Source organism: Numenius arquata, chromosome 2, assembly GCF_964106895.1.
Source record: "Numenius arquata chromosome 2, bNumArq3.hap1.1, whole genome shotgun sequence".
Lineage (NCBI taxonomy): Eukaryota > Metazoa > Chordata > Aves > Charadriiformes > Scolopacidae > Numenius > Numenius arquata.
The window spans coordinates 45,139,792-45,283,970 of NC_133577.1; the positions used below are offsets into that span (position 1 = coordinate 45,139,792).

General features: G+C 41.2%; 2 protein-coding genes across 3 annotated transcripts; both read left to right on the forward strand.

The window, feature by feature from the left end:
* The first annotated feature begins 13,973 nt into the window (after positions 1-13,973).
* On the forward strand, positions 13,974-38,090 carry RRP15 (ribosomal RNA processing 15 homolog). 2 transcript variants are annotated; one of them, XM_074168672.1, is made up of 6 exons: positions 14,058-14,133; positions 16,177-16,203; positions 16,731-17,005; positions 18,827-18,924; positions 19,733-19,934; positions 35,774-36,500. In XM_074168672.1, the coding sequence occupies exons 1-6, from the start codon at positions 14,070-14,072 to the stop codon at positions 35,924-35,926; spliced, it is 819 nt and encodes a 272-aa protein (XP_074024773.1). In that variant the 5' UTR covers positions 14,058-14,069; the 3' UTR covers positions 35,927-36,500. The 2 variants fall into 2 exon arrangements, with proteins under 2 accessions (XP_074024774.1, XP_074024773.1); XM_074168673.1 differs by lacking the exon at positions 16,177-16,203 and having other exon boundaries at positions 13,974-14,133; positions 35,774-38,090.
* An 11,203-nt stretch (positions 38,091-49,293) lies between these two features.
* TGFB2 (transforming growth factor beta 2) lies at positions 49,294-115,073 on the forward strand. Its single transcript, XM_074165365.1, has 7 exons — positions 49,294-50,225; positions 91,360-91,523; positions 106,016-106,148; positions 106,267-106,377; positions 108,733-108,907; positions 109,482-109,635; positions 111,542-115,073. The coding sequence occupies exons 1-7, from the start codon at positions 49,883-49,885 to the stop codon at positions 111,698-111,700; spliced, it is 1,239 nt and encodes a 412-aa protein (XP_074021466.1). The 5' UTR covers positions 49,294-49,882; the 3' UTR covers positions 111,701-115,073.
* Positions 115,074-144,179: the final 29,106 nt, after the last annotated feature.

Sequence of the window (144,179 nt, forward strand, 5' to 3'; positions counted from 1 at the left end):
TAAAATTGTTTCTGAAGACCCTTGCACCCTGTAATCCCAGCGATGGCTGATTGAAAGCACTGATGCCACAAAAATGGAGTAGAATAATAGATGCATGCTGTGCCGATAATGTATCTTTTTTAACAGTTTGAGTCTCTGGGGCTAAAAAGGGCTGGTGCATGACTTTGTCTCTCTTCCTTTTTTTCCCCTCAACTCAGATGCAAGTGTATTTATTATGCAGCAGGCTGAAACCTCTTCAGCACAAAAGTTAACTTTTTTCCATTGAGTTTTACAATTTACTGGAAAAGGGAATTACTTATACAGCTTTCATTACTGCAATGCCAGAGTAGCTCACAGCCCTGGCACATTCATCCTCACAGAATTATTTGAAGGAGGGATGACACCCTTATCTACATTTTGTATACAGCAGGACTTGAGCTCAGACATCGACACATTCAAACTCAGTGACTTGCCCAACAGTACATGAACAACTCTGCTAAAACAAGGCCTTGAACTCAGGTTGCCCAAGTTTGTCTGCATGGAAAAATCAGCAATTGAAAGAGCTTTCTTTTCAGACAAACTGGCTTCTGAAAACACATGATTCCATTCTTAAGTAGTTCTTAGGTCTACTAAATGTCTACAGCTGCCAGATGACAACTTGAATAATACTCAGGACGACCTGATGAGGTGTATTAATAAGCCTGTTGATGGTTTTAAGTTTTTTTTTTTTCCCCCGTTCAGCTCTTGTTATTAATAGCTTCTAACTACAGTGTAATCAGCAAGTGAGACTGAAAAGGTTGGCACACATCGGCTAGCCAGAGGAGGGCTAAGAGCCCTAGCATCCAAAATACCAACACAAATAATTTGTCTAGCCTGTTGAAAACACAGGGGTTTGGTTTTTTTAAAGCAGTAAAATTTCCTAACAAATCACATGCTTCCTAGTACATCTGATCTATTCTACTTTGAATCAAGAAGTATTTGCAAATTCAAGAAAGATATCAAGGGCAGGATTGTATCCTTAGAAATAATTTCAGGTGATTTCCAGGTCAAACAAGCAGGAAGCTCGTCAAGTTGTTCCTGCCCATGAATACTTGACAACTTACAAAAACCAGAACTACGTTTGTAAGGAGAGGTGCTCTTTCAGAGACCAGAACTTACAGGTTTCTTCCCTTTTTCCCTTCTACCAAAAATACTTGGAACAAGTAGGACTTAAGAAACCAGTCCGATCATTTGTCTAATGAAAAGCAGCTTTTTTTTCATGTTCATCCCATGTATTGCCAGAAAGACATAAAAAGGAGGGAAAGTTAAGACGCTGACTGCATGCTCATTTACTTCCGGATAACACAAGGCAACTTCAGAATGTCGTTCCATGAACCTGAAACAGTTCTCTTCCTTAGTGAGACAGTATCTGGGAACATTCATGAAGTATGAACTATGCCATGTCTTTCCCACATATCATTACTTTCTCAAGCACAACAAATGATGCTAGGGAGGTGAGCGTAGCTGAATGACCGCGAAGGTCCTAATCTATTTGGGCTCTGCGAGTACGTTGCAGCCATCCAGCAGTAAATTTACCAGTGGGTTAAGTTTATATTCCTCTGGCACATCAACAAAATTATTACATTCATGCTCAGTACAGTTATCCTTTCTCTACAGATGAGGAAACCTGTCAGTGCAGAACTTAAAGTAGGACACTAGAATGCCAGAAAATCACAGATTTTGAGTGCTGCTTCCCCAACACCACCAACACACATACACAACCTCAGCTTACTGGTAATACTCAGCATCTCCAGCACCCTCAGCAAAGTCCACGGGGTACAGAGTGGAGCTCAGCAGTCTCCCTCATTCCATCCCCTAAGTGAAGGGCAACAATGCCATCACATCTTCCTGACAGCATTGTTATGCAATTCCAGAGCTGAATCTCAGGGCTATTTTCTCTCTCTCTTGAAACATCCAAGTGTTATTAATTTTCTATATGCCCATCACTGTCCTGATTTTTTTTTTTAAGGGAAGAGTCCCCCTAAGTCACTGTCCTTTTTTATCAGACTGTAATACAAGTACTTTACCAGTGGCAATGCCTTTGGGTAGAGATATCCGCAAAAATTGCACTTTCCCAGTCTACCGGCAGTACAGGCAACCATCAGAAACGGCAGTCAGCCCCATCCTCTCCTGTTTAGCTCCAGTTTCCTGAACACAAGCCCCATTCCTATCTCAGTTGACCGAGGGTAACCTCCCCGGCAGAGGTGCTGAACTCAGGTGGAAGTGCAGCACTTGCACACAAGGCAGCTGCCCACCAGTGGGGCTCCTGCCTCATCACCTGTGGAGCCATGACCACAGGTAACACCCACGTGAAGGCATCTTACAGCCAGTGCAAGCACCTGAACAAGAGCAATCAGCTGCTTCCTTGGCATTCTCCTTGGGAAATGGCTCAAGTCCTAACTTGTCCTTATTCACGTTTGTGGCAGCACACAAGATAGACAAGAGGCACCATCCCAGAATAAACTGTGATTATCCGAACAAGTACAGCACCTACCCCGAAAAATCTATGTTGCTTGCTTGCAATATATGGCCTTGACTTGCCCCAAGAAAATAGCTGGGTAGGCAGAGGAAGGATACCGTGCTCCAACTTTCAATTCGGAGAGAAAAGTGTACCCTAAGCTGCTATTACTCTGCTCCTCCAGCTAAGAGCACTGACAATTCCAGGTCTGCTGCCCTTATCTGCTACAAGATCTGCCAGACAAAAGATGACACACAGGCCTTGTTATGACAAATTGCTTAATTACAAGTTTGGCAATATGTAATGCTTTGTATTTGCTATTATCACCAAAGCAGAAGAAACCAAAAAAAAAAAAATCCATTACCTTGACAAAAAAAACGTCTACTGTTACCATAAATTTCTGATAAAGAAATGAAGTAGGTTCAAGTTTAATCACACCAGCAGTAAATCAAATATCAAATTTAAAACAACGAATTACAAAGAACCTCCTCACAGTCACTTAGCATTGATAAATTAGTAATGTAATATTAAATTATTCATATCTTTTTTTTTCCTTAGGATGATAATGATATACTGTACACAGCACTGATAATTTACTTAGGCTGAGTCCATTCATTTAATTATGCTCCTAAACTTGGTAGGCCAATTGGTCATCATGAGAGTTTCCAGGCAAGCTAATCACAAATATATAGAACATGTCCCTTATTGTCCCCAGCGGCTAAGTGCTAAAATGCTATTTAGTGCTCAGAAGGTTAATGTCCTGCTTATGTAAATTGTCCAATTTAACATTCAGCAGCAGTATCATAAATTCTGGCTCCAGGATTTCATTAAACGTATGTTCAAACTAGTTGACCTTAAAGGTTAACAAGCACAAGTTAAACAGGACAATTATTTAACTCGCTTCTTATCAAGAGACTGAAGTGCTCTAGCCATTTAATAGTTATGCATACTTCACAATTAGAATTCTTAAAAGGTCTCTGATAAAGCGGCAGGTCATGAATTTTCATAAGGATGTGAGATAATAACTATTTATCTGCACTTGTTTTTCTTTCTTATAAACTTAAACTTTGATCTTAACATTCAATTAGAAATGATTCCACAGAGAAAGACTAGGTGACTCAAGGAGCTTGTCTTCATATTAATTTGAATCTAAATTAAGCTTTAAAATCATTGCATCCATATTGTCTCCTACAGAAATTAATTCACAAGTTAGCAACCTATTCTTCATGCTAAAAAAAAAAAAACCACTTTAGCCTTTCAGCATTGGCCAATCGAAAAACACTGAATGCCAAATTATTATATCAGGCTAACAATTGCATTTTTATGTAAATCATTGGAAAAAAGCCTCCCTATGCATCATGAAACAATTTGTATTATACACAATCAATTTGCCTCTTAATATGTTAACCAAAGATGAAAACAGACTAGCCGAGACTGTTTCTTTTTTTACGCTGCCCTATTTTTTACAGAGCCTCTCTTCCTGAGGCTTGTGTGAAATACGAACAACAGCAGCTCCTGAAAGCAGCTGCCACAGCCACCCCTACCTACAGCAGCTGTGATGCATTGAGAGCAGCCCCTCTGCTGACATTTCAAATCCCAAACTCACAACTTCTAAATGCAACAGGGTCAAGTTGTAGCTTCAGGGATACATTTAAACAGAGAAATCTCAGGAGCTGACAGTAACTGTATTCCAAGGAAGTCGTAAGAAACTTTTTTTTTTTCCAAGCTCAGTTGTATGAGGTGATTTTATTTTCCGATAAAATAGTAACTACAAACAGTTTTATATTTATAAATTGTGCAAATTCCACAGTATTTTAGAGACAAAGAAAAACAATGGGACAGAACTCAAGTTGGGATTTGAGAGAGAAAAGGTATTTTCCTTTTTGAATATGATTATGCTTTCACCCGGCTCGTAATATGAGGTTATTTTAGTGCAAAATTTTACCCCGAGGGTGTCTTTTGTAAAATAGGACCAAAGGAGACTTTGGAGCTAGGGGTCCAATTTTTTTCAGTAATACCTAAAAAAAATGCAAGTCAGTTGGAATAAGCCCATGAAGTTGGGAAGTTGACTGCACGGTTTTCAGTATTTTATTTTAAAAGTTTTCTATCCTAAGAGGGATCAGAGAACCACACATTTTGGCAGTCAGGACAAATACTCAAGAATAAAGTTACATCATGTAAGCCTGGAGGGGAAGGGACTAAGACCCTGTAAGAACTGCTACTTGCAGTACAACAGCCCGTGAAAGTATGATACATCCTGATTTTGTGTAATAAGCAGATTGCTTTGGTTTGGTTCATCAGAGTTTTGTTTCCCAAAAGCACTGCAATTTAATGATGGCAAAGCAATAGATCATAAACACCGTTTCTTCTTTCTAAAGGTTATTGAAAACCTTGAAGAAAAAAGAATTTTCTAGCATCCTGGATGTGACAGCATTTTATGACCTCATGTATGGGTCTTTTTCCAAACTTCATCTTTTGAATTCTGGCTTCAAACTCTCCCTGAAAGAGGACATAAATAAAGCTGAATGGCTAATGGACTAAAAACACTTATGATCAGGTTTTCATAACGAACATTATTAATGGTTTCCTTTGCACATGCACTGACATATAGTGCAATACCCATTTCTAAAGTAAGATTTAGAGCCCTATTTGCAATAAAAAGCTAACAGATGCAAATAAAAAATGAGAGATTCCATTACATAGCTACATGCAATGTATTTCTGTTAAGGATAAACAGAAACGTTTTCTTCTAGAGGCAGAAAGAGCTTCCATAGAGCTTCATTAGAAACTCATACATGTTTGTGGGATCCACATTCACCTTCTCAGACAGACGTGGGCATGTTTCCTTTATTGCTATCAACAGTACTAAAAACCTTGGGTCTGCTTTTTAGTAGTAATACACACACACCCCCTACTTTAACTCCTCCTAGAATTATGAAACTTCACACCTGAAAAATCAGGTTGAGAGAGTCAAGATTACCTCCAAACAATGACAAAACCCACCAAGAAAAAAAAACAAACCAACACCCAAAATGAGTGTATATCCCTCTGTCAGGCTTCTAATCTTTCTCCAATTCCCCCCTGCCTTTTTCCTCTTTAAGGAGAGCAATGAGACATTTAAATCCAGAAAAGAAGACAGGCAACTTGAAAAATGACTCTCTATACAAAATGCAGCAGTCGTCTATTTATTGATTAAGATCATCATAAACCCTCTGCTCTGGCTCTTCACCAATCCCAGGCTAGCCAAATGTTATTGTCCGAATATTCAGAGCCAAGTTATTTTTCCTGCTGCCACCATAGTGGCCCCCAGCAGCCACATTCCTGCAGAGCAAATGAAGATCCCGGCAGCACAGGGAGGCTCACTCGGGCAGGAGGCTGAACAGCCCCACCAGCCTGACTTACTCAGGATGACTCACTCTCAAAACAGAACCAAGAACAATTACAGAATTAACTGCTTTCAAAATTAAAAGTAAAGCTTATTTCTCTGACTTTGCATTCTTTTAATAATTTCCTTAGATCCATTCCAAACATCCAAACTCATTGCAACAAAACAAAACAACACTAAATCAAGCAATCCAGCCCCTCTGTAGATTCAGGTAAAGGTCCATAATGTTACTCTTTTCTCAAATACTTCATAAATAATGTGGTGATGATGCTCATGTAAAACCTTTGGCAAATGACCAAAAGGCCACAGAACCCTAAATTGAAGATTTTATCAAAGTCCACGTCCTCGCCACGCCCAGAGATACATGCACTGTTGGCCTGGGTGGTTGCCTGAGGAGAGGGTGAAGGTAGGAAAGTCTATTCTATAGAAGATTGACCAGAGAAAAGCAAAGTAGACCCAAGCACCATTTGCTCTGAAACACGATAAACAGCTACACAGATTCAGCCAAGCCCCTTATTCCAGACAGTAACTTCATTTACAGGAAAATTGCTCAGTGAATTCAGGGAGTTCATTTGCAATAATCATTTCTGTTGGGGCTAGAGAAGGAAAAAAAAAGTGATTCAAGTTTAGTTAACGCTAGCACTCAGATGAAAGCTGAAAGAGTAATTTTACCATAACAGGTTTGTCCATTAGTAATTCCATCATCAAGGTAAATCACTAGAGGCTTATAGGAAAGAAAATGAATTTAACAATCATTAGTAGTTATGGTTTTGCACAGGGAATAAAAATACAGCATAAAATTCTGTTTTCCCTGAACATAGTGGGAGATCTGCTACTGATTTCAGGGGAACCAGAAATTGACCTACTTGTCTTTTGTTAAAGATGAAAGCCTCCTAAAACACTTTGAAAAATAATCCCAGTGTTACCTGGTAGGCTGCCTGTTGCAAGCACATGGAGCGAAGAAAACTTGGTGAAGATAGACTGCATGATGAATCTCTCCAGCACCCATCTGTCCTGGTTTCAACTGGGATAGAGTTAATTTTATCTAATCACCTAATCTCTCTAATTAACTCTATCCCAGCTGAAAACAAGACACAATCTTAACAGTATGTGCATCTTACTTGATAGAGCTACCTCTTCTTCCCCTTTATTTCTCCATCTCTAAACATATGTAATACATTTCTCATTGGAGAGTTTAGATCCCTCCAAATATGTTCCGGGCACGGTAAGACTCTTGATAGACCTCACCTTGCTTAAATGAGTTTTAACGATGATTGTTACCCAAGTTCTCATTCAGCTGAAGGAGAATTAGCTGGATTCACTGATTTGTAGATGATCTCCAATGTGAGCAGGAGGGAGTGGAGAAGGAGGAATTGATTTTTAGAAATAAATTATTTTGCAGCAATTTGAATGGAAAGTTTAGTTTCCTACGTGTAAAGTGCTCTTGTGACCTTACTACTAGCAAATTTCAAATTCTTAAAAACCTACTATTACTTGAAAATCTGAGAGTATGATAGAAGACCAGTTGTAAACCAAAAAGGCCAGGTGTAAAACAATTCCCATTGTGCCTCAGCTGTCAGGAGAAAAAAATTAAAACTTGATCATTTTACAGAAGATTTGCTGATATGAGAATCATGGCTTTTCATTAGTACTCAGGTACAAGTAGCACTCCCCCAGTACAGTTCACATGCCCACAACCTCATCCATTCAGGCTTCATCAAGGTAATTACGCACTTGCTTAGTAAACACGTTTCAAGCTCACAAGTATTCATGGAGAGATTTCATGTGCTGAGAGTTGACAGGTATGTAAGAGCTTTGCTGAATAGGGATTTAGAAGCTTTTTGAAGTCAGGGGTGGTTTTTTTATCATTTTTTTACTGGTTGGGGTAGGATAATTTATGGAATCAGGTGCTATTGAAGGTAAGTGCATCAAAATCTGGTATTAAATGAAGTGTAAAAATAGATGCAGTTGCTGATCATGTGCAAACAAGTTTGAAAGTAAAGGTCAAGTCCAGCTTAAAAACAGAACTTCCCTGTCTTACTGTTAGGTAAAACATATTATGAAACTTTTAAGCTAGTTTAGCGTGAAATCTTTCTTTGGCTCTTATATCATCATACAAGTATATTATCTCATTCTCTTCAATTATCTCAATAGAGTTTTTTCTTTGTAGCTACGATATTGTTTTTGGCCAACCCTTCTGTGTCTCTATTTTATAATGACTTTTATGGCCAATGTGAAATCAGTGCAGTGAGGCTTCACCTGGTTTTGTGAAGACTGTCGTAATCATTAACAAAGTAGATTCAGGAAGACTTTACAATTTGAGATAATAATTAGGCATAATTTACAAAGATTCAGGTAACAGATAAACTTTTTAAATAAAAAATGTATATACACTTCTCTGAGACTATTCTGTAGTAATAAATTACTCATCTTTTAATTAATCACCCTAGAGAAGAATCTTTCTCTGCAGTTTGTTACTTTATAACTGGTGAGATATTCACACTGTCAGAATTTACAGGAACTGTCCCTGCACAAGCCTCACTGCATACAAGCTAAGTCACCATTCTGGCACTTTTGGCACAACTGGAGGTTTTTATTCTGATTTGGGTATGAAACATTTGGATCATCTTCTACTACAGACAGGCTCAAGCTAGTCTCTTCTCTGATTTCCAGAAAGTGGGAGGCAACCTTCGAAGCTTATCTAAGCTTTTCTCCTTTTTCATATTTGATAGTTTGTTCTTCTTTTCTTTCCTAATCATTACTGGCAATTCTTTAAAATTATCAGAGGTGATGAATATGGCTGACAGTAATTTAAATGAAAAATGAAACCTCCAAATCCTTAAAGATTTGGCTAAAATATTCATCAACCGTTTTGTTCTCTGACTAGCCCTCCTTGACCTTAAACCTTTAAAATCTACTCTGAACATACAGCCGCATTTTTGGGGACAAGCTCTTTTCCTCATTTGTTCTTGTAACTCCAGCTAAATCCTGTGATTCAGATATTGATAAAATCTGACATGAATTCCTAAAATTCCAGTTCCTAGTCCATGTTTTGAACTTGATTATGTCAGGTAACACATCACTACCATAATTCATTTCTATGGAATATAGGAATAAGAATGTTTTTTGCACCTGAATGAATGAATGGAATCAGTGAATAAGAAACAGAGGGGATTTAACATTTAGCTACCAGGTACATTAAGTCCTTTTATCTCCCTTTCATTTTCTCATACTGATGCAGCAGAAAATAATTACTCCTCAACATGACATATAAACTTACATATCTTTAAAACCAGAAAGCTGTATTTCAAATACCACCATGGTATTGGTTGAGAGCTAATATATAACAATCAATAACTACACGCAGAATAAATTGTGTCAAACAACATGGAGAGTTTCAAACTCAAGCACTTAAAAGTTACAAAAACACAGACTTAAGATGACCCAGCATCACTCCACACATTTAATGTGATAACCTACAGCATTCAATGGGCAAGATTTCACAATTTCTGTTTTGGATGATTTTTCAGTCCATGTCTCCAAGCATCAGAACCAAAATCCCTTTTTTACATACACAGAAGTTGTTCTTCTTGGCTTTTCAACGGCTTTCATCGCTTAGGTAGTTAATGGTTGCACAGGTATTCAGCTAAGTTTAAAAACGTGCATTTATGCTCACAAATAGAGGCATAAAGGTTTGAAAATGTTGTATTTACCCCCCTGTGCCTCCATCCTAAAAACATTAAGATCTATTTCACTGGGTGGTTGTGCAACTCAGGCACCTTCCCACAGAAAGAAACAGGAAGTTTCCACTTGACCTTGCTGGGAGCTGGACTAGAACTTTCATGAGGCAAAACATTTGCAGAGAACCAGGTAGTGTTTTCCTATGATTTATTAAATGTCAGTTTATATGAGTTTTATTGAATATGAGATAGGAGCAGTAGTTATTATATGACAGCACAGTATTACGTGATTTACTCATGAACTGCTCTTCTTCCTTCATCTGCAAATACCCTGCAGAGTCAAGGGGAAAACATGGCAGCAGCTAAACCAAAGAAATGGAAATGAGGATAAACATGTTTAAATCTTGGGGCGCTGGAGGGCTTTATTACGCTCATCTTATATCTGGTGTTATTGATCTATTTTAGTGCGGGAATCGGGCTGTGAATATGACCTATGAAAGTGGCAAAGATTTTGAACTTTATTATACCAGCTTGGGATTCAGCCTTCATTGGAACTGAAAGGGCAATTGTTCAGGGGATATATGTGAGTCAAGGCAATTTGTTCACAAAGTGAAAAGGAGGAGAGCAGCAGCAGCCATAGGGGAAAGCTGGAAAAGAAAACACAGATCAGAAACACTGAGCTGTTTAGTTGGGATAATAAGGGCTCAATACTTGGGAAGCTGAGTATAATGCCACAGAAACATGAGGGATGCTGTAACTCCTAATTCTCATGGATGCCAATAACAGTTTCTAGCATTGAATAAGGGCTTATATTAGAAATTACCATAATTGCATTATTTTTAAATTTCTATTCTATTAAAATTTAGGCATAAAGATCTTGATGCAAAGGCCACTGGAGGCAGCAGGTCTCTGCATTCACTTTCACACCTATCGAATTAAGTCAAAACTGGACCCCTATCTTTAAGGCTCTCGGTGTACTGTGCCCAGAATATCTGAGACGGTACGCTCTGGGATGAAGATCACAGCTGATAACTACAGCATCACTGACCTTTTTAGAGTAAGGATAATTCTGTTTGCATAGGCAAGAGTACCTTTGCACAGAATGAGACAAGTCTGTGGAGCGCTTTCCCACAAGGACTAAGGATTAATACAAAAGTTTTTACTACCTCATTTAAGCTCAAGGTATGTTTCTCTGACCTTGTTTTCTTTTACATAAACCCACTGCACATTTGGGCATGTGTCTGCATGTTGAAATGCATCATGCAAACTTCTTTTCTCGAAAAAAAACGAAACAACCATATGGCAGACATCAGTCTCTTTGGGCAGCCCACCGCCACAATGTATGCATTTATTGTATGCCTAGAACAAAAAAGGAGAGAAAGGAGCTCTACCACTGCAGAGAAACCAAAGAGAGGTTTTGTCTTCATTTCGTTACTGCTATTTTTGTAATGAGGAATATACAGTAACCACTGCAACTGGGCTCTATCCCAGTATTGTTCATATTTAAACTTTAAGCCCACCAAAAAATTAACACACTTAAAATCTTAGACAAAAGTTATGATTGCAAATCCCTGTGCCATCCTTTTTACAGATTTTTTTTCAGACATTGGCTCTGCTGCATCCACAGATCAAAGTTTCATGCACTGTGTCATTAGCCATGGTTTTACTACAGACCTGTATGTGCAGAATGCCAGCTTGTGCCTCTGCTGCTTTTCAGAGAATGCTGGTGACAATGATACACCGGGAAGTAGCTGCTGCTTTGTCTGGAATGGAAAGATTTTGTAGACTGGTTATATCTCCAGCGTCCCTCAGACCACAATTGCAATACAGAAGAACATTCAGACCAGAGTGATGGGAGACAATGACAGTCATTTGAAAGGAGGTTTGGCAACAAATTTGCTGACAAATGCTTTGGGATAATGCCTGTGGAAAGAAGTATGCTATTGGAGATGTGACTTGTTAATTTAGTCTGAGGGAAGAAGTTTCAGACCCATCATTTATTGGAACCCATTATAGGACTTAAGCTGAAGATTTTGACATACTTCCAAGACAAATGTGCAACCCAGAGTAAGACATGTTCAATAAGGTGTGTGTCCTAGGAAATGAGGATGGTAATTGCCATACTGGAAGAGCTTTTTGCCGATGCAGTTTAATAACCTTCTCCTAGCAGTGTCCCTTCTGAGGCAATGTGATTCGGAGATGAATCACGCCAAGCAAATGGTAAGTGTCCTTATCATCACATAGCAGACTTGACCAAATGGTTAGTGCTTATTATGGGCAGACACCCTAGGATTTGAGTCCCACAGTGTAAAATATTAGGAATTATGTCTCCTGTAAAGCCTGGGCCTCTTTGTGAAACATCATAGGGAGGTTTATGTTTTCCTTCCTACTCTGCAGATCATAGTAGAAGCCCAAATTTTTCAGCACAGCATTTCTCTTTGCTTGTAACAATGAATTAGACTGAAATTCTTTCCACATAGCTCTGCGGGACAGCTTATGATAGAAACAGTAAGTCCAATACTGTTTGTCCTTCGTTGGCACTTAACAAAGATGTACATATTTAGCCTTTATAATCTTTCCTTGTGAAACAGTTTCCCTGGCCATGTAATAATTCCTCTCACTCTTTTCTAACCTCTCTCCAGTTTCTAATTTTTCCACCTGATACTGAGGTAGCAAAAGGAATTTGCTATCGTGGCTACCACATCATTCGGGGAAAAAAAAAATGGAATAACAGAAGTACAAAGACACGGGTCACTGACTGTACATGATAGCAACAACAAATGAAATATTTTTTTACAAAAATACAGAGTGCAGAAATTAAATAGCATTTTACTAAGATAAAAAATTCTCTAGCCTAAGGTAAGAGGGATGCTGTTTGGTTTTTTTTTTCCACACATGGTGGATAGCCTGCTCTTCTGAACACCCCATGCTTAAAACAAATACTACCATTAAGAGGAAGGGATTTCAGTACATCAACTAAACACGAGTTTGCAAAAATGTCTAGCATACTGAACTCTTAATCTGAAACATTTGTAAGAGAATGTAAAGCACAGTCAGTGATCTAGGACTTAAACTCTTCATGCTAAGCATTAGACCAGTGCAGTTGGGAGGATACAGTAATTGTCATGTTAACATCCCAGCCCACCCCAGAGGAGACTTGCTGTAATTTTGGACATGCAGAGGGTCCATGGCTCACCCACCTATCTGGGGCACACATGCCATTGGATATCTGAGGTGGCTTGGGCCCACCCACTCCACAGATAGATAACAGAGTAACTTCAAAGACTGAGAGCACCCTTCCATGAGTACCCTCAGAGGACATCTCTAGTGTAGAAAAACCATATTCAGTGTGTGGAAGCATCAGTGTGCAAATGGTATATCTTTAAGAGGATGTAATAAATATGAAGACAGGCTGAGAGAGTTGGGGTTGTTCAGCCTGGAGAAGAGACCTTATAGTGGCCTTCCAGTACCTAAAGAGGACCTAAAGAGGAGAGATGGGGAGGGACTCTTTAACAGGGAGTGTAGCAATAGAACAAGGAGTAATGGTTTTAAACTCAAAGAAGGGAAATTTAGGTATTAGGAAGAAATCCTTTACTGTGAGGGTAGTGAGACACTGGAACAGGTTGCCCAGAGAAGCTGTGGATGCCCCATCCCTGGAAGTGTTCAAGGCCAGGCTGGATGGGGCTTTGAGCAACCTGGTCTAGCGGGAGGTGGCCGTTCCCAGGGCAGGGGGTTTAGAACTAGATGATCTTTAAGGTCCCTTCCAACCTAAACTAGTCCATGATTCTATGAAATGTTTGGGGTTTGGGTTGGTTCTTTTGTTTTGTTTTTTTGTGGGGTTTTGTTGTTCTGGGTTGTTTTTTTTTTTAATTTGACTGAAATGCCAACAGAGGAGAAATTCAGTTTTTCATTCCTCCCCATGTTAAAAAACTGCCCTCCTTTTGAGCATTGACCCAAGTTTTCTTTGGGATATCAGCATGGTGAAGGTAGGCTTCCAAATTCTTCTTCCCACTATGCAACCTGCAGTAGACACAACACCAATTTATCACAGCTAAGTTCAGAGGCTCCCAAAGGTGGAAGAGGGTAATCAGCAGAGAATAACGAGCCTGAGCTTTGCTGGCTTTGAGCTCTTCTCTGTGTACTGAAGCGCAAGGACATGTCAGGGTGGTGGTGACCTCAAATGGCATCTCTGAAGGCCGGGGTAGGGGAGACCATCAGGGTCTCGCTGGGCCTTGCCCACTGCTGGAAGAGCTGCTGAAGATCCACGGACCTCCCCGGGCCTGAGGGAGAGGAGAAACCTTGGAAGACCTCTCCACTTTGTTTATTTTTTTCATTTTTGTCACTTTCTCAGTGAAAAAACCCCAGCAGACCCTGCCAGGTTTGCCCAGTTGCCTCAGCGCCTCCTCAGGCCCGGAGGATGCCGCCGCCGCCGCCACAAGCTCGCCTGCCCGGAACCTTTGGAGCCGGAACGCAGATTCCGGGTGTGGGAGCCGGGCCGGAAGACGATACTGCGCGGACCCCGGGGAAGATGGCGGCTGCCGTGCGGGGCGCACGTGTACGCGGGGCTGCGGTGGGCGAGGAGGCGGACAGCGGTAACGGGCTCCCCTTCCCCAACGGGAGCGGGAAGGGTGGGAGTGGGTAGGGGTTTGGGTCTTTCTCTGCTCGGACGGGCGTCGAAGGCCTCCCCGGCCCCCGCCGTGGCCCGTACGGCCCGCTGAACCCAAGGGGAAGCGTTGTGTGGGAGCTGCTTTCAGTGCTCATCTCTGAATGATTTCTGTCTTAAACTGTGTGTGTCCTCTCCTAGGTCACTGAGCAAGTTTAGAAGAATAAAGTATGTATATGCGTGTTTGCCTTGTACACACAGTTAGGACTTCTCATATTAAATCTATGCCAGGCTTCAGTCTTTGCAATTCAGAACAGAGCCCCAAGTCTTACTTCTGATAGAGTTAATCTAATTTAAATTACTTTGAAATATTTCTGCTTTATCTCATGATGTTGACAGGACCTCTGTTGTATTAAAGAATAAGTCATACCTGGTTGTTGAAGCCTTGTTCATATTTCTGTAATTGTTGAAAGCAAAATGTTGTTGGTATAATCCAGAGTTTTCCTGTTTTATTGGCAGAAAATATTGTGTAAAGGAGACTTCAGACATGCTTTTGCAATTTTCCTTTTTATAACCTGTTTTTTATGGCTAGTGGTGGAATTTTGTCGTAAGCAGTGCGTGGCATTCAGGTTTGGACTTCTGGTAGCTGTTAGCATTTGTATGTATAAAATCACAAGTAGGGGTTGATTCCTTGTTTAGAAACCAGATAGCAGTATTCGAGCAAGGCTTAGAGGTGAAAACTTGATAAATTGTTTTACTCATAGGAATGTGGTGATGCACCTACTTCTTTATATGCAATGGTTTGAATTATTTTTTTTTAACTTGGAAATCAGGATATGGAGACATACTGACATCATAAAAAGGATGCCTTTACTAGTTTCTGAATGTGTTGAACAAATTTGCCACTTTTAAATTTCTAATGTATAGTAAGGACTGTTGGAAAAAAAAAACAAGGATAATTTATCCTGTGTGAAGTGTGACACAACACTGTGTTCACCTTGGTGGCAGCAAACATCATACTGATATAGATAATGAGCACGTATTCTGTAAGTATTTCTCTTCCACGTTTGTGATGTAAGCATATAATCTTGCTTCTTTCCGTGATGATAGCTAAATGGTCTTTGAGCCTATAAACATGCCTGGGTGTTAGAGGCTTTGTTTTAAATTGGTTAATGCCACTGTTTTGCTGCTACGTGTGGTTTTAGGCACATGGAGAAGGCAGAGTAATGAGTTAGTCTGGCAACAGAGTGTATGTTTATGTTTGTTAAGTAATTAAATAGGCAATTAATAGGGGATATCACTAATAGCTTTCTGCATGGTTTTACAGAGAACAGATCTTGTGAAGCAGTCCTGACTTCATTCTCTTAATGATTTGGTTGATGAAGGTAGTTTATGGGATATAGTAGTGCTTGCAAAGTAAAGCACTTGGCTCAGTGAGAGTGATAGATGGATGAAAAGCAGTCAGTATCTCAAAGTTGGTGGGAAATTGTCACCTTGCTGGTGGGACTGTGAAGGTGTCAGAAAACAGCTCCCTTCTGCCCAGCAGTTGATTTGTGGCCTTGAAAGTTGTATATGAGATAATTAATTTAAAAATTTTGGGTAGCACAAATATTAGTGGAATGGTAGTTAATAGTGGCAGGACACTTGTAAGCTCTGCTCTTGATTATGTGATAAAGCGTGTCCACTCAAAATAACCAAACATATTTTAGCACACTCTGAACTTGCAGCCCATTTCATTCTAGTTAATCATCTGCACAGTTAAAGCCTTCATTTTTGCTATTTGACGCATGGAACAGACTAATGAGGGAAGTGGTAGATTCTTCACATATTTTATTTGCCACCTAGTTGGCTGTTCTGTCTTGCTGTTGCTTGATTCCAGACTTCAGTATTTTAACTTTATTTCCTTCTTTTCTGTTTTGAAGGGGGCATAGGGTAAGGAAAGTTGAATTTTGGGGTGTTTTATTTGTGTATCAAGAATTTGAGCAGTTACTTTTACCAGAAAAGCTCAGTGCCTCTTGTTTCTTTTGAACAGCCTCCCCTCTGTGTTCATTATGCTTAGGTAATCGTATTTTTGCTGGCATTATTTTCCTTGAGCAGGTTTTGCTCTCATATAAAAAATGCTTTCCTACCTTCAATTTAATCCATGTGGCTGTTTGCATTTAAGCACTAGATGTCACTGTTGCGGTTTGTATATAAGTGTGTACACACACATATGTGTGTGTGTATATGCCTCTATAAATTACAATTTTTGAGCTGGAAAATACAGTTTTTTCCCAAAACTTGCCACTCCTAAGCAACAAAATATTCATTAATCTAATAATAAATTCCCAAGGCTGCCTTTTCCCTTCTACCTAACCTCTTAAATCACTTTAAATCATCACTGAGATGAGCCAGCACTTGCATTGGCTACTTTCTAATAAATTCACTATGGTGGTATATGCCTGCTTGAGCAATTAATAGTAACAGCAAGTAGTACGTGGCCCTGAACTCGGGTAACATTTACATACAGAGCAAATTATGCGTGATAGATCCTTATGAGAAACAGAACTCCTGGTACATTTTTTTGTTCCTTTTTTTAACCCCTAGATTCTGAGCTAAGCTCAGGTCTTCCAGAAGACAGCTACTCTTCAGGAGGTGAAGCGCTGGATGGTGATGATGAAGATGAAACCGCTGCCCTTGGCAATGTGGTTGAAGAGGCAACAAGCTCCAAAGCTGACCCAGGTGCAGGCTGGGCAGACGCCATGGCAAAAGTGCTCAACAAAAAGATTCCACAAAATAAGTCCACCATTTTGGCCAAGAATAAAAAACTGGAGAAGGAGAGAGAAAGGGAAAAACAAGAAAGGCTGGAGAAGAGGATGAAGGTGAGAAAAAAACACAGTATTTCATTTTGCAGTCACAGTCAGATGGGGATACATAGAAGATCTCCTCAGTGGGTATTTGGGTGAGTGCTCAGTTGAGTGTGTCTCAGTTTTGGAATCTCTTCTCCACAGTTACCTCAAGTAGCTTCAGAATTTTTGCTTCCAGATTTTTTTAATGTCTTGCTGTAGAGGTTTTTCCCTTACTGTTTTTTTTTTGGGCCATCAGGTAGGCTGATCTTTGGCAGCAGGACTGTTCCAGTCTATCCACTTAAGATGGTTTTGCTATTGAGAGGGTAAAAACAGCTGCTTTAAGCTTAGTTTTCTAATTGCTATTGTTAATTTGGAGTATAATTCACTTTGTTGGCATTAAAAGTTGAAATAGTTCTCATCAAAAGTGGGAGGGAGAAAGAGAAGAAAACTGCTTTCATTTAAATTCTGCTGTGACTCCCAAAATCAAAGGCCTCTAGGTTGAGATTGCAGTAATCATTGACGTGGTCGTGAATCATTATTTGCTCCCCTCAATGATTTTCCTGGTAGGAGTTTTCTATTACAGTGTCTGTGCCATAAATTGCTTCTGGTCCTGAAACTGTTATGAAGAAAACAAAACTGATGTTGGCAATTTAGTCATTTGTTTGTGTGTCTTCAGTGGAACTTTTAATTCCAGCCTGTGATTGATTTACCTTCAGGGTAAAAATACATTAGTAGTTCTAATGTCTCATCTTGCCAGTTCTATTTCAGTGGGATATCCAGGTGATTCACCTGACAGTCTGGGACGTGCTGTGCTTAGGCTTTGGCCTGCCTCTTCAGTAGAGAGATTCAGTCCAGCATCTGCTCGGTTATGGTTGTCCTAAATACCTGTTCTCATTCCATAAATATGTGGGAGTACTGCAAAGCAGAAGTGGGCTGCAGGTCCCCAAACTGACTTGTTTACCCTTATAAAAACTTGAGAACAGTTTGCCTTCTATTAATTTATTGCTGATGGAAGCTAGAATAGGGCAGTTCTTTTGATAAAGGGCCAAAACATGGTCATAAACTCACAAATTTGTAGTAGTCTTCCTGGAATTATAAAATAAGGACTCTGAAATTCCACGAGAGACTTCTTGCATAAAACAGACTTAATGCAACACCACCAGGCCTAGAACACTTTTAAAGTGGTAAAAGGGGAAAAAAGATATTTCACTACCTGAAGCTGAGGCTGGGGAAATACAGCATTCTCCTGTTGCAGCAGAAAAAAAGCTGGTGGCGTTGCGGTCCCTGGTAATGGGAAAGCAGGTCAGTCTGGTTTTGAAACAGAGCACCTCAAAAAAAGGGCAAAAATAAGTGGTGTGCACAGGAGTTGTTCTCTGGTGAGCACTTGCTGCTTTTCCTGGTGTTTGAGTTCTGCCAGTTGTAGTCTTTGTTGTGCATCACTGTCGGTCACAGAGCTGTACCGTGATTAACTCATCGAGGGAAGTCAAATTCCCAAGGCTCAAAATGCAACATGCTTATCTTAATAGACCCAAGATTTTATTATGTGTAAATTTCTCTGTGATCAGCTTGTGAAGTCTCGGTGTTGAAAGCTGTCTTTGAATAGTTTCCTTGTCCGTAGAAGCCAGTGTGAAAGGATTTGAGTATTTCTAGATTCCTTTTCCTTGTCTTGAGTCAGAGTGCGTCCGTGCAAGAGACTTTTCTCAGACCCGTTGCCCAGTCCCATATTGGAGCACCCCTTAACCTCAAACCACACCGAGATTCATTGATTTGTCTGGTTTTCTCCTCTTGCTACATAATCTATACTGGATTTTCAAATGTTCCATGTCGTTTCACATAACAATATTTATAATGCAGCTTGATAAAAAGCGGGAGTGGGAAATGATGTGCCGAGTGAAGCCAGATGTTGTCAAAGACCGAGACACGGAAAGAAATCTTCAGAGAACTGCCACAAGGTACGAGTTTTTCTGAATGCTTTGCTTAAATATATTTGTATCGAAAAAAGGAGGAAAAGGGGAAGAAAAGACCTGCACAGGTAATCTGTTTCCTATCAGATTGAACTCTTAAGAAGTGACTAGCAGGAGCCGAGTGATTTATATACAGGTCTGCATTGTACAGTGTCAAGTTCAATGAAAAATTTCAGAAGCTTTATGGAAGAGCAAAAATTTAGATGGGAATGTAATGTTTGCTTAATAGAAATGCTTCGTTGGATCCCCTCAATTTGTTAATGTAATGCTTTAAAAACGCGGAACACTTGTTTCTGCTACTCTGTTTCTTCCTTGTCTGCAGAGAATTCACCAGATCGACATCTGTTCAGTTGCCTGTTCTATGTTGCAGTAGTTTAATGTTGCAGAACTTGATGTGCTGTCTGTATCTGTCTCCTTACTCATACCTCTGTCTTGTCCCTGTACTTCAGCCGCTCTTAAAATCTTGCATGAGGAATTTAGTAGCTGATTGTAGGACAAGTAACATGCTTATGGGGATGAGATATGTTCTTGCACTGTTACCATGCTTACTTCAGGGTCTGAATAGTTATTTGTGGGGTTTTTGTTACTGGTTCCTAGCAATAAGTATGAAGGAAGAGTGAAAATTGGAAGTAGATGTTACTTCTTACCTGAATTGAGGTTTGAAGTAACCCTTTGGAGGAGCTAGAGGTCATCCAGCATCTGCACTGATTAGTTGCTTCGGTAAAGGGTTCATTTCTATAAAAGGAACTTGAGTTAAAAACTTTGTTTTGTTGTGTTGTTTTTTTCCCCATCCCAGAGGTGTTGTACAATTATTTAATGCTGTCAGGACGCACCAAAAGAACATTGATGAGAAGATGAAGAGAGGTGGGAGCTCTGAGAGGCGACGTGCTAAACTGCTGTCATCTGTTTCAAAGAAAGATTTCATCAATGTTTTAAGAAACATGGAGGGTGCTAACGGGAGGAAGAATCCTGCGGGAAAGGCCACAAAAAGTAAACAGGTAGGCTTTTTCTGGGAGAAAAAATGCATACAAGATACCTTCGAAGTATAACTACTGAATATTAATGTGCCTGTTCTTCAAAACAGCTGTGATCCGAGTACCTGGGTTTTTTTTTTGAAACTACTTAGGAATGGAGCAAGCTGCTCGTAGCCTGGTTTCCCTGTCTTTTGAGTATCAAAGTACAAAACAGTGGAAGCTCTTTTGGTAAGACGTCAAGTCTTGTATACAAGTAACTTGGTGTAGTTGTGTGTTTAAAAAAAGAATACAAAAAAATGAATTTCATCTTGGATTTTGCATCAACCATGGAACAAATTGCTAGATTTTGGTGAGTTGTGACATTTAGAATTTGACCAATAGTGGTTATCAGCTCTTTAAAATTGTAAAGGCACAGGGTCTCTTCATCTTACATGGTATGTTAGACTGTGCTCATAGTGTGTACCCATAGTTTTGGGCATTTCAAACTCGCTTCCTCTGGATGATTATGGTATCTGGAACTGAAGGGCTTTGCCATACAAGTCATTACTACAATAGAAAGAAACTAAGACATACTAAACATTATATGTAGGCTTTTCTTTCCCTAGTTTTGTGGGTGTGGTAGTCTGATGTGGCTTTATTGCTGGTACGATGTTTTGGAAAGAAGTATTGTAGCACATTCCACTTTTTCCAAAGGTGCTCAAGAGAGACACAGTGTAGTTGGACTTGTCCAACTCTGTATCAGTTCTTTCAATTCATCAAGTAGCTCAGGGTTGATAATCAGTTGCTCAGACATACTCTTTCTCATATTTCAGCAGCTGCATGTTTTTGAAGTGTATTTGTGTTCAGGTTTGAACTTTGTGCTTGGTAGTGGGTGGAATACTTCTGTTGACCCAGACTTACAGCAGTTAACTAACTGCTTTTCTGTGCCAGGAAGAAATACTTTAATCAGTTGGGAGACAACAGTTTGTCATATGTTTTTTGATTGTGTGCACTTGGGGAGCATGCTGAAACACTGCCTGGCATGAAGAGCTCATACAATTTTCATGCAAGTGTAATATTAAAGTATTTTTTAAATTCCTTGGATAATGAGAACAATTTAGCTTGGTGCTGACACTTTATTTCTCCTTAAAGAACTCCAGCTTGCTTGTTTGGGTGGGGTCGTGCGTGCGTGTGGTTCTTTTTTTTTTTTTTTTCCTTCTCCCCTGGAATAGCAGAAGAACATTGGAGTGATAGCAGTGCCAAGTACTATTGTAGTAGGCATTGAATCAATAGCTGAGAAAAACCCTAGGACCCTTTTTTTCTTTGCATCAGGTTGTAGCAGGGCAATTTTCTAATTACTGGGTCAGAAAACAGATGGCGAATGTTTCTATACTATAAAAAAAGTCTTATTTTGGCAGCATCAGTAATAGCATATTTCCATTAAAGTGCTCTGGAGGTGCTTTAGATGCTGACTGGTTAGTGTTGGTTTTGAGTATTGATATAGGTGCTGCTTTCACGTTGCTTGTGAACAAAACCTTCAGCTTTTGGAGTTTTTCATTAATACAAGGTGATGCTTGTAGGTTTGGGGAAAGGGGTGGGTTTTTTGTTGGTTTATGGTTGTTTCTTTTCGAATAGGCATGTCTTCCTGGATAGACCACCTCTTCACTCACTCCCATGTTGCATTTCCTTCAGTGACTCTCCATTCAGTACTGAACCAAACTTTTTTATAACTCCTTTTCAAGCTGTTCTTAATTTGCCTTATTTTCTCTTGAGAACGTATCTTACCCATTTAGTAGGCTCCCATCCTTGTAGCTGTTGATGCTTGAGGTTGAGGCCAATATCTGATCTTCAGTCTCCTCAGAATTACACAGACGTTTAGCCACTGAATAGTACTGCTGGCCTCCACAGTCATATCTCTGCTGCTTGGTCTTTGAGGGTTTTTCAGAGGGTAGTAAGCAGGGATGAGGCTTTTGGGTGGTGAATTCCTTGCAGCAGGAGTTTGGCAAATTGCTTGTGCCATCTGAAAGCTTTTGTGTATTTGTTTCTGAAGGTTTTTTTGTAGCAGCTTGCCTTGTTTTTAGAAGTTGAGAATATGCCATGTATTTCATTTTTAAAAAAGAGGAGGGAAATACATTTATTTATCTCAACAAAAACAATGGAGGAGATGTCAATCCCAAACTTCAGGCACTCTGCCATCAATTAAAATGCAGTCCAGAACAATAAAAACTCTACCCCACCCACATAAAACAAGCAGTCAGCAGGAAAAATAGCAGAATAAGTTTTCCCAGTGAAAGCAAACCTTGACTCAAACCTTGAATATATTTGTGAGAATGGGCAAATGCTTTTTCTTACTTTACGGTGGTTTTTGGATGCAAAATTTGTTGCTGGATTTCTCAAAGTGCGGTGGCTTCTTCAAAATGCCAGGGGTTGTTGAAGAAACCCCTTATAAAGCTCTGTTGTGGTTGGCTATTTAGTCAGGTATATGTATGTGTGAGAAAAAGCAGTTAAATGTTCTGTAAAGACCCATCTGTAGCAGCGGGATGTCACAGTAGCCCAGCCACTTAAAGTTTGTTCTCTATTTCCATCAGCTTAATGCATTGATGGGAAGGACAGGTCACCTCTGCCCTGTGAGAACGTTGTTTATAGTCTTGCATACTTTTAACCATTGGCCTTAATATTACTTGGTGTACACCCACCCAATGTAGCTATGAAAGAAAGATTGTAAGGCTGTGAAAATTTTCCTGTGCCATGTGAAACTGAAGCCCTTCTTGGGGTTCTGTGTACTCTGGTGGGAGTAATTACTTTTCTGAGCTGGGGCCAAAAGCTTTGCCTTTCGTATCATTAGCTGTTTATCAAGATATTTCTTAATCCTTGCTGAGCCAGCTGACTTGTGTAATATTTTTCCCTGTTTTTTTCCAAGGTATTGTACGTGATGCTTGCCTCTGGGTAAGATCGTCTAATTTCTTTCCCCTCACCACCTTATCCGAAAGCCTTGCAATGCAGAAGAAAAATGTTATCTTTTTTTTTTTTTTTTTTTTAAATCCTGCTTGTTTGTTGTTTGGATGTTTTAGGTTTTGGGGGGAAGCATTTATTGGGAAATATGAGAGCTTTCAGTCTTGTTCAACGCAGTCCTAACAGAGCAGATTTTAATTTCAGTATGTGTTGGTTGTATCTTGCAGCTTCCTACCTGTAAGATACCATAAGAAACATTATTAAACTACAGGTTTAAAAAAGGTACATATCAGAGATGCTGTCTTTGTAGCGCTAGAGGCCGAAGTCATCTTTATGTGTATAGAAGAAACACAGAAATAGGTAGTGGCAGTACCTTTAGGTCCGTAAGAATTTTCTGGGTGCTCTTGGCATTGTGGGTTTGGGAGGTGCCTTTGCTTTCAGGATTGAGTGAAGTTTCTGATCTCTTAGAGTTGCACAGATGCGTTGACTGATGTAATGAATTACATGGGGTCTTGAAATCTTAATTGTAAGTAAACAAAGAAATTCAGAGTTAACGTTCCCCAGAGCACCCTCAACTCATCTCCCTCGCTGTGTGTCAGTTACAACAGGGTCATTCAGTACCAGAAGCTCTTGTCTTGACTTTTTGCTTGTCAGTTATGCTACTCCCCGTAAAGCATTACTGGGTAGTAAAACATTTTCTAGTGATGTATAAATAACGGGCATGAAAGTTACAAATATTCTTTGTGACAAGCGTAATCTGCACTCATAAACCTTTAATTTTTGATTAGGTCTTTTTAGCATGGTTTTCTGAATCACCTGTGTTTGCTTCAATTTTTAAGTTTTCTTAAACCAGATCTGTTGCAGAGCATTTCAGTGGTGGAAGTGAGAGCAGGATTTCCTGGTCTACTTCAGCAACCTTGATCTAAATTCTGCAAGGTAATCTGTGCTGACTACATGACTTGGAGGTACAATTTGCTTCCTGTGTTGTGATGACATCTCGAAAAAATTGATGTATTGGTCTCAAAGTAGTACCTATTCTAAAATAATTTATTGATGGGAAGGAAGATAAGCGGAGAAAAGTACAGGTGCTATTTCATACCTGCTATTGCTTATATGTGACTTGAAATAAAATGCTTTTCCAGAAGAGTTCCTTCTGCCTGAAGCGTACTTTATAAATGCTTTTAGTGTTTGGTAAGTACTTTATAAACACGTAATTGGAGTCAAGTTTACTATAGATTTTTCTTTTGTTCACAAGACTTCTAATATTCATAAATATTTTAATTTTAAGCAGTAGTTTGAAGATTGTTTAAGGGCAGAAGGAGTACTACACTTCCAGCTTTGACTGCTGTTCTTGCTGAGGCACACGAAGTGGCATGGTGACTTTTATTTTTCAAGTTATATGGGGATATAAATCTGCTTTCCAGCTTAAAAATTAGATCTGTTTAAAACCTGTGAGAGTGACTGCCTTCTTTTTCTTGCAGCTGCATAAGTACTGGCCATTGGCATGTTATTCTGCTTTTTTTTCCACAGTTTCCACAGTGGAAGAAAGAAAGATTATTTTCATCCATATACCTGTCCGGAAGGACAGTAGTCTGAACAATTGTTTCAGCCAGCTGTAGGAAATTGTTTCTGAAGTGTGGATGAAGGCATAGACTACTTCTAGAAATTTGGTAAGGTGTATCAACACCTCTTTTAATCTTAAAAGGAAACCTTTTTTCTTAGGTGATAATGACATTGCAGAGTAGCAGAAGTTTATTACTACAGCTGTTGTGTTTTACAGAACTAATTGAAGGAGTAACCAGGCGTGTGTGTATTCCAGCAGAATTGAGGGGGCAGCCAAGTATTAATTTAGTTCAGCTGCAGCCAGAGTAGATGTGTTTTCCCAATTTTAATAAATGTCTTCCCATTACATGCACAGAAACTTTTAATTTGCATGCCTTTATAAATCATGCATTTATATCTTTTTTCCCCAAATGTGTGTATACTTTCTTGAAGGTCACCTTGTATATGTTTGGAGCTGATGCTTTTAATGTAGTTTTTTGGTTTTGTACCAAAACGTTGCTAATTACTTAATTATATGCTGTACTCTGATTTTTATCCTTAGGGTTAAATGCAGTGCAGCCTGCTATATCCCGAATTGCTTATGTTATTTAAGGTGAAGGGTTGTTGTGCAGTAGTAGAAGTTGTTTGATGGTGATGTTTTTACTTTAAATCTGTTTACAGGAAGATGTATTGACTTACCCAGTTCGGGTTGTCAGCAGGGTTAGGTTTTTGAGATCTACAAGCTCAGTTCCCGATCTGTTGCCATGCCTGGTAACACACATCTGTCTTAACATGGGAATGTAGGTCTTTGTCAATATTTACATGTGTATTTGTGTATTCCCTTTCTTCTCTCTCTTTTTTTTTTTTTTTTTTTTTTAAGATACTTGATCAGAAGTCAGGGAGGGAAAAAGATTGTGATTTTGTGTTCTGTTTCCATCAAGCTCTTTTTTTCGGTCCTCTTCGTGCTTTATGTTCCTGACGGGTTCTTTCCCCCTGCACCCAAGGGCCCAGCACACAGCCCGGCATCCTGGTGGCTAATGCAAGAGCAGCCCTGACAACTGCTACCACAGAAAGACCAGTTCCCTTTTTGTCATCATGAGTCATGCATGGTCCAGTTTAATGCTTCTAAGTCTTCTAATGGTCTTCTAAGATGCAGATAGTATAGTGGTCAGTGAAGACAGATATTTTATGAGAATTTGGATACTAAAGACCTATCATATCTACCTCAGGTTTGGGGACAGCAGTCCTCTAGATGTTTAAAACTGGGCCAGATTGGGGAGACTGTTCCCAGTTCCAAAATACACTCTTAACTGATTTTTAAGTCCGAAAAGAATGAATGGTGCAAGGTTTTAATGGATGCCTGTAGGAAATGTCTCTTTCCTCCATAGCACTATAGACAACATTTTAAGTTCATCTTTCTGTGAAAAGGGATGAAGTGATTTTAGTTGAAACATCTCAAAATCCTTCAGCATGAAGCAGTTGAAGTTTGGCAAATTTTGTAAGTGAATGCAAACAGAGATTTCTGATTGAAATGTCAGGCAATACTGAGACAGGTCCATCTGTCATATTTGAGGCTAACTTTGCCTTGCTATTTGATTATTAGCACACAGGATACTATGATGGCATTCCGTTTTCCCAGAAGACCTTCCAAGACTTTTTTCAGTAAAACTGTGTCTAAAACAATCACATTTGAAACACTTGTGGTATGTACCTTCTCTTAATCTTTCCTGTAAGTATACAAAGCAAAAAAGTCAAATCCTGGTAGACTTTTATCTGGGAAATTGAGTTGGAAGCCTTATAAAAGCAGCTCTCCACTTTTGGCTTGCTTTGTAACTGTTATAGGCAGGGCAATGTACTTAAAGAAAAATGTATCTAAATGTTTCATAAAGTTTTACAAAAGAATGTTGTCTGGAAGTAAGAAGGATTGGGTGGAGCTTGTCTATCTGAACCAGTTTGTTTCCCCTGTGTAAGCCCTTTCTATTGGAAATTATCTTGAAAAGTGATTCCATTACTTTGGAGTTTTGGTAAGGTATAAAATGTTCTGATTTCCAGAGTGTTGAACTAGCAGATGTATATTATAAATGAACTCCGTGGGCACCTACTCACCTGTTTATCTTCGTAGACTTCAGGAGTGGTGGGTCAAACTGCTTCCAGCTTCCAGTGGTTAGAGGGTTGCAGAATTCAGTTTTGGTGGTTTGTGGTTGTTTTTGGGAAAATCTGCCCAGTTTTTAATGAGTGTTTCTGAAAATAACTGAAAGCTTAGAATATATACTTTTTTTTTTTTAAACCTACTTTATTACAAATGATACTGAAGCTGTCGTTTTGGAAAGATCTGATCTCTTTTTGGTTTGTTACTGAACCTTGGACACTGGTCCGTGTCATTTCTTCTCCACCTGCAGGCATTGGGAAAACCCATAGAAAAATGTAGGAGACAGAAGGGTCAGAAATGCAGAGAAAGGGTAGCCAGATGGCTAAGATAAAGGATTTGGATCACAGGCCGTTTACATATTCTTCTTTGGGTTTAAACTGCTTCTAGAAAGCAGCCTGGGAGTGTTGAGGGGTACGGTCTGTTCCTTAATGAGTTTGCCACTCGCCCACTACGGTGTGAGGGGAAATTACAGGAATATAAAATCAAAGAGACTTGGATTTGCAGATGTTTAGGATATGTTGCAAAAGCCATTTAAGTAAAAGCAGGGGCAATGGGGGTATGGAGGTTTAGCCATACAAGCTGCTTAGTAGTCATAAAAACTTCAGTATTTCATATTTAGTAATAAAAATACACAAAAGCTAGTTCTTTGTGGGGTTTTTTTTTCCTACTCCTCCTGCCTCATAGTTTTTTGGATCTCTCTGCTTGTTTTGGAACTCAAATATAAGTGGAAATCCTGAGTCAGGAAGAGGAGGCTTTTTATTAGCCCCACTTCTTCCTCATCAGCTACTCTGTGAGATGATTTCTTAAGTGCTGGAAGTGAAGGACTTGGTCATTATTGTAGCCCTTGTTGTTTGAGACAACCTTTTGGGATTCACTCTGTTATGCCTCTTGCTGAATCATAATGAAAAACAGTGGATGATTTCAGCATCATTTGTAGGAAATAATCTGAGTCACATTCATATTATTCAAAAATCTGCAAGCTGCTAATTTATTCTAAAAAAGGATCAAAAAATACTCCAAACAGCTATGGGTCTGCATGTGTCCTTACTGTACCAGCAGGCAAGCTTTTACAAAAACCTGGAGAAAATTTTAGATACCCAGCTGAGAGAGTTCATAAGTTTCTTGCATAAATGGGTGACATCTGAGAAAAATCTGTTGTGACTCAAAGATGTTTGTCTAAAGTAGACTCTTGAAAGACATTAGTACTCGACTTCTGAGGAACATTGAAGGCCTTAGACTTGACCGTATGTTCTTTACTGGGCACTCTTGCTGTAGCTGCATATTTTCCGGGTACAACTTGATGGTTCGGGAACTGTACAACTTGCAACAAGGATGTTGTGCATCTTTAAACTCCTTAATGTCTTCATTACTGCAGGAAATACACATTAAGAAATGCAGGATCAGCTGATGGAGAGGAAGTCTTTTTTTATCACTTGTGAGAAGTTGTGTGGCATTTCTTTCAGGATTGAAATGCTAAGTATCTAGAAAAATTCTTCCTTCCTTTATTTTGAATCCCATCTAAACAGAAGAATTCTGTGTTCATTATTTTCCTTTTAGGAATAGCAATGGAATCTGGTAAGGAGTCATCCATATAACTTTGCTCCTGGTAATAAAATAATATGCTTTTTGGTACAAAATGAAAAATATTTTGCAGACTCGCTACCTGAGGCATATGATTAGCTAGAGTGAAAAGCTCTTCTTTCTGGTGGACAGCCTTGTCTTTTCCAAGTCAGAATTCCACTACTTTGAATACCATAAGTTGCTATACAAATTTTTGTGTGATAAGCAATGAAATTGTAACATGTTGCTTAAAATACAAAAGTCTTGATCATAGTTGTTTTCAAGAATTAATTGATCTCGGTGCTGTGCGGTCTTTGCTTTAAGGATCCTGACGTTCGAGTAGATGAAACATGAAAGCTCTGTGGAAAATTACAGATGAAGAAAGGGTAGGAGTAACAGCTGAATAGTGAGATCTGGTAGTGGGCAGTATGGTAGGCAGTAATTTCACTGTCAGTAGTGTAACAGCTGATAAACAGGCACTGCAGATAAAAAGGTAAAATCATAGATGAGGATGGTAAAAACATGACTGAAAACAAGCAGTGATGGCACACTGAAAGAGTATACTGTCTGGAAATTTTCTGTCCTCGTGTTGCGTGATAAACTAACATAGTGCATGTGTTATTTCTCTCTTTCCAGGTATCTTCTCTGTAATAATTTGCAGTGTACTTTGAGCTAATATTTATTTGGTACCTACTTAAATATTCTTGCTGGTGGACCTTTTTTTCTTTTTTATGTCAGTGGAGTGTTTTGGAACCAGTGATGGTTGGAAAGACAGCGATGTTATTACTTGATATTTAGAACATTGTCACTTTGCATTGTATTTTACATAACATGAGTTACAAATTACAGAATATATTCCACAAGGGAAATTGTTAGCATGGGTAAAGGTAACGGGTCGTACCTATGTTGTAACTTAGCTATAAGATTGTTTCGTTAGTGAGGCTTATTTTCGGGTGAGTTTTTATTTGATGAGTTTTTATTTTCTGTGAGGAGCTCCTGGGAGTAGCATACCCATGCTGTTCATCATCTCTTTAAAACGTGTTAAGGGAATCTTGATGCCAGTATGGCCAGACATTGTCTTGCAACAGCGTGTGTTAAAATTCCTTGTGTAGCAGAAGGATTTCTGAGACAGCTCCTATAGGAGCTGGAGCACAGCACAGGCTGAGGGGTCCAGAGCATCCTATATGCAGAAGGGCCCTGTGTTATGCTTGAATTCTTAAATTTTTTTTGCTTTTTCTGACAGAAATACTGATTTATGAGATTTCTGGTGAACTAAGGCTGAGAAAATCTGTTATCTCAAAAGCTCTTTCATTTAAGTCATTTAATAACAATGCTAATGATTTTTCTTCTTTGCTTAAGTCCATATGAATGCTTGTTTTTAGAAACTGTCTGATTCAGTTCTGACCCCTTTAAGGCAGGGATATGTTTAAGCCTCTGTGTGCCAACCCAAGGCATTCCTCCTCATTCACACATCCTCAGTTGTAGTAAACCCTAGAGGAGGATGTGAGGATGGGGAGATTCCTCATGCAGGTCATTAAGCTCTGGGTGGTCTTCTGGCTGTACTCAAAGGGAAAATCAGTGTTTGTTGTGCTTGTAGTAATAATTCCAGTGCGTTACTTGCAGAGAAGTTTGAGCAGGAACAGCAGGTTTCAAAACACACTGTAAAAAATTTAATTCTTAGAGTTGTTTACTAGAAATGCCAGTGTAGATTCTGGTGTGCACAGGAGACCTTGTGGTCTGAGTAAAAATCCTGTGCCACTGCTGATATCTGCACTATAGTGTCATTTCAGATGTACGAAGGCAATTTACTTCGGTCGTTCTAATTTCTCATTCAGAGAGAGGATACAAATGGTTACTAACTGACTCTCATGCTAAGGAATAAATGGTTGTGCAGAATTATGCTGCAGCAGAATAGACTTCTTTTGTGCACTTACATCTTCTGCAAGCTCCAAAATGCTTCCCAGAGTGAGTTGCTGTTGAGACTTCAGCTCAGTAGTTCAGGATATATTTTCAGTTTCCAGATCTGTGTTTTTTTTGTCTTTTTGGGATCAGGTTTACATAGGAACCTTTCTTACAGTCAAAATCTCACTGTAATTCAGATTTGATAAAGTTGCAAGCAGCACTGATGATTAAACCCAAGTATCATTTTTCTGTTAAAAATCATTACATTTTATTTTCTGCTTATATTTCTGCTTTAGGTACTTCAGCTGCAGTTTTCTTTATTTCTTCCCAGCCTGGAGGAAGCCTGTGAGCTTGGATATGCCTGAAAATGAATTTAGGAGAAATGATTATGCTGCTGTTCATCATTTTCTATTTCCTCCCCAACTTCTACCAAGTGATTTTTTTTTTTTAATTTTTTTTTTTAATTGAGGTTTAACACACTTGGTATATGCCTGTGCTGTTTTTTTCTTGAGCTAGGTTTAAACTGACTTGCTTGGGGATGAGAAGCAGAATAGCAGCAGTTATTTGGAGTAAGATGCAGGCTGTCAGGGAAGGTAACTGTCAGATGTATCCAAGAATGCATTTTGGCAGTTACGCTTTTTAACTACTTTGTCATGAAAAAAGCCGCCCTGTGTTTCAAGGTCTTAGATGTTTGTATTGAGCACAACAGAGGAACCTGGGGAGGCAGTTCAAATGAATTAGATATGTTAGAATTGTTTTCTCAGGGCTTAAATTTGTTGCTTGAGAGATATTTATGTTAGAAATTCCTTCCCTGACAGGTACAAATAAACGTTTATTGTATGTGATGGTAAAGAGAGATGCCCCTGCAAGCTCTGGCATTTCATCTTGTACACCGTGCAAAAGCGTGGGAGCCCAGTGTGCGGATTGTAATTCCTAGGTCTGAAAAATGTTCATTTCTTAATACTCTGCAGTTACTGTCGTCTTGGGTGCATCAGGAAGAGTGTGGCCAGCAGGTCAAGGGAGGTAGGTCATCCTCCCCCTCTACCCTGCCCTGGTGAGGCCCCATCTGGAGTACTGTATCCAGTTCCGGGCTCCCCAGTTCAAGAAGGACAGGCAACTGCTGGAGAGAGTACAGCAGAAGGCTACAAAGATGATTAGGGGCCTGGAGCATAGAGAAAAGGCTGAGGGACTTGGGTCTTTTTAGTCTGGAGAAGAGAAGACTGAGGGGGGATCTGATCAACACCTATAAATATTTAAGGGGTGGGTGTTGAGAGGATGGGGCCAGCCTTTTTTTCAGTGGGTGCCCAGTGACAGGACAAGAGGAAATGGGCACAAACTTGAACATAAGAAGTTCCAACTAAACATGAGGAGGAACTTCTTTACTTTGAGGGTGGGAGAGCACTGCAACAGGCTGCCCAGAGAGGTAGTGGAATCTCCGTCTCTGGAGACATTCAAAACCCACCTGGACACGTTCCTGTGCAACCTGCTCTAGGTGGACCTGCTTTGTCAGGGGGGTTGGACTAGATGATCTCCAGAGGTCCCTTTCAACCCCATACCATTCTGTGATTCTGTGGACACAGGCTGTAGGGGAATCTCTGTGGTGGTGTAGGTACGTTTGCTGTTTTGCAGATGCAGAAACTGGGGTGCGTTCAAGTGACGTGAGCTGGTGGGAAGCGGAGTGAAATGCTGGCTTTAATCTGTGCTCTCTGATTTCAAGACATGTCTTGTTAGTTACCAGTAAGCATTGGACTTTGGTTTGCTTATGTGTATGGTTCTGAAAAGCTCTGGCAAACTTTCCTGTTCTGGTTTTAGGATGTTGCTGTGACAGTAAAACAGCAGATGAAAATGACAGTGTTCTGTGACTTAGACTGAACTTAATTCCCTTAAGCTTTCAAAGGAAGCAGGCTTTGAGGCAAGGCGCTTGTTTGCAGACTGGAACGGCTATGTGCAAGTTCCTGCTGCTGCTTCTGACAACTTCAGAAGGGGTAGAGAGGATTGATCTCCCACCTGAGTGGCAGTGCAGTCTGCCACAACTCCAGTATTGAGTTTGGCAGGTCTCAGTTGGAGATTCTTGCTGTAAGTCATTTATCAAGAGCGAAATACGCAGCTCCAAGTTTTTGCAGGGGCAAAGAAATGAACAAAAACAGGGAGATTTCTAACTTGATGTTGATCACATAGCTGCTGCTTATGCCATGAGGTTTTCATAGACCAATTCCTCCAAAAGCATCCAGGAGGCAATTCCAGCCCAGATCCTGCAAGGGATGACTGTTTGCTCTAGGTGAGAGACCTAAGCTTTGTTGTTGGGTGGGTGGGTGGCTTTATTAGGACTTGGCTGAGAAGTCCTTCATCTTGTCCTGGTGCAGATTTTAGAGGACATGTCTTCAAACCAAAATGAGTTTGGGAAGTATGTCCCCACTACAGAGCTCTGTTTGTGTCCAACTTGAGCTAATGCTGTGGTAGCTTAGGTGGCACACCAAGCAGGCAAGATGGTGTTATTTATATGATCTCTTTTCAACTGGACTGTCTGTCCCAGCAAATAAGTGTCTGCACTAGGGTAACCACACTGTGCATGTTGGTCTGTCTTGTTTCGGCTCGTGGTAACAAGTGCATTACCATGGTGACTCCTAACTGCTGCCTCTCAGACCTTTTGAAATAGGTTGCCACACCTTCAGGCAAAGAACATTCAAATATATATAAAAAAGGAGAGGACAAAAAGCAATACCAGAATTTTTCACTCCTTGCCTTACCGAAGGAGCCACTTTATGTAGCATTACACACTAATGTTTATATAGCCTGCTTTGTTTTCGTTTGGGGATGTTCAAAGGGGACTTCATTGTTGTAGTGAAATGTGGGAGATGTGGATGAACAGCTGACTGGAAGTTCAAAAGCGGTTGTACAGAATGAAAGCTGGTTTATTTTGCACATGCCAAGAATCAGTTTTGGTTTATTTAGATGAAACCGGATTATGGCATTGAAAACCCAAGTGTATTAACATTCTTACATAAAGCAAGTTGGGAAGTGATGTTACAGTTGAACTAATTGTTAGTTATACAAATAGTCTTGCTGCATATTTTCTTAAGGCTCCAGGAATGTTTTGTGATACAATAGTGTCACAAGTAGGGGAGTTTTTATTCTGAGGGGAAAATAGAGCAGTAAATGAGTTAGGAATGAAGATAGTAAATGTGGGTTTTTCTTCACTTGGGAGCATGCTTAAAATTGATTAAATATTTGCTTTCAAGGTTTTAATCTTCATCTTTGAGGCACAGGCATGCTACCTCCGTCTTTCTCCTTACAGCTTGTTGTAAAATTCTATTCAGACCTTTGTAGTTCCTTACATAGTGGGTAAGGCTATGGAGGATCAGCATCCCTCTTTTGTTGAGGTCCTGCTTTTGTTCTGTTGTTCCCTTGACATAGCCAGAAATAAGGCCTAATAGTTGTTGAATAGTAGCTTGTGGTGAATTTGAGCATTGGGCTTTTCAAACCCTGAGCCTTTCATTTTCATTGCTGACAATAACCTACTGCTGCTGTCTTGTTTAAAAAAACAAAACAAAAATCCCTGTTCTGCACATCTGGGGGAAAAATGGAATCTCTTTTCGCTTTATTATTATTGGGGAAAAAAAAAAAAAAATTGGATTATTTTGTAAAGAAGATGGAATTCTTCCATTTAGGTATTTCAAATTTTACTCTGTGGCATGTTCAAACAGTGATTTATAAAAGATCTAAGATTAAAAAAGGAAAAACTTGGGGACTCTTGTACTCTTTTTCAACCTTTCTCTGCTGTGCAACGGTAAATGTGTAAAACAACTGAAATACACTTAAAAGGGGGGGGGAATCTACCCTCTTCTTGCATCCCAGAACAGAATACTTGTGTTTGCATTAGTACAGATTATTCCCACATGAACATCGTAAGGTCTGCCTAGGGACCTACCTTATCTGTAACTCTTTAATTCCAGGTAATTGATTACCCTGTCTGAGGTGATCTCAGGCTTTACTGGGTATAGCATTTGAAATGAATCGCTGCAAGGATGGAAAGTGGTTAGGGGGCACTAACCTGGGGAAAAGGGGGATTGTTGGGATGGGAGAGTTACTCTTAAGAGCCGGCATTAATGAGAGCAGCTGTGAAGGCAAAACGCCCAAAACAAAACACAGTGCAAACATCTTGAGGAACAGCTGTAGAGTTTCTCTTTTTTTGACCTGGGCCCTAGGAGATTCCTTTTGGGAAGGCAAGTGTTGTCTTGTTACCCTATTTTTGTGAGAGTAGTCTTTCAAAAAGAACTGCAGGAAAAGTCACATTTAGCTTTTCTGCTTTGGTTACCTATTAAAAATACATATCTTGTTTGGCAGACTTTTTGCCCTGAAGTAACTTCTGTTGGTTTGATATGGTGTGTTAGATTTACAGTGATGGACCTGCATTCTCTACTCCTCGTTTCTCCTGCTATTAAATTCTGTCTGCTGCTCTCTCCCAAAGATTGCACAGTCATCAGTTTAAATATACTGTTGTTCTACGTGCTGCATATTCCTAGATGCACGACAAAGAAGTGACATGAACAAATGCCTACAGCGATCATACTATGGGTTGTACGTAGTATCATCATAGTATACAACTAATACATATTACTATGGGTTTTGTATCTAGTAGGCAAATCTGCGTCCGCAGAGGATGCTGTAACGGTGGCTCCCATCCACTGTACAGCATCAGGAGACAGTAGTTAATTAAACTAGGGTGAGCCAGTTGAGATCTGTCCTTTTGAGCAGGGCAGTGGGAGAAGAACACCTGAGATGCCAGTATTAACTTTGTGGCAAAGACCCTGCAAAAGTAAATTACAGTTTTCTGTGCCCCTGATTCCACTTTGGTAGGAAAATTTTTTGCTTGCCTGCTTGGACCCTGAGCCATGTTGTTCATCAGAAGTATTTTGCTACTAAGGCTTAAACCACCGAAATACTTCTTCAGTACATTGAACAGTTTTTAGTATTTTCCTTCAGTAAGAATGTAGGAATGGCTTCAAGCTGTTCTTTAAAACTGCTGCCACAGGATGGGGCTGTTGCACTACCCAAATACCGTCTGTCACTTAGAACAACTGCAAGTAAGCACTGTTTTCAGTGCTAGCCTAAGACTACACTCCTGACACTTTTCTTTTTCACCAGTCCGTGTAGTGTGGCCTCAGTTTATCCACTTTCAAGAGGTAGGAAATTTGAAGTAAGGTGGTGTTGGCTTGCTGAGTGTAGATCAACTTTGTTTCTTTTAGAGGCAGCTTTGCACCATATGACAAGCTCAGGTAGTGAGGTAATAATCCACATAAAGGGGATTTGGTTCACGTATTGCGGAATATGTTAAACATTAAATCGGGGGGGGGGTTAAGCCTTTATTAAATCCATATTTGTGTTTTAGAGATGTGCCAAGAAGTGTTCTAATGAAACAGCACCTGGGGGTTAATAAATGATATCATGAATCCATTCTGATTGCCAAGAAAGATTTTAATAAAGGAAGCCATGCCCAGGGTTGACTGTTTCATCCATGAGGAATAATTGGTTTGTTTCAATATTTATTTTATTAGTTGGTTAAAACAAGTTTGCTTATTAGCATCCAGTCATTTATGATTGTCTTGCATATTTCTGTGTACCATTTGCATAAAGAGCTAGCCCTTGGTAGGTCTGACGCTGCAAATTGTAAGTGTGTGAGAGGTGTCACTCTGATGCATGAACAGCTTCCGTCTTTTACTGCCTTTCACATTCATCTCATCTTCCTCTGTTCCCTCTTCTCCTCCCCTCAAATATTCAGGGTGAAGTAAAGTCTGAAGAGGGGCCAGAATGGAATATACTGCGTGATGACTTCATGATGGGAGCATCTATGAAAGACTGGGACAAGGAAAGCGATGGAGAGGGCGGTATTGAACAGGGAGGTGGCCTGAAACAAGAAGATGACAGTGACTGAATGAAACTGAAAACCATTCAAGATAATGTTTTATCTTCTTAACCTTGTTTGGATAAAAAGTTAGCATTCTGTGAATGTACAACACTTGGAGGATATAGCTTTTTTTTTAAAAAAAAAAAAAAGACTTGCACAACTTTGGAGTGTTTTTTCCCTCATGTCAAACTTTTAAATACAGCTTCATTATACTGAAATCCTGAAATATTTTCCAAAACATCTATGATTTTCAACATATTTCCAAAACATTTTGTACAGTCAAAATAGTGGAACCTGCCCAATGAAAGAAAGATTTTGCCAAGGTCATTAAAAGTTTATACATTAGTCATGGCAATTGATGTATTAGTGTGTCTGTGTTTCCAAATCAGTGTTGCCCTTTGAAAAGTTGTTAGCAATTTGCAATAGAAATAGCTTACAATAAACACAGAAGTGCCGTCACATTGTAAAGTTATCAGGCTCCTATAGAGTTTCTACTACTTTGGCCAGAAAAGGTTTTGTAGATAATAAAGAAAAGTAACCATTAATGTGATAGTTCTGGTCTTGGAGAATTAGTTTGATTGGAGACAACTCTGGAAACATTAAAAAAAAAAACAAAAACAAACCAACCAAACAAAAAAAAAACCTGTAAAAAGAGAGACTTGACCCTACTGATTGGCTTTTATATATATATGTATATTTTTTCCATTGCAAGTCTGAAGTTGTATAAGCTCAGAGACTGGTAAGAGAGGAAAGGACAATCGTGCTATTGTTTTTGTTGAAGGAGGGGAGGGCTTTTCTAGCAATACGGCATAAAATTGTATTCAGTGTTGCTTCATTTGCAGTTCTGGTGTTCTGGCCTTTTTCAGTACGGAGACGAACCTCCGAGATACATCCTGTGGGTTTAGTCCGCTATAATGCTAATTCCTCAGGTCTGTAAAGGGCAAAACAAAAAAGCGCTTCCTCTTAGGGATGTACTGTAACTGTCAAATTTTGGAACACGTCTGTCAGCATAATGCTATTGGCTTTGTTTAAGCTAGAGCAATTTCTCCGAATTGTTTCATTGTGAATGCGCAGAACCTAACACACATAATAACAATATATTTTGTGTAAGCATATGCATACAGAAGGAAGTACATTGGGATTAAAGGGTTCTAAATGAGAGGCTGGGGTTGAATTCTGCTGCTTTCACTGTTCCAGACTGGCTGTGTCGTTTGTTTAACTTTGCTATCGCATTTCCCCATTTGCTATGTGAAGAAAATGCCTTGGGGCCTATTAATTGATACTTAAAATGCATAGTACTGTTCCTACAGATGTCTTACAAACCTTTCTTTGTACCTGCTTACGTGCAAGATATGATTAGGAGCAACTTTCAAATTTTCAGTTTTCAGCATTGAAACGTGTAGTAGGACAGTGGATTTAGATTTTCCTAATGAAGGCATTGAGGAGGGGAAGGGGTTTGAACTTTGTGGATACTGCAGGATAAAAAATATACATACAAAATGGCAGAGAAACCCATCCTAACAACTGGCAGTGGTTGTGTTATCCCTAGCCTATTCATCTGGTATATATTGTAGCATAATTCTTTGAGGAGATCTCAAAGCTAACAGCAGAAATGTTTAGATTTTCAAGCTGTTTTGAGTGTCAAACATACTAGATATCTGAGAAAACATTAGTTTGTGGCCTGATATTTATTATCACAAAGGAAGGCATACACCCAAAATATCAAGTGGCAAAACCACAGAAGTTTGACGTGGTTATCCCGGCTTCTGAAGGCTAGACATCTGTACAGCTGTTCAGGAAGAGCTGGCATTTTGCTAGTGCAATACAAAGGTTTACTACAATGAATTTTGAATCTATGAAGCAGCGTAATAGTCTAATCTGACATTGCCTTCTTTCTGCAGAGTTCAGTTGCTTTGTGTGGAAAAACTGCATCAGGACCCTTAAATGTACAGTCGTTCTCTTGTTTGATATCACCAGTCTGAGATCAAACTTTTGGAAAATAATCTAATTGCTCTTAGGAACTACAACATCCTCAGGTGATTATTAAAAATTTCAAAGTACTTTCAGAATACTTCTAGAATACTTGGGTGTTTATGAGTTTCATTTGTGCATTTTTGAAGTAATGTTTTGATTAAATCACTGAAATGTCACTTGTGTATTTAAGAACAACATGGAATATATTGATATTGCTAAAAATGTCTTGAGCTTCCATTTCATTTAGAATGCATAGCAGTACTTTTTGCCTATAAGTGGAGAGCATTTCTTGCCTTTTTAAGAAGCATGATACTCGGATTTTTATGTATATTGGATATTTTCTTAATTCTGATACTGTACCTTGCCTTTGCTTATGTCACATGGAGAGAAACTCCTAGAATACCTTAAATTGGTAACTACCTGCAAAAGAGAAATAAGCTCAGGACTCTTATAGAGAGGTGGGAGCAGTATATTTTAAATCTAGGCATTTTGGTGGCTGATTCATTTCACAAGTTTTGTTTTAATTCATCAGCAATTCAAAAGAAAAGCTAAACCCTGTTTAGCCCAGACACTTTCCCGTCTCTTTCAGCTGTGGGATCAGTTGCCCTACCCGCTTTTCCAGTAACGTTCTTCCTTTTTGGTAGCTACCAAGAACAACCTCAGTGGCTTTTCCCAGCCGTCACTGCACTTGGTCTGTTTTGCCTGCTCCTATGAATATCTCTGCTTAAGCAAAGCTGTGCCGCTGCCCTTCATTCCAGAGACCATGAATCATCTCAACTTTGTATATTTCTGTACCTATCTATATAAAGCCAATAAAGATGGGGTGGTTCCAGTTTTGTTAGGCTTCAAGCCAACTCCAGAGTATGTAGAGTTTAATATTCTATGGATTGCAAAGCAACAAAGTTTTGTTTAATAAGAGAAGGCACAGGGTCAGCTCTTCCCCATGTCTCTTATCCTCTGGTCTAATTTCCCTTCATGTTAATTGTGCTAACTTTTTTCAGCAAGGAAAGCATGAGTGGGCCTATGGAAAAAAAAAAAAAGAAAAATACCATCTTTCCCTACTTTTCTTCAGCCTGCTGTTAGGGAAGTGTTTCAGGAGTGGAATATCCTTGTTGTGCCTGATGCTACTGCAGCTTGGCACCTTTCTTCCCTGCTAAAACACAGAGGGAAGATCTCCCACTTCTGCAGCTGTGAGGCAGGTTCTCCTGGGCTCACAGGTTGAGCAGAACAAAAGAGCTGGAAGCTGCTGCCTGACGCCCCTGCCGCTTCCTAGTGGACAAAGGGCTTTTCTTTATGTGTTTTGTTTTAAACAGAGAAATGAATTGTTTGGAGGCCATAAAAGTGTTTTGACTATCTAATTCTTCCAGAAGAAGGTGGTCTGTAAAGCCGCATCTGTTCAGAGCTGGCTTAGTAGCTGTCGCCAGAGAGGAAAGCAGAAGTCATCTGGCACACAACAGGCTGCACAGCTTAAAATGACAAACTCCTCATTCTTATGAAATGAGTCCTGGCATAGTTAATATCCACACAGGGCAATCATCAACGTTGTTTGCTTCCAGCCCCTGCAAATTGCTCAATGATTTCTTCAAGACTTGCTGAGGTAAGGGGTAAGAGGGCCAGGAGAAGGCTTGAAGTAGTGAAGACGCTTAGGATCTTGTTAAGTAGATAAGATCCTAGTGCTAAATAAGACATTAAATTTAGACTCTAGGACCTTAGTGGCAGATACTGGAGACGGGAGAAGTTCTTGGTTAACACATGGTGAAAGACTGTCAATTTCATTTGCTGTGGTTCTAAAGCAGTGGCTTTTAACGTCTTCTCAGTATGTAAACCTCAAAGGTCTACCTCTGCAGATGATCTAGCAGATAAGGGCTTTTCCTTAATCATTCTTTTTCAGACTGACAGGGATGGCAGATAGACAAAGCATTTTGTTTTCAAATGCATCTTTTTAATTGCTTTTCTGTCTTAGGGGACATGTTGAAATAAAACTCCAGTCAAACTGAATAGCTTCAACACCAAAGATGCTTGTTTTTCTGTAATGGCTTCGTCTTTTGAAATTATTTCCTTTTGTTTTAATCTATGTGTTTCATCTGTTGGATATCAAATTGTAAAACGCATTAGGACACTTTTTGTGAAGCCTTCAGATATGACCTCATGAGCACAAATGGCTTTCAGGAGGCACTTTGGAAGGTCATTTTAGGAAGACTCATAAAAAGCATTATTTCTTCACAGGGCCTTGGTCGTTTCAATAGCCCAGTGAGTGAACTTTTTGAGTACTATTTTGCAATGTTTTCTTAGTGTTTCTTAATTCAATTTTCAGTGTATGTGGTGTTAATTGTGAACTGCTAACCAGGATCAGACTTGCACTAAAGTTTGATACCACTAGGATTTCTTACAGACATAAGCGTTCTCAGAAGTAGCTAAATAACTAATAGAAATACTTCACAATACTTCACAAGGATATACTGGTTACACTTATCAGAAACTTAATGCATAGTTTGGAAATGGTTAAATATGCAGCCTGCCGATGTTACGTACTAATCAGGTCTTTAAGTAATGTTTATTATAGGTATGTATGATCACAGGTAGAAGGTAACAGAGGGTTGTTTGCCGTAGTTTTAACATCTGTTTGAATATTGAAGTACTTAAAGACTCCACTAGCCATTCATGAGCCCTTAATAAATGGCACTATGATTGTAATCTTCGAGGTTATGACTGAGGACCCTTGGCTGCTCAATGCCTTTGTTGTTTTTAACTTTGTTTTTCTATCCCAGTGAAGAAGGCCATTCCCATTCTTGTTCAGAACAGAAATACATACAAGTGTTGTTTCATCTAAGCAAAATGGTAGTGGAAAGCTTTCTTGATTATGCAGATGTTTGGTTTTGATTATTATCTCGAATATTTACTGCGTTGACTTTCAGGTTGTGTACGGTTTATCTAAGGAGGATTTTTGTTTTTCAAGTGATCCATAAATTGCAAAGCTTGTGGGCAGTGATGTATTGGAAGAGTAGGAAGTTGCGGGTAGAAAGGTATTAGACATAAGTATAAATATACTTCCAGTTAGACCATTGATCAAACAAATCCAGCTTGGGGGGATGATTGAATGACATTCATTCTTGCAGGTTGTGTTAGCAAAGGGACCAGTCAGGCCTTGCAAGACGTTGAACACCTGTCTGGTGTTGGACAAGTGCAATGAGCGGGTCAGATCAGGATTGCCAGTGCTACTGCTGTTCTCTCCATCTGCTGTTAGTTACTTTATTGCCTTTTTTTTTTTTGTAACTGCTGGAGGATTCTTTTATTTTAAGTTTTGGTATCATTGCCTAGAATTAAAGCAGAATTAAGGAAGAATTAAAGTGAAATACATTTTTTGTAAAGAAGATAATTGAAGTAAGAAGGGAAACAAATTACTTATGCATCTTTCTATAATGTCAGTATTATGTTTACAAGAGAAACACCGTTGTCTTTAGTTCTCATTCACTGTTGAAGTATATTGCTGGACCATCTGCCTTGTGACAAATTAATTTCTTTTAATTTCTTAAGAGACTGGAGTGACGGGTCTGTAGACTCGGGTCCTTTATGAGATGGTACTGGGTCTGACATCTGCATTGTCAGCCAATGTGTAGGCTTTTCTAAGCTCTGACCTAGCTGTTAACAAGGTGGATAGTCAAATGACACATTTGTGAGAGCAAATATGTTGTCACATATTTCTGAAAGCAAATATGACACTTATATTTGTGAGAGGCATTTCAGCTGTCAGTCTGTATCCATGATGGAGAGTTTAGAAGTTAATGTCCAGAGGACAGGTGGGGCTTTGACAAGTTTAATGAAGATAGTTCTTCCATTCTTGGTATCTGTTGTTTTTGAATCTTGTTTGCATGATACCTTTCTCTTATTTTTTTGGAAAATATAGGACTTTTGAATTTCTGGAAGAACACCACAACTCTTTGATCTTCCTTATGCTTTTAAAGATCTTCGTCCTTAACCACAGCCTGCCTTGGATGATAGGGTAGGTGCTCTCAGGTGGTCCTCGTTCTGGAGAACACTTCACTGAGCACACACCAGCGCAAACCACCCAGCTGGGGGGATCGTGTTTGCTGTTAGAGTTTCAAAAAGGGGTGTTGCACAAATCCTTGCATGGTGTATGGCCGGACGGGGAACTGTGCTCAGCCCCATGGTGGGCCTGGTAGGTGGAGCTGCTCCTCGCTTACCGGGGGCAGCCTGGACCCAAGCTGGTGCCTCTGGGTGACACGAATTGGGAAAGAACAGAGGGTCTCTCTCTGGGTACAGGGCTTGGAAGATCTGCTGCTGGGAAAGCTGAGCAGCTGTGTAAATGTTGTAGCCTGCTGGGTCCGCAGGGCCTGGCTAAAAACTAGGAGAGTAGGTGTCTTTAACTGCAATCCTGTCTAAAAGTCTATTGCTTCATGAGAAGTAGATACCAAACACTTTTGCCACTCAATATGGGTGGCCTGTTCAAGATCTGGCTCTAAAATAATCTAGAACTGGCTCAAAATTATCACTATCACAGAAACGGATCTTCCTGTTCTATTTCTAGATGGAGTCACCAAGCTCAAACCATCTGGCTGAAAGAGTGTAGTCTCATCAGCCATTCAGGAGCACTGCTTTCATTGATTTCAGTAGCCAGGCATAGAAAACAGGTTTGAAAAATGTGTAAGGCTGAGAGGCAACACAAATACCTTCTACAGAGCTGGTTTGGTGAGTGCAGCACAAAAGCTTGGTATCACATGAGTTTTTGTTTTGTTTTTCCTGAGGTAATATAAAACAATGCATTGCCTTCTGTAAACCTGCTAGGATCATCTTGAACATGTGTTGCTTAAAAACCATTAGGAAAATACATTTCTGAAGCTGCATTAGCTTATTAGAGCTTTTCTTCTGTGCAGACTGCGCAGGCAGCTTGTGAAGAAGACAGAACTCCAGATCCAGGGGTGCTGTTTGGTTTTTGTAGCTGCGGAGTATGACTTAAAATACGGCGGTATGGGCTGGCCCATTTTTGAATTTGCTGCCCATGAATCTTGCTCTATACATGTTATTCTTAAAACTTCAGCAGTGCAATCTGGGTGCATATTCTAACTTGAGTTGCATAACTTAAGTTTGTTGCATAAACTCCAGTAGATGCTCAGTTAGGAATACAGTAGTTATAGATATCATTTGTGTGTTACTTAGTGAGGTTTAACCCAAATCATCACTGAGCAGTTGGGAAATAGAAGGCAACAGCTGTAATACCAAGAAAGAGATGCAGGTCAGGAGTTGAAACATTGAGATTAAAGGGATGACTTTTACTCTACTGTCTTTACTTTGTCATGCTTGCTAGAAGTAGATGTCAAGACCCTCTGGTATATAAGCCACTGTGCTTATATTTCTCCTCCTCCTTTTTTAAAAAAAAATATTTTTAGTTAGTGAATCTGATCATTTTCCGTTGCTGATATTTAAGTCTTACTGACTTTAGTGGAAACAGGATTTCCTGTGGTGATTAAAACCACAGGTGCTAGGATTAAGGAAGGCCTTTTTTTTGGTGGTACATAGGCTAAAACTGGAATGGTACAGAGATTAGTGTGGCATCCTCAGGGCTGACAGGCAGATTTGGAAGAGCACATGAGGGGATCAAACTCTGGAGGTGCAATCATGGGGGAAGTTCTTTGGCGTACACAAAATCTTTATCAAGACTTCAGTCGTAACTGATTTAAAGACAGGAATCGGCTGCTGGAAGCAGAAACCTCTTTGGGTGCAGCACTGATGTGTGCAGCCTTTATAGAAAACATGTATATTTTTACGATAGGCTGTTTAGACCATTGGTCATTGCATTGCTTCCCTAGACCCCCTCGTGTCTAGCTGTGCTCTTTGGAGACTGAGGACAACTTTACTACAGGGAAGCCACTCTGAGTTGTCAAATCTAAGCCACATGAGATGTGGGTAAAACCCTAGCACTGCAGACTAATGGTCCCATTCCTTTCTGTTCTCTTTTTCCTCTTATCCATAAGACTTTTTTGGGGGGGAAGGTGAGTTTTTCTTAGGGACAGCTATAATATCTCTCTTTTTTGTAATCACATTCTAGATGTCTTTTATTAAGGTAGAGTTTTAAACCCAGAGACTATACGCTGCTGTGTGGACGTCACAGCTTGCTGTAATGCTGTGTTCTCGCTTGATGGTGGAGGTAGTGCCATTCCATAAGATCACAGAGGTGACACCTGAATGGCCTTTTGGACTAGATCGTGTTGACTACCCTCTTGTGATTGTTTCCACTGAAGTTATTGAATCTATTTGTAGGAATGAGAACTTTTATATATATATATGTGTGTGTGTGTATAAAAAATATATTTATAAAATATATAAAAATGTGTCTATAAAAAATTATATATATATAAAAGTTCTCATTCCTACTATATATAATATATTATATATTCCTTCCTATATATAAAATATGTAAAAAAATAGAAGTTCTCATTCCTACAAATAGGTTCTTTCTGTGTATATATCAGAAACATACCTTTGATTTGCAAGTTGACAAGTAGTTACATATGTATATATATATATGGATAGCAGTCTTGCGTGTCAAACAGTATGTTCTATAAAGTAGCCTTTATCTTCTGGAACATGAGCGTTGCAGGAGTGGGCTGCGGTTGTGTGAAACGCAATCCTAGGGGCAGTGGGGCTGCTTGTATTAGTAAGGTCAGCAGGATTTGCTCTCAAATTCATTCAGGCATTACTGCGCACACTAATGAAATGTGCAGCACAGAAGTATGGACTTCTACTTCATGAAGGATAATAAACAGTAAAATCTAAGGTTTTATTATGGTATATATTACAATTTTCCATTATTTGTCATCTCCTCTTTGCCTCACCTTTATTAGGTGCCACCTTGGCTCTACGAGTTGAACCTTGGTACGTGTATTTTTATAAAAAGGAGAATTCAAATGTTTTTTCTCTAGCACCTTGCATCAGAATATCTGAGATTCTACACGACCACAGTTATGGCTGCAGATTTCTGTGTGTGCCACAAAGAATTAATTGTGCAATCATCCTGCACTCGTCATCAGTGTGAGAGTTTACAAAAGTCACCTCTTAACTTTTAAAAGTTATTCCTCTTCCAACAATGTTCTTTAGTTTATGAAATGTGGCCAGCCACCTTACTTAATGACCTGGTCGTCAGCAGTTTTAGAAAGATTATTGCTTTTGTATTTCGCACAGCACATTTGCGTATAACCAAAACAATCTAAAAAGAAACCACAAATTGTAAAATCCTGACCACGTAATTTTTAAGTTAATAGGAAACATGAAACCTTTACGTTTAGTGAAGTAACTTTCCAGGTGTCCCTGTTTTTCTAATAAACAGTTACTGTTTATTAAAAAAAAAAATAATCAATATATAAAAAGACAGTATTGTATTGAATTAAAAGCTCCAAAACAGATAAGTCCTGTTCTTTCCCTGTGTGCGTGCTAAGGGCCCATTCCTGCTTTTTGACTTACAAAGCTTCCACTGACAGCAGCCCCACAGGATAAGTTCATTTCATAAAGGCACAGATAAGTGTAGAATGAGTTAAACTTCAGTGTCTGATAATCCCTGAAGCTGCTGATAAGCAGCTTTTGAAACTAACAGGTAATTATTAAATAAAAACTATTTTTGAATGAATAATAAATAAAATGCTTTTGGGGCTAAAATGCAAAGCCATAATTGGGATGACTTTGACAGATATATCAATCCTGAAAATTAAAGGTAGAATGTGGGAGGCGGACTACCTGTGCAGAAGGGCATGTGATTATTTCATTCTGATGATATGACTCCTTATCCAGCTTCGCAGAGTGCGCACAGTTTGGCTCTGTCGTTGCTCACTTTAGCAATAGGTTAGATTATAGTTTGCAGAACTTTTATGGAAAAGAAAAAAAATGTGCAAGGAAGAAATTTTAGAAATAAGATCAGGTTTATCATGATGTATGTGTTCCAGCTATTTTTCCATTTACAGAATGGAAAGTTGGTGTTTATGAACGTCTATGTGTACTTGAATGATTTGGCTAGCAGGTAGGTGTCCTTTTCTGGGGTGAACCGGAGCAGCTCAGGCATGTGTGATGGGCCTTCTGCAGCTGCTGGGGATTTAGCTCAAGTAGCTGGGGCTTTTGGAATGCAGAAGCCAAAGCCCATCTCTGGTGCTGCGCCCGGGAAGTTCTGACTGGTAAAAACATTACTATTGTGGTACCAGAAAGTTTAAGGGTATCGAGCTTTGTTGCAGTGGTGAGGCAAAACGGAGACCTGCCAGGGTAAGCCTGACAACCCTGTGTCACACTAGAAGGGTCAGAAGAGAAGCAAATGGGTTGTCTTGAATGGGAACAAAACCAAGATTTATTTTAATTCTTTTTTGTTTTTCCTAGCTGGTCTGAAAGACTCTGAGGCAACATTGCCAAATCAGAAAGTATCTCAGCAACTTTCAAAATCTAGTTGGACTGGTTTGCTGTCAGCCTGGCTGGATCTCTGGTGGCTTATGTAGAGGGCTTCTCTGGAGCCTGGACCTCCAGCACCTCTGGCTGCATGGGCAGCCTGGCTGGCTGGGCACCGAGCACATGGAGTTTGATAGCCTCCAGTAGGGCATCTCTAAGGCTCCAGGATTTGTCAAAGACACTGCAAAGTTTGGGTTTTGTTGGGTTGTTTGTTTTTTTTTTTTTCTCCAAATTGGGATAGAAATAAACTTGCAAGAATCAAAACACTTTGAGATCTGGCAGGGCTGTATCTGCGGAAGTCTCCTGAGAGATGGTGGGAAGTTTCCTACAGAAGGAGAATGTGGAGAACTGTCCCCATGGCTGCCCTGAAGCCCCCAAGGCAAGCGGCAGGCAGTGCATTCACAGCAGCAGTGTTACGGGGCCACAGATGCTGTGTAAGGAATTTCTCCATGGTTTCAGCCGTAGCTTTTGGAGGAAATAATTTAATAACCCTTTTTTTTAGAAGTATTTGCAGTTGAGGTACCTCGTGTAACAGAGCCGATTCCTCAGCTGGTTAGCAGCAGCACTGGAGCTGTGAGATGTAACAGCTCGAGGAACTGTCCCCTTGGTTTTATACAGGTGTGGTGCAGAAGTGAAACCAGCTGAGTCTACATGTTGAGCTTGCTTGTTTATTTGAGTAATTTTGGAAACACTGCCATTCCTGACACTGCAGCTGTGTTTTTGAGGTCAGTAGGAGCAGGACATTAACATGTACGGCAGTAAAAGCGTGATGTTGTGGCAGAGACGTTGAATCCGGCCTTGCAGGAATTGATAGATTTAAGTGGGAAGCTCCACAAACTCTTCCATCAGGAGGATGCAGTCTCGGATGTGTCTGCAGCGCTGTATGTACCCATGCGCTTTTAAAGAATGAGTAAGTTTACTTTCAGTCCCTGCTTGTCCACATACCTGTAAATAATATACTTCCTCAGCTCCTTCATCTCTCACCTCTGCTGGTACCCACAGCAGCGCTAGGTTACCTGGCCACGTTGGTGCAAGGTTCCCCTACAGAAGAGCCCTGCCAATGCAAACAGCGCGGAGCAGCCCCATCAGCCCAGCACATCAGCCACAGCTGCTCAGAGGAAGCACTTCCCCTCTCAGACACGCTGGGAAAGGAAAAACTCGCTTTTCATTTTGGGGCTGCCATTCTCGAGCTTCAGAAAACATTTGAACGTTTTGCAGAAAGAAGACGGTTTGTGAGATGTGGTCAGCCAGAGAAAGTCTTTGGTGATGTTTGGCTGGTTTGTCTTACATGATTCTCACTGTGCTTTCAGATAGATCCCAGTCATCCCATCTCACTTCTGTTATGTGTGTTTGCCTTTAATACCGCAGGCAATGGCCCAGCTGTGCTTCTGAATGGCTGTGGCCCTTCCAGTACCTATTCTACATGTTTCTTCATCTCTGGACACAAAGCAGAGGTTCCTCAGAAACAGCCTTGTCCCACCTAGGAGGTGGTGATTGGAAACTCCTGGCAAGTAAAACCTGTGACGACCTAATTCAGAAGGGAATATAGGGCTAAAATGGGCGAGGGTAAAGAAACAGGCTACTTCATCACTTTTTAAAGTTCATGTTGGTGTACAGGGATGATAAGTGGACCGTGAAGGAAAAGCTTTATGGCATGAAGTTGAGGGATGGGTAGTAGACTGTAGAGTAAGTTCGTCAGGGCAGAGGAGGGCAGCTCTCCTGAGGTCACAGCATGAGACATTCCCCATGTACACACGCTGGAGCAGGCATGGATGGATGGATGGATGGAGTCTGTGATGTTTGTTGTGGCCAAAAGAGGCAGTGGAAAAATTGAATTTCAGGCGCAGCCTAAGCATTTGGGGCTTGAGCCTTTCTGTCAAGTGCAGATGAGGATGTATTTGCACACTTCCGACAGGAGAGGAGACCTCGGAAAAGCAGCGAATCCGTCTCCTCCCTGCTCGGTGGGTAGCGCCGGTTACCGAGCGGCCCGTCAGCTGAGAGAATCGCCCTAAACGCGCTTGGAAGTGAGACCCGGGGGGCAGGCGAGGGGCAGCGCAGGGACCGAACCCCTTCCTGCCCCCCGCCCCTAAAGCCTTGCACAGGAACGCATCCAAGGGGCGCGGAATTCTTCCTCTAAAGCAAGGGTGGTATTTGGCCCAATTACTTTAATAAAGGGTGCAAGCAACATTAAAGTCTTAACTTAAAAAAAGAAAAAAGAAAAGGAAAAAGAAACCCACAACCCTGGCAGGAGTTGCTTTTTCTTCTTGGCTCTTCGCTTCCCCCCACTCCCCGGGGGTAAGGACGGCGGCCAGGCAGCAGCAAGTCCCCTCGCCGACTGCGCGGGGCGGAATAAATAGGCGGGCGGCGGCGCGGCCGGCGGAGCCCTCCGCGGCCCCTCCACGTCACTCCGCGGCGAGGCGAGCACGTGGGGCGGGGAGACTTTATAAATCTCCCTCTCCCTGCGCGGCCGTGATGTTATCTGCTGGCACCCGTCCCCTCCGCGCAGGGACAGCCGAGGGGTCGGGGGCGCCGGGCGGGGGGCGCCGGGCGGAGCGCTAGATCCGCCGTGAGCCGCGGCCGCCGGGGCCAGCCCCGAGCCCCATCCCCAAAGCCCGGCGCGGGGGGGGGGGGTTGGGGGGGAGAGAGGAGCGGCCGCTCTGCGGGGAAGGCTTATCGGGGCGGCGGCGCTGCCTGACTGCGGTGTGGGGTTGGCGTTTGGGAAAGGAGGAGGAAGAGGAGGGAGCTGGAAAAAAAAAAAAAAAAAAAAGAAAAAAAAAAAAACAACCAGCAGCAGCAGCGGCTCTGCGGCCCGGGCGAGGGTGGGTCGGTGCGCGCAGCGCGGGGCGCACGCAGCAGCCTGCGGGACGCGGCCGCACGGAGGATCGATCGCCGCCGCCGTTCGCCTCTCCGCCGCCGGGCCGCGGGGGCCGGGGCCGGGCGCAGCCCCGCGCACACGTGCGCGCCTCTGCCGGCGCCGCCGCGGGGGCTGAGCGGGGCGGTGCCGCCGCCGCTGCCCGCCGGGAGCCGCCGGCCGCCGCGGGCGCACGGCGGGGCTCAGCGCCGCGCCGGCACCCTCTGCCCCGCCGGCTGCGGCAGCGCCCTGTAATACCCATCACCGCTGCTTCCCCCCCCCCCGCTCCGGGTTTTTTTTTTCCCTTTTTTTTTTTTTTCCTTCAATTTTTTGTTTTCCAGCCTGCTCCGCCAGCGCGCTGAGAACACTCTCTCCATTTACTTGATTCGCCGGCTTGTTGATCTGTTTGGGGGGTTTTCCTCTCCTTTTTTTTTTTGCTGCCCGGCTCACTCCACCCCCGAATTTTACCTAGTTGTAGCAACTTGCTTCCATTTATATATTTTTTTATTATTATTATTGGTATTTTTTTCACTGACGCCTCCCGTGCGTTCGTCGATTGCAAGTCGTCCTTGCAGTCCTGTTTTTAACTGCATTTTGTCTGCAGATCTTCCCTTTGTTTGCGCACATCCCCTTTTTTATTTTTATTTTTTTTTTGTTTCGTTGTTGTTCGTTGTTAAAGTCACTCTTTTTTGGGGGGGCGCTGTATTTAAACACTTAAAATGCACTGCTATCTCCTGAGCGTGTTTCTCACCGTGGATCTGGCCACCGTGGCTTTCAGCCTGTCTACCTGCAGCACCCTCGACATGGATCAGTTTATGCGCAAGAGGATCGAGGCGATCCGGGGGCAGATCTTGAGCAAACTGAAGCTCACCAGCCCCCCGGACGAGTACCCCGAGCCCGAGGAGGTGCCCCCTGAGGTCATCTCCATCTACAACAGCACCAGGGACCTGCTGCAAGAGAAAGCCAACCACAGAGCCGCCACTTGTGAAAGGGAGAGGAGCGACGAGGAGTATTATGCCAAAGAAGTTTACAAAATAGACATGCAGCCTTTTTACCCCGAAAGTAAGTCCTCTGTGTTTGTGCATGTGTGTAATTTCGCCCCTGAGGCTTGGCAGTGCCCGGCACCTTCAAATACCAGCCCCGTGTATCATAATCTGCTGCCTTTGCTTAGTTTGCTCTTATCTCGGCATCTCTTCAGTGGTGGCTTCTAGGGTTTCATTTAGGTGGTGGGGTATGCATATGCCTGGGTGGGTGGGTTGTGGGATCAGCTGTCCCCCCTAGCCTCGCAAGGTTTCTGATCCCCTTTGAAGTCACCCAGAGTCCCTAAAGGTGCCACTACTTTCCACTACCGTGTACCTGAGCAGAACCCACCCCCCTGCCCCGGATCCCGCTCACCCCCCAGCACTGGGTTTAGCTCCCCCACAGCCCTCAAACAGAGCCAATAACTTTCCACTGCTGTTGTTTCCCTTGGAGTGTCTGGATCAGGCAGGTTTCCATCTCTCCATAACTGAAAAGAAAAGGAGGTCTTAAAAAAAAAAAAGTCACTGGCTTCTCTTCTGTCTGCACCCCTCCGGAACGTTGTCCCTCAGACTGCTATTCAGATGGGTGCTGGCAGAGGACAAGAGACATAGATACCCTCCCTCCTCTTCCCACTGTAGCTAGCCTCCCCTTTCAGTTCATGGGCGCTTTCATTTCAGGTACAGGAAAAGTTTTCCCTTCTGGGTAGCCTCGGTTCTTGGAACCTGTCTCAGCCCGTCTGCCTTGTGCTGTTTTTAATGATCTTCTGGTGATCCATGCCACGTTTTGCACAAAAAGCAAAAAAGGGGTACAAATACTCTCTGATGACCAAATCCACTTAGAATGATTAATAACGATGTGCCTTTTTGTTTCGGTGGTGAAGTTTAAGTGTATGGAAGAAAAAAAAAAAAAAGAAAAAACACCGCGCTGCCTTAAAAGAATCTAGATCATCATCATACCAGGGAAAGTGAAATACCAGAAGCAGAAAATAACTTCACCGTTCGCTTATCCAAAACCTAGTCCCTACTCTTTTCATTTAGCTCGGCTTTTCTCTCTCTTCCCTCCCTCGCCACTTGATGCCCTGTATACTTGCTGTCTGTTTTTTGAAAAGCACATACCTCTTGCTTAAATAGATAATGCAGCCATCTTGGTAACTTTATCCTAGAGTTTCTAATTGCATTTTCCCCTTATTTATTTTTAGTTTAGCAAGTTATAGCTTTGGGGCTTGCTCCGTCTTGTATGTGATAGTCCTAGGATGCCAGCCAAGGTATCTGAACCCCACGCTCGGTGCAGCTGCCTCCCTTTCTTCCTTTATTCTTAAATGACAGCATCAGGTACAGGACATCCTGGCAGTCAGAGCCATTTTATTATTGTAATTATAGCACCATCCATAATAGCCATGATAAATACATTCTGCCCTTGTTACCCTCAGGGAAGAAATACTCTTTTGTAAGAAAAAAAAAAAGGTAATTTGGAGCCAAGTGGGTATGAGCAGAGAGGTTCAGTATAATTCATAGTGAGAACACAGAACTCGTGCCTGTTTTCCACATTGGTATACTGTAGTATTTTGCTGTTTTTTTGGTGGAAGTCAACACTTTAGTTTGGGACTTATCAGATCATGCCCTGAGCAGACAAATGAGCACCCATGGGCAAAGGTTAGGAAGACAGATAGCGGTGCCTTGGCTTGTGGGGTTGACCCTGTAACAGAGAGTCTCTGAGAATTGTAAAATGCATCCATCCTGAGCACATCTGTCCTTCCTCGCATGAGCAAACTACAACGGACCGATAGTCCAAAATGCAGCCGCCTACTTTCCAGAAAATTAAAATATCTGTGGTGTGTGACTCGGATGGTGTTGCCAAAAGAGAATCTATGTTTAGAATGTTGTCAGAGGCCGGATTCATACTGAAGTATTGATAGAGGTCTCGGAAGAGCAAAGGAGATTGCAGGTATCTACCAACAGAGTGCATCAGACGTTTGGGATCGGAGGGCCAGTTAGCAGCAGATCCAGTACTACTGTGCGAGCGCTGTCGCTAACATCAGAGTAAGTAGGTTAACTGTTTTTCCACTGCTCTCTAGTTATGCTGGATGGAGCGAACCTTTCCAAAAAAGACAGAAAGGAAGAAATCGCTCCACCATATTTTAAGGAAGAAATTGAAAGCACAGCTCTGGCGGCCACAGGCGCTTTCTCCTAGACATCTTGGAGGAAATTTTTTTAACTCTACGGTTTCTGCTGTGTTGGAGGGAGGCAGGAGGGAGAAGGGGATCAGTGTGAACGCACTGGAGGTCAAAAGCTGCTGGAAGGAAGGCATGGGAAAGATCAGTGGTTCAGTTTTTACCACAAGTCGTTAGCGTTCAGTAACTGACTACAACCCAAGTATTACAAATATGCTCTAATTATACTCAGTCAGCAATATATCACTACAGATCACTGATAGGTCTTTGTGGGGCATTTTGTAAAGTTCAGACTAAATATTTTTAGCAATGAGGAGATTTAAAAGGAAAACTATAAGAGATATTGTATATACCCTAAGGCATATTTTGTCTTAAATATTATCCTTGGCCAACTGTACTGTATAAATACAGTAAATATGAATAGAACTGGCAAGATGCCAATCTCCTGGGATGAATTTTAGTCAAGAAGGTATTTATGGGATATAAATAATACTGTGTCAACATTTAAAGAAGGGATCTGATTAGTTTTGAATTTATTCCTATTAATCTTTTCACATGCTGTTAGTTTAAGGCTCAAAGTAAAGTTATGCTAAGGTTTACTGATAGTTTGCACTGAGGAAGTAAGGGGGCATCTGGCTTGACAGTCCGCTTGAGGTTAAAGACACATCAAGTCAGAATATATGTGGAAATTCAGCAAGTCAGGGACTGCCGGACTCAAAAACAACAGATGTGAAAAGTAGTAGCGGAAAAAAATACTCCAAAGAGGTTTGGAAAAACCAAAAATGGCTTTTGTCTGTCAAGCATGCCTGTCTGTGTTGTGCTTGCGACAGCATGGGTTAGATACTGAAAGTCTGAACCTCTCCCAAGTCCAGCTGGCAGTCAGAAATTACGTTGTTTTGCGGAGCGGTTTAAAGAGGGAGGTGGAAGCTGAGCACAGCGTCAGAGAGGGTTCTTGCAAATTCTGTGCCTAGGTGAAGTTACCTGAGTAGATGCTTAATACTGATCTCTGTGAAAGCTGGATCACATCAGAAGTTTATTACTTATCGGTTCTTCCTTGATTATCTAGGCCCTGATGCTTAAGCTAGTTATTTATTTGAGGCTGGGTGATAATCGCCATTGCACTGATAACCATGCTGGCATTACATTTCTGTTTATTAAGGATTGCATGTTGTAATACTAATTCATAACTAGGATACTCGAGAAAAACAGGGAACATGTGTATGCGGGTGCTGGAGCCCAATTCATCATCTTCACTCACGGCAATTTTTATCACAGTCAGTGACCTGGTCGGTACTGATGGCTTAAGGCTAATGCAGGTAAATTTTTTACTTTTCTGTGGTCTTGGAGATAGGTCCTCAAGCACTCAGTAGCCTAAGAAATCACAGTTCTTTTGAGTTTGGGCCTGGTTTTGCATGGATTTTAAACTACTTTACTATGAAGGAGCCTCCATGGGTTCCAGCCTGCACTGGGTGGTAGGATTAGTCTTCTCAGGAGTTCTGTACCATGAATATTGCTTTACATAGACCATCATTCTGCTGAATATTCGCCTCATGAAAGACAACATTATAAACTGGCTGGGCACAATGACATGCTTCTACTTTATCAACAAGGACTTGATTTACCAGCAATTATACATATGTGGGCTCCTTGTCTTCAGGGTACCGGAATTACTCCTCCTCCATGTCTGCTGGCACTGACGGCATCATTAGCATGATCTTAACAGCTATGGCTGTGCAGCTCACGTGTGTTTGCATTTAACAGAACAGAGAACTTAATCTTTAAGGATTTCCTATATTGTTAATGATATGGAAACAGTCTCAGAAGGAATACCTTAATTTAAAACCTCCTAGCTGTGCTCATGCTATGGTCATGCTGTGGAGCACCTCTTATAAGAGGCGTTTGCCAGCCTTACTCTCTGGTTTGCAGAGGAACCGGAAGGCTTCCCTGAGGAGAGACATAGGAGGAACTGTTCCTTGCTCCTTGTTCATGAATGGCACTTACTGCGGCCTTCTAGGTGGTGATGAAAAAACCCAGGAAATTGCAAATGGCTTTAAAAAGGGGCAGGGTAATTTTCTGCACAGTAGTCCCCTCTCTTCTTCCACTGGTGGAGCAGATGGTGGGGTGCACCACGTGTGTTTCCTGCCTGTCTTCTGAATCACCAGTGACTTGCTTAAGCAGGGTGCCAAGCTGGGAGAGGGAAGGTCCACAAGCCAGTCTGGCATAGTACGTGGTCCCTGTCTTTCTTCCAGAGGAGGAAGCCTACAGAAAAGCAAAACACCCTTGACCCTGCTCTTTAACACTGCAAGGTCAGAAGACCTGCAAGACAGAACTGTAGGGCTATATTCCTGAGTCCTTTCTGTAACCCTCCTTGAGTTTCTCTCTAGTGTCTGTTTTAAAGAGGCACTTTCACTCTTAATTTGGTGAGTGAAAGGGTTAGGTGTCCATCACTGCCTCTGCTGCTCCCCGCCCCCCCGCCCATTGGCAGTGTGAATGTTTTACAGTCCCAGATACCTATCTGGAAATGTGCCCATGTCTTCTGCTCATGGCTGGAGATGTGGAGGGAGTGCCCGGAGCTCATGCCACTCTTGCTGTCTCCACTTAATTGCAGGACTGGGTGTGAGTAGGTGATTGTGCAAAGAAAGCAGACTATCGTCTTCATCAGCCTTGCTCATCCTTGGTGCACTGGGTGAGAACAGTAGTGGTCATCAGGATGGCTGCGTTACTTTGAAGTAACTACTTCCAGTGTTTTGCTGTCTAGTTTGAGATTCCTGCCTGGGCCAGAGCTGAGCAAAAAGATGAATGAGAACTCCTGGCTGTCGTCTTTGGTGAGCTTCTTCAGCGCGGTTCTGAAACAAGCACAGAGCTTCACACACATGAATGGACTCATTAACACTAAGGCTTTGTGTATGCCTAATTAGCTTCCTGAATTGGGGCCCAGTTTATGGCACATTTGCAGGGATGAACAAAGCCAGACATTTCAAATCCCTCTCGCTGCGTTGAAATCTGTCATTTGGGCATTGGAGCCCAGTGAGAGGGAGATGCTTTACAGGATTTTTCAGAGAGGAAATAAGAGGCTCTTTGGTACTCCCGAGATCCCGAAGAAGGCTGACCCTAAGAGGGCAGCTGGCTTCTTTTGCCTTTGCAGTGTCTGTGCTCCACTGCTCCTGTATTACAGATAAAGAGAGGAACCCCAGGGTATGATGACAAAGCGAGTCATGAGTGAAGACACACAAATGTTTCCATTCCTGTTGTGAAACCACATGCTGCACATTTTCAAGCAGGCACTTTTTAGCTTGAGGATGATAAGCTCCCCAGGCATTATTTATGTAATACTTTGTTACAGGTGTTTCTGCTATTTGTTTAGACTAAAAAGTTTCTTTGGGTTGTTTGTTTAGGGAAAGTTTGCATCCTGCTTTCAACCACAGGCTGTTGCTTGTTTCACTTTCAGTCTGGGATGTAGACTAGTAGGTGCCTAGCTCCAGCATCACTGTCGGTTGGCTTCCTGTAATAGTCTATCTGAAGCAGCTATGTTTCTTCTTAGAACAGTTCCCCAACACTTGTCCTTGCTGCTGTTAGGTGGTTGCAGCTGGACACCTAACTGTATAAGACATACAGCTGCAAGGTCTAGAGGAGAAACTCAAAGATGGTGACAAGAGGATGAGGAGTTGGAAAAAAAAAAAACAACCAAAACTAGTGTGAAGGGTTATGTTTTATCTCCTTCCAGTGTAATCAGTTGTTTTTGAATTTATGAATGACTCATGAGCCTGTTTACTACTGTGGTTCTCTTAGCTCGAATGGCACAGGATCGGCCCTTGAGAAATGAAATGTTAGACCTGGCTTCGCTAGACTTGTCTAGTGAGCAGGTTTATACTTACTTTTGGTGCTCTGCAAGTTGGTCCAGAGTAGAGAAGTTGTCTCTTTGGGTAACACACCGTTCTCTAAACCAGCCAGGTTTTCCAAAGGGAACTGCACGGCAGTTCATGCATGCTGCTTGGAAAGCTCCTGGCTCTTCGCGGAGAAGGTCAGGTGGGATGGATTTAGGCAGCAGTGCCATTCACAGTGGAAAGACAGACTCCACGAAAATGCATCTTGTGTTGCTGTGTGGGTTCTCTGGCATCCACGTTTGGTTTCCAGGAGATGCTAGACCTCAGAGGCATCCCTGCAGCAGATTTATGGCTGAGAGTGTGGAAAGGATCTTTAGAACATCTCTCCCTCATTCAGGTTTTGATTTGGACAGTGAGCGAGAGTTCCTTTTAATTTCATGCATGATGCTCATTGATGTATTCAGGATTTTCATTGTAGAGATGAGCTTTTTCCCACTGAAACCTTACAGCAGGAGCCTCTTTTTGTTGTTATATAAGACTTAGCACAGTATGATGCTGACTTCAGGTTATTATAAATAACGGTGTAAAACATGAATGATAAGTTGACCTCATAGCTGATCCTGCTTTGAGCTGAAGGTTGGACTAGATGTCCCTTCCAACATGAATTAACCTGTGTTCCTCTTATATTACATTCTAATCCAAGAAAAAACAATGCATTGTGTTTCAACTTCCATAGGGTATCTTGATTCAAGTATCACCATATTTCTAAAGATGTGTTATTTTCTGTCAGTCTTGGATTTGTCCCCCTGTCGTAGCTTTCTTGCGCCAAGAAGTTCCTGTTCTTTTCTCCTTCTGCACCCATTTTTCTTTTACTTTTCTTGTGTGAATATTGCTTTTCAAATAAGTGTGGTAGGCTGCATGAAAATAGACGGCTGTATTATGCTTCAGCAAAAGCTGTGGCATCGTTTTAGGCAAATTGAGGAGGGAAAAAGGGAAATGTTGTGATACTGACCTTTCACTTTGCTTGTTTGGCTCCTTCCCACCATATCTGACCCACACTGCACTGACAAATACCACATCTGTCTTGACAGGCAAGTTCACAAATAACCATTCATTCATAACTTGGAGCTGCTGTAAGACTCCTTATGGGTTGCTTAATCTGACAGTTGTGCATTTGAGCGGAGACTTTGAAGAAAAGACTTTGCAGAATGACTGTAAGTTCAGTCTGACTTTGTGAAAACTAAGAGGGAGGTCTTGCGTGAAAGGGGATACTGTATTTAAGTACATGTGTGCGTGTGTGCATGCGTGCACACACACGCATGCATATATTTAAGAGCATTAAAACATCTGTTGTTGCCAAAGCCCAAATTGGAATGTTCTGGGAAAGATAATTTAATTTTTAGCTTCTGGATTCATTTCAGTGATGGTAATTTCAACACTTCCTGGGGAGAGTCTATCAGTGGTTATGTGCATCAAATGCAGCAATAAATCTGTCATTCTTTCCATTTCAGTTTTTCAGGCTTACAACTTCGTTATTTTTCCCTGTTTGGCTGATGTTAGTATCCAATGTTTTCCCTGGCTTCATCTCTTTTAAACCCCTGCCTTGAATTTTAAAAGGCCAGCTAAGCCTGTTGAAGTTCCTTCTCTTACTTGTTTTTGTTTACCTATAGCATTTGCAATTCAGCAGCTAGCTCAGCTGAAGTAATGATGGTAACTTATCTTTACCATAGTGATGACTGAAAGATAGAAATCAGAACATGTTGGTTTTCATTCCATGGGGTAGAAAAAAGCCCCTAACCCACCAAAAAACCCAACCCTGTGGGTGGACTTTGTACTCTGGAGCCTGAAAAACTAATAGATCTTAGCAGCACTGACTCTTTTGAAGTGGTCAGAGAGTACCTAGCAATCTCATAGTTGATGAGGGCTTCTGTGCAATAATACTTATTAATCTTGAGCCAATGGTTGTGTTTACAGATGATCTCCAATATCCCAAATTGAACAGAGTAGGCCTTGCTTACATGAGTAGGTGTTATCCAGTGTGTGTAAAATGACTTTTTTGGGGGCTTTGGGCAAACAGTCATAAAGATCTTCTTTAGGACTGCCAAGATGTACGCTGGGAAGAAGAACACCTGCAGAACTTTGCATCCAAGTGACATGTAAATATGATGCAGCAAATTTACCCTCTTCAGATGCAGCAGTGGGTTGAACTAATGGCAGAAGTGGCTGGCAGGCACAGCACGGTCTAGCATTCACCAGAGCCTGTGGCAGGCTGCTGCTCCTTGTCCTACCTCTGCTTGGTCCCAGGGGTGGCCCACGCTAGCAAAGCTGAGCCGTGTCTCTGCTTGCCCATGAATGTGACAATGGAGGGGCAGCTCTGCCATTTGCATTGCAGTTCCTGGCCTTTGTACTTCAAGGGTTTCATGAGGGAACTGATCCAGTTGACTGGATGATATTGAAACAGAGCACTTAATGAATACCTACTAAGCAAAATTTATGGGTACCTGGTGTCAGGTCCACTCACATATGCAGTTCATTTCTTCATCCAAATGGCTACAGGGCGTACAGGGGATGTTTGCCCTAGGGGAGGGATGAGTGATATATTATATTTTCCAACATGATAGGACATTTTAAACTGCCTTGAGATGTGTTGGATCCACCATCCTTGTGTTCTCATTCTCGCCCAATCTCTGAGAGATCCAGCCCAGTTTTCTTGGCTGTTGTAGTTGGCTCTGGGGCTCCCTGGCAGAGCAAGGGCTGTATATGTCTTGTGCCAATCACTGCACTGTACTCAAATTTTTCCTGATGCACGCTTTGGAAGTGAAGTAGCCACATTTCAACATTGAGGTACGCTGAAAGATGTCTGTACGTTTCCTTTGTTGTGCTTGTTGCATGTTTACCTAGTGTTTAATGGCAGGCTGTTGCAGCAGATATACATACATCTTTAGGTTTGTGAGTGAGGAACAAGTTCCAGCTTTCTTGAAAATAAATCTGCTGTTCTGATCTGGTGGTGTGATAGGAACTGAAAGACTCCCTGCCAGGATATACAGTTTGGAAAGCAAGGGAGCTAAGCAAGCAGCTTCGTCTCAGCTAGGATGGAGGCGGAACCAATTGTTGGGGGTCTGAGCTTTCTCTGCCTCTTTGAATCTGGATTCCCCCATCCCAGCTTGCATTTCTTCCTCATGCTCGGAGCCATGTATTTGGAAATTTCACATTCCCCTTGCTAATCTGGGAAGAAAAGAGCCCCAAAAGGATCTAGAAAAAGAGATCTTTATAAAGGTGGCCAGAGACTGAGTTACAACAATATCATGTGTCTGAAGGAACTTAGTTCTTTCCAAGTTGGAGTCCTATTATTTACCCACTTTATTGGGAGACTTAATTTTCTCTGGCTGGAAGTGTATTTGTTGAGGTAGAGTCTGGAAAGGAATCTGCCTCATGCACACTTGCCACAAGGCCAGCTATACATGTGATACAGTCAAACCTTTCCATTTTTCTGCCTTTTGAGAGTATGTTCCCCAGATTAATGGCCCTGGTCCAAAGCCTGCTGAAAACATTGGAAGCCTTTCCATTGACTGCAAAAGTCTTTGGATCAGGTATTAAGTGCTGTTCCTTTGTTTCAGGGAACAGCCACATCTTCAAGATATATTGGGATGTATTACTGTAATGTGGTGCTTTCCCTTTTATTGAGTTGTCACTGGAGATCTTCTTCTGCATAAGGCTTTGCAGAAAAAAAAATTCCCTTTAAAAATAAACACCTTAGTAGCTTATTGATAGAAGCATTTGATGACAGATGTCATCTGGGAGCAGCATATGGCAGCAATATGGCATGAATTGCAGAATGCAGAGAAGGAGGCATGAGTTCATGTCCTGTACTTCTTAGGTATTCCACACCTCCCACCTCCCCCTGTCTAAAATAAATGACCATCTGACTGCTAAGGTCTTGGCAAATAAACATGCTATAATATGTCTCTATCATCCTCCCTACAGCGAGTTTTTGTCTAGAAGCTCATCACTCCACATCCAGAGGCTTCTTATAAACACGTGCAAAATCAGACCTCAGCACCCAAGGCAGGGAAACATCCAAAGGCTGTGAATAAGAATGTGGCAAATCCCTGTGCAGCGGACTGTAAAGAAAGGTCAGGGCTAAGCCAACAAGGTGTTTTTATGTTATCAATAAAATCTTAAAAGTCAGTTCTGAATGGAACAACTTCTGAAAGTCAATTTGCTGCATGATATATGCTGAGTTTACAAGCTGGAAAGCCAAGTAGTTTGGGAACAGGAGCTGTGCTTATAGCATGAAGGTGCGTGTGGTTTTACATAAAGCCTCTCTAAAAGTGGCTCACGAAGTAATGACTTAGCTTTTGAGGTATGTTTTTTGCATGGAAGAAAAGTTGGAGCAGTTTAATTTGAGTCAGTAAAGCAACTCCAGGTTTTTCCTTGTGATGTTGAAACTGGAGTTGGTGTAGTGATTGTTTAGGCAAGGAGAACAGTCATAGTGGCCCGAGTTTTAAGCGGCACCTGAAGGAGTGGTTACATTGTAGCCTTTGCGAATCCCAGCCTTCTATTCAGATGAAGCCCGAGTCAGGTAAATCTGTTTTGCTGATTAAAAATGACCTGCGTGCTGTTTTCCATCATGTTTGTACTACTACTATATACTCTACAAAGCCTGGGAGGACTCAACATCCACCACAGATTGTTGGATTTTTGTTTGTTTTTAAAAAGTAAAAGAAAAGAGCTTGGTTTATATTTTACCTACGTGGTACTTCCTATGTCCTGTTGGGATGAGATTTGATCCTAAGCCATTTGATGTGGGATATGAAACCAAAGGGCTTGGTTCTTGTTTAATCTCAGGCAGTATTACAGCATCACAAAGTATAAAGTGCCTTAATGTAATTGCAGCCAGACCTGCAAGCAGGTTTCTGATTGAACATGAGTGTTGCGTTGCAGCTGAAGGACATACTCATCTCAGCAGGGATGAGATGTTCTTCTCAGGGTATAACATTCCAGACCTGTCCATGCTTCTAGCTAATGACTAATTGCTATCATACTGTACTTTAAGAGGATGAGACTGACATTGCTCTAGGAGGCTTTGTGTTATGGTAGGATGGACAGATTAAAAAAGCTGGAAGCCATCATGATGGTCTTCTTGTTTCCCTACATGTGTTTTCCAGGCCATTGAGTTTTGCTGAATTAATTCCTTTTTGAAATGGAGTTCACACCACGCTTGGTAAATTATCCAGCAATTAATTACCTGCACTAGAAACAAGCATCTTTGTGGTTTAAGTTGTTTACCTTCAAGTTCTAGCATTTGAATCTGGTTTAAATCTCCACTTGCTGTTTTGAAGACCCGTTATCAATTTTGTGGACGTTGTGTAGGCACCTGCAGGAGAAGGAAGTTTTGCAGACAGGAACTGATCTAGCTGAGAGCAAGCTGGTGTGGCTTCTGGAAGACCCTGCAACGGGGCAGCCAGGAGCTCAGAATGGGCTGCTTTACCCAACTTTCAGTGTGTTTCAGATCCAACAACTCTTCTATGTTTAATATGCTGTGTTCCTTGAAATCCTTCCTAGACTTTTCAGTTATTCTCACAGTTTCCCTGTGAAACTCCTCTGCTCTATTCATATACTCCTGAGACAACAGTAGTGGCCACAGTATTTCAACAGTGACTGTGCCATTATCAAGTACGTGCATGTTGCAGACTCTGCTCTAATTCAATATTCCACAGTTTGTGCGGCTAATTTCAGCAGTAACTTTGCCAGGAGCCCTACAAGGAGAAGTAAGAATTCATACTTGGGTAATTATCCAGCAGGGTCCCCTCCTTCCCAAGTCCTTTTCAGAGGTGCTGACTGTCAGGATGGAGTCCCCTACTCTCTAAGTATGGTCTAGTTTATCTGTTTTAGAGTTATATTTTCATATTGATTCTACTGACATTTACATCTTGATAATTCAAGTCACGGCATTCATGATGCATCTTCTTCATTATTTGTCACATCCATATCGTTATTTCATCTGCGGTTGGTTAATAATGGTTTAGTTTCCTTCCAGGTGATGGATAACATTATTAGATATTAGAGTACAGTAAAATAAGCCTTATGGAGGGCTTGTTAGAAGCTTGTCTCTCAATAACTGTATCCTATCTACCATTGTATTTTGAGTCTCATAAAAATACAAGGCTTTGATTCATTTACTGCCTGGCCATGTTGGTGTCCTGTTTTTCCTGTTTCCTAATGAAATCATTGTGTAGCACCAGCTTAAATGTCTTGCAGCAGCTCAAGTACATTATATTAAAGCAGTTGTTTTACCAACAGGACTACCAGTCTCACTCACTAAGATCCTGGACCAGTGAGATCTGTTTCTAGAGCTGATGTTTGATATACTCCCTTAGTGTCTCTAAGCTGATTCTCATTCCTGCACTTTGCATATTTTTGGGGGGATCAATATAAGGCTGACTGTATATGTGAGATAGCATGAGTTGCCCTGTTTAGGCTCTGTATATTAGCAAACACATTCTGCCTCAAATGCTTAAGACATTTTCTAGTGTTTGGGATTTATTGAAAGGCACTTTTAATAATTTAGATAGTTCCTTGGACAGCTTTTTAAAAAGTGTTGATGCAAGTTATCTGGTGTTGCTTGTTTTGCAATGTCTGATTGTAGTAGCTATTGTTTTAAGATGTTCTGAGTTGCTGCTGGAATAAAAAAAAAATCATCTTTTCATCCCATGATAGTGTGGATTTTTTATCTACAGAAGTATATTTCATATTTCTGTATTATTATTTCAACAGCTTTTATCTTGTAATGAATGAATACCTCTGTTAAGCTTCCTTAGTACTTAAGTAAATCTCATCTTTAAGTTTCTTGGCCACAGAGCTGGTACACCTACTTGATTTTTCTCATGTCTTATCTGCAGTTCTTATTGTCTGACGTATGGCAGTTCTCAGAAGCTATTACTTTTACTTTTGTTTGTAATATATAGTTGCATTTTTTAATTTTATCTTCCTATGATCGGATTTGGTTTCTGTCACAGACAGTTGTCTGACCTGAGTGGTCTTATTTGTTGATTGTGGAACTCTGACATTTCTACCTGTCCAGCAAACTAAGGGCACATCCATTACACTTTCCAGTTTTCTCTGTAAACACTTCTGTCCAGTCAATTCAGCTCATCATTGTATTCATCTTTGTATGGCTGTCTCCTTCATAATACTAAACCTGAATGTGTTCAGTTCTTTGGGTCTTCTTGATTTTGTGGACAACATGAGGTGATCGCTTCTACCTAAGCTGTGAATCTTCCCTGTAACCAAAGCACCTCAGTTCCATCTTCAAAGTAAACCAATACCTACATCTGGCTCCTTGAAGCTGCATAATTGTTGAAGTGCCGGGGGCTTAAAATAAGGGGTGTCTAGAAACCAGCTGATCAGAGCGTTACCATATCTCAGCAGGAACCAGATATAAAGGCATGGAGTTGGTTGCCCTTGTGTTGGCAGGAGTGGTGCCACCTGCAGCCCCTAACTGCAGAGAAGGAAGTAGGTGGTGATGGGTTATCTAGTGCTTGTACAGTTGGCAGCTCTTCCCTCAGAGAAGCAAGGGGCCAGACATTCCAGCTGTTTGGGAGGCAAATAAAGTTTTGGGGTTTCTTTTCCACGTTCAATAGCACAAGACATGGGAGACCTCCAAGTCACTGACTCAGTGACTCTGTGTTGCAAAGTAGTTAGCAGAGATGTTCCTCCTACCTAACCCAGAGGTCTGAGCCCTTAACCTAGAAAAAAATTTCACTTGTGTTAAAAATAGTGTAGAGGGCACAGTGGATCGTAACTCATCCTAGTAACTGAGACTTAGTAAAAGGACCTTGGAATTAGGAATATCTATTTATTAAAAGTTATTAATCTCATTAAGTCTGTCCTCTTAACACTAAGCTGGAGCTAGATCTAGCAAGCATCTTCAGGGAACAATCTGTTTTTGACAAGTTACTGTATAAAAGAGAATGACCAGATATTCAACATTAATCTTCTTTCTGATAGCTGTGATTTAGTAGCATGATTTGGGGCTAGTTTTACATGAAGCTCTGCAGATGAGCTCCTCCAAGCTATGTTGTACTGTACTATTTATTCTGCAACTCCTAATCCTTCCACGTCCATCTCTGTAGTGATCTCTGGGTTCAGTGAGCAGCCTCGTTTCCCATGCATTGAGGCATTTTAGGGATCTCGAGAAGTGAGCTGTCTGGGAGCTTTCTAGGCCAGTTGGGGTGAAAAGCAAAGGAAGGAGTTAAAAGCCCAGCACCTGCACATGGACAGGCAGGTGTGCATTTCCTGCATGCAGGCAGCTAGTGGCACTTAATTCCACTGGCTGGAGAGTTTTCACTAAGAGAGGTTTACAGTCTATGCTTTTCTGTTCCTGATTTACACTGGACCAGGTTGTAAATAATTTTAATTGTAATTACTCTTACAAAGCAGAAAAGATTGCAAGATCTTAATGTTGTTAAAAACTTTCACTTTCCTCTGTCTCTAACATTCATTTATTACCCACTGTCTTTATCTTTACACATTTAATCATTTAAAGATGTGTTGCCTGTGATTTGAGTTGTGAATCTTGACTTCTCTGCAATGCAAAAAAAAGGTACAGTTTTTCTTTTTGCTTTTGCTTCTCCATTACACTTTTACTTCTTGTGTAATTCCTTTTTGTTCTGGTTTTTTTTTTTTTTTTTTCTCCCTCCCCAGAGAGAAAGGGTTGGACAATCCAGCCTGCTTTTCTTGAAAATGACTTTGAAAATGACTTACTTTCATATCCTCCTCCAGCCAGGGAATAGTTTGGAAAGGCTGTTCTCTGGACCCTTGGCCGAGCAGGAGAAGGCAGCCAGCTGCGTCGCTTGCCAGGGGAACAGGAGCCCTTCCTGGCAGAGGTGGGGCAAGAGGAACAGAGCCTGTGCCGTGGGACTCACTTTCATCTCCGCCACTCTCTGCAAGGCAGTCCTGAAATTTCCTGACTGCTTTTAAATCTTCCAGTTAGAATAGCGGAGCAGTGAGGCCCACTTATTTGTGAAAAAAAAAAAAAAAAAAAAAAGGAGGAATCCAGCGTAATTCTGTGTGTGCGATTTTGAATACCCAGTAAGGGAAGGTGAGTGCTCCCATGTGCCTGGCCACCATCACTGTCGCCTTGCGTGAGTCCCCTTTTTGTACAATCATCCACATACGATTCTTCTGTTAAGAACAGGATCAAGTTCTATGGTTTATCCTGTTCCATTATATTTAGCATACTTAGAGATGGATGCACGCTGTAATGTTCTGATTCCTGTATCTTTTTTTTTTTCTTTCTTTTTCAAAGTTCTGGGTACATTTGGATTTGTGGGGGTTTTTCTGGGGCCCTGAACAGGGTGCCTGAACCCTGTTGCTGAGGTGAAGTGTTGGGCAGGAGGAGTGCTTCAGCATTGCATTCTGGCTTTGGGGACCTGTAGACAAGTTGCTGTCAGCACCACTGCAAACACATCATGGAGTAGTCCTTGAAATGGTATTTTGCAGGTTTCCTGGTAAAACCTAATTAAACTTAATTCCTTGGTCTCTGTTTCTGAGGCCTTTATCAGAAATACACAAGTGAGAAGACTTCTCTTCTAAGCCTCCGAGAAGTTTGGAAGCATCTATCCTCTTTCATGTTTTCATCACAGACATGTTTCAGAAGAGATCCCAGTGTGAAAATGACTCCCATGGAGAAGACTCTCTGTTATTTGGTTCCAAGTTTGACATGCCTAAATCTTTCACTGTTCTCTTGTCTTCTTCCTAAGGCATTTCAGAGATAATCTGTAGATGCCACGGATTCTCATGCCACCTTTGCAAGTTACATATTTCTCTGTATCTGTACCCGTTCAGCTTTTACCGTGAACCTTGAGTGGCGTCAGCAAATGTTGAGAGGTTCCTGGCTTGACCTCAAGTCACAACTGACAGAACCACTGGTGACAAAAGGTAACTCATCTCAGGAGCTGATTGCTACATTTGCATCAACAGTGATGGGAACCTCAGAGCAATATGAAGCCTCAGTGTCACGATGAAACTTCTCTCACCCTCCCATGCAGTTTTTCAAGGTGGAAGAAACAATTTATTTGACATATGGAAGAGGCTTTGTTTTATCTGCTTTTATGAAAATCTGGATATGGTGAGATGAGCTTTACAACTTCTAGTTTGGATTCTTGCAACTCATGTTCCTCAGGTTGGATACAAAAATTGCCGGTGGCTGACTTGGCTAAAAGTGGCCAATACCACCAAAAGCAAATATATCATGTGTGCTGCACAAATGGCATTTGCTCTTTCAGAGTCTTTCTGGTAAGACCTCATTTTTCTGACTGGAAGTTGGAAAGGCTGTGAGAGCCTGGGTTCCTTCTGCCTTAGAGACTTTGTTCACCTCAAGTAAATACCAAAATATCCATCTTACTTTTATTATTATGAGGCAGTGATACCCGTCTTTGGGTACTGACAGCTAAGCAGGTAGGCATGAGCACTCCTAGTTGAAAGGCATTGGCAGCTATTCTGTGTTGTTTATAATTTTTCATCACTTTAAACTTTTATTGATGTCACCAAAGCAAAAAATCTATGTGAAAGCAGTCTTGTTCTTCTACGCCAGAAAAATTGAAAAAAAGAGAAAGAAGTTCACTCTGGATATTCCTTCCCCCACTTCGTCTTATTGAGAAGTGCTAAGTAAAACATCCATGGGTAGGAACAGTCCAGCTGCAGAGGCCGTAACTGCCCACGTTTAGTGCGCCAGGGCTTTCCACAACTTGTGTAACAGAGATCCTTTTCTTTGCTCCCATTCTGGTCCTGCTAGTGCATCAGCCAACTTTCACCCCATATTGCAGCTGCTGACAGAGAGGTTTTCTGATGTGCGGAGCCAAGGGCCAACCACAATTTGTCCATGTATTTACAGGGATCATTTCACTCCAGTAGAACCACGGCCAAACATTTCTTGATAGAAACATGCTGCATCCATCTAACAACACTATCCAATTGAGGGAAAGTGAAGAATGCTGCAATATTTGTATTACAGTAGTTGCTCAAGCCCCAGTGAGAGATCAAGACCCTGTTGTGTGAGGTGCTGTTCATCTTGCGGTACTTTTCCCAGCCCTACAGACCTTCCCGTCTAAACTGACAAGTCAGATAACGATACTCTGTGGTGTAATCAGTTACACGGCAAAAGGCATGTGTGCTCGAAACCAGAGGCTTTCATGTGATCTTAAATATTTCTTCATATGATAGTGTTCATCATCTCATGGCTGCGCTAGTCCAACATGCTTATCTAGGAAGTGATCGTACATGAAAAATGGAGAACCCTCATGTTTCATTCAGTGCTGCTGGTGTTTTTGCTGCCTTTTTTTTTTTTTTTTTTGCAGGGCCAGACATTAATCTTGGCCTTACAGCCCCAGTAACTATTATTTCTCATCATCATCATGGTGAGTCTGAAAAGAGAAATTAGAGTCAAGAGGATATTTTCCCAGAAGATTACAACAGTTATAATGGAGGTCAAACTTTTGGCTTCAGCTATTGGACTGTTTCGCTTTAAACTTGAAACGCACATCAGTGAAAGCAGCAAGTTCAAAGTTTAGCATGAAATAATGCCAAAGACTAAGGAAAAAAAAAAAGGCATATTGTAGTAATTTTACTAAAACTTTGCCATCACTCTTCACACTGAATCTAAATTTTCAAACAGTATAACAAGCAATCCCAAGATAATGAATCGCCAGTGGAGGAAAGCGCTGTACAATGTAGTATCCTAGTTTGGGGATTTCAAGACCAGGGAATGGAGCATCAGTTACGATTACTTACTGTGTTGTTTTAAGCATGAACTTGATGTTAATACCACATAGAATTTACTTATTATACTTGCACTATTATACATTTCAAATTTCAAATTCCTTTAACGCAAGGCTTATCTCTTTAACTTAAGTAGCTGTTGTGGTTTATTAGCTAGTTGCAGTGTAGCTGCAGAGGACTTCCAAGTGCATTACCCAGGAAACAGAATGCTTCGAAGAAACATTGTTAAATTTTTAAGTTAATCTGTCTGTTATGACTGTAATTAATAGCATGTAGAAATCATTCCCCCAGGAAGGGTTTTGGAAGCCTGTCGCTCACCCAGGCTGCAGTGGGAGCTTTCTGTGCCTGGCAGCTTCAGCTCTGCGCTCCCAGCTGTTATTACCTCGCTGCATACTGGGCATGGCTCTGGCTGGCTGGAGGGCAGGTCTGTTGATGTTAGTAGAGTTCATGTATTGAACTCGGCACCCTCTGGGACCTCTCCTAATGACATATGTTCCGGAACGACTTTGTATGAATATATCTGATGCGTATAGGTATCAGTGGATGTATTCATAAAGCTTGTTCAGGAATGCAAGCTCTTTGCCAGCAGCTGGTTATCACAGAAGAAACACAGAGCTGGAGGGACTTCAAGAGGCTGCTCCGTTGGTCCTGCATTAGAAGAGGGTGTAGACTGTAACCGTGCTATTCCAGATAGGTATTTGTATAACCTTTTCTTACAGGCTTCCAGTCACCACCACAGTCTCCCCATGCAATCTATTTTAGTGCATCTTCATTATCCTTGATGTCTAAAGGTTTTCCACAAACCTTCCTTGTTGCAGCTCAGAATTACTCATGATTTATCCATCATGGACACGGACAATGGATCATTTCCCTGCTTTTTGTGGCAGCTGTTTACACACCTGAAGGCTGTTTTTATGTAACACTTTCAGTAGTCTCTTTTTGGTGAGCAACCCAAATTTACTTGTTAGTCCATGTTTTAAGCTCTGTAGTAATCTCATTCCTCTGAAGCACCTAGTTGGGTAGTTGCTTCTGTTTTAACTAGAAACCACTGATAACTGCTTTCTCAGGGCAGTCTTCCAGTCTTGCAGCCTACCTGCTGTATTTTTCTGTCTAGACCATATCTCCCTCATTTGTTAATGGGTGTGTCAGTGTCCAAACTCACTGAAGTTAAGATAAATGTCATCTGTGGTTTCTCCTCTGTTTGCAAAGCTTGTTATCCAGTCCTGAAGGCACTTCAGATTGTTTGGACACTAATTGCTTCTGACAAGTCCATGTGAGCTGTTACTCAACTCCTTGTTTTCTTCCAGGTGCTAACAAATAGTTTGCTTGAATGTTTTTCTACTCTTGTTCTGTCTTTAATTCCTCACTACTTCTTATTCCCCTCACTCCTCCTTTTTTTGATAGATAGCATGGGTTGCTCTATTCCAGCATTCTGACACTACATACTTGACGCTATATTTAAAACTATCTTTTCTTATATGTAAGTATAATTGTTACTAGAAGCAATAAGGGAAAGTAAAGTAGTTAAGGAGTAAAGTATTAATTTGTGGCAGATCTTTTCAAAAGTTTAGGTAAGTGTAGAAAAATGTGCAGGTGTCCTTTGCATCCAAGGCTGTGCGTTAGACATGCATTGCTTATATAAGAAAGGCAGAAGAGGACTGAATGCATCTTTACCTGTGTCTTTGCCTCTAATCATGGTCTGAGTCTGGGTTTTTTTACATTGTGCTGTGGCCTCTGTTCGCCAAGTGGTCAATTATTTGGTTTGTAGCTTGCTACATACTTGGAGAAGTGAGACAGACCTTGGGAATCCCTTCTGTTGAAATATCTTGCAAACAGCGAACTGTGTTGCCAGCTGTGTGTGAAAGTTACTTGTCAAATTTGAACAGTGTCACGATCATACCTTTTTTTTGTTTTAAAAATCAATCCAGGGGATGAGGAATAGCATTGTGTAGTATCTTTTACTCAGGGGTCTCCACAAATGCCTACAGGAGGTTATGAAATTAGAATAATAGATCTCAGCTCTGACCGTCCCCGTCTTGCATTATTATTGTTCCTTTTTTTCAGATGGAATTAGGATTTGATGCCCTTTCAAAAACTGGAAGCTATGAAAAGAGTGGAGAAATAACTTCTAAGTGTTTTCTTTCAGGCCTCTATTTTGAAATAAGCAAATGAATTAAGAAGTAACTTCTTCATACTCTTTTCAAGAAATCAAAACAAAGCCGTGTCATCTTTCAGACTGAGTGTACAACATTGGCTAGATTTAGCATACAATTGATATTTATGAGAAACATAATATTGTGGGTTCCTTGTGCTTTGTTTCTTTGGAGAGGGACTACTCAAGTTTCATGCCAGCACATTACCTGGCCCGGGCCTCTAGGACAGTGGTTCTTCGTCTCCTCCGATTATTAGTGATTTATGAGCATGATTGTTTCCAGTGGCCTATATGTGACCCCATGGATTATGTTGCTTTGCACATGAGCTCATCTTTTTTGCCTTTCCTCACTCTTCCCTTTTGCTTCAAGTCTCAGTGGCTCCTTTGCTGTATCCAGGTGTCCTTCCCTCCACCCTTGGGTAGCTGGTAAGGGAGAAGGGGGCATTACCTGTTTGCAGTGCTTTAGGAAAGCAGTGCCACAGTTTAACCAGAGATGTCATTTATCATAAATAGGTGCTGTTCACTTAATTGTTAGATTAGTACTTTGGTAGCTTATTTTCAAAATGAACTATGTATTCATGAACTGGATCCTTAGCTGCCACAACTTCAACCAGTTGTGTCCACTGCAGGGGGAGCTGCCCTGATTTATTCCAGCTGAGCTGAGAGCAGAGTTTGCTTCTGATGTGCTTGCATTGTATTTCTTTTAATTCCTTTTTAAAGTCAACTACGAAGTTTTAATTTTTATAAGTGGGAAATGTGGAGCGTAGATGTACCATATTTCATCTCCCCAAAATTTGTTGGTGTTTCTGTGTGAGAAGACACTGATTACTCCTTCCTTCTAGACAGTATAGTTAAGAGCTCAGCTCTCTACATGGTGGGGTAGAAGATGAAGTTACAAAGGATCTTCTTGGCAAGTTGTCTGTTTCTCCACCATTGCTGACATGTCCTTTTTCATTTAGTCCACTTCTAAAGGCCAGGTGTAAAAGGTTTTGGAAGTTGCCATTTGCACTATTTTTAGAGGCCACCTGGGTTATTGGTTTAAAACAGGCACTTAACTGCCAGCTACAATTAGGTGAAATATGGAACCACGTCAAACCAAATAGAAAACTACACTGAATATCACAGTCTAAAAATATAGGGTTTTTTTTAACTGGGGCGATAGGGGTGGTTTTTTTCAGTTCTTCACTTTACTCTTTCTGGTCCACTCAATTGTCTTCTCGATTTTTATGACCCTGAGGCCAGGAGTGCCTAAAAAAGTAATGCAGCAGTTCTGTAACTTCTCTTAGTGACTGAGATGGACTCCAAGGTAATACTACTGCCCTTAAAATTGCTGTCACTTTTTGATGATTACATGCTTCAGATGTCTCTGTGTGGTTGAGTTTTGATCTATTCCATTATTTTTCATACAGATATTTTTGTTGTCATTCATCAGATTCTAGATCTCCTTGTGTAGCTCTGACTTCTCTCCATTTTGACACTATCCTAATGGAAAGGGATGTCCAGCACTGAAAAGAAGATTATTTTTTTGTGTGTGATCCCAGTTAATTTCTATAGTAAAAGACTTATTTTCACAGTTCCTTGCAGTCGGAGAGCATGTTATTTTTGCTGCAGTGTTGCCGTGAGAACTCATTTTTCTGCCATACACTGTCAAACCTTGTTGTCTTGCCATGTCTTTGCAGTTGAACCAGATTTTTAAATTATTTTCTCATTTTAATATTTGCGAACACTTCTTATTACGGTTTTATGCCTTCTAGGCTCTTTTTGTTACATACATAGTAGTGCTTATGTGTATGTAAAATAACCTATTGTTGTGTAAATTTGAAAATGGCAAATAGTTGTTCTTTGTTACTTGGCATGACTGTAGGCTGGTTAACTGGTGTCCCATACTTCTCATTTGAATGTGTGATCCTGTAGTGCTATAGTATCTGTGTATCAAATATACAAAGCAAGGAAAAAGGCGTCACCTCCTCATTATAGATGGAATTCGTGTGTGCATTTTGAAGACACCTTCAGTGTGAATTCTGAAGTTCCACCTCTGAAATGTGGACATTTTGCTTTTAATAATAGGTCAGCCTTGGGTTGGGTGGAGCTAGAATAGTCCTGAAGCATACTGTGATTTGTGTAAATATGTGGGATACTTCACTGTCACGTGTTATTTTGTATCAGTGTTTAGATGGACCCTGCCTCCAGGGTACACAACCAGTGCTGCAAACAAAACAGCCAACTCAACAGCAAGCTCTCTGGACGATTCCCTGTTTCACAACCTGCTTTCCAGTGTGGTGTTCCCTCTGAATACGGTTCTTCAGAAGCTTAAGTATCCTGTGTAATTTGTGCCAGTGTCATATGACTAAAGCAGTAAAGACTATTTCTGGAGCCCCACTCCTGTAGGCACAGACCAGCTGAATACCTGCAGAGCCTCACCAGCAGGAAGTATGACTAATAATGCATGTAGAGCAGAAAATTTAAAACTTGCTGTGAAGAGCCACCATAGCCTTCATGCTTCTTTGAAATAATGTGTTTTCAAATCATTCTTTAGGTTATTCCAAGAAGCCACTGATGCATTCCTAGTCTGTTTTGATCTTTAAGAAATGCAGACATTGACTCTGTAATTGCTATCCATATTCATTATCGCAGTCATGGTGTTGTATGATGCAATTTGTGGAGCTCTTTCACTGAATGTGATCTCTGTCTGGAGTCTGCGTTAGTTTTGGATCCTTCTGAATCATAAATGGTTAGAACATCTTTTTCTAATATTTATTTGGATATCATCTTGTTAGTCTGAAATATATATTCTTTTATGTTTTTGGTTTCTTTGTGTGCATATATAAGTGAGTGTGTGTGTGTGTTTGCATGCCTCTTCCTCTAGCAAATTTTGTCTCAAACACTTATGCATGCCCAAAAAAGCAGAAAGCCAGTTGCTTGCAAATATGAAGCCATTCTTTTTTTTGCAGTTATTGCAAAAATTGTAAAACAAAATAGGTAGAGGTAAAGGGTTGAAATTAACTGAGCAAAAATCACCATTAAAAATAGCAGGCAAAAAGTCATCTGTTGTTAAGCTTGGGTGTAGTTCCATTGTCTTGGCAATACTGTGAGCCTGTTCGTGGTGTGTGTCTGTACACTGTTGCTCAGGTATTTCTGGGGCAGAGCTATCCTGCACCACGATTTTTGTTATCATGATGTCTCCGTCAGTGATGTATATCTAAAAGCCAATCTTCTGTAGATGAATCTGAATCAAGTGGTGACACCTGGAGTGATTGATATTCGTAGTGTCTCAGGGAAAGACATTTATCTTGCGCTTTGGAAAATCCAACTGGATCTATCTAGCTATTTTATTTGGACACAGGAAAACTAGTCTAGCCTTGTAAACCTGAGCGCTCAGCTATGAATAGCACAGACAAGAACTGAGTGCCCACTATGGTATGAACTTGTGCCATTTCCTTATGCGTTAACCTGTCACCAGAAGGGGCCACACTATAAAATAACAGTTGAGTGTCTGTAATGCCCTGCGTTATGTTGTGTATTGCAAAAAGAGAGTATGTACCTGCAGCAGCAGTCGCATTGAACTGTACCATTGTCCTTATTCTCCAACTCTCCCATTCCAGACACTAGAAGGTTAAAATATAAAAAGTGCATATATTGTAACAAAAAACTTAATCCTTTTTCAATCTGTATATGATTTTACTCCAGACAAGGCAACTTTCCAGATTTACATTAACCAATATTTGAAATGGGATGGTTTCAAAACTTGGAAAGCTGTCTAGGACATTTTACTATGTTAGCCTGAAATGTTTCAGAAAAATTATCTTCTTTTTTTCTTTTTTCTTTTAAGAATATCGGAAATAGCAAAGTTTTGTAATAGCAGTAACAAATATTAGAATTTGAAAAGCTTAAACTCTTGACTATAGTTTTTTTGGCAATACATTTTAATTTATTTTTTTATTTAAATCATATCAGTGTTCTGGAGTGAGCTGGGGAGCCTCTCACTTGCTCACAATGGTATTACTTACTCACTCTTAATGTGCTTGGACCAGCAAAGGTTGGAGACCACAATTTAGATCAGTCTGGAAAAGGGTGGTTTTGAGTAAAAAGTAGACTGTTGGAATAAATCACTTCTAGTCATCAGTATCTAGAACATTTCTAGCATTGGGTTAAAAAAAAAGTTCAAATGGAATAACAGGGTCTGAGAAGCAATGGTCTTCCCACATCTTGTCCCTAGTCAGAGGTTCTTGCATAAGCGTCTGTGCTGAGTATTGGTGTCTTTTCAGATTCAAAGTGGTTTTGCTGGTTTCTACTTTGTATTTTGAGAGGTAAAGCCTGCATTTCAGTCAAGGGCAATGCAGTTCCAGATCAACAAGGAGAGACTGAAGTGGAGCCACTAGTTAACAATATTCTATGTTTCTCTCATGCCTGATATTGAGCTGAGATCTATCTATTGCCTTGACCATCTCTCCTTTACAATAGGAGAAGGTGGGAATCTTTTTGCCCTTCCATGCTGGTGGCTGTGGCAGACCATGGCAAGATACTGTCCTCTGCACACAGGGCAATCTCTCTTTACCTGCCAGTAGGGTCTCGTTACCCGTGAGCAGTTTGAGTGGCCAGGCTTAATGGTAGAAGGATTCTTCAGCTAGTGGTTTAATGTATGGGGTTTTTTTAGTATTCTGTTTAGCCTTACTCCAACCGTTCTACAGGCCTGTCATTATGGAGTAGTCCTCTTTTCTTAGCTTCAGTAGAGAAATGCATTCCTCACATGTGAGGAGGAGAGTGGGCTTCCATGCTTCTGAGAATTAGGTTAGCAAGGCATAACTTTCTGCCTCGAGGTATGTGAGCACCATGTAGCCTATATGTAGATTAGTAAAGTTGTGTTTGAGGTAAAATTTCTATCACTGAGTAAGATGACTTTTGTTTTTAACAACACCTCTCAGAAGAAATATTGGACACCTCTACTTTCTGCGTATTGTGTAGATGTCTTAGTTTGTGTTCTTTGCTCCTTTCACAGACACTGCTAATTCAACAGTGCTACAGCTTCACTCAATTAAACCATTTAGGTGGACAGTTTTGTAATTTGCAGTAAAAGGAAAATCCATTTACATTTAGTTATAGTGCCACTGAGAAAGTTCCGAGACCACTGACTGTTCTGGAAGGAGGAGAAAGATGGGTTTATTTCTTACCTGCATTTTGAATTCTACACATCGTATTGTCCTTTTTCCCCATCCTGATCTATAAATGCTTCTTGAGCAAGTCAGTGCATCTCACTTAAAGAAGACTTTACAGTGTAGCCAGCTGTACCATTCAGAGCTAAATACATGTCGTTATGTAGGCATTGCCAGCCATTCCATTCACACAGGAGAGAAGTTTTTAAGCTGAGAATCCTGTGTCTTCCGCTGTGCTGGACATGAAGCATCTCTGATCCATGCACTTAAGTTAGTAGGAGCAAACATTAAATTCAGATGAGCTCTTCCTGTCTTAGGGGGTCTTGCAGTTCTGAACAAAGCACTTGGAAGTTAGCATTTGTCAAGACTGAGCCTGTATGGACATAGCTCCAGGTTAGCAGGTGAGAAACGCTTGGAGTTTTCCTTCCCAAGCCGTGCTGTGTAGTGCCATTCCATAATGCTTGATTATAAAGAGAATTTGAACTTAATTGTTGCTTTATGACTCTGTTCTCATTCTTCAGTATCAGCAGTATCTTTTGTGTGCAAGGAAAAGGCCAGGTAAATGTATCCTCTTCTGTCTTCGTAGCTGTGGAAGATAGCTTTGAGCAGATGCCTTCACTCAGCCTTCCCTAATTCATTCAATGGTGGGACTAATTATGTACGAGCAGGGCAGTGGTCAAATGTGTGCCAGACCCTCCATCCAGGAAAGGCCTTCATCTGGCTCTCAGTGCTGTTTTGTAAACCTTGTTCTAAAATGTCAGAGGTTTGCATGCGTTGGTCCTTGCTGTTGTGAAGATGATAATGTCACAGGGAAGGCTCCTATAGGAGGACAAAGCATGACAAACCAGTCTTTATCTTCTTTCTCTTGTCTTTCATTTATGAAGGATGATAACAAAAATGTAAACATATGTTCCAGATTGAAAGGTTTATGTGAGGCACTGTGCTTTTTGGGGACTCTGAAAAGGCAAGTAGTACTTGTCTCTTCCCTTAGGAAGGCATTTCTCTTAACTATGGTTTTGATTGGTCAATGTTGTTTATACAGTCCTGGGATTTAATATCTTCATTTGAATTGAATAAAGCCAGTCAAACACTGTTTGGCACTAGGCAGCAATGTACATACATTGAGATGCCAAGAAGAGACTCCGCTGAGCTCTAGATGCTTCACATTCCAGACCTGTTACCTTGTAAGTGCAATATTTACCATATTTCAGTCCAGCTGGAGATGAAGAGCAGGCCTGTGAAGGAGAGGAGGGTTAGGGAGATTTTAAGCCCAAGGAAGAAAAGCTTGAATGAGCTGGTACAGCATGCTAAATTCTTCCTAGGTAATTGACTTACATGAAGACATGTAAAGAACAGCCGCCCATGGGCAGTTTATTTGGGCTAAAATCAACGTGCATGGTAGTAAAAGAAAAACAGAAGAAGGAAGGGAGGGAAAATGAAAGGTCTACTCTAGCCATGGATGAAAAGCCTCCAGCTTTTGTGTTTGCAAACATGAATGGATTCTTCCAAGGGCACAAGAGCAGTTTTAACACTTTTGCTCCTGTGCACACTTTACTTTTGTATTTAGATGGCATTGTTTATTCAGAGGACATCTCCTTTAGAGGAGGTCGTGGTCCATGATTCAATTGGTGCATGAGATCTTGTTTACAAACAGAGCTGGTAAATGAGCAAAGCTGAGTGACTGGAACTCGTAAACATTTTTAAGCTGTGCAAATTATAAAAGCCAAAGCCTGAGAAAAAGTGGGGAAGTTTTGCAAAATCACTCTGATATTGCATGTTTCAGTCCCATGTGAGTGCTGCTGGAGAATGATTTCGGATTCTTGTCTACCAAACCAAAATATCTGGGAGAAGCTGGATGCAGTTCAGTTGGACTTTATTGGATTATGCCTTCATGCTATTGTAGCTGAAAAAAATGCTACAGTTCCAAATACGATGTGTAACAATTGTGCATGTCCCTTAATCCTGTTTTCCATTCATTTATGTAGTAATTAAAACCATAGACCTGGAAACTATTTTCACAGGCAACTTTCATTTGCAGAAGCCTATTTAATTTCATATATTTTATGACTGTATATTCAATTTTACTCTCTTCCCCTTTCAGAATAGAGTGGAACTTGATGGTGTTACCTTCAATATTAATCTGTGCATTGCCTCTGTTTCTTACAAGTTGTACGTTATTCCACTGTACAGAACATAACAGTGTAGTTGTGTGTGGGGGTGGGTTTTATTTAATTTTATTCTCCTTAGAGGGCACCATAAAATGTTCTAATGAAGGAATAATCATAAGCTTAAAGAGGAAGGAAAGTTTTAGGGGACTAGTTGAAGAGGGGAAATGGCCAAGTGGTTTAAAGGAATGAAATGATGGGAGAGTCATGAGATGGCCAGCTTGAGGTGAATGGGATGAGCTTAGCCTAGCAGGTAAATATCTGCATGCTCGCAGAAAGTTGACACTCGTTTTCATCTCTCTCACCAGGAGTTTGAACTGGAAGGCCACTAACAGCATAGGCATGAAAGCTAACACCTACTATTGCTCCTGTGCACAGAGGAGCCCTCTCCAAAACAGAGGTTGGGTAGGTTGGGAAAGCAGTGACAAAAAATAGCATTGCAAGTGTGAAGTGCATGAAGGATTTGGTCCTGTGAGCTCTCCTCAGTCTGAGGAGCTTCATGAGGACTGGATTCATTCCGTTATCCCTTGCAGCTAGGGGCTCTGAGGCAGGAAAGCTTTTAAGCACATGGCTGCGTAGGAAAGCTCATAGGATGATTTCAGCAGGACTATGTTTAAAGTAAAGCCAATGCCTATGCTCTTCTCTGAAGCAGAGTGGTAGGCTTCTTGCCCTGTTATTCTACTAAATATTCAGACTGACTTTACAACTTATCTGGCATACATTCACTTCCAGTTTGTTGAACCACCCTGCAGATGAATAAGAGGGGAAATAAAACATTTTACTTGAAAACAAGAGAAATGATATTTGGATTATTCTGTGCTAAGGTAGAGAGACACACAAACACAGCAGTTTGAACAGCTTAAACTGAATTGTGAAATACCCTGAGAATGTCTTTTCGCTGCCATTTCCTTGATTTCAACACCACCAAGTTTGTCATGTATGACGGCTTTGTGGTTGTTGTGACACTGTTGGAGAAAATTGGATTTGGGGAAAGTTTTCTTAGTTCTTTAAATAATTCAAAATGTTTTCCAGTTATGTTTTTTTCTCTTCAGCGCAGCTTTGTTCTGCAGTGGTACATTTTTTGTAAAGCAGTTTTTTGTATAGTGTTGCGTTGCCATGGCAGTGTATAATCCTCAGGATAGATCCAAGGGATTTCCAGCCATCCTTTTGGATTTCATAGCAATACTTGCGATTAGAAGTGCTTCTACACAGAAAATTAAAATGCAGATGCGTATTCATGGGCTTAAAACACAGCTCAAGTCATCCAGCACTAATGGCACAAGTTGGAGCCTGTGCTGAGTGTGTTTGCTGTCAGAGTGCAAGCTCTACCGAGCTGACATTTAGTGAATGGCCTAATTTTAAAGACGTAGACGTATGATGGGTAACCACAGTTTACCTTAAAAGAAGTATTAAGTCCGTTTCCTTGGAGAGGTTAGCCTTATGAACATACTAGCCTGATTTCTAGCATTAAAAGCGTATGCCTGTGCTTCTGTCCAAGGATCAGGCTTAATCACGATCCTCTGCACCGGAGCTGCCTTCTGGGGTCCCAAAAAGACTGCCCTGGTCCCCAGGTCTTGGGGGTCCTGACCCAGGTTGCCCCTGCAGTAGCACTGTCCTGTGTCTCCCATGAGTGGCCCAACCCTGCGGGCTGGCTGCCTTCTCCACTTTCGGTGTTGCTGGAGGAGCGCCGCTTTCTTCGCTCAACTTGGCAGCACCCATGGGTGCAGGGGCGTTCTGCCCATGGGCGGGCAGAGCATCCCCCCAGGGCTGCAGGATGCCTCCATTCCACCTGCCGCCTGGGCTTCGGTGCCTGCAGAAACCCTGGAGCGGGGAGGAGGGAGAGATGCGAAGCGTGCACAGCTGTGTGCCGCCGTGCCAAGCTCCTCTCCTATGCTGACGGGGAGAATGGATTTATAACAGAAGTAAAATTTTTTTGGTGAGTCCGATGGATTCAATACAAGTATGTCTGCACGATATATATTTTTTGAATATAACTCATTAGTAAATTGGCACTGTGATAACACCATGAAGCCAGTTTTAATCCTGCTGGCTGGGCTGTCAGTGCAAGTGCAATTGATGAGAAAGGTGCCAGGAACAGGAAGGATTTAAAAAACCTAATAAACATACATACACTTTCTCAAACACAGGCACATACATCTAACCTTACACCTAGTCTGCTGCTGAGAAGATAAGGTAGAATCTTTTCTTAGATAAAAATTATTCAAGGTTACTTGGGTTTTGGGGGTATGATGAGTGCTTAGGGGTTTTGAGGCACTGCACTCAGCATCCCGATGTCTCTGTGTACAGCAATACCATACACAAGTAATGCAGCTGGACTTGTGATCATGTCTGCCTCTTCAGCCTGCCAGTGGGGAGGTCTCTTGCTGCAAATTGCTTCTGAAGATATCACTTCAATAGCATGCAACCAGAAGAAGGCTGGGAAATGAAACAGAAAAAAGGTCTTTGTTACAGGGAAAACTTGGTCAGTTTTGTGAACAGCGGAAGGTTAATCTGATCTGTTTTAAGTCTCTGAGGTCATTGTAGCCATAAAAGCTTGGCTAAACAGTGCCAGCAAGTCGAGTCTTACTTTGCCACTGAGAAGGGTTTGTGTTCACTGGTGAGTGTTTTATTTTTGCCTCCTTCTTCTTTTTTTTTCTTTTTTTTTTTTTTTAAGAGGAGATAGGCGGTTGTACTTGCAATTCTTGCTTATGATTCCTAGCTGAAAGAGGAGCAGCCCTTCGTGGAGAGAGATGAAAGACACTAGGATATTTTTCTTACATTCCAGTGTAAGCAGGATAGCAAAGTACATACCTGAGAAGTTTCCAAACACAATACACATCTATTTACATAACTGATTTCAGTGGTGATACGTGATAACCTGGGATTTCATTCAAAGGATCCTGATGGGGATTTGAAAGGAGTTCTTCTTCTCTGAATGTTCACAAAATAACTGCTGAAAGCTGAAGAACCTTTTGTTGGCAAACTAAATTCATGGAGAACAGGAGGCAGAGAGGCTGGAGACAGTTTTCTTGTGCTGAAAATCCTCTCTGTGCTTACAAGTGTGGGGATAAATTCCTGGCCCTTTTGAAAGCAATGGGAATGTTTTGTAAGTGACTTCAATGGGACCAAAACTTCACTCAGGTTTCGGAGAGGCTTTGGTAACTCTGTCTCTTGTGCTAATGCCTGTTGATGGACGCAGTAGCTTTCCTGTTAGCTTGTTGTGCATCTTCCCAGCAGAAAGTATCTGTCAGCTCCTGTTGGGAATGCCTGGTCATGGGCTTGTTACAATGGCATCTGACCCAGGGGCAAGGGTTTTCTTCTCTCTCACTATTAAAACTGTGGTGTTGTATAAGCAGCGGTGAGATTATAGGGGGGAATGTTTGAGAGAGTGAGCTGTTTTTTTTACCCCATATGTTTTAACCTGCCACAAGATTTAGATTTCTTTCTTGAGAAACAAAGATAGTAGTATGGTTTGTGTTTACATTCCCTCTTGGCTCCTTTGTATGACAGATGATGTGTAAATAGGACTTTGAGAAGAGGAGAACTGAGGTCAGACCTTTCAGACTTTCTAAAATATGTGGAAATTTGTATATGCTGAAAGTGGCCTGGAATGGAAAATCAGCGTTTGCTGCCTCCAGAATACTCCCGAGTAATTAGGTTACCCCAATTAAGCGTTGCTCAACGGCTCAAAATTTAGACCCGAAAATAGCTCTCATGTGCTGTTCGCATTACCCAACTCCTGCATTTCAGCATGGACAAGGGAAAACAAGCCAACAGCCTGGAAAGCTTTAAAAGCAAGCAGAGAGGAGGGTCTGGTGAGTTCATGTCAGGGATTTTTTCTTCAGGGGATTCATTTTCAAGCAATTGTAAAGGCAGAGGCAGAAAGCATCCACTGAGCAGCATGCACCTGAGGGGACTCACAGGTGTTGCCATGTGAGGTGCTAGTTTACCCTTTTTCCATCTACTTCAGCTTTTGCTAGTAGTAGTTTTTTTGCCTTTTTTGCTGGGAGAGAAAGATCAGGCGTGGGGCTGTGCTACATGTGCTGCTTTGTCCCGAGAGGGGCCATCCCCTGGGAGGGACTCCACACTCCCTTTTTGAGGAATAGGAGTATTTGGCAGTGGTCACACCAAGTCTGCCTGGGTCAGAGTTTTGTTTTTGTTTTCCTGAAAGGGACCGGACAGTTTCCCCTTTCATTTTAGCCAGAGGTTTCAGCAATTTCAACTGGCTTTTGATCCTCCTCCAGCTTCAGAGGTTTGGATCTGGGCGGATGATTCAAGGCTCAGTGCTCAGTCTGACTCTTCTGTAAGTTAATATTCAGCTTTGTTTTATAGCAGAAGCGGTCTTCTGGGCACTTCTTACTTTCTTCAGAATTGCAGAAGACAAGTGCACTTTCATAGAGGAATTCAGTCTTATTCAATAGAACGCACTCACAGGAGAGGAAAGTTTGTAAAGGACCAGGATTGTGGCTTGTAATTGTCTCAGGATTGTCTTGTGGCTGTAAAGTAGAATAACACCAGTTTTTGAAATCTCTGTGCTGATTTTACCTTACCATACATTTGAAGATGTAAACTCATGCATGCAGTCGGTAGTCCTTGCTTTCAGGTGTGCTCCTATACATTCCACGAGTGTTTCCTTTTTGTTCAGGACAGCCTGCAAAGGCAACTGATTTCCTCCAAAATAAATTGTGGCTTGTCTGGAAGGACCATGTATGCTTTTCCCAAGTATTTTTCTCCCATTCCCAAAACACTTTCAGATTTTCTATCTTCTTTGCAAATGAGCCGTGGTGGGAGACAGAGGAAGCATAGAGAGGTTAGCCTAGCATCGCTCAGGCTACACACCACAGTGCTTAAAGCCTGTGCCTGAAGAGGGTTATTCTGTGCGCACTGTGATTGTGTTTTGATCGCACACACTGCTTAGTTCTTGCTGCCTCTGCTCTCACAGCACATCACTTTTGTGGGGTATTTGCTCTTTAATGGTCTAGTCAAGGAAAACACAGGAGCTGATCACACGGACCAATGGACTACTTAGATAAAGGCTGGAGGTGACATGCGATATCAAAAAGGTAGGGAGAGGAAAGATGCACAGGCGATTTTTCTGGCTTTTCTGCTTTTTTGGTAGGTAGATTTATTTTTTTTTTCTATGTAGCCCAGTGGCTTTGCCTCTAATCCTGCAGATATGTTTTTGAATTTTTTTAATCATTAATATTTTCTATGTATTTGGCCACACTCCAGCTCACCAATACTGACAGGGAATTTCTGCTTTATGTTTTTGGGCAAGGTGACCTAAGGAGGAGGCAAGATGTAAGGTGAAGGTTTTCTCTAAGTGTCAGCACCCACAGCTGGGGCTAGCTGGCAAAGACAGATCCAGCTCTATTTCAGTGCCAAAACCCAAAATTGGTTTTCAAAAGACCACAAGAACAGTTAGGCCCTTTGAAAATCAGGCAGAAACATCCAGTTGGGAGACTTCATTCTAGGGACGTTTGGAAAAATTAAAGAAACAACAGCAACAACAAAAAAGCCTCAAAATACTAGGTGCTAAACACTTGAAGATCTGTCTATTCTGGCTTAAAGCACAGAAGAGGTTAATCCCTTTCTGCTTGCTGCACATCAGCATTCATAGCATGCTCTGGGAAGAGAAGCTGGGTCTTTCTGTGGGAGCCTGCACCCACGTTAACTCTCCATCCCCTTGCAGCCGGAGTGTATGAGGCTGCAACACCACTCTGTCATTTGCAGGAGAATGATTGTGTGGACTTTTTTGGAGGCTTTTTGTCATCTCAGCTAAAGCAGAATGCTCCTGCAATTTTTCTCTTTGGTATTAAATTTTACTCTCCTTTGCCTTTTGGGTGATGGAATAGCTGTGAACCTTTTCAAGAAGGGTTCGTTTGGGGAATCTGTCATAGACCGGACTTCTTGGCTGTTGGTGTTGCACCTCATAGAAAGCAAACAAACATATGTGATGTTAGCCCAGCTGTTTTTCTTCAAATGGTACCCATAGGAGAGGGAGGAGAGAAGAAGCTATAGGTGATTGTTCAAAATAGATATTTTGTCTTCCTTCTTTCTAGCTGGTGTGGGTAGTACAGATTTTTTCAGGCTAAATGGTGTTTCAGGCTGAGCCTACAAAGACTAGTAGCTTCATGACAATAGTTGAAAAAGGATGGCAGAAAGTCCAAGGGAAGAAAGGATTTAAATGAGGGCTTTCTGGCTGCTAAGATTCACTTAAATTGGACAGTTCAGTGATATTAGAAAGTTATAGCCCTTCTTACAATGGTCTCCAGACCAAATTAAGGAACATCCAAAGTCAGTTTCAGCTGCAGCATGTAAATACAGTTGAGGTTGAACTTGTAGCATGATTTGGCCCAGCCCAGGGAGAACAATTACCAAAAAAAAAAAAAAAAAAAGAGGTTTTAAAATGGATTATATTGTTACAGCCTTAAAATAGCAATGGTAGCTTTTCCTGGCAGGGTTTGATGCCCACTGTAGGACTCATAGACTCATATCCAGCTCCAATGTGCTAGTAGAGATGAAGTGGCACAAAGTAGGGAGTATGTAATAAGATGCCCTTCACTTTGCATCTTTAAAATGACCTACAAAGCACGACTTTTTATACCTGTTTTATACCAAGAATCCCATACAGCAGCTTTGCTACAACACAACCAATGATTTGAGTTTTACTTTACCACTTGTCTTCATGAGACCTTAACCTAAACTTTAACTTAAGTCTATGATTCTCCGGTGGCTAATTATACTGTCTCAGTGTCCTTACTACGCTACTCGCACTTTGACCCAAAATGTTTTGGATGTTTTTCGCCATTTCAGAAATCAAGAGTACAAAAGACAATTACATAACAGTGTCAAACTGTTCATCAAACTCCAGAGCAATAGTAGTACCTTGAAGGAATTAAGTATTAAGTATTATATATTCCAGTATAACTGGAAACCAAACTACCAGATCACTGTGCTATTGAGGTCACAGCTTTGGCTGGTGATTTTTTGATTCAGGCTTGGTGAAGCAATGAGGAAGGAGCAGCAGAACCAGAAGGCCTTTGTCAGTTTTTAAGTAAGGAACACATAATTTCATAAACATATCTTCAGAAAATTCCTTTTTTGCCTCATTGTACCTACCTCTTCAATTTGGAGAACGTCCTGGGTTTTTTTACTTTTCATGTGTTGTCATTGATCTTAGTGTGTTTTAAAAGAGGAATAGCAAGTGGTTCAACAGGAGAAAATATGTCACAAAATTTGGTAATTAGGTAATTATTATTTTCTAAATCCATGCCTACCTAGACCTTCACTGGTGTATATTTTTTGGACATGTAGAGCTTGACAGAGACAGTGTAGGCAGAAAACATAAACCATGCATTTGTGCTATGTGAGCACTACCAAGTGTCTTTGCTCTGAGCACTCTATAGAGTCTGCTAGTGACATTTATTGAGTCTTCATAGCCAGTTTATGGCATAATAATTGCATATGTGGATTCCCTGCTACATATCAGGAGCTCAGTGTGTTGTCATTGCAAAAAGAAAAAGTTAATATAAGAAGCAGTTACTTGAAATAAGAAAACTCAGGATTGGCTTCTGTTAGTGTAACTGGTGAAAGAAAGTCATGTTTAAAGAGCTGCAGCAGGAGTCTCTGTAGGAATGAGGTTTTGTTTCTTTGGGTTTTCTCCAAGGGCAATCGCCTCAGGACTCTCAGATCCACTGTCTTAGTAAAGCTGTGTTGAGGCCTCCCCAGGTGACTGCAGGGACAGGTTCAGGGGTCAGAATTGGTGGTGAAAGAGGGAAGTGGTTTCTGATTTCAGTCTTTAGTCATTCTGATGCTCAAAAGGGTCAGCCAGCAGTTGGATCCCTAACCTGTTCTCTGTCTGTCTGTCTTTCTGATGAAGAAAGTTCTGTCTTCCTTTATGTATGCCTGTCTGTTTCTCTTGTTAAGTGTCAGTATATCCGTGCGTGGTAAATACCAAGACTGAAGTTATCAGGGAATTTGGAATTGTGAACCATCCGTGCCCCTTTGCATTGGATAAATTATGTATCTAGGGATCATTCAGTGGAAGATTCCTTGCTGCTGGTTTCTGGCCTGGGTTCTTCACCAAAAACAGGTGCGATAACAGACATCGTGTCTTGCATTGCACTGTAGGTGCACACATACCCTGTTCTGCGAGAAGAGCTGCTCCAGAGCTATTGGGCCTCAGCTGAAAGCCTTATCCCCTGTTTCTGACTTTCAGTGCAATGTCCCTCTTCAACAGCAAATGGTTGATGGCAGATAAAGGTAATAGTTCATTGGCAGCTTGGTAGGTAAAAACTGGAATATTGGAGTAAGCCTCTTGCACCGCTTTTGTACTGTCTGACTTTGAAGCCTTGCTGCAAGAGACTGGAAGTGGCATCTGAGCAGAGAGTGGCACAAGTGTTTCTGTCCAAAAGCACTGATTAGCTAATGAGTGTGCTCATAACTTAGTGTCACAGCAGGATAGAGTTTCAGAGCTAATGGAAAGCTGATGTACAACTGATTTGCCTCTGAGGACCAATCCCAGTTCCCAAATATAACCTGTAGGCCCCTGTATTTTGCTTCACTGTATTTATATATACCCTTTCCCTTTCATTGCAGAGAGGCAGTTTCCAGCAGGGTTCTGCAGTCACGTCAGGGTCAGGAGGGGTGAGCAGAGTAATTATCCATGGGCTTTAGGAGCCCAGATGCATTAAACAAGTTTCTAATTTCTTGGAGAGACTTTCGCTGGAAAAGAGGAAAGGATTTGTGACCTGAGTGGGCCTGACAGGAAGGACGGGATCCTGCTGGAAAGATGTTCTGGTAGAGCTGACGAGCTGCCCATCCTTCCAGCAGCATTGCACATGCTGCTTCACTTACCACGGCTGGATGTCCTTAAAAGCAGCCTGACCCGGCTCGTGGTGGAGACCCGTATGTTGAGCAGAGAGTAAAATTCACATAGTGGGAGAAACGATGTCACATTATGCTGCTTGTTACAGAAAAAAAAAAAAAAAAAAAGTACAATTTGCTATCAGTGAGCTGAAATCTCAACAGCCTAAATGGTCCTAATAGTTGGAGGGGTTAGGGAAGCTTGCCAGAGCATGGAAAGCATAACAACTGCATTTAATAACAATCAAGCTACTCTTATAAATATTTGTGTGTGCTGCTTCAAAGCCTACTACACAGTCATTCATGTACTGCAGTTAGAAAGATGAGGAGGGGAACAGGAAAAAAAAATAAAAGAGGGCGAGAAGAAAAGGGCACTCCATGTTTTGTAGCTGCCGTAATAAGGAATGGGCAAGGCACCAGAAAGAGAAGAAAAAGGAAAAGAAACCCTCCAAAGTTTAATAAACACAAAGGGAATAAAAATAAATCTTCGGAGCATTTATTACAAGCCCTTGATGGAAGGATTAGATTGAAGCTCTCAGCCTTTCCAGTGTGGGTGTATGTGTGAAGACGGCCTGTCTAGCCTCTTCCAATGAGGAAAGAAAAGTTGTTTATATTTCCTAATTTGGACTGTACACATATTTGATTTTTTTGTTTCAATAGCAGAAATGAAAATTGAGAGGGGAAAAATAGCCTCATTTGGATACAATTGAATTTAGGTCTTCCTCCTTGCCAGAATGAAAGCCCAGCTCTCAGAAGAGCTGTGTCAAAGTGTTTTGTTTCTCCTGAAGTGTCAGTACATGCAGTACTTGTGAGGAAAGCTGTGGAAATGCAGGGCTTAGTTCATCAAACACAACTGTGGAAGGCAAAGTGTCATCCTTCATGCAGAAGATTCCTGATTTGGGGAATATCTCCAGCAAACTCCTTCTACTCCCACTTTTGGTTTAAGGGAACTTGACTGCATCTTGCTGTCCTCTCAGGAGCAATGCCTGAAGGTCTATGTGCTGTTTTGGATGGTCAATTGGAGGATGTGTTCAGTCTCTCCTGTTGACAGTGCTCCAACCTGGAGCAGTGCTGCAGAGTGTTGAGTATTTTGGGATAGGTCTCCTGCGCTCCCTCCCGTCGGTGCTTTTCTGGTCTGTCAGAGCAGGGCTGCTTTCTGTCCTAGTTACTGGCACAGGAGCTTAGAGGGTGCTGGACATTGAACAAAGTCAGTAAGGAGCACCGAAACCACTGTGTCCTTATGCACTTTAACACTCACATACCTGAATACGTTTTAACCTGGCAGTTTGGACTGTCCTGTGTAAAGCAGCTGATGAAGTTTCAGCTCATTCAAGGAAAAAAACAACAACAACAAAACAAAACAACAAAAAGAATAAAAAAGCTAATTTTGTGATGCTTGGTGTCCAGGAGGCTAAAGGGAGGAGGAGGGATGCTGCCTTCACCTTCTCCAACTGTGCTTTATAACTCGTCTCAACTGTACTGTGATAATTTTGATTATGTTTATTACAGCTGGAAGTCTTCAGGTTTTTGAGGGTTGTATTAATGAATAATGTAAAGATGATAAAAATGGAATCTTTCACTGCATTTGCTATTTCCTCTCTCCAAAACAAAAGAAATCTGTATTTTCCTAGCTACAGGAAACATTGATTTAATCCACTCACTAATGATATACTTAAGGATACTATTCCAAGAATACTTAAGGAATCTAGTCTGCAGCAGGGTAACTGTGTTTACAGGGTAACCTGGTCAGAGTTATTCTGGTATCTACTGGAGTCAGTGGGCCAAAACCAGAGGGGAGTGCAGAGGTATCCAACTGAGTCTGAATTGATACAACTGTCAGGTTAAAGTGGAGTCACAAAGAGAGATAAATTGCAGCATCTGAGACCACTTAAAGGTTAATCCAAGACCTTGTAGACTCCATAGGGTTCTTTCCATTCCCTTAAAGAGTTGCAAGTCTCAACTCTCAGTCTTAAAGTTGATTAATTTTCATATAAAGCCCAATTCTGTAGTCAGCCATTCTTTTTCAGAGGAAGGGCTCCAGCTAGTAAAAAAACCTATTTTTTTTCAGCTGTACATGAATAATACCTTTTCCTGAATTGACTTCCCATGGCTACTGTCATGAATAAAAAATAATCAAATTTCTTTTCAGGTTTTTGCAAGATATAAAACTATCTTACATGAGAGATGAAACTTCTGTAAGACAAAAATTCATTCTTATTCATGGTGGGTGTCCCACGCCTGCCTTCCAGTGCAAGATAAATGCTCATTCGCTGTGTATACAAATGCACATATGCAAACACAAAACCATGAACACTTAGAGTATTCCTTCTCTGTCCATCTTCTTTATATGTGAAAGAAAGAAAAAATGTAAACACAGAGATGGTTCAGGAAAATTCATTCAGATACATATTCATATATTTGTAATATACATTATCTAAAATACAGACACTGAAAAGAAAGACTACAAATATAGCACAAGAAAGTTCTAGAAATAAGTTAGAAGCTATATATAAATCAAACTGACAGTTAAATAGGAATTTTAAATCTGAAATAAAGTCAAGATGGCCAGGGTTTGTCTGTGCCAGGGCAAGTGGCTGGCTGGTAGTTTAGCTTGTCCACAGGGAATGAAATGGTAGGTTGATGACTCAAATAAATGACAGGGAAGGACAACTTACAACTCATCCTGGAAGCATCAATCTTATATATACATATTATTATGCCAAATTATATTCCTAGTAGGATTAGGTTTGGCTGAAGAACAAGTAGTAGTCTCGGAGTTTCCGATAGCAGAAAAATAAGTTGAAGAGATCATTTCTCACTTAAATGAGGGTATAATCTCTGATCCATGTAGCTTTTAAAAGAATTTGCAAAATGTATTGAAATTAAGATCATCATTGCATAAAGCTCATTTTTTCTCAGAAGACCTTCATTTGGTATTTTGAGAGAGACCAGTACTTATGTGTTGTTTATGGGTTGCTCATGTGAGAGAGGAGTGGTTCTGGTGTGGGGGGTGGTTTTCATCTGTTTTTCTTTGAGTTCCCACTGTAAGACTGTAGCAGGTTTCTGTCAATAAGCCTGGCAGGCAAGAATACTGATCATGACGCTTTTGGGTTTATCTTCGAGCACTGCAGATGTGAAAATCTGAGAACCTTTTTTTGATTCTTTAATGAAATGGGATCATAAGGAAGCCTGGGGGCCTCCTGTTTGTATTTATACCTCTTATCCATTTGACCATACTGAGGGTCTGCTTCGGGAAGTACTCTTTCAGAGGGTTTTTTTAAGTATTTTGACAACTTGTCATCTCTCACTTATAATGCATCTACAGTTGAGGCCGAGGTTATTTCTTTATTGTCAAAGATTTTCTCGTAGCTAGGATTATTTTTAGGAGGTTTTACCTCTGATCGTTCAAAAAAGAGATTTTGGCCCAATTCTGTAGAGGAAGTGTGTTTGCAAATTTTGCAAGACAGAATAAATTTGCTTTATTCCTCATGTGAGTGACTTGTACTTGGTATTTGTTCTGTAGTCAGTTTGAACTTAGAATTATTCAAACGACTACAACAAATCAGTTATTAAATACATAACTGTGAGTGGTGTTGCCTTGTGTAGCCAGAAGCTGCTGCATTGTTCTGGTAATAGCAGCCAGTCCAGAAATGCTAAATATTTGGAAGAAGGTCTTTAAGCTATTAATATATCTTATCGATATGAATAAATATTATTAAGGATTTATTCCAACTACCTTTAATCGTTAGTAGTTAGAAGTAAAGGTCAGTGTACTGGACTTGGCTTCTCCCATCTCTTTACATAGAAATGATAACTTGCATTTTTCGTATCTGTGAAGAATTAGGTATCTTCCAGAAGAAGGTACTTTATTTGATTGATAGATGCCTGGATTAATGGCCTGGGTAGCCAAGGGAGGCAGTGGAGTCTTCCTGCTGGCATGGCCCCAGGGAAGCCTGTGAGCTTTGCTTCCTTAGCTGAAAAACAGCCCCCACACCCCCCAAATACAATTCCCCCCTTTATTTTCTTCAGTTTTTACACGCTAAGAGAAGAGGAGACCTTCCCTGTGGTTTGAACGGAGTTTTTCATCAGGGCCTTGGAGTCATTTTGACTCCTCTGCTTTCCCAGGCAGCGGGGCAAGGAGGGGGTCCCGCACACAGGGCATGGTGGTCAGGGACCGGGTTCCTCCTGCTGCTGGCCAGGATGGTAGCGGGAAAAGGCCTTAGGTGATCATTGGACCCTTGCAGAGTAACCCTGGTTGTACATAAGTGCTTCGCTGCTTAGCATCCGTCAGGGTTTACAGCTGGGAAGGAGGAAGAAACTGTTTTGAAACCTAAATGTGATACGTTTAACACTGTTATTGAAGATTTGAATCTATTATTCAAAGTGGGTTTTTTCTGATTTGCGCCAGTATATAGTGAGGGGTGGTTATGTTTATGGCTTTTACTGCTTCCGAGTGGTCAAAATCGATGTAATTCTGTTTATAAGGTCTGCTTGCCTTTTCCATCCCTTTCTTCCTTCTCTTCCAGCCCTTGTCACTATAATCAGAATGAATATTTTGTTCCAATAAAATCCTTTAATAACTAAATATGAAACAAAATCTGAAGCTGGCTAATTTATGCTCCATTTTCTGGGGGGAAAATGGGCTTCAGAGAACATGCAGATCAGAGGAATTGTGGTTACTTGTCGTCTTAGTGGATCCCTGTGAACTCTATGCAAGTCTGAAGGCATTTGCCAGATACCAACTGCTATGATTTTTTCCCAATTTATAAGCATACAGGATTTGCCACCAGTAGGTTGAAAGAGGGGATGTTTAAATGCATGACCCGAAATAGAGTTCAAAATAGTTGTTAATCTGTATTGATGCAGTATTCCTATAATAAACACATGCGGGGTGGGTTGGTTTTGGGTTTTTTTTTATTAAATTGTTAATAATATTAAATTGGCATTGGCAACTGAATCATGCTATGGTTATTTCCCTTACTTAAGCTGTCTTGTGTTATATTGTTTGAAGGAACAATGTATTTTATCATTAAAAAAAATAATAAAATCACGCTGCCTTCTTGCAGATGCCATCCCACCGAGCTACTACAGTCTTTACTTCCGAATCGTCAGATTTGATGTCTCAGCGATGGAGAAGAATGCCTCCAACTTGGTGAAGGCCGAGTTCAGGGTCTTCCGCTTGCAGAACTCGAAGGCACGGGTCTCGGAGCAGCGGATAGAGCTGTACCAGGTACGGTGGCACCTTGCATGCATCAGCTCCCCATCTTTCTCCAGCAAACCTGCCTTGTACCTGTCTGGCAGGTGGCACAAACCACAGGGAGAAGCGGTTGAGTCCAGTCTTCACAAAGTAGCCTGTTATTTCCCGTGCCTTTCCTAGAAAGGGCTATTCAAAATCACATGAAGCTGAAATGTGCAAACTTTTTCTAGTAATGGTGCCTCAGGACTTGAAAGTTTCAGCATATAACAGTAACTGGCAGAACATGACATCAAAGAAGTCATCTCCAGGATTTCTGTCTCCCAACACCTGGCCCGTACTGTAGTTTACACAGAAGTCGAGCTCCTCTCTCTGGCCTGTGTTCGGGAGAAGCCTGTTAACCATTCCTCACAGATATGGCATTGTTAATCATTGAGTTTCAAAGCTTAGCAGTTTCAGACCTGGCTTCTGCATAGTAGCCCAGCGGTTGAGGCAGGGGAGTGGACAGTTCAGGGACGGAGGGAGGAAAAAAATCACCCTGTGACTCTCTCCACCCTGCATGTTGATAAGGTCGATGTCATTTAATCTTTAAAAACGTCAGAGATATTAAAGTCACTTACATTGAATCTGTGCATTTGTGCAAATATTGTCTAGAGCATATTTCCTCTAAAGCGTAGTTCATTTTGCCGAGAAACACAGCAACCAAAAGGGGCTCAGCTCCCGGAAGTTTTATACTGAGTAAAACTCATAGTCATTCCAGCAATCCAGGACTTGTTCTGCTGAAAACCCTGCCAGACAGGATACCACCTTGTGAAAGTGTATTGAGCCCCTCTCTGGGTCTGTTCTTGCTGCCCTCATTAGCTGTGCCCGAGCACTGCCCTGGGTTGGCAGCACTGTAAAGTCCCGTTCAGATCCAGTGGTTGCAAATGTGACTTAGTCTTCTCCCTCACTTTCAACATTCACCTTTTCCTGCCTGGTCTGGTCAAATGCAAGCCAAAGTTGGAGCATAGAGGGGGGAATCTGGGTTCACGTGCTTGCTGAAGTGACAGTGTAAGCCAACCTTAGAGGCTGGCAGCAGGAAAAGGCACACTGGACGGTTTAGATGTTGTTTAAATGTAGGAGAAGCGCGATTCCTAGTTGAATGTGGTTACGGTCCACAGGTGGTCACTGGGTGCTTGTCTTCATGACCGTGACCTGGCTGCCTTCCTTCCCAAGGACAGATGTTAAAAGAGAAAGCTAGGAATCTTTAGCGAGAGCCGTGGGTGTTGTCTGTATGTAACAGCCGTCACAGAGAATTACATTACGAGTCTCTGTGACGCTGCCACACCAGTCTGTTGAAACGATTGTATGTTCTGGCTTGACCTCACTGTTCAGACATCCTAAAAGGAGTTGATGGCATCTCTGGGCTTTCTGTTGTTCTACTTTCGAGAGCTGTTAGTCAGCTACCTGAAAGGAGTACAGCTGTGGTTGCCTGAGCTCGATTCATTGCCTTTCCATGTTTGAGGAACATGGGATACAAAGGGTTCAGCAGAGGTAGGGAAGAAAGGGCCTTTGCTTGGCTGGGATTTCACCTTGTGATGAGAAACAGCTGGAGCTTATTTGAGAGAGCCTGACTCCAGCAAGCCTGTGCCCATGGAAATGACTGACACCTGCATCCAGGGCAGGTACTTGGGTCGTTTAGATAAATATTGAGCTGGTGAGTAAGGCAGTTTCTTTTTTGGGCTGGGTGGGGCATATTGAGTGAAGTGTTAGGCGAGTAATGAGTGCAGGTTATTATAGGCTTAGGTATTTTCTCCACCAAGTAACAGGCAAGCTAAAGGCAGCGAGCTCTGAGTGTGTGTTTGTGCCAGGCATGTTTTAAGCATGTTACTTTGCTCCTTTGCCTGTAGAGAGGCAAGCTGTCTCGGCAGCATTTCCCTTGCAGAGCACCTACTAAAATGATAACAGCTGCTTGTTAGTTTGTCTCTCTGCTTTACTTTTACAAGCTCCTGTAGCCGCCTTCTGCTGGTTGTTTTTCCCCCTCTTTGGTCATATTTATACCTTGCAATCTTTTATGCAGCTCTTCCCAGAACCTTGTATGGAGGTATTATCTCTGGCTGTCTCCTTGATGGCCAGTCTGAACTGCATGGGTGCCTTGCCAGCAGCTCTACTGCAGGAGCATCGGGGTCCCTAAATACTGCTGCATCTAATCTCCATCACAAGGCATGAGGTTAGCATGCAGTGTTTGACAAGAAAAGCGAAAGCAGGGAGAAATTGAAGAGGAGGGATGCATGATCCTTTAGGATCCCTTCCAACTTGAGGTATTCTATGATGTATTGTAGGACAGTGCTACAGAAAGCATCCTGAAACTTAGTATATGAATTTTAGAGATTAGAAAGAAGAAAATCTAAGGAGCTGAAGGTGAGGAAGGAATGGGTAGGAGGCATTGGTCCCAGTGATGCTAGAGGAGCTTCAGGGCTGCGTAATGATAGATTGATAGTGCAGATAGGGGTGTCTAGCAGTGAAGGAAGGTACAAATGTAGGAGGTAAACGGGGAGAATGAGGAAGATGCTGATTTTTGTGGAAGTGGGAGAGGCAAATATATTCTGTAAGGGCTGAAGACTTACTCAGGTATCTTTGCTTCCAACACGAAAAGCCACACGTGGAGAGCAAGCCTTGCAGAGGAGATTGCTGATGGAGTTGGCATGTGCAGCCGCTGCTCCTCCTCCATGCATAAGCACTGCTTCCTGTCTTGTGAGATACGTGCTGTGCTTGCCAGGGCTGTTGTGCCCAGAAGGAACAATGTGGTTTTTCATCTTGCATAAGCAGCATTTAATTATTAGGGTGGGTTTTTTTCCTCCTACCAAGTTTCGGGTTGCCTAGTGTTTTGCTTTGTTGAGAAGATGTTTTTGATGAAGGTTTTTGAAATTCCTCTCATACCTGCAGTTTCAGGGAACGGTTGTTCCCATCTTTCTCAGTCAAGCAGGAAGAGAGGGGCAGAAGTCTTCTGGACACAATCAGAGCTCTCTTTTTGTTCACTGGGAAAGTGGCCACAACACATGAAAGTCTCCTAACTGCTCGCCAAAAGCTCTCTGATTTAGTCCAGTGGCAGTTTAGTAGTAGTATATATACCACTGGTATAGAAGGGACAATATTAATCTGAAGGACTATTTTAGGAGCAGCAAGAGACAGATGTGCAGGGTAAATGGAAAAAATAAGCGAGCAGAATATAAATATTTTTTCTTCTCCTGATTCTTTCTTTATGTGGTCCTCTGACCTTGCAGATCTACCCCTTAAAATGAAAAAAGAAATGCAAGACTGCACCTTTTCGGCTAAGCTTTCCTCAGGCTGTACTTGGCTCCCTTTTCCAAACCACATCAGAAAAGGACTTTGTGTTTTCCTGCAGCCCTCGTTTGCGCTGACTCTGGGAAGGCAGTCTGGGGCTGCTTGGTGTGGCCAGCCAGGGCCGTGGCCCCTCACTCCTGGCCCCCGGTGCAGCAGCAGGTCCCTGTTCCCACCTGAGAGGCAGGGTTGGAGCAGAGAGCACCCCATCATATTTATGCTGGGAGCAAGTGATTGTGGATCTCTTTGCCAGGTCTGCTGCCCCTCGGGTTTCTCCGGGCAGTAGGTTCTGGAGATGAATTCTCATGCGTGTGCCCTGGATGCAGCCACAAAGCCAGTGGGCAAGTGGTAATCCCCGAGAGCAGAAACAGTTTCTTTAATGTCTGTTTTCACCCAGAGTACTTCTCGTGGTATTTTAGGATTAGTCAGCGACATCTGTGTGTTCCTGTACAGATGGGAAGCACAGTGCACATACTAAGTAGTCTTAGGATGGAAAATAATAAAACTCATAGAAGTAGGATTTAAGTTTCTTTTATAAGGCTAGTATAAAAGCTTCTGTCTCTTCTTGGCTCCAGTTAAGTGAATTAAATTCTTTAAAGGCACTGTCTTTTCTGTTGTTTCTTCTGCCCTAAAGTCAGGGTTAATCTACTGGTAGTGCTGCTGATCATCAGCATGTAGGAGGGTGGGAAGTCAGAGGGAGGGAGGGAAGGAAGAAGGAAGGAAGGAAGGAAGTGGTGTGAACCTGAGACGCAGTGAGCGCTCTCCTGCACTTCTCCTCCTGTCCTTCCACTGTGCTGCATTCGCTCCATGCACTTCTCTGCGTGCACCAAGACTTCAGAAAATATTAAGAGGATAAAGTACTTTTGGGGGAGGGAGGAGGAATAGTATTAAATAAACAAGTTTTAGCATCCTCCAGTGGCCCTTGCTATGTTTTTAAAGATTTATGCCAAATGCAGGCTTTATTGGAATTTGATCAGATAAAGCACAGTTGTTATGGGAATGTCTTTGCTCATCAGTTTTCTTGCCTGCTTTGAAGACTTCACCACATCTTTCTTTTATTAAGGTGCTTCTGTATTTATGAATAAAGTCCCTGGACCCTTCAAAAAAAAGCTTGTCTTTTATGAATAAACTTTCAAAAAAATAAATAGGCACCACCACAAAGCTGGACGAGTAGAAACCTCGTGGGGTGAAAAGCCAGTATTCAGAGAGAATTGTGGTATTGGTTTTAAGGTATTTTTATTATGTACAGACGGTCAAACAATAACAAGTAATAATTACTTCCTATGGAAGCAGTGCCATGTTTTGTTAACACATCATAAAGCATCATGAAAAAAGCAGCCGAAGCGCTGGTTTTTATTGTCGTCATTATCCGAGGCTGCCATGGGCAGGAGTACCTGAGAGGTTGCGGATGTGGGGGGACGTACCACGGGATGTTTCAGAGTGCAGGGTTGGAGCAAACGAACGGCGCCAGGTTAAAGCTTGGGGGGAACATCGGATTGCGATGAAAAGTTTGAAGTAAGCAGGAGCAGACCTTTGGTCTTTCCATGTCAGGAGGGCCTGGTCCATGCCGAGGGCTCTTGTGGAGCTTGCTCAGGGTCTAGGAAAAACTGTCTGCCCTCCAGACAATGGTAACCCCCCTTTTTTTAAGGGCCTCTCTCCCTGCTTGGAGGTATGAGGAGGAAGATGCTGTGGAACATATTACCCGATTATGAGTCAGATTTAAATTTAAACCACAGTCGGTTGTTCAAATACTTTCAATTCAGACAGTGTTTTGTCTTGTTTTTCAGTTAGGGAATACGTTTAGAGTGAGCTACTATAGATTTGGGCCAAATCTCCACAGCGCAAATCTGAGGCAATTTACACTGACTGCAGCAGAGCTACTCCAGACTGATATACTCTGACTCCGTATAATCAGGAGCAGAGGGGCCTTCCTCTTTTTTGTTTGCCAAAAAGTGCCATCTTTAATGCCACAGAAGAAAATGCCAGGAAGCAGGATTTGTGGCTGTGAGCTGGCACAGGATGTCTGTATTACAGATATCACCTGGGACATTTAATTTTAATTGACTGCTGTTACTGTGACCCACATCTAAAGTAGTATATTTGGATCTCACAACTTATGTATTGCTGTCCTGAAACCAGACTCTTGCGATCTGAAAGGTTACAAGATTATGTTAAATGGCAAACCTACGGTGGTCTTTGAAGTGCCGAAATCAGTATATAGTGTGGACCTAACAACTTTCTACTCTTACCCATCTCCTCCTCCTTCCCTAGCCCCCTCAGCAACAGCTCAGGACCAGAGGAAGTTAATTTGCAGTATATATCAGTTGAATTGCTGCTTTCTCCTTGTTCCAGAATCCTTTTTTTTTTTTTTTAAATACTGTATCCCTTACAAAAAAGAGTTAGTACACTGGAGACCATGTATAGAGTACCTTTGGCAAATAATCTGTGAGCATGGATGAGGGGAAGTATTTATCGCTGTGTCATATTCACTGCGATTTATCTCAGATGCAGCCACCTCTTGCCAGGAACAAAGCAGTTACTGAAGACAACTTGAAGAAGCTTATAATATCCCCATTAGCTATTGGCACGAGCCAGTGTGTACTCCCAGATCGACACTGCCTTGCATAGAAATGTGGAGTGCTGAGCTGATGGATTTATTGCCATTTGTGGTGCATGTACATTATTGGGAGCGTAGGAATGCAGGACATGGGTCAGAAACCAGCTGCTAGGTTTGGGATACTGGTCTTTGGGCTGCAGCCTGCTGGAGTAGCCAAGCCCGTGTTACACTGAGACACAAGCAAGTTTTAACCAAGCACTGCAGCATGGTAGTTACTGGGCTGAGGAACATCATGTTGTCTTGGGGAGACATCCCCAGGTTGCGCTAGGGAGCCCTTTGGAGGGGGGAAGGTAATATTGCTCTTTTGGGGAGATGTAGGAAACAATGCAAAGCTTTGTTGGAGAAAAGCCTATATGAAGAGGAGTAGATGACAGAAGAAAATGGATGAGGAGTGGTTTAGGTGGAAGACTGTAGGTTGTGGGAAGAGAAAACCACAAGGAGAATCATGGCTTATGGAGAACAGTGCAGACGAGGAAGGGAAGAAAGAGAAATGACTTGCGGAAGAAAACAAAATCTTAGAAAAAGCAGGAAGTCCAAATATTCATATAGGAAAGAAAGTTGCATGTCAAAATGTTGCAGTAAAATGCATGTGAACATGAATGTTAGGGACAGGACTGAGGAAGAGGAGGGACTTGGGGGACCTGTGCTTAAAGGGGACATGAACACCCTACAGGATCTAGGGGATTTGGCTAGAAGACAGGAGAACCCACTCTGTTTTTGTTGACTTTGGCTCCTCTTTGTTGATACTTTAATAAAACTTAATGTGCCTCTGGCAAGTTAAAGCTAAATGCTAGATAAGTTGGTAGGATTTTTTTTGTTTTGCTTCATTTTATATAAAATCTTTCTTTGGAGCTATCTTAAAATCTCCTAAACAGCAGGAAATTGCACTCAATATTTCAGAATCTTCCAGGAGAAGGACCCCAGACCCTCCGTTCTTGTTTATTGCTTATACAATGCAGAGTCTTCCTGCTGCTTAAGCATAAATCAGACTGAATGGCCTCAGGGCTGTATCCCAACTTACACTGCACATGTATCTTCAGTGGCAGGAGGAAGGCCCTGCTTGGGGAACAAACGGAGAGGAAATCCCTTCTCAGGATCCATTCCGTTCCCAGAGCTCATTCCCTCACCACAGGGTGAAGCAATGAGTCAGTCACAGTGATTCCATGGCATACTTGACTTCCCCTCCCTTTTTGACCTGCTTTAGCTGCTCATCTCTTTACCCTCCTCATATTTCTCCTTCTTTTACCTTTCAGCAAGCAGCAGCCAACACTGTAAGAGAATCCTACTGCAGTTGTAGCCCATACAGATATAAAAGGGGTTGGGCTATGTGTGCAATATGTTCTTTTTATTTGCAAGTTTGCATGAAGAACGTGTCTGGCAAGTTCTAAGTAGATGGATCTGTGGGTTTTTTTAAAACTCTGGCAAGTACTCCGTACCTTTGTATTTTGGCAGGAACTCTGCATCTCATATAATAGTCTCTAAAGATTCTGCCTTCAGTTTGAGTCTGATTTGGAGACCTTTGCGAGCAGTGGAAAGACTTCCATTGATAAGCAGGGGGGCTGTAAAGTCCTTTCAACTCCGTAGCACTGAAAGCAGTCTGAATTACTCTTTTGCAGTTACAGGAACAGCTTGAAAATTTGCACTGAGAATTTTTGAAAAAATACACAGTCAGTCTTTTGCACTAGTGGTGGTAAGAAGAAGCTAAGATTTTGATAGCCAGTAGATTCCCAATTATCTGGCAAAAGGTACTATATGGAGGCTTTGCATTTTACAACATATGTTTCTACATATAATGAGTAAGAAGCTGGAGAGGTTTGCAACAGAATTAAAGGTTTGCTTATCCTTGTGTCCAGGATAGGATCAAAGACCTCAAACTCCAACAGGGAGTGAGAAAGGAATGAGAATTAGCATGGTCATTTTTTTAACTTTAAGCTTCAGAAAGGGCTGGATAGAAGTCTCTGAGAGCTGTCTGAGGAGACCTTTGAAATCTGGAACTAGGCAGCAAGTGAATCTTTCAGTAGGGTGAATAGTAGGTAAGAATTTGGAAGCCACAAGTGGCTGCATATGCAGATCTTGGGAATCTGGTTATTCCACTGCAGAGGGTTAGGATGGAATCCCATGTATGTTTCTTCTAGTTCAGAAGAGGTTATCCTAAACAGCAGTTTTCAGCCATGATGTTGTGCATAGCTGAACTTATCTCTGTTCTGATGTTAACCAGCATTAGCACATCATTTACAACTGGATCTCATTGTTTGGGCTTATTTACTTTGAGCTTACAAGTACATGTCAGGTTATTTCCATTATTTTAAAACGCCCTTGAAGTTCCAATGGAAACCATGGATAATAACTGATAAGTAAGAGAAAGATTAGTGAGCCTGCCAAGATGTTGTAATACACAAGAACATCACAGTAGTCTGAAATGACAGAGAAGAGAAGGGAAGGAAGGAAGTTATCAGGGAGCCAACAGCATCTGGAGGGAGGAGATCAGACAGTCCAGAATGAATGGAGAGGAAAAACAGATTAATAGCAGGTTTTTACAAGATAATGCCATATTTACTGCTATTCAGTGATTGCAGAGCCCGTGCTGACTGACAGCAGTGACCATCCCAAGTTCCAGGACTATACAGCAGACAGGGTAGATATTTTTAAGTGGCCATATGATCTTATTATTATATTTTGGAAGTTCATCAGCTTGTTTTAAGAAACTGTAAGTTGCCAAAAATATTTCCTAACAGTTGGTTACTGTAATTCTCAAACCCAGCTATAAAAAGCCCTTGTTGTTCCTAAAGCTTGGCCTTTGATGTGTGCCTAGGGTTTTCTTGGCTGCAGGAGATGTATGTCATCGATGCATCACCCTGTGTATCATCACTGCTGAACCACATTCAGTTTTTTGTTTGGTTTTTTTTGTTTGCATTCTGGGGAGGTGATGAATTTATTAGCCAAAACTATTCCACTGTAAATTATACGTAATTGTAATTTTCCTATTCTTCTGCATCTAACTGTGGTAAGTATAGGAGACTAGAAGTAATTATTGGCCAGACCATCAAATCTGAAATAAACTCAGAAAGTTGCTGTTCTGGAGCTGCAGTTATTTGAAAGAACCAGTATGTCTTCTGTCTTTTTTTTTCCTTTTATGTGTGTAATGAGTCATGAAGTCATGTTCTGGTGTCTGCTCGCAGTGGTTATTGTCTAGAATACATACACTAATGTGTTGATTCAGTTATCCCCTGCCTTAGCTGTCTATATACATGAGAAGGCGAGTAGGCAAAGGAAAATTTGAGCAAAATAATTACATATCTATTAACAGAGTCTTGGGTTTTGGAGGTTTTTTTGGTTTTGTTTTTGAACCAGTAGAATTACACTGATGCTGAATGCTGCTGCTCTGCTTATATCAGCCTCTGGTATACCCCATTTTTTAAAGAAGCCATGTTTCTGCTAATTTTGCAAACCTTCTTTGTTTGTTATCATGAATTATATAGTGTTCTCAGTGTACTTCACAGTTTATAAAATACAGACTGGGACAATTCTTGTCCTTATTTTTATACTCAGAACTGTGTGACAGTTACTAGAGAGTATAAACATGTGTGCATATAAATAAACAGTTTCATCCTCCAGTATTTTAATGAAGATTTCAGCTACTTGATACTTAAATTTTAAATACATATATTAGTTAATTCTCTCCAGTTGATCTGAAAAACAAGAATAGTAGGTGGCAGAAGTAATTTAGAGATCAGTATTTTCTGGAAGCTCACTTGTCATTCTTCTGAAGCCAGTGTGTGACAAAACAAAAGCTTTTCACCACTGATTGCCCTGGTCATAATGATTTGGGCTATGCTTCCAAGATAGCATCATAGTCCAGCCTCCTCTGATGGACAAGGAGACGCACAGACAAATCCCTGCCAGCAGAGCAGAGGGTCTCCCTCTGAAGACTGAGCAGAACGCCTTTGCAGAACCAATGAAGAGCAGATTTCAACAGGATTTATAAAATACCAGAAATCTGGCAGGCCTAATGAGGGTGGCATGTGAGTGCTGTCATCACCAAGATCCCCGAGTGGGCTTCCTAAACATGTGTAGCTGTACAAGCAAGAGCAATGCTTTGTTTGCAGCTGTCTGGCTGCTTCATGAGCCTTTCCCTGCCGTTAACTGCATTATTCATATATTCACATGTTTGTTCTGCTGTGATCTGCTGGCAGTAGCTGCAGGTATGTGATATCTAGAGAACCTTCATGGGTATTTGGAAGATAATTTTTTCCCCAGGTTTTTTTAAGAGGGGGTCAGAATAGGAAAAAAAAAAATATGAGGGGAAGGTTAGACATTCCCATAGAAAAAGATAGCTAGAAGGCAGGGCTTAAGTGTACAAGATACTTTGTCAAGAGGAGATTAACAAGCATTTTGGCTAACTATGTGATTTCCTGTGAAAGGGAGGAATCCTGTACAGAAAGAGGGTATGCAGTCCTGAGTAATGTGGTCTAGTCAATCCTGCTTTAGCAGGGGAGTTGGACTAGATGATCTCTAGAGGTTCCTTCCAACTCTGACAATTCCGTGATTCCGTGAAAACCAAACTGTTCTTAGAATTTAGAGCATTGCTACTGAATGAAAATTACTCTGCAATTACTCTGGGCTAGAAGTCTGCTGGATAACCTTTTGGTAACACTTCTACCTATTCAGCTCACCCCTAGCTAATGTGATCATCTACATATGCTCTTGGTATTATCCTTTATTAGAAAAGGCAGTGTTGCATTATCACTCTGTTTAAAGCAAGACCGAATAAACAGATATACCTGGAAGAACATCCCCGTGTTCAGAAGCTGCAGAGATTTTGCACAGCCTAATTTTTTGAGTTTGTTGATTTTAAGCTTTCACTCACGCGTGCGTGAAGGCGTGCATGCTCGCACCTGCATGCATGCAGTTGTTCTGCATCGTCAGCTGCTTGTGCATGCAGATGTTTAAATGTGTCGCTCATAAGTGAGGGAGGTGAGGTTGCGTGTGCGGAAACTCTGTCTCCTGCTCATGCAAGTGATTGGATCTATCATCTCTACATGCAGGTGGTGATGCACAGTTCTCCTCCCCGCCCCAAAAGCCCTGGCCATCCATGTCAAGTCCCATAGACGTACCAAACTCTTTCTGCCTCTTTAAGGGAGTGTTTGGACAAGGTGCCAGAAGGAAATGAGAAAGGATTAAAGGGAAAGTTTTACTCAGTCTTCCTTCTCTCTTGTGGCTTTTTTCCCCCCTTGTCTTCTGTTAATATTTTTAGTTCTCTGAAAACTCTTTTGCACAAAGGCCTACTTTTTAGGCCTTTATTTAGCTCCTGCAGATGCAAGTTGTGCAGCAACATCTCTGATAACAGTGTTTGATTTGGTTGCAATGGGCTAAGCATAAAGGTAAGGCAGTGTTTATAGGCAAGGAAAGGCAATGTTTACAGGTAAAGGTAATATCTCTTCTAAGACCAATCAGTATAGTTGGAAGAAGTAGACAAGGTTTCAAGCACAAAAGCTGCAAGGCACAGAAAAGGTTTTTCTTTTTTTTGCAACAAAACTAGTTGATCTAGGGAAAGAAAGCATTGGAAATACTGAAAGAGAAGTTTTCCAATAGAAATATAGGCTTGAGGGTGTATTGGAAGAAACAGGTGTGTTGCTGATGGGGAAGGTAAGACCACAAATGTAGTGCAAAGTACAAAGAAGCAAGCCCAAGGGGGAAAATGGCGGAGAAAACCTAAAATGCTTATCTCGTGTAATAATTTCTGGAAGACTCATTTGAAGAACTTGTTGCAGCTGTAAAAATTTTTGATACGCTCTTACAAAGAGGCCACTTCATTTGCCACCATGTAGAGTGCCCTTGCTTCAGTGTGTGTGGAAACACAGAATGCAGCATAGGAAAAGAAGTGAAGAGTCCTTCGTCAGGTTATTTTGTGGGAGTAAATAGGCTCTGAGGCTCCAGCCTAGGATTTTATCATCCATTAACTTTCCACACTTGCAATGATGTAACAGAAAAAGAAGGAAAAATGGAAATGGTGAAGCTAGAAGCTCATTCTTGCTTACAAGCCATCAGGTTGTTAAAATGATATATCACCCTAACACTGTAAAGATACTTAGCCCAGGAGAAGGAGATTGAAGCAGATGTGCTAATTTCACTAGGTATGGTACCCATCACACATAACAGCCTTTTGCTTAAGAGCTGCTAGTCATCATGTTTAACCCATTATGTCAATTGTGGAAATTATGCCTTAGTTTGTGACTTTTTAGCTCATTCTTTGTAATTTTCTTCCTGAACATGCAACATAAACAGGGAGAGATGCCTTACTTTCAGATATAGATACCATAGTATGGATAATATCTAGCTCTTCTAATCTACACTGTCCGCCCTGTCCCACAGTACCCTGCAGTTTTGAAACCTGCAGACGCTTTTCTTATCATTCAGTTAATTGTTGAGGATGGATGTTCTTTGTACCATTGGATATATGCGGTGATGATGTCTTTTACAAATGCCTTTCATGCCAGGTACACGCTGCCAGCCCATGATTTTGTCTTTTGGTATCAATGGGGTTGGGATAAAGACATTTTATTTTGGATACCAAGGCACAGCTGAGTCTTCAGAACATACTTAAGACCAATTATAGTTAACATCAGGAGATTGCTTTTGGCACATTACTTACTTTTAGATCCTTAGAGCACTGCCAAAACTGAGGTATGCAGTCTCTGGAGTCTTTGGAAAGATATGACTGTGCAGAAAGGAAGAGAAATGAGCCAAGTTCTTGTGTCCCATTTGCCTCACACACACCCCCCGCCCCAACACAACTTTGCAGAATGACAGCTGCATTACATCCTCAGAAACACTTGAGTTGACCTGATAAAGACCAAAGGGAAGACTAAGTTATATTTGTACTTCTCTGGGACTTTCCCAGCATTGATTACTGATTCTCTCATCCCTCTGGCACTTCTGAGCAATGGTAGTCCCCTTGCTGCTGCTGCCAGACTCTCTGTAAACAGTTGTTCAAACACTTTGTTTGAAGGTTGCCTCATAAAAAGGAGTCCCAATGTTCAGTGTTTGAGTGCCCTCGGTTTCTACTGGGAAACTCAGCATTGCCTACTAGGGGCACTTAGTAATTTGCTGGACTTGGACCAACATCTCATGTCTTTTTGCTAAATGTGTTGATCAGAAAGAAGGCAAAGAGCTTGTCATGCTGCTGTTCTCATAAGAAAAATGTTATTGTGGGAGCTGCACTGTTGGCCTTTGGGAGGTCCAGCACTCCCTTGAAATAAATAGAGACTTTACATGTTGGACAGAATCTGGCCCTTTTAAGCTTGCTTTTCTGTTTAAATTTGAAAAGCCTAATTTTATCATGATGACATAATTTCACACCTATTTTGAAATATTTTTTTTACACGTATTACACAGTTTCACCATTGTTTTATTCCAGCAGTGTTTGCTAGATGTCAGGTCGGTCTGGGCTGAGAAAATAGAAGGAAACAATGAGACGTTGTCAGCTATTCATTTGGAGATGGACTTGGATGGTTAAGAGAGGAAGAACACCAAACAATGTATGAAGTCGCACAGCTGCTATGCCAAAAGTTACAAAGTGATGTTATCTTGTGGTATCATGATTGGAGTTGACTTCATGCTACATGGCATTCCAGCTTCCTGCATCGCAAAACTATCAACATAGTAATAACCAGGAAACCAGAAACCTGTTAGCAGCCAAAAGTCCAGTTGTTTTCATCCTAGAGTTAGGGTAAATAATAGCAGACTATGCTTGTATGTGAGAAAGCAATTGCTGAATTGTTCAGATAGGAGGAAGACTGTGGGCACTTGAAATTCTAGGCATGCAATGCTGTGTCTTGAAAGGGAGGGGGTAGGGTTGTTTTGTACAGGTATTTCTTTATTGCATGCTCAGTAGAAAGCTTTGCTGAAACTTTTGACACAAATACACAATACAAATACAGCTGGCATCAAAGTCTGAGTGGAAGCAGCATTGCTTGTTGCACAAATCTGTGTGTGGCCACGATTCACACCAGGCTGTCTCTGCATGCCCCCAGGTTACCTGTGTGGACAATAACTTTTTTTCTGTTTAATGTATGACTAGTACCTGAAGTCAGAGGAGAAAGGCTGGAAGCATAAATAAGGCAATACCATGCAGATTAGTTTTGGGTGGGCATTATATCTTCAGTGGACAGACTACATTGTACAAGCTTTACTTTAGCATCTGATAAAATGCTCTAACCACTGCAAGTATTACTGAAGAAGGTAAAATAGCCTCTTTTGGTGTTCCAGTTACTATGATCTTTTGACCACTTTTGTTGCAGAACAAGTTTTCAGGGCCGTCTTTCTGTGTGATTTCTCTTAGGAAGGAATATGTGATGACGTGTTTTGCTTGGGAGCATAAGCTCATTTCATTAGGGCATTTTATATCACCTTTCTCTCCCCACAAACCCCAAGAAAATTCTTTCTGAAACCATGCCTGAATGTACATCTGCTGCATAGAGGTTTGAGCTGTAATAAGTTTTTTTCTGCTATTTTATAATGTTGGTGGTCTATTTAATAAAAACCAGGTAAATGTTAACCTGTAGGCAATCATATTTGTTGTTTCTCGCAGGTTCTAAAATCTAAAGAATTATCATCACCAGGACAGCGCTACATTGACAGCAAAGTAGTTAAAACAAGAGCTGAAGGAGAATGGTTGTCTTTTGATGTCACTGAGGCTGTACATGAGTGGCTCCATCACAGAGGTGACAAGAAGTGCTCTTTGCCTTCACTCCTGCCCCAACTGCTCCTCCGTTAACTCAGCAGTATTTCAGAGTCATTTCTTGTATGAAAACCAATTCCACTTACTTTTATGTTTTGCAGACAGGAACCTTGGATTTAAGATAAGCTTACATTGTCCGTGCTGCACCTTCGTGCCTTCCAATAATTATATCATCCCAAATAAAAGTGAGGAGCTTGAAGCAAGATTTGCAGGTAACGAAAGAAAAAAAGTTTTTAAAATGTTGTGGTACTTACTAATTAAAGAGGGAAACAAAGAGCCATTACTGCCTCTAAATGGCATTCAGCTGATTGAAAAATTGCTCATTTGAGAATCTTGATTCTCAGCTGATAGGAAACGGTATTGAAGGCACAAGGTTAAAACTATATCATCTGAACTATTCTGAAACCAGATGGCGTGAATAAGCCCTCTCATTCCATGCATGCAGCCTCAGTGTCCTTAAGTGGCTGTGTTACAGTTTGCAGATATACATACAATTTTGGATGTAGGGAAGACTGTTGTACAGTAGACCATCCATTGTTGCACAGTCATGAGAAAATTTGCTGAATATTTTCAAAATAGACCCTTTGACTGCTGTCCATCCTAGCACTGGAACAGTTCAGGCTTAGTAGAGAAGGCTACTGCTGGAAAGTTGAATTAAAGTGATGTTTGGCTCGCATGTAAGCTGCTTGCAGTAGATATGTGTGTGAGCGTGATGCATTTTTATGTTATTTAAACAATACTTGTGGCAAATTTCCAAAGTATAGGTAAGGCAACAGTTGGCTGCTTTGTTTCCAGAAGCGCCTTCCTTTGTCCTCATGAATATAGAGGGTCCCAGTCTTTGTAAGTACTGCACACATACTTCCAGCTCTTCGGGCACACTAAATATCTCCAGCTACTTTTTTTTTTTTTTCCTTCTGGTCATATCAGTAATATTCTAAATTACTCTGAGCAATGGCATCAGACACTTTGGGAAGATCTGAACAATCAGTGCCAGACTTGTATAATTGTCCTGCAGTGTTTTACTACCAGCGCGTTGTGGCTTGAAGAAACAGCAGTGGTGTGCCTGTCTATGTACTCCTACTTCCAGCAGTGGAAGTCTGATTTTCAGGTGAAGTCAACAGAACTACATTATTTAACATTGATTATCTCTAAATATCTACATTGGCGCATAAAATTTATTGTAACATATTTGTATATTAGTCACACAAAGTATTTTTTATGCTGTCTGTTACCTTGGTAAAAACTTAAAGATTGGATCGAGTGGGCATTAAAAAATAAACAACAGTATGTAGTTAGTGTTATGGATATATGTGCTTATTATGGACAGCAGACAAGGTGATACAGAGTAAATATATCAAGGTCACGTAATCTGCTCTGTGTTTTTAAGCCATTCAATTTTCAGTTTCAAAAACGGAAACGTTATTTAATTGACTGTGCTATGGTTATCATTCACCAGTATGTATAAAACTATGGCTATATTAGAACCAACCCAAATTTGGTTTATACATTTCTCATTTATTAAAGTATATCATGATTTGGTTCATTTGTTTTCCAAGGATTTAGCTATATTCCTTGTTAAGTATTAATTTTTTCTAACCATTGTTTCACTGCGTTGGAATTTTTTCCTCTAAGTAGATACATGTACTGTACATATGATTAAAGCCATTGTGTGTATTTAAAAAATTGTTGGTATCATATTCAGTCGCTGTAATTGCAAATGTTAAGAAAAGAAAAGTTTATCTTTTTCTCTTTAGATAGTATTATCTGGTCCAGGAGGTTAATTTTCAAAAGGGTCTTAGCAACAGGCATAACATGAGCTGTTTGAACTCCTAGGAAAGGCTAATACCTTGAGTCTTTTGCCTGTGCAATTGCTATGATAAGAAGCTAGTAAGGCAGTTAGTGTTTCAAGAGAAAATACAAAATGTGAGGTCATTGATTTCCAGTTCAAGAAGAAATATTTTGATCGATGCCCTTGCCATGCCCATACAAAAGAAGCGGCTAGAATAGCTGACTTTCTGGTAAAAATTAGCAGATTTAAATAAAGTGGCATTGTTAGACAGAGAATGTACAAGCATTAGAACGAGGTAAATGTGGTTGACAGAGAAAACTAATGGGATGGAAGTAAGCAGGGGGAAATGCAGGTGAAGTGTCCAGAGCAGCTTTAATGGTGTTACAAGGTTTTAAAACGCTACATAGCTGTTAAAAGATGGGAACACTGCCCTAAGTGAAGTGACAAAAGCATCACTGCTTGGGGCATTTGAAACTAAGCAATACAGATCCAGTGACTGAAGTAATCTTTTCTGTTACTCATTTCAACAGTTCTGGTAAATGTACTGAAATTCCATTAAATGGCTGTGGATGTGGGAGGGCTGATATAATAGATAACATGAGAACTGTAAATATCTTAGGGATCTTGGGTTGAAATTTGTCCCCACTTCCCCAGTAAACATGCTCAGCTGACACCATCATTGCCCAGTTTCTGAGAGATTTTTTTTTAAAGAGATGGTTTATTTAATTTGTGAAGAAAAAACAACACAATGTTTATTACCAAAATGTATTTTTTGAAGGTATTGATGACTACACATATTCCAGTGGTGATGTGAAAGCTTTAAAGTCCAATAGGAAAAAATACAGTGGGAAGACCCCACATCTTCTGCTAATGTTATTACCCTCCTACAGACTTGAGTCGCAACAGCCCAGTCGGCGGAAGAAGCGTGCTCTAGATGCTGCCTATTGTTTTAGGTAACTATGCATCCATATTCAGTATACTTACACAGTACTACCAGCCTGTGAGGTGAAATGCAGTTGCTTATCATGTTTCTTTACAGTTGGCATTTATACAGAGCACAGACCCTCATTCGCAGACCCACAGGGTCTGTGTGCAGCAGGTTTCTGCCCAGCAGTCTGCAGGCCCACAGAGACAGTGGCAGATGAGGAAGGTTGTGGCCTTAGAAAGCAGAAGTTGAGTTCCATTTGGGATGATTCCCAGACCCATCAGTCCCATAATTACAGCCAAATTATCACCTCCATTGTGCTCACCTACTCAAAAAGGCCGCTTGGTAGGACATGGAGAAAAATACTTACTAGTCCTTCGGGGAAACCGTTAGCTTTGTCTGCATAAGCAAGTCCTGCCATGTCTAAGCATCTGATTGCAGTTACAGTATAAGCTACTATTGATGTGATTTGGTTGTGAATTTTTGGGACTCAGACTTGCCTGCCTGTAAAGCATCATTCAGGGAGCAAGCAACTGGATTATTTTTATTCCCTGTGTGGTCTTTGTTATGACCAATGTGTTTGTCTGTATTTTATTTCCCAGGAACGTGCAAGATAATTGCTGTCTGCGTCCACTTTATATTGACTTCAAGAGGGATCTTGGCTGGAAATGGATTCATGAACCTAAAGGATATCATGCTAATTTCTGTGCAGGAGCCTGCCCATATTTATGGAGCTCAGATACTCAACACAGCAGAGTAAGTAATGATTTTGCTAATTTTCACCTTCTGTGTTATAACTGCAGGGTGTTTCTAGGACTTACATCAGCACCAGTGCCCAAAGCTTGTATTGATTATCTCAATAACTAAGGATGGTGAACTGTGGCCCTATAGAGGGACTTGCACTCACGCTAGTGTTGAAGCAGTTGGAATGTATTGGCTGGCCCAGAGATTATTTTTTTTTATTGTGTTCATCGATATGATATATGGATGGATTAAATGCTTTTTGTGAGTATGAGGTTGGTGTGGCTTTGGGAGCCTGCCTGGGAAGCGATCTTTCATTACAGAGCATGAGTTGAAGATGGCACAATGAGTTCAGTCAGCAGAGGCACTGAGGGAGGCACTTTCAGAGTGACAAAAGGGCCAAGTCTTACCACCCGATTATCACCTACTTTTATGACCTGCCATTTTTCATTGTTACTGATATGCTACCATTGAATTTCATGAAAGTGTACTGATAGGTGTGCTTCTTTTACTTCAAAAGATGTATTCATTCTTGAACTTTGAAAATCTATTTGTGAAGGAGGAACCGGTTGTCTGGGATGCCAAAGAACTGATAGTCATCTGAGATGAAACTTCTTGTTTTAGGGATTAGATGAGCTACTTTAGCCAACTGCCTTAGGATAAGTAGTAAGATATAGATAAAGATATAAAAGATACATAAAGCTAAGATATAAAATAAGCATTTCACGCTTCCACTGTGAAGTCCTTATTTCTCTCAGCTATCAATAAAGATGTCTAGACATTAAATGCAAGGAGGCTGACATTTGCATCGCAGTTGTCATAAAGTAAGAATTTCACCCTCAGGTCCATACTAAGAATGTCTCTCCTTTGTCAAGCTTCCCTTAAAATATCAATTCAACATGAGCCAGTAGGGAGAACTCTTCATGTCCAAGGGGCAGCTTGCTTTGCCTTTGGTCTGTAAAGCCACAATAGCGTGTTCTTCCTGAACTAACAGACCCAGATATAGTTATCCTTTGTAACTGTCACTGGCTGCGGCATTGCACTATTAGCAACGTCAGCAGGAAGAGGTATAAATAAGGTAAGTATGTTTCCTTGCTAGTGTGGAGTTGTAGTGTACACAGTTTGGAGCAGCACTTGTTTTTAAAGGAAAGAGGAAGAATAACTGTCATGGTCACAAATATGTGGTTTGGATAGTTGCCCAAGGAGTCGTAAGTTGCTTAATAAAGTAGTTAGTGTTGCTGTCCTGAACAGGTCTTCTGTCTCTCTAAGCTGTAAATGTTGTGTTGAAGTTCTAGGAAAAGGTCACTTGGTATTTGGCTAACACATTAATGGTTCTCTCTTGCAGAGAACCATGTATACGAATCCAACATGACATAAAGCACCAGCACTGCTGACTTCACCACAGCTGATTCCCAACAGGAGTAACTGCAGCTCTAGTCCTGGTGCTTGCAGGGCAGCATTAATGGACTTAGTAAAAAGTAGCCAGAGAAGAAAAGCAAAGGAGTGCTTAGGCTCTGAAGGACTCTTTTCTCCCTTCAGTGTACTTGTAGAGCCAAAATCCTGTAACAGCAAATGACAATCTGAAGACACAGATCCAAACTTTTAAGTGTCTTCTTTCCATATCAGTACAGTGTGCATGTTGATTCAAAGGGCTACACTTTCAATGCGGGCTCCAGGCATGTACCTGTTTTGGGGTTTAAGACTCTATAGATAAAACCTCGGGAAACTCAGACAGATTCTGACACCAGATTGAACTGGAGAAGCATAAAAAATACTAAAATCCAGGAATCTTCATAATTCTTTCAGAGGGCTTTCTCTCAGGCACTGTGGGAGGAAGCAGTGCAGAAAGGAATTTGCTCTGTAGTGGCAGGAAGGCAGAGGTAACTCTCTTAATCTCTCTTTTTTTCCTTTCTCCTTCTAGGTACTCAGCTTGTATAACACCATAAATCCAGAAGCTTCTGCCTCTCCATGCTGTGTGTCCCAGGATTTGGAACCCCTCACCATCCTCTACTACATTGGCAAAACACCCAAAATTGAACAGCTGTCCAACATGATCGTAAAGTCTTGCAAGTGCAGCTAAAGGATACCCCTGAAACAGCATGACGTGTGTATTAAAAAAAAAAAAACAAAAAAACAAAAAAAAAAACAAGGAAGAAAAAAAAGAAAGAGAGGGCGAGAAGGAAAGAAAGAAAAATGAAACCCCAGGTTCATCAGTGTTAAAAGAAAAAAAAAAGAAGAAAAAAAAGCGGTACTAGTCTGAACTGTTTGAAAGTTTGTTTTGTTTTGTTTTTTAAACTGGCATCTGAAGCAAAACATTGAAGGCCTTTATCCTACATTTCACCTACACATAGTGTGAGATAGACAAGAAGCAAAGTTAAAGAAAAAAAAAACCTTTTAAAAAATAAACACTGGAAGAAATTTGTTAGTGTTACTATGTGAAAGGAAAAAAACAGGAAAATCCCATGAAGTGGAGTTGCTGTATCTGTCCCGTGCCTTACTTGATCTCTCTATTGTTAAGCAATAGGCATCCTACCCATTCCTCTTAGCTGTAGAGTTAACAGTGCGTTATTTATTTGTGTGTAAAAACTATCAAATGAACATTTCCATATCGCCATTGGAAAAAAGAAAACCAGCCAATGTGGACAAAGTGGAGACCAAATAAGCTGCCAGAAATACATATAAAGTCTAAAGGAAGACAAGCTCAAACGAATCAGAAAAGTAATTGTTAGTTTATTTCAATTAAAATAGAAATCAGTTATTACATTATTGAAAAACTCTGCCTTTAAAATACCTTATTTTTCATGCCAGTTGCCAAGAGAGGCTTCTTGTAAGGACTCAAACCCTTGTTTAAATACTGAATAATTTACTAATAAAGGACACTGTTTCAGTCTCAAAGGCAAGTCTATAAGATTTTTTTTTTACTGTAAATGATTTAAAATGTCAGTTTAGTAAACCAGTGAAATATTTAACATGTACTGGTCTAATGTTCAGACCTTAATATGTTGCTGTATAGCTATGCTATGGGATTTTTTTGTTCTTTTGGTATATATAACCATACCTAGAGTATTACAATAGGTGGGTAGTAAAAGCCAGCTTAATTGGAAACATATCTGTAGATCTCTATTTGTAAACTATTAAAAAATTAAGTACTTTATGTGTAATGTGTAAATTTTCACCATATTTTTGTACTCTGTAATACCGTCAGCTCTCATGAGTTTGAATTTGAATTTGGGGCTCTTTTTGATCACTCAGAATCATGTGTTTCCCTCTAGCTGGCCAGTATGAGTAGAGTCCCTATATTTTGACTTGCACTACAAATACATGTTTTATAATAATTGCTATACATGTGCTTTGTATATTGTTCATCATTATGACATAAGCTACCTGACTCCATTTGTTTTTCTGTTTTATAAAAAGGATGGATTAGAGCAATCTCTCCCCGCCTTCTCCCCTTCCTCCTCGGTTGTCCCCGTTTGCAACACTTGAATCGCGTCGCGGTTCGGTTTCCTAGACCCTTTTATTTCCTTTTGGCTAGAGATATTAAAATAGATGGACAGGGAGCGAGGTGTTGCAAGAAGAGGTGTCCCAGCCTGGCTGAGGTGAGGCAAACCCTTGCAGAGAATGACATTCACCACTGTGCAGAAGGCTGGTAGGAAGTGTCTTCCGCAGCAATGTCCTGAATGGGGCGTGAGCGGGATGAGTTTGTGGTCAGAGGCTGTGTGTCAGCAGTTAGTCCGTGGGACCGAGTCTGCTCCTGCTGCAGGTAACAGAGGTCTTTAACTTCTGCAGTGGCAGGCCCCTTTAGGCTATGGGGGTGTGTGTAAAGATTAGCAGGATCAGACCCTTGATTTTTGAGTTTGCCAATTTTTTTTTTTTTGCAATTGAGTTCACATTAAAGCTTCTTTTAAAAAAAAAGAAAAGGAAAAAGGAATATGGGGTTCCTAGGATTTTGTTGTTGTTACACATGTTTAAATGTTGTGGAGGGATTAAAAATATAAATCCACATCACACTCTTTAATTTAAAAAAAGCCCCAACCCAAGTTAGCATAAAGTTCATGAAGGCAACGCATTCAGTTCATTTCCCATGATGAATGGTTTTGTACAGCAAAGCTGGAAAACTATGTTAGAAACATACTACTTGGATGAGAAGGACATTTTCTGTCATTGACCCAAGCAGTGTTGAGAGGATGCTCCCGAGCTTGATGTTGTCAGCTCCAGTTTTAAGAAGTGCAATTTCTTTGGCTTCAGCAGAACACTGATGCAAAGCTGAAGTATCGCAGCGGCTTGCACACACAGCTCCTCGGGACTTCAGTAGAGCCTGTGCTTATTGCCTAGCTGGAAACATAGCCCCACAGATGATCTAATCCCACCCGTTGACTCAGCGCAGAGGAGGAGGTATGTTAGGCTTCTGATTTATTTAGTGAGTTGAGATGAACAAGTGAAAAATCTGTCCTGCTAACACTTGCTTGAGCCAGACTTACTCCAGTGAGAAGATGCACTGAACTCAGTGAAACTCCTCAGGGTAGTAAATACTCTGGATTTTGTTGTATACGGCAGCAAAATTAGTTTTATCAGGTTCAGTATGAGAACTGTATTTTTGTTGGACAGGAAAGAAGACAAGGATGAACACATTTTAAAAACCTTAGAAACATTTTTGCAATTCTCTGCCACGGGAATGCAGCTCAAAACCGGTTTTGAAGCTTTGAAAAAGTGGAACAGGAGATAGCAAAGTTGTCCAACTATACTCACTATGCGCCGGACGCAGCTGAAAATTTCAGTTTGGGGTTGGAGTTTTTTCTCTAAATTTAAGTATAAAACCTTATTTCTGTAAGTCATTACCCCAAGAGTGGATACTTTTTTGTTTTTTACATTTTTTTTCCTCAAAATGCACTGATAGTATTTGAAATACTCTACTATAAACCTCCTACAGTTATTTTTTTTATTATTATTAGGCATCTATTTCCCTTTAATTGCTAAGGATGTTAGGCCTGATCCCACAATGTGCAGAATTAATGGGTGAAATTCCCCTCTTCAGAGTGAGGTAATATGAGTCCTGAGCACTGCTCAGGTCTAATGTAAATCCCCCTCAAATGATGTTTAGATGGGTCTGCAACAACTCAAGGACTTTGTGCCAGAGGCCTTACCACAATGAGGTAATTGCCACTGTCCGAGCAAAGTCTCTGAGAACTGGTGGGAAATTTTCAGCACGTTGAAAGATCAGATCCAAGGGGTTGACTGGGGCTGAGGGGAAATCTTAGCACTTAGCTGGGTGGGGTAGGACAGCATTTTTATGTGTTTAGCATCAATACAATTGTATGGTTGGCATGGTTTAAAGGAAAAAAAAAAAAGGAACTTAAAGGACAGCTGTGTTGTACTTTGGTGATCGATTACTCTGTATTTTAACACATTGTATGTCTGTTTTTGTGGTGCTCTAGTGGTAAATAAATTATTTCAATTATATGCTGGTGTTGCTTTCATATGGCAGCGTTCTTCTGGCCTAGGTGATTCCTCCGCTCTGGCTCAGCTTAATCCCTGCAAAGCCTGATTAGGTGTGTGATTTTAGTGTGTGTGACCTTGACGTAGTCCAGCACAGGCTGAGGTGAAGAACAACCATCCAGGGTCAGCATGAGTCACATCTGCTCTGAGCATTGCTTTCCCCTCTGCCACTGCAGTATGTGTCTTGGTCTGTAGGCAAGAAGTGGCTTCTGGTTGCCTGCTCTGTGCAGCAGCGGTGTCCCATGAGTGTGCAGGACAGGTACTACCCTGGGCAGGAGCAGCGTTACCCCATGGCTTCACTGTGCCTGACCCCTCATCAGAACCATGCCCTGGCAGTCCTGCTACTGCAGGCACCAGTTTTGGGGGCTTTCCTGTCTGGTAGAGGATCTCAAAGGAGTTTCTTCCCCGTTTCTGTAGTGCTCTCGGAGGTGAGAAGGTGATCTGTTTCATGATGCCCATACACTAAATGGTCCCACGCTGTTGTGTCCTTCAGTAGAGCTCAGTGAAACTGCTGGTTTTGTATGTTGTACAAAAGTAGTCTGCAATGGGATGAGGTGGGTTATTGGAGGAGAGGCAACAGACACACGTTAGAACATGGCAATTTCTGGCTTTGTGAAAAGTAAAATATTTTTACAGTGGAGGTGGCCAAGCCGTGGAACATGACATCTCCATCCCTGGATGTGCTTAACACCAGCTGGGCAAGGCTCCAGGCAGCCTGCTCCCACTGCGCCTGCTCTGAGCAGGAGGTTGGGCTAGAGATCCTGCACAGCCTTGCCCGCCCCCACGAAGCTATGAACAGTCGTGGTCCAACCCAACCACTATTTCTGTCACTGGCTAAAAGAGTGCAAGAAATACTGGTGCTTAACTGCCTCAGCTGTTTCAGTTTGCCAGCAGCAGCCACATAGCCACGTAGAAGTGGATTTTTTGACAGAAAATACGATTCCCCAGTTTGTTGTAAGTCCCTCTCCATGCCATTGCAATTACATTGTTTAAGCAAGTAAGAATTAAGGAGCCTGGTATTGCAGCTTTTCTTTTCAGACCTTTTGCAGCTCTAGTCAAATGAATAAAACTGATGGGAAGGAGGGCTTCAGGATTGAATCATTATTTTTAAAGTTGATAAGATCATATATGAAAATGCTTCCAGACCAGGGACTGGTAACAAGAAGGGGTGACCATCTGCTCCTCCTGGTGCCTTGTCTGGGACCTAAGGGGTGCATAGCATTTCTTGCCATGAATGAAAGAATATGTTTATGCCAGATTGTTTAGTGTTGTTGTGATAAAATATAACAAATGGACCCTGTGGTCTGTGAATATGTGTTTAGGAATGCAACTTGGGATGAGCATTAAAAACAATCTTAGGGTCCATTTTACCACAGTTACGCTCCAGCCCTACAGCAATCTGCCTTAATTGTTTTCAGTGAATTTATACCAGCATAAAACTATGGTCCTGCAAAAACTACCCCATACTAATTTTCATTCTAACTATTTTTAGTTACCCAGCTATGTACTTTGACGTGAATGTAACCTGCCAGCCCCATTCTTATCCAAGGTAGCCCTCACACAGTGAGGGGAGAATACTTTGCAATTTTCTGCTGCGTTTCTGAAATCAATGAAGAACAAGAGGGTTTGAGGAGGAATGCTGATTGGAAATTTTAGATTGGAAAGTGGTTCTGGTGTCTATAACTAAAGAGGAACAAAGGGGAGGGAACATAGTGTGCTAAGCGAGATTTTATAGCGTGGGGCTGAAATGATGGAAGCTCTCCCACGATAATGAGATTTATGCAGAATATTTTGATGCTGGGCTTGTCTTTTCCTTTCCTTTCACTAACACAGTCTCTCTAGACTGTCAGTGAAGCCCTTGCTACTCTGCTTGAATCAAATTGTGGTTAATAAATGTGGAATATTCAATATAGGAAAAAACCCAAACCATGTAAATGTCTTGAAAACTATTTTTTAGGCCAAAATCTGCCTCTTAGATCAGACGGAACAGATTCTATGAGGAGCCATGAGTTCTGGAAGAAAATAAACCAAGAAGTTATGTAATTATATGTGGTTATAAAGTAGATGTGAAGTAATGTAGTTGGCTTGTCAGTGGATATGGGTGTAACAGTAATTTCTTCATCTGTATAAAAATAAAATTAAATGGAATAGAAAGCTGATGAGAACTTCCAATCAAATTTGATATGCTCATTTAATGAAGTAACGTGCTGGAATCTAATACAGAACCCCTGGGGTATAAACCTTTCTTAAAGCATATGGTGGTCCAAGAAAAAAATACTTCCTTTGAATGGGGTGTTTTAGTGCCAAACCAAGATGATGGCAGGGATGGAGGAAGGGTCACTCATCACTGATCTCTGGGTCTCGGCACTGTTTGTACATACTGTAGCCAGGTCCCAATTAAAAGATCCACAGAACTGATACCAAGAACGTTTGCCACAAGAAAGGGAACAAGGAAGATACAAACGGCAAATGGGACCCGAGTCTCTTTTTGCTCAGTAGAGTACACCACAAGGCTCAGAGAGTGGTTTTTACACACAATTTCAGATGGATCAAATGAAAATGTTAACATGTGAGTCCTCATTTAACCAAAGTTGAAAATCAGGTGTTGTGTTCAAACCTGAACCACTTTTACAAAATTCTGTTAGGTCAAATCCCTGCAACTGATTTGTAACCAAACCTTAATCACCAAATTCACTGCTGGGGAGTGTAAGGCTTTCAGTTTAAGATGCCACAAGTTCTTGCACTTGAATAGCTCTGAGCATGCCAGATGAAAGTCTCACAGAATAGTCTTGTATTATTATTTTTCCCAAGCACAAAGATGTATAAATCTAATTGCTATTCACAGTAATGGCAATCAAAGACAGTCAAAGTGTCTACACATCCAGGTGGCTCCTAGACAACTGATAGTGGGACACCACACCTGAGGTCACCTCATTCTTCAGTGAATAAAAGACCAGCATTGTGGGACTATGTGATGGGGTTTTTGCCATCTGATGGAACTCATATGAAATGAATTGATGGCTTCATTCCAGTTCCTAGTGTAAACTTGTTGGCAGTCTCCAAGGATATGCAGACTAATTTCATCCATCAAAAGCAGAAAATATCTTTATCCGGAAAAACCTGCTTTTTTTTTTCATTTGGAAAAATGTAAATACAAAGGACAAAATATGCAGCAGTTCATGGGCAAGTTATGCATTCCTCTGCAGTGTGTAACCTGTTCTGAAAGAGGTGGTCTGGATCAATGTGTGAACATTTGTGAGGGAAAGCTGGATTTGGAGATACTCTGAAATATATTGTTTCCTCTGCTTCGCCTATGAAACACTCAGTTACAAAAAAGCCAAAAGACTGTAAATAAGAATATGAGCTGACTTTTTTTTTTCACACTGATATCCAGCTATGATGGATAACACAGGAGGTGAATCACTGCAGATCTGGAGTGTCAAGTACAGCCAACTGATGTACACAAAGTTGGGTCACAGAAAGCAGAGCAGGAAAGATGAACACAACAGAAGGTTTATGTCAGCATAAAGTATAGGCCTTACATAAAGCCTCAGGAAAACCGCACTGTTTTTTGTTGTACTTTTTGCTTTGGACTTGGCTGTGCTTCCGTAGCACAAAGGGCTGTTCCCATTTCTCATCCTTTGTCTTGGAATAGGAGCATCTTTAGGGAAGCAGGAATTTACCTAGGAATAACTGAAAGTCACTGATACATTTTGTCATCATTATCACTGTTAACATGACCTTAATTAACTTTTCCTGTAGCTAAGCACCCCTAACTGCTCTCCTGGCCTCTATCTCTTAGTTTAGTATTAGAAGTTCCTCCACTGCTTTGTGGTAACAGATGGTGTCTATCAGGTAGCTGAAATCTCAGTGGGTATCCCAAGGACAAAAGAAGAGATCTCGAGCATTAAATCCATGGGTTTCTCTAATGCCAGGTCCCTTGAAGCAGTGCTGTAACTCACCAAGTGCTCTGCAGACCGGGCACAAAGCAGGACCTCAAATGCACTCTCAACAGTGGGCGGTCCATGTAAATAATGCAAAAATATTGTGTCTTGGTCTCCACAAGACCCTCATGGACTCATTCAAACAACCATCTCACCGGTCAGACTTCGTCCCCCTTTGTAAGCAGTGTAGGAAGAATCAGTGACTCCCACTCACACCGGGGGAAATCTGTCCTCAGAAGCTGATGAATATGTAGATGCAAAAACATGTGTCACGGACTGCAGATATGAAAAAACCGCCTACAAACCTGCAAGCAAGAATGCACATAGCAAGAAAGGAAAGAATCAATTCATGCTTGATACATTTCCATGGCTGCATAGATTAAAGACCTCTTTAAAAATTACTTTGGACTGCAATGTTATATAGTTTTTTCTGTATTCATAAGCCTCTCCCTCAACTTGCGAAGTATCTGCACTTTCTGGACAGCTTCACTGGTTGTATTCTTAGCAGTCTTACTGTATGGCCCCTGGGAGGAAAAAAGGAAATTTCAGAGACTGTTTCACTTCTGGGTTACTCCAGCCATAGCAGGTTGTTTTTGTAACTTGTGTTGCTGGATGCAGGAAATGACTTTTGGAGGCAACTGAGTTAAACTGACTGGTCTTATTCCCAGTGCTGTTACTTTAGATTTACTCCAGTACAGCTATTTCAACCAGGGACAAACCAAGCTTTAAAATCATTTGGCTAAGACCAATCAGGCTCAGTTTGCCATCTTACTGGTGGCTTCACACAAAGCATGTATGTTTGTAAAGTGTTTGAACATTGATTGCCACAGTAGCCTATATCACAGTAGCCTATAAGGACCTATATTACATATTTGCGTTTATATTTGAAATCTAGAAAAATCAAGAATATGACAATTTTCTGAAGAAGGAAATTGATCTTACTATCACTTAAACGGGTATATTTTACAAGGTGTTACTGTCATTTTTATCTCATCCAACAGTATTGACAATAACATTCTTTAATGCTGGGTTCAATTCTTGTGCTGTATTTATTGCATGGCTATATTATACGACTATAGCTAGGGGAAACTGTCCTTTTCAGTTGCTATGGCTTTCTCAAATAATTTTCAGGCTGAACTTTGGATATTGGAATTCAGCCCAGAGATAGATTTGTCTACAAAGTTTTATCTGACTTTGTTGAGATATCTGTGACTTCTGAGAGAACACGTAAGTATATTTGCATTATACTCTCCAATCAGAAATGCCGTGCACTCATAGCTCAGCTTGAGAGTAGAATTCAGGCATACGCATTCTAGGTTGTTGGGGTCATATAGTTAGATTAGTATTTCAAGTTTAATTTCAAACATGAAAGCAAGTTTCAAGTGTTCCTGACTGTAAAGAAATGCTTGAAACCATGAGCCGTGTTGAATTAACACAACATCTACTTGAGCCTGTAGAGTAACCAACACAGAGCATTGGATGAAGATGGGCTCTTCACAGCTTATCAATGGAGAATATGCCCTCTTCAGAGAAATGGCCTCTCCCCCATGCTTCCAGCATACAGCAAGAAAGTCTCCCAAGTGAAACGGTCGTCATCTGCTTTCTTTGGTACTGAAGAAACAAGAATGAAAATGTCAGATTTTCATGTTCTTTTTAAGAAAAAAAAAAAAAAACTGAGGAAAAAAAATAGCTAATCATCTAAACTGTTTTCAGCCTTGACAATACTCTCTCCAGAAATAAAAATAAATAAATTTGTATCATGAAATGGTCTACCTGTTTAAGTGTTCTAATGAGAACAGAACAGTTCTCATTAGAAACAGCCCAGTCCCCTCCTGCCTGTGATAAAAGGACAAAGCACTTCAGTGCCAATACTCTCCACCAGCTAATGGGAAGGGAAGGCAGATGCCTCTTAAAGGAGTTTTTAGTTGCACTTCTCTCTTTCAGTTGGGCTTTTATTCACTGCCGAGTAGTGGCAACCTGACAAGAGAATAAAGCTATGATGGCCCTTTGAGACAAGGTAGATCTCAGCAGAAGACAAAGTGTGTTCAGACACGTCTTCATGTTCAACCACTGCCCAATCTAATAGAAAATCTAAGCACGAAGGTATGTCATTCAACAAAAAAATGGCCACAAAGAACAAGAACTGTGTGCTGCATCTCCAGAGATGAACAGGCAGAATGAGAAGGCTTTATACCAAACAAAGGCCTGCTTAGGAAAGTGCAAGAGCAGTGACTATCTCTGTCAAGGCATGAAAAAAATGATGACGCATCCCTCGGCTAGCCAGGCATTGTGTGGGTGTAGTTCATCCCAGTCTAGTTTCAGCTTCATCATGAACTTGGGTTACTTACAGGTATGTGTCTGTCTCTGAATCTTGATCTATTATTTTGAAATCTTTTAAAGAGTAATATCTGCCACAGAATGTGTTTGTATCAAGGGATGAAAAGTAGCAAATGTCCAAATAAAAGTTAAATGTCCAATAAAAATTAAAGGTCAATCAGACTTTCTGTGTGAATCATTATTGCACCCATATTTCCTGCTTGAATAATTACAGATTGGTTTAGAAGACTGTGATTCTTCTGTTTTATTCCAAATCTGTTGTAAATTACTTGCTAGAGATTGCATACTCAGCATCTTTGTACTAAAATAATTCATACTAAAATTTTTTTATTTGCTTAAAGGGAACTGCTTCCAGAGGCTAAAGGACAAATCTGACTCTCGTGTCTCTTCCTTCTGCAGCTTGTCTGCATTGGCTGTATCAATGCCATGAGTGCATGGTGTTGATTTTCTTCTATCTGATGTGGACATCTCTTGCAAAAAGAGTACAGCATTGAGCTGTGTCTATCAGTTTGCCGTATAGACCATCAATAGCCAGGAGGCATACATGTGACTTTGAGTTAAGTGGGTTGGCTTGAAGCTGGGTTCCTCAAAGTGAAAGAAGCTTCCCACTCTCCTAAACTTGGAGATCCATTCTCCAGAGCAATTCTTGGGTTTCCAGTTACAGTCACCATTCCACAAGTCTGCCTACCAGAAACCAACAAGCTGCTGAAGGCACCTTTCATGATGGAAACAGAGTGGGAAGTCCAGAAAGCTCTTAGATCTTTTTATAGACTTGGCAGCCTAAATATACTCCCAGCTAAGAAATACTTATATGAATACAAGTAGCCATATGCAGTGATCAACTAGGGAAAAACTATTTTTGTCTCAAAAAAGCAAAGAAAACATCTCTGCAGAAAATATATGAAAGAGGCTTGTTAAAAGGGGGACAAAAAACTTTAGCTCCAAGTAAATAATAAAGTTGACACTGCTGAAAAGCCAACAAGTTTCCACCATTCAATTTACATCTTATTTGTTTGATTATTCTATTTCTGTTTTTTTTAAAGATAAAATTTGGTGTGTCCGCTTAGCCTTCGAATCCAGCACTGGTTCCCCGCTTATATGAGAAAAACTGTGTTTTTATGTTACTAGTTTAATGCAGCAAGCAGAGATCAAAGTGTCTTGAGAACTACATTTAATTATAATCGCCACCACAAATGCCAGAGCAAGATGTGGCTCTTTCATAAAAGAAAACACAGTAAAACAATATTATGCAGTTTACAAATTCCATCAAACCACTGTACAAATAAACAATGCTACTGAATCACACAACAAATCATCTTACAATTAGGCCACACAAGACCATCTGGTTTACAAACCAGCCTACGAGCCAAAGAGGAAAACTTTGAAGATAAATATTGCCATATGTGGAAGCCCAGGAAAAACATTACTTACTAGCACAGAGCATCATTTTGAAATGTAATTCTCCGTGGGAAGTGAAGATTTCTTACTGAGGCTAATGTTTTGCAAGAAGCCTCACAAAATGGAAGCGTAAGGTATTAGAGATAGGCCCAGAGACTGTGAAAGAATGAAAGCACTTTTACAACAGCCTGTCTGCTGCTTGAGTACATAAGTTAATTTGGAAGTTTTAGCATTTTCTCTGTCCAGGACATTTGTCTAGTTGCATAAGGGAAACATCCTGTTGTTTCTGAAAGTGTACTGATAATGATAAAAAGTAGAATTTGGTCTACATGAGCTTTGAATGGCTAATGTAGAATTATTTTATCACTCCTTATAATACCGACAGTCAGGGCTTCTTAGAATGCTGCTAGACAGCTTTGCAAAACTGCAGGACTAAAGAGCAAGATTTACCAAAGCAAATAGATATTTGGGCTGTCTGTCTTCGAGCCACATAATGATTGTGCAGTTCAGGAGACTAGAATTCAGCATTTACTAAAAACCAAGACACTGTAAGACGTCTGAAAATAAACACCAACAATCAAGATGTCTAAAATTATCTTTCAAAGATGTTGACCAATGAGCACGTTTTTTCCAAAGTCAGTGGTAATTTTCTCCTTAATATCAGTGACGTAGGGTCAGGCCCTGAAGCATAATGGTCAAAAAAGGAGAATATAAAAAAAGCAGCAAATCATAGAAAGCACAAAACCAACATCAGTTGCATATTCATATGAACAAATTTTGATTGGAATAAAAAGTATAGAAGTGTTTCATTTGTTAGAAATTTACAATCTCTGTGCGGTTCTGCTTGTTTGTTCCCAATTTGTTTTGCCTTATGCCGTGAAAGACCATGAACATCTGAAAAAGGTTTATCTTTCATGCTTTGAAACGAATGAAAAAAAGTTGAAATATTAAAAAGGATATGTTAGGACATTTATAGAATGTTAAAATAACCTTTAAACTATATTGGTTTATATGTACTATATACGGTATAAAATTACTTGAAAGCTCATAATTGACATCTCTGGCTCATTAGATGTTTTCTTTCTGTCACAGGTATTTCTCATAAAGTTGATCAAAGGTTTGGATTCTCCAGAAAATGGCTCATATGTTAAGAATAACTCAGAAGTGCTGAAGTCACAGTTTTATTCTTGCAGGGTTGCTAATGAAACCTGTACTCTTGGTACTGAGGTTTCAGAGATGGGTTTAGGCAATGTTTTTGCAAACTATGAAAACACCATTAAAAACGCATCCCCCCGTCCTCCCCCATCCCCAGTTTTCAGCCTCAAGGCAAGTGTAATGTCCTTGCAGTTGCCCTGCTTTGAAACTTTTCCCATCTGTTGTGCCCAGCACATCATCCTTTACAGAAATGATATCAAACTAATCAGCGGGTTAGTTCACTAACGCATGAAGTTACACACAGCTGTATTATACCTCAAGTGGTCCTGATGCATGCTAAGCCTTCACACTGCGTCTATCTGTACTGCAGTTGTTCAGTCCAGTGGTTTCAAGGGAGATCTGATTTACACCAGTGTAAGCCTGAGCCAGGCCTTGATAAACCAGAACGAGAAACAAAAGCGTTGTTGGACTGACTTTTTAAATATTGAATTTATTTTATATTGAATATATAGCTTATATATTGAATAGGTGTTGCATGTCACAAGGAACAATACTGTGTTTTGTGTATATTTCTGGCTCATGCAAATATGTGTTCTTGCATTTCATTCTTTGAAGTTTCTCTAAAGGTTCCTTAGATCACAGGGTGGAAAAAACATGGCTATCCTTACTCCAATGTATAAGAACTGAGTCTTTTCTCGTGTGTGCTGGCTGATTTCTATCTTACTCTGAGCTGCAGCCCCTGAATTTGCAGGTTATTCAGACCAGATAGCCAGTGCAGAATGAGAGATTTCTCCTTTTGGCATCACTGGGCAGCAGTTTTCACAGAGATTCAGAAGCTGATACACAAAAGTCTGCCAGCTTATATAGATCTTAGTTTTGTTATAGTGATGTTGATGCCATGGATTAAAATGGTGAGCTAGCAGGCTGTGCAGTTTTAACTCATGATCTTTGCATTACTTACTGCTTTTTTTAATTCAGAAAGCAGCAGTCATTTTGCAGGCAGTGACAGTAGTCCTAGACCTACAGAGAGCATAGAGGAACATCTGATCTGTTCCCTTTGGCTGCAAGATAGACAGCTAAAGCTGTGGAGGAAACTGGGACAAAGTTCCTCACTTAGAAGGGTTTTCTCCCCAGATGACATTGATCTCAGGCTTGTCTTGACAGAGATACACCAGTTTATCCTGGCTGAAGATCTACTTGTGGATGGGCATCGTCACTGACCCTGAGATGGCTTAAAACATGTGTGAGTCATGGAAAGGAGAGTTTTGGATGGGAAATTTGGAAGGGGTGTGTGAGGGCAGAGCAGGGCAGGGCAGGCAGGAGGGGTGCCCATGACTGGGAAGAAGGGCACTTCTGCTTCTGTGTTTTATTTCTGTATTTCTTGCCCTGTTGTCTCCCTGTGTTCTGGTATCTCCAGCACAGCACAGACTGCAGCCCTTACCATGCAAACAAATTAACAAAAAGAAAGAATACTTCTCCCAAGTGCTAGGTTTTGGCTGAAGTGTGAGCAAGAGATGAAATCTCTCTCATCCTTGCAGGGGCCTGTTTCTCTGCAGCTGATGTTAAACAGCACTGAGTCATGGTAAAAGACATCATTAACTCCCCGAGGCCAAAGAAACACTTGCCAGCATCCCAAAGGGGATTCCCAGCCACCTCAGTCATGCGCAGCGCCTCTGGCATCCGGTGGCTTGCCCAGCTTTATTTATTTATTTGTCTTATTCACCTCTGTTTTGTCTGGAAAAGACTTATCTATTTCTCCTCCTGGGGCTCAGGTCTTTCTTTTAGCTCCTGCCAAATCCCAGGGCCACATGTTTTGGGAGCCTTTTTGGAGGAGGAGCTGGCCCATGTCCCTTGGCTGGCTGGCCAGCAGCTGGCTCGTGGGAGGTAACCAGGACCCACGAGGAGAGGGGCGAGATGGAGGGTCGGACCGGTGGTGTTTGGCAACCCACAAAGGATGCAGGGCTGAAGTTTCATCCTGGGAGGTGGCTTCAGCCATGGGCTGGGCTTCCAGCAGGGACATGGCTTCCTTTAACGTGGGTGGGATGGGAAGGGCAGATAGGATGGAAGGAGATGGAAAAGCGATGCTCAGTGGCACTGGGAAACTCTTACCAGGCAATAAATATGGCCCCCAGCCCCTTGCATGTGTAAGCCAAGCCCTGTCACAGAAAGCCTCTTTCCCCCTTGCTTGCTTGGGCAGATGCAATGCTAGTGGCTGCCATTCTGGCTGGGACAAGACCCACAGCCAGGCCACTGGCATTCATGGAAATCTGTGTTTGCACCACCTCTGTGTTTTTATCTGTGCCTTCCTTGGGCAGCTGCCTGTTTAGTGTCCCCAGGGAGATGGACCGCCCTCCTGTGTGTCCCCTGCTGCCAGGCTGCAGCAGGGCCATTCCTCCATTCTTGGGTGGCTGGGCCTGGCAGGCCCAGCTGCACTCCTGCCACACAGCTCAGCCCCGAGGGAAGCAGAGGAGAGCATCATCAACGCTGCTGACATCCAGTGCCCTCCACGGTGGCAGCCTGTATGGCACTGTCCTGACATTAAATAAATTATAATTAAAAAAAAAAAAACGGAGACAGAGAAAGGGAGAAAGAGAGAGAGGGAGCAAGTGAAACATACACCCTCCATTTCACAGTGTCCAGAAAGCCTGGCTGTCAGCATCCCGCTGGACTCCCTCCAGGCAGGTATTCATTACATAGATTTGACTTTTTAAATAAGATAGAAATGAGAACTGCAAACTTAATATGTTTTTCTACTTGGGAGATGAGGGGGCAGGAGGGAGGGGAATAGCGTTTACCTCATAATTTCCCTTTCTCTTCCCCCCTCTGTGTAAGCCACATTATTCTTTCTGAAAAGGTACTTGGGGAAACTTGCTAAAATTTTCCCTCATGCTTGAAATTTACTTACCCTGGGTAACAGGAAATGTGGAGTCTTGTGATGTAGATTGTTAAACCAGATGGTAATCTTAGCACATGCTATTTGTGTAGATCTGTGGTGCAAGTGAGTCATCATTCGTAGCTGACCTTCACTGCTGTGAAAATACTTCTTTCAATAATAACAATAACAATAACAATAACAAACAACGTTTCGGCGTGGTTTGGCTCTGCCTGGCATGAAGACAAGGGCACACTGTGCAGCCGGTGAAGGTGGGTCCTGGGCTCCCCGTGGAGCATGGTTACAATCACTCCAGAGTGGGATCCAAGGCTCATTACGAGTCTTTCCATCGACTCCCCTGAGCTCTGGATCAGGCCCAGGTCATGTTGCATCACATTTCTTCACAGCCTCCTTACGTTCCTCTCTCTGCACTCCATCGTTGACAGAAGGCACTTGCCCATTTTCTGCTCTGTAGGAAGAGGTGCAGACGCATGAGCAGACCCAAGTTTGCTGCTCTTTCCAAACTCCCTGTGTCACGCTGAATTTAAGAGGGAGAGATTGTGAGATGATTACCCCTGAATTGCAATTATGCTTGCAATTTCCACATGTGAAAAAAGAGAGTTTTTACCTGAGTGAGGTACCAAAACCCCTTGATATTTTGATGGGGGGAGGATTCAACTTCTGCTGGAGCCTCCCACAACACTTGTGCCAGCTCAGCCTTCCTTGTCGCTTTCCCTTGTCTGGATTGATAATTCTGAACACAGATTCCTGCCTCAGCAAATCTGCCGATCTAAGCCCAGATCCTGCAAGGACTCTACTTGTGCAGCACTGAGCCTGTAAATTGAAATTACAATTGTTATTAGCAGTGCCACTGCAGTCCTGTGGCAATCCAGGGAAACTCCAGTGCTTTCTGCAGCAATGAATTCCACTCTGGGAAGAAGCATTTCCTTTTGTTTTCCTGAAGCTGTCCTTGTACTGTGGGATTTCAGAGAAAGATTCATTTTTCTCCCCATTAAAATTAAAATACTGAATGCTAACAGAAAGTGCTTTCTGGCCCTTTGTAACTATCCAAACCTCAGCCCTTACTAGCTGTGATATCTTCCCAGAGTCGTTCTTCTGGTCATTTCAGCACCTACTTGACTGTGTCCTAGCAAAAAGGGTGAGAGTTTCAGACCAGGTTACCTATTGTGCTTAGAGAGTTGTCTGATAAAATAAATAAAGCGTTTAAGTAAGGAGAACCCAGAAGCCTATCATATGTCAAACTTTTCAAAACTGATTACAACTCACATCTGATACTGGCAATTAGATCAAGAATGGCTGATTAAATTCCTCAGGCTTCCCAAATCACAGTGCTAGTATTTGTTTCAAAGACCTCATAATTACTGTATTTAAAAGCCTGTTATTCAATATTCTTCTCTAACTCTAAATTGCTTCTGATGTCAACTCGAGGTACACGAAATTCTGTCTACAGCATATGCTATAACCAATCAGTGAATATGACCTTCATGGCAGAATGTACATCTTTCGCTTTGTACTAATCTTCTCTTTAAAAGATGGATACTGTAGAAGAGGCAGTAGGTTTGATTAAAAGCCTATTAAATCAGTGGAAAAACTTCCATCTTCCATGGATGTTAGTGGGCTTTGGATCAGGTCCCTTTGTGACTGATTTTGCTGAATTACTTTCGCAATAAAAATGCCTGTTTTCTAATGCTGAACTGTACTTACCTCCCAACGAGGGGAGTACAAGTGACACATACGTTCATCTTAACCTAGTCCACATTTTTCAGCTGCTTTGATGTCATTAGATGAGAGGATCTGACAAAGCAGGAACTAGTTACAAAGCAAAAAAAACCCCAGACTTTGGAGTGCTGTGAAATTGTATATTTCTTCAGCAGCCTGTCTCGTTCAAGAGAATGTCGTATTTGTTACACTGTCCTGCTGGTAGCAGTGATAAAGTGTTTTAAAACTGAAGTCCATTTTCTTGCTCTCACATCCAATATATGCAGCCCTTGTAAAAGGCAGAAAAATTCCTGATGTTTGAAAAAGTTGCTTTTGGTGCCAAAGCAGACAGAAAACGTCTATGCTCCTGTAGAAATGCAAGGGGAATAAAGCTGTTTCTAAGGGGATAAATGTCTCTCCTATTTCCTATTCCCTGTTACTTTGGTTACTGTTACTTTTAAACATTCCTAGCATTTTGCACATAATAAAAAAAATGGCAAAATCCCTGCTCATTTCTAGACACTATTTTCAAACCAAAGCTGCTTGTGTCAAAGAAAGGTGTAAACACTGAAGTCCATCCCACTCCAGTATAACAACCCATCCTAGGTGGAGCTCTTGCTACTCTGCTTATTGAAGGAGGGAGTTACAGAAAAGAAAAAAAAAAAGCGAACAAAAACCAACAATAAAAAAGAAGCAAGCACTTGAAAACCATCATCATAAGGCCTAGAGATCTGCCCATTCTCCTTGGTCTTATGATCACCATTGAGAATCACATTTCTTCCTTCTGTGATTTAGTCTATGATGCAGGTCCTACATATGGTCATGCTATGACATTACATACAGCCCTCAGCTGTGGACAGTGCATAAATGTGACTGTCATGGGAGCTATTCTTGCAAAGTGTTGTACTAAAGAGTTTGGTCCTGATGAAACAAAAATAGCTTATTACAGACTGTCCCTTGCACTTTGCATCTGACTACCACCATCTATTCCCCTCTGCTGTCAGTCTTTCCTCCAAAACTGTCCCTCAGAGGAAGCAAGTGGCAGGCAGCCTTGCTGCCCATTCCCTTACCAGAGCAACAAACCAGTGCATCCACATCAGGACAAATAGCTTACCACTAGGAAGGTTTCCTTATGACAGCCTTGGATGCAGTCCTGTAGCTTGTGTTTCTTTTATTTATTTAGGAATCTATTTCAGCTTGGTACTTAATTGTGCTAATGAGGAGAGCAGTGCAGCCTCTGTGCCGTTTGGCTCCACCCAGCAGGTTACAGATAAGGAAGGAAAACACAGCTTCAGTTTTCTACTTGCTTGAAACCTTCTTTGTTTTTTCCTGCAGGACTAGATGAAAGATAGCTGCTGCCATCCCATAATTTCTAGGCTTGAAATGCTAGGTGGACTATGAAATGCAAAACTGAGTGGGATTATCTGCACACACCTGCCTGTTAGAAGGCTTCACATACACCCGCCCAGCATGAAGCTGGGACAGTCACCATCATTTCCCGTCTGGCTTCTCACAGGCTCTTTCCACCAATTCCTTTTCTCTGTCTGTGTGAGAGTGGGCTGGTGTCTGCCTCTTCACAGGTAGTGCAGAACAAGGGCTTATAAGGGCACCTGAAATGTTTTCTTTCCATAAGCATTGCCCAAGAGTGGCCCTAGTTTTGTGTCTTGCAAGATGGACTGTGTAGAATTTCATTTGGATTTTTATAGCCTATTAAAATGACTGAGTGACCACTATAGGTTTTCTGTTCCTGAAAGCATTTTAGCTTTCATTTAACAGTAGCATCTCTCTTTGCACTGTGGCTTTCTTTTTTTTTCTTAGAAGTATAATGAAACTCATTATTTATTTTCCTCCAAGCATTACATAAAGTAACATCCCTGGCTGAAGTATCCACAAATATGGCAGCCTCCAATGTTCCTAATTTGTCTGTAATTAGTCATATCCTTCAGTTACGTCTGGCTAAGGCATTTTTCAGATATGCAGTTCTTCTGGTAACTTATTTACTCAGGACAGTTTAATTCAGAGGCAACATCTGGATTTCCATGGAAGCCAGTCTTACAGCTTAGCTGACTGAGGTACCACAAAGGTCAAATGAACTGCCTGTGGTGATACTTTAGCTGACATTGAACTTAGGACCTTCCTGCCTCCAAAACACTGTGTTGTAACTGTTAGACCCTCCTCTCTCCTCAAAAATCTTATTCCCAGGGATGATATTCTTTCCCCAGGCCCTGATTATATCCTTCCTTTTTCATGTTCATTTTTAGGCCAAGTTTATCTGTTCACTGTATCAGCACCGTAGGACTGTCTTAAGAAAACACTGCATGACCTCCTAGCTTTGGCTCTGCATTTGTTTCCAAATCATACTTCAGTGCAAAACTTTTATTGTTTTGTTCAAACCACAGACAAGGCTTGAAAGTGTCCTTGAAGCCCATTCCTTAAAATTTCTGAGATGCACAGATATTTCATCATCTGTAACTGTCTTGTGAAATCATGTCTTGTTAAGAGGCTTTAGAAGCCATAAAAATCCATACAAAATAAAACTGTATTGTCTTCAGCTATTGTTTCTGTGCTAATTAAACATCTCTCTGAACCAACAGATTCAGGATCGTGTAAACTCTCTAATAAAGTTGTAATGAAAGAAATATTCAAAGCCTCAGTGATTAATGAGCAGATGTTAACAGGCAGTGCAAACTTATGGGAAACCATTTCTAGTAGTGATGTCAACAGAGAACAATTCACAGACATAATTACTAAAAAATTATCAGAGACTTCCTTGTCAAGTATTTTGTATGTTTATAAAGCTGTTGGTGACTCATTTTAAGCAGTCTGGGAGAATTATTTGATTTGGAAACAGGGTTTTATTATAGCTTAGCTGTTATGTAATAGTTTACTCAGACGAAATGATCAGCTATTCTTCCATCTCAGCATCGTCCTTATGCGTGCACTGAGATTCCTTGTAATTCTATCTGAAAATTGAATCTAAATACTTTTCCATGCTCTCAACCTTTGGAATACAGTCCTTGTTAAAGCTGAGTAGTAGAACAGCCCTTTGCTTAATTACCCATTAGATTGTCTGCCATCCACTATAAAGTTCAAACGCAGTAGTACTACTAGCTACCTTGTGCAGTTCAGTTCCCCGTGCCATGTGGAGCAGATCTCTCTGACATGGAAGCAGCCTCAGTAAATTGTGCCTATGTTTGTTTAAGAGGTAATTTCATAGCAGGCAGAGCGCTGCCATTTATGCAAGACAGGTGCATTCACTAATTTCTTAGGTTATAGCACAGACTGCAATTAATGTTGCCTGTCTCTCCAGTGTCATTAATGTTCAAGCGGAGTAATCTGGATGTAATTTTCACACTGGCACTAAAATCACATTTCAGTGATTCCAAGAGTTTCTTTTTCCAAGACATTCCAGTACAATCAGCTATGTAGTTACCCATCTTTTTCTTTGATTGCTTACTGTCATTCCTCCAGATGAACTCCAAAACCTGAACTTGGAATTTTAAAAAAGACAAGCACAGATGTCCTCCACTCCCAGCTCTTCTTCTGGATGTTTGCGCATTTTATGTAGCTGAGATGTAGCTGGTATTTGCAGAAAGCACTGAGATTTTTGGAAGTCAGTCCAGAGTTGTATTTTTGATTTCTGTGTCATATATCATGGTAGTGACAAGTTGTGGCAGATGAATAATGCCCATCAATATTATATATAGACTTGCACTACCAAAGCATGCATGGCGTTAACAGCAAATAATAATAAATTTGGGCTGCTGCTCTGAGAAATCTCTGTAATGGACTGTTGGTACTCAGTTTTCCTGTTTTCTCATCTGCAAATATTATTTAGATTAAATTATCAGCTGCAGTCAAACCTCAACACCATTTCCCAGAAAATTATTTTGCTGCACAAACACAATAGCTTATCAGTACAAATAGGTTTTGTAAAGCTTCTCTCACTCAGACTGTAGCCATTTTGGGGCAAAAATAGCCTATATATTTCTATATGCATAGACAACACCTTGTATACCAGCAATCTTCTTCTAGTATGGATGAGGCCCTAGAGCCCACACACTCTCAGACTGCAAGGAATTTCAGAAAGAGTTGTTAGAAGAGACATCTTCCTAGTGATGGCAGTGGTAGTGAGCTAGTACTCTAGATGCCAGAGTACTTAACAGTACACAGGAAGGGACTGTTACAACTCAGAGCAGAGACATCAGAGTTTATTCTACTTGGAATACACAGCCTGCTGAATTACCCCATGGTGTCTTAGAGAAGAAACGCCTCAAGGAGTTTGGCTTCCAAGAGTCTCTAGAAGCCAGTAGGAGCTGGGTGCCTAAAACTTTCTTTGCAAACTCTAGCCCTGCTCTCACAGCAGGAACTAGCAAAGGACTTCTGTGGCCAGAGCTTTTAAGGGAACTCCATCTTTCCAGAAGGTGACTGAAGCATTTTTAATCAAGAAGTCAATGGGTGAAATACTGTTCGCAGATATATGAGTAGTAGACCTGAAATGATTTCTTTGGTATCAGGACACCTGATCTTGTACTTTTCTCTTACCAGTTTGCCCCTCTACTGCAAGCCTATGTGGCTCTGGTCTTGGGAAGGTCTCTTCTACTGGAGCAATTTTTGGAAAGCAGATGCAAAAACTGAGGTTTTCTAATCACCTTGGTGACCTACCACTGCTGCAGCACTCATCCAGATCAAGGCTTGTGAGGGGGCGGTTTGAAAACGGGACTGCAGGGAGCCATCTGCTGAGCTCTGGCAAGTGCTTCTTTGATCACAGCTAACAAGGTGCCCGGGTGTATCTACTCTGAGTCCACCATGGCCATGTCAGCATCTGTAAAAGAATTCTTGTCACAGTACAGAATGCTAGGAAGCATTTGGTACCTGGTATGAGCCCTCACACTGACAATGCAACCTCAAAGTAAAGGTCCTGTGTGAAAATGCCCTTCCCCTGAGTGTCCAGTGAGCCTCTAAATGCAGCCAGTTACACAGGCAATTTAAAAATGAAGAGAAACAGTATTGCTTTGCTTTGAATGTAGCCTCTTTCAATTTTTCTTATTGCATTTCACAACCAAAACACAGCCTCTGTACAAGTTGTGGACTACATATTAGTGACGAAGAGATTTTCCCCATCACCATATCTCTGTGCACAGAGCTCAACACACTGTGAAGAGCAGGAGCAACAGAGAAAGAAGCGACCCTGCAGCACCTCAGCCCCACCTTGTCCCTGGCTCTGGACCCCAGCCAGCTCCCACATGCCAAGGAGAGGGTTTCTGCTGAAACCACACCATGTGATGTGCTTGCTGGCTCCATTTTTTTTCTGCAAATAGTTTGCTTCAGCCTGATAACATGCACTTGGGCTTGTTTCTAAGTTTAACACCATACTTTTGTAAATACATTCAATGTCATAATGTGATAAAATAGCAGAGACATACTACAGCTTTGTCTCTTTGCAACTGCATTTCATAGAAACATAGAACCATAGAATGGTTAGAGTTGGAAGGGACCTTAAAGATCATCGAGTTCCAACCCCCCTGCCATGGGCAGCGACACCTCCCACTAGACCAGGTTGCTCAAAGTCCTGGCCTTGAACACCTCCAGGGATGGGGCATCCACAACTTCTCTGGGCAACCTGTTCCAGTGTCTCACCACTCTCACAGTAAAGAATTCCTTCCTAGTATCTAATCTAAATCTCCCCTCTTTTAAAACCATTACCCCTCGTTCTATGGCTCCCCTCCCTGATAAAGAGTCCCTCCCCATCACTCCTGTAAGGCCCCCTTTAAGTACTGGAAGGCCATTATAAGGTCTCCCCAGAGCCTTCTCTTCTCCAGGATGAGCAACCCCAACTCTCTCAGTCTGTCTTCATAGCAGAGGTGCTCCAGCCCTCTGACCATTTTCGTGGTCCTCCGCTGGACCCATTCCAACAGGTCCATGTCCTTCCTGTCCTGAGGACTCCAGAGCTGGACACAGTGCTCCAGGTGGGGTCTCACGAGAGCAGAGTAGAGGGGCAGAATCACCTCCCTCGGCCTGCTGGCCACACTTCTTTTGATGCAGCCCAGGATGCAGTTGACTTTCTGGGCTGCCAGCATGCATTGCTGGCTCATGTCAAGCTTCTCATCCACAAACACTCCCAAGTCCTTCTCCTCAGGGCTGCTCTCCAGCCATTCTCTGCCCAACCTGTATTTGTGCCTGGGATTGCCATGTCCCAGGTGCAGGACCTTGCACTTGGCTTGGTTGAACTTCATGAGGTTTGCACAGGCCCACTTCTCAAGCCTGTCCAGGTCCCTCTGGATGGCATCCCTTTCCTCCAGAATGTCGACCACGCCACATAGCTCAGTGTCATTGGCAAACTTGCTGAGGGTGCACTCAATCTCACTGTCCATGTCTCCGACAAAGACTGTAAACAGCACTGGTCCCAGTACTGACCCCTGAGGAACACCACTTGTCACTGGCTTTCCCTTGGACATTGAGCTGTTGACTGCAACCCCTTGAGTGCAGCTAGCCAGCCAATTCCTTATCCTTATTTGTAGCATTACTGGGGATCTGTTTATCTGAAGAACACCTATCCTGGAAAATAACATACTGTCAGTGTTGGCTGTCGACTGGAAAAACTAGCACAGCGCAGAGAAAGCATGACCCCTTTTCAGTTCTGATCAACATGGGAAACTTGCAAGGACTTATGAGGGTGTTTCTGTTCCTTAAAGCAATGTCTCCAAAATTTGAATAAATGACTGCAAAAACAAGACTTACAAGACTGAGAGACTTTCTGCCTTTTCTACTGTGTTCAGCTGTGAAGTTCCCTTTCCTGGATTGAAGGCCATGTGCAGTGGCAAGTTGGGCTTTGCAACAGCAGTTGCACTTAGCACAGAAACACTCAGTGGATGAAACTCATCTTTTGTGGAGGTCTCTCCTTAACCCCCTCTTTAAATCTCCCAGAACGGAGTTGAGTGGAAATTTAGCAGTGCCTAGATTGTGGTGGGAATTTTGCTCATTAAGACCAAGTCCAGGCCATGTGCCATGGTGGGCAGGGGCACGTTGAGCAGCTTGAAGTGGGTTACTACAGGATCTGGGCAGCCCCAGGGGCTTAGCATACTCGGCTCTGCCCTTCAGTGGCAATATTGCCTAAGAGATGGAAAATTTGAAATGGGGAAGAGCTTTTAAAGGGTAAAAAGTTATTTTAAGTATGCAGTGTTTGCTAAACTATTTACGTATCTAAGCTATACTAATATATGGCATGACCAAGCAAGGTACTAAAGCCTGTATTTAAGCATGCAAGCACTCTAATCAACTTCCTATTACATGCTTAGAATTGAGTCTTGTTATGAAATGCTTTCCTCAATTCATGCTTTTAACTGAAAACCCATCCCTACACTGCTGAATTGTATGTGAGTCATCTAATTCAGAGCCTCATGTCAGCAAGGTTAAGTCTGTAATATTCATTTGGATAGTAATTATTGTCTTCAATAGATCTTTTAATTACAAAAACGTCCTGCTTTTTTATGGAAAAAGTATAAACAACATGCTATTTTGTAAACAGTAATGGCAAAAATATTTAGGGGTATAAAAGAGGTGGAGAGAATGACTCATGTATGTATAGCTCTGAACACTGCACTTTTTGAAGTGAATTCTGGATAAGGAAGTTAAAATTGTTACCAAAACAATAAAATTCAGGGCTGTTTCTATGTTACAAAACCTTGAAGTAACTTTCTGTTATTTATTTAAATTTTTTTAATTTTCAGTAATTCATTTTGTAAAGTTAACATCCACATTTTTTAAAGTTTTTTGAATTGTGATTTGCCAGAAAAATTTTGGTGAGCTATAAGCATGTAAGTGTAAAATAACATTGTAAAATACAAATAAACCTGAACAGCAGGTACTTTCCAGAAGGCTTTTTGTTGCTTTTTATAAGATATACTTGGAGGAGAAATGAATGACGCAGTGGCCAAATGGTTAAAAAAGCAGATCTAATAAATAAACCCTATTTTGAACTGTTTGTATCTAGTTGGAGACCAGAGAGCAGAGAAGGGAGGTGCTCTGCACAGGGCTGCTTGAACTTTGTAAAAGAGAAAAGAAGCTTTGGGGGTATCCTGTGCCATAGAAAGAAGTGTGTGTCAGAGCTGTATGTGTCTGTGTATTTATGTGGTGTATGTGGGTGAGAGAGAGGGTCCTGGAAGCAGAGACTAAACGAAGGATGTGGTCCTGGAAAGAGAAAACTAGAGAAAGGCCAAAGAGCATTGCTGAGCTGGATCCAGCCCTGGGACATCACTCCAGCCAAGGAAGCTGTGAGTTAGAATTTTTTTTTTAAACATGTACATTTTTATTACATTCTAAGTAATTTCCCACAACATTCCACATTTTTAAAGCCTTTTCAGAAGGGGAAAGGGAGGGAAGATTAACAAACATTGGAACTTTTTTTTTTTTTTTTGAGAAATGCCAGATCTCTTGAGAACATAAAGCATTTTTAAGGTTCCTTACCTGTATTTAAAAAGCTAATGATGACATAATCAAACAGACTATAAAGGAGTAGCACTGCTCAGTGAGAAGAAAACCATAGGGGGCAGCTCCTCGGCTGGCAATCCTGGCAAAATAAGAGCCAGTCTGACAGATGTTAGTGGCTGATCATTCACAGTGATCAATAAAGGCTACGAATACTTGTTTTTCTGCTGGGTATTTCATACACGCCACTGTAAAGTGAGCCGAGAGTGGGTAAAGAGACCGTGCCTCACTTTACGCAGCAAGAAAACTGGGGCCAGCTGACTCACTAAGATTTCACAGTGGAGGCAGGGATAAAACATATCCTCCTGCTAAAAACACAGGGCCAGCCTCCCTGCTGCCACTTAGTCCTGCCGGCACACACACTTGGGTGAATCCTTGCAAACTGCTCTCAGTGGCTCCCCTGTGCCCAAGTAGGTGAGGTCAAGTTGTTCACAAAGCACACAGAAGCAATGGCCATTTCTGTGTTCAGTTTGGGTCATTTTTGCTGCCTATGATAATTGTTGCTATTATTTGCCATCGTTGTGGTCTGGTTTTAAGTTTATTCTTACTGTTTTCACTTCTCAGAAGAGTTGGGAAATGGTTACAGCCTGGGGGTGATGATGGTAAAACTCACTAAATAATTTCTGAGTACTGTGGGAGATACATCTTCCCACTACAACATTTTTATGGCAAGTTTAATGTTCGGCTCATCTGGAATAAGCTGTGAGAGCCACACTACACGAAGCTGTCAGGGTTACTGATGATTTTTTATTCTCTTTGGAGAAGAAGAAAACACAGGCTTCTGTTCTCAGTAGATTCTGTGATTTGTGAAGCACTGAAAGAGATCAGATTTCTGCAGAAAAGGAATATTCAATGGGTAACTATTTGTGCCAATTCCAGTTCAAATGTAAGCCTTTCTTATACAAATAGTTCATGGCAGAGCAAGAGGTATTAAGAGGGATGTGAGCTGTAACCAGAGCAGAGGGACTGCTAATATTTCGTCCGGACTGGGGTTTGGAGGTGGGTTTATTACTGTTTAGAATAAGAATAGAGAAATTCTGGAACAGCACTGTGCTTTATTTTTGTTCTGTTGTGAAATTCCATCCTTACAGCACAGCTCTGTCCTTCTGGCCACGCATAAAAACCATTTTCTTTTCCAAATGGGCTAGACTCAGCGTTTTATATGCTACTCCGCGTTGTGGGCACTGCAGAACCGTACCAATCCAGGAAGCGGCAGTGCAAAGCTACACCTCCCCACCCTTCACAAGCGAACTACTGATGGGGGGAAAGGTGGAGAGGAATTTACTACTTCTTTTTAAGTGGTGCAACCACTCTTTTCTGCCACATGGAGCACAGGAGGGGGTAGAGACATACTTCTGCCCCCCCCCCCCCCCCCAGCCCCGCCTTCTGCTCCCCCTTTCCCTGCCTCCTCTCTGAAGAGTTGCTCCTGTGTTCCCTTGAGCAAAGAGGTTGTGATTCTTGGCAGACTTCATGTCAGCTACACAGGTCAGGGGGAAGTCATTACTTCCTCCTCCCACACTGCTCAGTCGTATTAGGTTAGGACAAGACTTTGCAAGATGTTGCCCAGTGTTTGCAATGTGTCTTTCCCATAAAGCAAAGGAAGAAACTGAAATGGGCCATAAACCTTAAAATTCAGGAAAAGGAGGCTGCTTGGTTGATAGGTGAAAATGTACCAAAATATATTAAATAGGGAAATTTAATATAGTTGCGGTTCTGGCTCTGATCTGAGGATGGAGGGAACTTGAATACTGTCCTTGACCATGCCCCAAACTTCTTTTGGCTTTCAATTAGGCTACTAAGATGCTGTCTGTCTTTGTTTTTGTTATTGTCCTTATATTTCAATAACTTCCTGGCAGTTAGCTCCCTTTGTTGGTAAATTTGAAAACCTTTGACAAAAGAATGGCCTTTATTTTCCCAGTTGAACAGACATTATCTACTTGGTAAGGAGGAGTGGGAAAAGGTTTTCCTGCAGTAGGGGAGTATTTTGTGTCTTTGTTGTGAAGCAGTCTGAGACAGTGAATAAAAGGCAAGCTTGAACATTGCATAAACCCTCACTGTCATTGTAAGGCTTTATTTATCAAATACAGTTAGCAGTAAGACTACAATGAGGATTTTTTGTCACAGGGATAACTCTGGGTTCTAGGCTACCATATTTAAGGGAAAAGAGAAAAGTAGGAAAGTTAGTGGAAACATTACTGAGCCTTATGTCCTAAACCTATTTCTCTTAGATAATTATATTCCCCATTATTAGTGTAGCATTCACTAATGTAACAGTCTTTAATTTCTTATCACCATTAAGAGTAATGCCATCCCCACAAGGATGGACAACCACAACAAGTGCACATAGCAGTCAGCTAGGGAAACACGAGCTGCCTGTTGTGGAAAGGGAACTCTGCATCAGCATCATGATCACTGGTGATGCTTTCCTTTTAAAAAGACAGCCCTCATCTTATCAGTCAATAAAATTTTATAAGCTTGGGAATTTCACCACTTACCTGCTCTATCCTTAGAAAGTATTGAAAGCCAAACAAGCTTTACTGTATGGTGGCTTAAATTCCCTGCCCCTGAAATATCCCCTCCCTCACCATCATCTTATAGGAAAATTTTGGGTCCTGATATAGTGGCAGACAGCAGAGAACTAAGCAACTACCCAGCTATAGAGGATCACTAGTGGCAGTGCCTGCCCTGAAGGAGTTAACTTTGAAATCTTGCTCTCTCATTTTTCCATGAGTGAGGCACTCCAAAGGCAACTTATGCCTAGAGTTCATCCCTGTTGATAATACTGGCATATCTTTTCAAAGCTTTCCAATTAGAAGCAATTGCATGGGGATATTTCTGCATGTCACTCACACCTTTCCATTTGGGACAATCTGTCTTTCCCAGGTTATAAAGATCGTATGTGTTGACGCTGTTCTTAAATGCCTAGAGGAGCTGGATGCTATATCTGATGGTATGCTCTTGCAATGGCACTGCAGCAGTCTGAACTAAGCTTCCAAGAATAAGCACTGACACTAACATAAATATTTGTGGTTATGCTTTCCATTTTTTCCTTATAGGAAACAAGTTAAAATTTTTAAATAGTTCAGAGATGTGATCAGTGGACAGTAGTGGGAAAGAATTTCTCCAAAACTTGAATTGAGATCAAAATAAGGAAGGAAGATATAAAAGACTAGAAAATATTTTTTATAATCAGGATATGGCACTTTCCAACATCTGGATGTCAAACAAGTGTTTTGAATTCAATACTATTAACATGTTTCACTTAAATGAATATTTTCGTTCAGAGACGATTGGGTGGTTACAATTTTTGGCAATGGTTTTTCAGTCTGTTGCTTACATTACCTGACCCATGGTCTGTTTGTCTTATGATGTCTGTGGGAAAACAAAACAGAACAAAACAAAAAACCAGCTCCCCCTTCTTCCCCCCTCCCCCCACCCTGAAAATAGCTCAGGACACAGAAAAACTAGGACTGAGTCTCATCCTCTCAGTGAACCATTTTGACCAGAGGGTAACCTCGTGGGATTTATGCTGCTTTTGCCTATGACATCATGCAACACCAAGCAAAAAAAAGTATCTGATTCTTCTGAATATCAAAAAGGCATGGTTAAACAGAATATAAGAGCCTGGGAATGTAGGAAAAAAAGTTTGAATAAAAGGTCAGAGAAAGATCAGGCATCAGCTCTCACTCTCTGCAAAATGATAAAATTAACAGGGAGTAGTGACTCAGCTTCCCCCGATCAAAAAGCTCCTTTCTTTGCAGTGTAAACAACTGTAGTCAGTGTTCTTGAAATCCCAGACTGAAACATCAACCAGTGCTGGAAAATAAGATTCCCCAGAATGCCTTCCCTATCCTAGGCATAGCCTGTCACTGATGTTTCAGGGGTTTTTATTCCTTGTACTGGAATCACTGTCCAAAAGAGGCTGTTGCATGAGTAAAAGGGAAAAAAAGTTTGTGCATGGACTGTCACCTCAAGAGTGTGAAACAAATAACTTTATTTCGAATCACCTCTTAACTCATTTCAGCGGTAAATTGAGAGATCAGTATTATAAACCAGGAAAAATTAGGGAAGTGTAGCTTTGGAGGAACTAATAAAAAATGAAGCTCACAAAGAATAACTCTTCCAAGCTAAAGCTTGGTGTCTAATTTTTTGCTGAGTAACTTGTTTTGAAGAATAAGAGACTCTTGCTCTTGCCAGGTCCCTGCAGCTAGATTTTATGGATACAATGAACAAGTATGCATCTGTATAAATGCTCTTTACTTTTCTTTTTACATCATATTTACATTGCTCAGACAGTAAAACTGCTGAATGTTTTAATTAGCACTCCCATGGCTATGAAATTGCTTGAAATTTTCAGGTAATGTGAAAAGGCTGGCACACAAATAAAGGCTGTAGTCGCAAGATGCTCACAAAGGGGGACAGATGTTTGAAGTGCACCAATTGTATCTGTTTTGGGCTTGGGACCGACCATACATACAGCAAATCGTGTGTGCTGGGTGCCAGATTCCTCAGCCCTTACACACAGCGCATGCAGACCTGACCCACAACGATGGCAGTGTTCTTTGGACTTGGGCTGGCCTCGACAAAATGGCTCTAAGGAACAAGCACCACTCAGCATGAGCTCACGGTTGCAAAGTCAGGCACGTTGAGAGCCGCAGCCTGTTCCTGCTTGAGGGAGCAGCATTTGTCACCTGCCCAAGCAGAGGTGGGCAGAGTTTTGTTCTCAACATTTTCTGAAATTCCCTGATGAAGCTATTAAGAAGAAATCAAGTAATTTGAATGAAATGAAAGCTTTCTATGGAATCCTTGGGTTTTTTGAATGTAATTTTAATGTAATTTTTATAGACTCATAGAATAAATGAGGCTGGAATACACCTCAGGAGGTCATATAGCCCAACCTCATTAAGAACAGTATTTTGCATGTAAATGTGAAGCTGGCAAAACCTGCCAGCTGCAGGGTATCTCTTGTCTTTGTTTATTCACAGAACACATACAACTGTGCAAACTGTCTAACACTGGCCTGTCAATTCATTTCAGCCACAGTCCAACCCTTGGGAAGGAGAGAAGCTCCTTTGTGGTGTTTGGTCTCTGCATTGACTCCATCAACACAGTTGCAAATTATCAGAGAACCATACCACTGGAAGAACATTGCAAGGAATGATCTAATGCAACCACTGTATTGAGGTAGGACCAAGAATCTTAATGCTATGTGGACTTGCTGTGTTTGCAATGTAGATATTTGTCCCCAAAGACCTAAACTAAAACCATCAATAGAGCTGTGGCTTTTTATAATGTTCCTGGAACTTTTATAGTTTAGATTCTAATCTGACAATGAGAGATTGCCCTTAGTTGGACTCAGCTTCCTCTAAAGACCAAAGGAGTGGTCTTTCACCCGGTGTTGGAGAGAAAAAGGAAAATGTTGGGACATAGCAAGTAAATATGCTCAGGGACTTGAGAAGGCTGCTAGAAAGGATGAGAATTTATTAATTTTAAAGTTCAGGAGATAGCTAGAAAAATTATGGCAGGAAAAATAAAAGAAGGAAAGTGGAGGTGACAGAAACTAAGACAAGTGGTGACAGAGAAAAGATTTCCCCCGTGTTTCGTCAAACAAAGAAACAGATAATTAGGAAGACACAGAGGAGATTGTACTGCAGTGGGTGATGTGTTGTAAAAATTAGATTTTAATCTGAAGAACCATAGGCCAAAGAGCAAATTAAAAAAAAAAAAAACAGAAATTTTCTTAAGCAACCTCTACTTTCATCAATGTTATATTTTTGGTAGTTTGGATCTTCAAATTTTAAAGTAATTGCATTGTTCTAGCGAAATTCTGGTTCGAGGTCAGCTTCTGGTTCTTGCCATCTTGTGGTGTGGTGCTGCACTGCAACCATCCTTCAGTTCCTCCTCCTCTGCAGATACAGCAGCTGTAAAACAATGTGCTTTCATAATGGTCCCCCCACCAAAAAAAAAAAAAAAAAAAAAAAAAAAAAAGTTTATTTGATGAATCCTTTCTGTAATTTGCAGTTTTTCCTGGGTTTAGGGCTTCATTTAAATTCTATTTCTCTTTTTGTTTCCCTGGTTCTTAGCAGGACTCCATGCCATTCCCAGACTGAGAGGACCTCTCTCCAAGTCTCTTTCTGTCCTGAACTCATGGGCCTTTTCTTACTTGCACAGGCACAGAGTCTCCACAGTCTTCATCTGAAGCTGTACTTGGTTATCAAAAAATTCCAGTTCATCATAGTCTTCATTGTGTCTCAGACACTCCTTTGACAACGCTAAGATCATTTTTTAATACTCCTTTGTAGGTATCTGTACAGCTCAAGTTCCTCTCCACCTTTTTTTTATCTTCCCCTTCCGACCCTTCCATGGACTATACACTTTTAAGCAGGGGATACTCTAAGACAGAGATAACAGACCTCCAGATCCCACAGTCTTTAAAGGAAACTGCTACACTGTTGCAATGCTTTTTATTGCAGCAGTTCACATAGAGGTGCCAAGTCCCACAGAGTTACCACAGGTGTTTCCTATTTTTTTCTGTTCTAAACATTGGGCATATGTGCTGGATAGTCACATATAGTGACATGCTATTGTGCTTCAAGGTGCTGGAAAATGATTAATGTATAAGGGTGTCTACTTCCAGCTTCTGATCCAAGTTTACTGGCTTTCAGTAAATCAGTTAGGAGAACTCATGTCTCTTGCAGTAGTTCTGTCTCAGCAATCTTCTTACTGAGATGTCTCCATGGAAGACATCTGAGGCTTTGCTGACTTTCAGTTTGTCTCAGACTTTTCCGGCCTAAGTAAGAGCTGAGTTTTGTTGACACTAGGGTCCTCTCTCTTCAAGTTTGCCAGAATGATGACTTTATTCTGAGCCTGAAGAACTTAAAGGTCAGCCAAAAAGATGTCTTGCTTACTGGCTTACTCGAGGCTGGCCAGCTGTGTCTGTCCTCTCCACCTGATGAGCCTGGGAACTAGTGAGGAAGAACCTGAGTGTAACAAGTCTGCAGAGAGGCAATAGCCCTGTTTAATAGGATTCCAATAATTAATTTAGTGTCTTCTCCCAGTTGTATTGTAAGAAAAAAAAAATAATCCTCGTATGTGTCAGTTTGTAGACCTAGTTCAAAAAAAGTATTTCCCAACTCAAAGTTCATGTCAAA

What these genes read in the sequence shown, in the direction of transcription:
- TGFB2 (XM_074165365.1), top strand. Translation starts at nt 49,883, where the DNA reads ATGCACTGCTATCTCCTGAGCGTGTTTCTCACCGTGGATCTGGCCACC. An exon ending in AGCGGATAGAGCTGTACCAG is followed by an intron (nt 91,524 to 106,015) that starts GTACGGTGGCAC and finishes TGTTTCTCGCAG; the next exon opens with GTTCTAAAATCTAAAGAATT. An exon ending in GATGCTGCCTATTGTTTTAG is followed by an intron (nt 108,908 to 109,481) that starts GTAACTATGCAT and finishes TTTATTTCCCAG; the next exon opens with GAACGTGCAAGATAATTGCT.
- RRP15 (XM_074168672.1), top strand. Translation starts at nt 14,070, where the DNA reads ATGGCGGCTGCCGTGCGGGGCGCACGTGTACGCGGGGCTGCGGTGGGC. An exon ending in TCTGTGTTCATTATGCTTAG is followed by an intron (nt 16,204 to 16,730) that starts GTAATCGTATTT and finishes TTTAACCCCTAG; the next exon opens with ATTCTGAGCTAAGCTCAGGT. An exon ending in CTTCAGAGAACTGCCACAAG is followed by an intron (nt 18,925 to 19,732) that starts GTACGAGTTTTT and finishes TCCCCATCCCAG; the next exon opens with AGGTGTTGTACAATTATTTA.